At 57.2% G+C, this 122,231-nt stretch overlaps 8 protein-coding genes and 2 pseudogenes across 16 annotated transcripts; 5 read left to right on the forward strand and 5 right to left on the reverse strand.

Annotated features, from left to right (window-relative positions):
• Positions 1–3,820: 3,820 nt before the first annotated feature.
• Eps8l2 (EPS8 signaling adaptor L2) lies at positions 3,821–21,063 on the reverse strand. 2 transcript variants are annotated; one of them, XM_076844902.2, is made up of 21 exons: positions 20,991–21,063; positions 18,153–18,275; positions 18,013–18,068; positions 17,148–17,212; positions 10,016–10,177; positions 9,427–9,576; positions 9,282–9,361; positions 9,021–9,163; positions 8,877–8,947; positions 8,620–8,746; positions 8,403–8,491; positions 8,224–8,298; positions 7,972–8,120; positions 7,740–7,872; positions 7,424–7,536; positions 6,285–6,390; positions 5,559–5,642; positions 5,220–5,292; positions 4,931–5,111; positions 4,666–4,798; positions 3,821–4,544 (listed from the first exon to the last, which is right to left on the reverse strand). In XM_076844902.2, the coding sequence occupies exons 2-21, from the start codon at positions 18,194–18,196 to the stop codon at positions 4,464–4,466; spliced, it is 2,115 nt and encodes a 704-aa protein (XP_076701017.2). In that variant the 5' UTR covers positions 18,197–18,275; positions 20,991–21,063; the 3' UTR covers positions 3,821–4,463. The 2 variants fall into 2 exon arrangements, with proteins under 2 accessions (XP_076701017.2, XP_076701016.2); XM_076844901.2 differs by having other exon boundaries at positions 5,523–5,642.
• A 1,650-nt stretch (positions 21,064–22,713) lies between these two features.
• On the reverse strand, positions 22,714–29,317 carry Tmem80 (transmembrane protein 80). Its single transcript, XM_076844903.2, has 4 exons — positions 29,231–29,317; positions 25,614–26,494; positions 25,450–25,542; positions 22,714–24,105 (listed from the first exon to the last, which is right to left on the reverse strand). Exons 2-4 carry the CDS (start codon positions 25,789–25,791, stop codon positions 23,900–23,902), a joined length of 477 nt encoding a protein of 158 aa, XP_076701018.1. The 5' UTR covers positions 25,792–26,494; positions 29,231–29,317; the 3' UTR covers positions 22,714–23,899.
• A 596-nt stretch (positions 29,318–29,913) lies between these two features.
• Positions 29,914–53,488, forward strand: Deaf1 (DEAF1 transcription factor). Of its 2 annotated transcripts, XM_076844905.1 has the most exons (12): positions 29,914–30,205; positions 32,741–32,838; positions 33,864–33,993; positions 34,221–34,367; positions 34,903–35,042; positions 35,617–35,682; positions 36,932–37,058; positions 37,708–37,836; positions 38,271–38,399; positions 40,976–41,223; positions 47,966–48,055; positions 53,068–53,488. In XM_076844905.1, exons 1-12 carry the CDS (start codon positions 29,914–29,916, stop codon positions 53,170–53,172), a joined length of 1,701 nt encoding a protein of 566 aa, XP_076701020.1. In that variant the 3' UTR covers positions 53,173–53,488. The 2 variants fall into 2 exon arrangements, with proteins under 2 accessions (XP_076701020.1, XP_076701021.1); XM_076844906.1 differs by lacking the exon at positions 47,966–48,055.
• Positions 53,489–55,935: 2,447 nt separating this feature from the next.
• On the reverse strand, positions 55,936–58,762 carry Drd4 (dopamine receptor D4). Its single transcript, XM_076842967.2, has 4 exons — positions 58,481–58,762; positions 56,934–57,046; positions 56,302–56,843; positions 55,936–56,168 (listed from the first exon to the last, which is right to left on the reverse strand). Exons 1-4 carry the CDS (start codon positions 58,760–58,762, stop codon positions 55,936–55,938), a joined length of 1,170 nt encoding a protein of 389 aa, XP_076699082.2.
• A 4,024-nt stretch (positions 58,763–62,786) lies between these two features.
• On the reverse strand, positions 62,787–63,435 carry LOC143392044 (cofilin-1 pseudogene; annotated as a pseudogene).
• Positions 63,436–66,778: 3,343 nt separating this feature from the next.
• Positions 66,779–68,302, forward strand: LOC143392045 (zinc finger protein 639 pseudogene; annotated as a pseudogene).
• Positions 68,303–70,399: 2,097 nt separating this feature from the next.
• On the forward strand, positions 70,400–71,064 carry Sct (secretin). The gene is made up of 4 exons (XM_076842968.2): positions 70,400–70,482; positions 70,549–70,650; positions 70,756–70,848; positions 70,977–71,064. The coding sequence occupies exons 1-4, from the start codon at positions 70,400–70,402 to the stop codon at positions 71,062–71,064; spliced, it is 366 nt and encodes a 121-aa protein (XP_076699083.2).
• A 3,160-nt stretch (positions 71,065–74,224) lies between these two features.
• Cdhr5 (cadherin related family member 5) lies at positions 74,225–81,560 on the forward strand. The gene is made up of 15 exons (XM_076842969.2): positions 74,225–74,318; positions 74,392–74,567; positions 74,877–74,927; positions 76,537–76,629; positions 76,771–76,872; positions 76,968–77,078; positions 77,157–77,327; positions 77,780–77,870; positions 77,995–78,092; positions 78,172–78,372; positions 78,509–78,622; positions 78,695–78,779; positions 78,882–79,417; positions 80,325–80,531; positions 81,099–81,560. The coding sequence occupies exons 1-15, from the start codon at positions 74,225–74,227 to the stop codon at positions 81,558–81,560; spliced, it is 2,592 nt and encodes an 863-aa protein (XP_076699084.2).
• Positions 81,561–82,400: 840 nt separating this feature from the next.
• Positions 82,401–86,044, forward strand: Irf7 (interferon regulatory factor 7). Of its 3 annotated transcripts, XM_076844907.2 has the most exons (10): positions 82,401–82,751; positions 83,063–83,420; positions 83,505–83,667; positions 83,753–83,966; positions 84,167–84,255; positions 84,332–84,509; positions 84,725–84,814; positions 85,036–85,425; positions 85,517–85,635; positions 85,716–86,044. In XM_076844907.2, the coding sequence occupies exons 2-10, from the start codon at positions 83,401–83,403 to the stop codon at positions 85,869–85,871; spliced, it is 1,419 nt and encodes a 472-aa protein (XP_076701022.2). In that variant the 5' UTR covers positions 82,401–82,751; positions 83,063–83,400; the 3' UTR covers positions 85,872–86,044. The 3 variants fall into 3 exon arrangements, with proteins under 3 accessions (XP_076701022.2, XP_076701023.2, XP_076964850.1); XM_077108735.1 differs by lacking the exons at positions 82,401–82,751; positions 83,063–83,420 and having other exon boundaries at positions 83,649–83,667; positions 83,753–83,771; positions 83,891–83,966; XM_076844908.2 differs by lacking the exons at positions 83,505–83,667; positions 84,167–84,255.
• Positions 86,045–86,365: 321 nt separating this feature from the next.
• On the reverse strand, positions 86,366–115,170 carry Phrf1 (PHD and ring finger domains 1). 5 transcript variants are annotated; one of them, XM_076847845.2, is made up of 19 exons: positions 114,794–115,170; positions 113,586–113,780; positions 111,262–111,377; positions 110,661–110,789; positions 106,929–107,134; positions 104,113–104,196; positions 102,453–102,568; positions 98,227–98,324; positions 97,718–97,887; positions 96,706–96,835; positions 94,678–94,811; positions 92,565–92,746; positions 92,221–92,337; positions 91,447–91,598; positions 88,330–90,990; positions 87,917–88,071; positions 87,493–87,750; positions 87,170–87,298; positions 86,366–86,691 (listed from the first exon to the last, which is right to left on the reverse strand). In XM_076847845.2, exons 3-19 carry the CDS (start codon positions 111,353–111,355, stop codon positions 86,548–86,550), a joined length of 4,959 nt encoding a protein of 1,652 aa, XP_076703960.2. In that variant the 5' UTR covers positions 111,356–111,377; positions 113,586–113,780; positions 114,794–115,170; the 3' UTR covers positions 86,366–86,547. The 5 variants fall into 5 exon arrangements, with proteins under 5 accessions (XP_076703960.2, XP_076703959.2, XP_076703958.2 ...); XM_076847844.2 differs by lacking the exon at positions 113,586–113,780 and having other exon boundaries at positions 114,813–115,170; XM_076847843.2 differs by lacking the exon at positions 113,586–113,780.
• Between the last annotated feature and the right edge of the window lie 7,061 nt (positions 115,171–122,231).

Consider the following 122,231-nt stretch of genomic DNA (forward strand, 5'->3'; position numbering starts at 1 on the left):
TATTTTATTTATTTATCGGAGTCAGGGTTTCACTAAGTTGCAGAGGCTGGCCTGGAACTTGCAATCCTTCTGCCTCAGCCTCCCAGGTAGCCAGCATTACAGATAGGTGTGCACTCCCACACCTGGCAGCGACAATCATTTCTTACCTCTCAGTTTCTGCAGGTCAATAACCCAGGAGCAAGAGGACACAATGATACACACCTGTAATCCCGGAGACCCAGGAGGCTGAGGCAGGAGGATCACAAGTTCAAGGCCAGCCTGGCCAACTTCAGTTGAGAACTTGTCTCAAAAAAAGAAAAAGAAAAAAAAAATGGGGGAGACTATGGATGTAGCTCAGTAGTAGAGTGCCCTGGGTTCAATCTCCAGTACCAAAAAGAGAAAAAAAAGGAAGAAAATTGTGGGTGACACAGACTCTAACACAGATCACTTTGAGGACACCATGCTGAGTGAAGAAAGCCAGCATGGAAGGACAGACACCGTGTGGTTCTGCTTGCTTGAGACCCCTCGAGCAGCAACCAGAGAGCAGGCTGGAGCACAAGGTTTGAGGGGCACCGGAATCAGCATTTGCTGTGGACAGGGTCAGTTAGGGAGTGAATGTGCTGAGTGCCCAGACTGTGGACCTGAAAGTGGCCGAGAGCTTGCATTCACTTATGTGCATTTTACCACAGGACGTAAAATGAGCAGCCAGGCCCCAAAACTTATTTTCTTGTTGTTTTGGGCGGTTCTGTGGATTGAACCCAGAGCCTCCTGCAAGCTCTGGGAGCACACCCGTCCCCTCCTTGTGGTGTGAACCCAGGTGAAGCTCTTTGCTGCTGGTCTGCTGACAGCCAGCCCTGAGCTCTGATGAGCGGCACTCCACTCCTCTCTTAAGTCTGCACAGGAGGTCTTCCTCCTTCCTTCAAGATGTTCTGCACACACACACACACACACACACACACACACACACCCATGTCACACCAGGGGTTCTGGGCTCACCGCTGCTGTGAGGCAGTGGGAAGCCGTTGCTTCTCCACATACAGAACCTTTCCCCAGCAGCCCCTCCCCAGAGGAACCCCTCCTGATGCCAGCAGCAGCATCACCCCACGGAACAGGAGCCCCCGTGCTGGGGCATCTTGCCACTTGTGCTGTTCCCCTAACCTCCGTTGCGACTATTTCGCATTTTCTACCAAGGTCGGGGGAGCCCTCTGGGAAGAGTGTGGGAAGCCTTCCGGGTGGCCCAGTAGGCACAAGTGGCTGAGGCCTGCTGTGAGTGGGGGGTGGACAGCCATGGCCACAAAGACACACTTGTTCCCAGACACTGGCAGGCCTTGTTTGTGGAGCTGTTTGCTGGTGGCACAGCTGGGGCACAGAGTGATGGCCCCTGGCAATCCCATCCACAAAAGGGTGTTGCTGGGTGCATGACTGGAGCCCCTCCCCCACAGATCTGGGATCAGAATCTTGCCCAGGATGGGTGACCCCCCCTCTTCCTTGATCGGATCCTCTGCCTGGGCCCCACCGGGGCTGGCACTGCCAGACACCCCCTCCTTCCTGTTGACCTGTAGGGGAGGGGAGGCCGGTGGGGTGAGTGGTTAAGGATGAGCCTGTTGGAATCAGGGAAATTGCATTTGAATCCCAGTTAGGCAACCTGGTTCCTCTGTGTCTTGTGCTTGGTCCAGGCTGGCATCTCAGGGTGCTGCTAAGTCCACCCGAATGCTATGGCCAGTGTTCAGTGTGTGGTTATAAATGCACCCTCGGGGCCTGGGGCTGCGGCTCAGTGGCAGAGCGCTTGCCTAGCATGCATGAGGCACTGGGTTTGATCCTCAGTCCCACATGAAAATACACAAATAAAATAAAGGCATTCTGTCCATCTACAACTACAAGAAAAAATTTAAAAATAAATAAATGGCCGCCCTCTAGTTTGCAGACCCTGGAGAGTGAAAGCCTCACGTTTAGGGTCAGCAGCCAAGGGAGCGTGCAGGGCCAACTGCCCTAACACTGTATGATCTTTGACCCGCTCCTGGGCGGGTGGGGTCAGTGGCTCTGTCCTGCTCTTGAGGAGGCTCATGTAAAGTGGTGGAAAGTCCCTTGGAAAACACAGGGACAGGGCTGGAGTTGTGGCTCAGAAGTAGAGTACTTGTCTACCATGTGTGAAGCCTTGAGTTCGATCCTCAGCACCACATAGAAATAAGTAAAATAAAGATTTAAAAAAAAAATCTTAACATTAAAAAAAAAGAAAGAAAGAAAGAAAACACTGGGACGAATCCTGGGAGCCAGAGGCCTAAGCATGCAGGTCAAGCCAGGGTACCTCCAAACCAGCTGCTCCTGAGTGGGGGCTGCCTTAGCCTGTGGGTCTGGTGCTCAGGCCTCCTCCGCTGTTCAGGGAGCAGCATGGGGAGGGAGCTTCTGAGGAAGCAGGTATAAGTCCTGGGGGGGCTGTGACCCAGCCTGGAGACAGCAGCCAGAACCCCTACCAACTGGTGCAGGATGAGCCCTGCTGGTTCAGGTGGGTGGGAGATCCTGGGAGTGGCTGGAAGGGCCTGGCGGTTTCCATCCAACCCCCAAGGTCAAGCATCCCTAGTCCCACAGAGGTCTCTTTGGAGCGTCTGGAGTCCAGGGCCCAACCCTCTCTTGAAGGAGCAGTCTGCCTGTTAGGCCCAGCTCCCTATCTATGGGGTCCTAGCCAAGGCAAAAGCAGCCTCTGCTCGCCTTGGAGGGAGGTGACTGCCACATCCAGTTCATAGTTCAAAGGACATGGGACGTCCCCAGTTCCCTTTGGCCATATCCTGCAGGAAACAATGGGCTCAAGATGCCTGCCTGGGATGTGAGGCAGAGCTTTGGAGGCCCAGGGGCCAGGCCTCTACTCAACCAGCAGAGGACACAGCCTCTGCAGCTCAGCCCCACCGTGCCACCCGCTCCCTGTAGTCAGCGCCACTCATTGCACTGGGATCCCTGATGGGGTCCAAGGCCACTCCACCCCAGGATTGCGTCCCCAAGCTTTCGGACACAGGGTCACTTCCCTCAACCAAGTCTGGTGCTGGGGCAACCTCTGGCAGCCACTAGTGCAGCACACAGAGCCACCAGCAGAGGGTGCCAAAGGCTTCCTCCAAGGTGGGGCCCAATTGAGCTCGTGAATATTGGCCAGGCAGGCAGGACCCACCGCAGAGAGGGTGCAGGGGAAACCACCGATACCACCAGCTGATGGTTAGCTGGGACTCACAGGTTCTACGCTCTCTTTCTGATGCCTCTCAGCTTTAGCCTCACTTGTGACACACCCCTCCTGGGCAGACCTGGCAAACCTGGCTCACTCCCGCCTGGCATGTGCCCCACGAAGGCCAGACTGGGTGAAGGGTTTGGGCCTTCTGGACATCTGGCCTGGGATGACTGCAGTGAGCAGAGTGGGTAGGTGTTGCGGGGGACAGTTTCCTGGGCCCCTTGCCTCTCAGAAATGTCCCCTCCGCTGGGGGCCTTTCTGAATGGGAATAGAGGTGAGGGGCCTTCCTTGGCATGTTCCACCCACCTGGCCACGGCCAGCCCTCTGCCTGACAGCTCGTAAAGAGGTGCAGATTCCTGTGTCTCTAATAAAATGTGGAACTGGGCTGGGGATGTGGCTCAGTGGTTGACTGCCTCTGAGTTCAATCCCTAGTTCCCTCCCCGCCAAAAAAAAAAAAAAAAGAGGTGCAGCTTCAGGAGGCTCTAGGAGACAGACAGGTGGCTTCCAGGAGAAACTGGTTTAATAATGTGGCCTTAGAGCCCCCCCCTCATCTCTGGGTTGAGGCTCTGTCCAGGGCTCTAAGATCACCAGTCACCAGCATGTAGGGCTTAGCTGGCCTGAGATGTGGTCAGAGAAAGTTCCTGTCTGGGCTCTGCTGGATGGGAGTGGGTGTCTACAGCCATCGCTCCTTGGACTTTGAAAGGGTTACGGCACAGCATGCCCCAAACCAGTGGGGCAACCATGGCTTCCTGTCCTGGAGCCCCTGCAGGCCATTTTTGGGGTACAGCATCCTGCGGGGGACAAACCTGGGGTCCAGGTCACCAGCCTAAACAGCCTGGAGCTCTGGCCCACCTGAGACAGGTGGGAACAGCTGGGAGCAGGTGCATATAAAATCAAGCAGCAGGTGGTGAGTGTCAAACTCCAGAGGCCAGGAGCTGACAGATGCACAGGGAGGCCAGAGAGGCCCTGCCCACCTGGGGAGTCCTGTGGCCTAGGGCTGATGGATGAAGGCTGGCACTGCCAGGTGGCAGGTTTGGCTGGGAGAGGCCTTGGTTTGGGTGGGTGAGTGGCTTGCAGCTGAGAGGCCATCCATGTGCATGGCTCAGCCTGAAGATACGCCAACTGCCTAAAGGCAGATGAGCTCCCCATCCAGCCCACGTGAGTCCTCAGTATAAAATAATACACATATAAAATAATGCTCCACGCCCTGGGAGTGGGCCCACCACCTGTGCTGCCTCCCTCTGCAGCAAGGGTGGCAACACTCCAGCCGGGTCTAGCTGTCCTCCACCCTCCTCTGGTTCTTGGAATGAAACTTGTTCATGAGTTCCTCCAACTCCGACCCACTTTGCTGCTTCTAGGGAGAAGGGATGAGGAGCTCAGACAAGGGGCCAGAGGCCCCAACCCCACTTCTTCCCGGCACCCCAGGAGCAGGTAGGTGGGTGTACTGAGAAAGAGGCACCGGAGCGGGCGCTCACCTCCAGCATCGCCTTCTGCACTGTGAGCTGGCTGTACACGCGGATGCCCTCCTCCCCGCACACCCTCTTCAGCTCATCTTTGTTGAGGGAGAAGAGCTGGGGTCCGGTGAGGATACCCAGGTTCTCCACGATCCTGGGGGTGGTAGAGAGTAAGGGCACGGGGGCGGCGGGCGGGGGGGGGCATGGCGGCCGGCGCCCACCCCACGACTGCGTGCACTGGCGTGCACTTGCTCAAACCCGCAGCCCTCCCGCTCCGGCCACTCACCGGCTGCTGAAGGCCTTGGCTTCTAGCCAGGCACGGACTTCATCGGGGCCGGACTCAAAGGTGAGTGGCAGGTGCACCGGCTGGGTGCGCTCCACGCGGAAGTGTCGCTGCGGCTGCGCCTTGATGTGGCTAATTTTCTTCATGAGCTCATCGTTGACTTCATCCATGTGGTGGATCAGCTCTGCAGGAGTGTGTGCTGAGCCATGGACCCGCGCAGGCCCTGGCTTCCCCTGCCCTCCCAGGCCGCCCCGCACCTCCTTGCTCCCTCTCCGTGTGAGCGCCCTCTCACCATCTTTGTTCCCTGCGAAGATAGGGGGCAGTTTATGCATCGGGCTGGCGGGACCCCAGTATTTCTGGCTGGCCTGCAGGGGCAGGTGGTGAAGTGGGTGCTCTGAAGACCTGCCCAGACCCCTGCCTGGCTTGTGGGCCGGCCCTTCCTTCCCTTGGCCAAGACAGAGGAAGGAGCCTCTGCACAGGCTCTGGCCCAGGGCTGGGGTGCAGCGGTGTTCCCGGGCTGAGACTCAGCTGTCCCCCAACCCCACCCAGGGCAAATGACTATGTTGTGAGGGTGGGGCAGAACAGAGCCGGGCACCTGCTCCAGTGGGGCACCAATATCCTCTGGCCGAACCTCATCCAGGATGTTGCAGGGCACATAGCCAGACTGGCCACTTCGGTTGCGAAGCTTCCACCACTGCCGGCCTTCCTCCAGGACCTGCAGTGTCCCGGGGCAATCAGGTCTACCGTTTTTCCTGCCCTTAGACCCCCACCCTCCCCAGCCAGGGGCACTAGTGTGGTTGCTGGGACTACTCACATGAGCCACACTCTGCAGAGAGGCAGAGAGTGCCCCAGGTCTCCCCTGAGCTCAGCCCTCAGGCCACTGTGCATCCTGGCCCCAGGTTCAGTCCTGGCTGGCTGGGGGGCGGGGGCTACCCTGCCTGGCCTTAGCAGGGTCCTGGAGGGAGGAGGCTTCCTAGCCTCACTGTGGATGTAAACCACCCCCCTGCCCCAGCCTGCTCCACTTTCTGTCCCTCAGTGAGTGGCCTGGATTCAGGTTTGGCACAGTGGCTGCCGGGGAAGGCTCCTGGGTGGCCATGAGTGACAAGCCCCTCCTCTGCTCACTAGAGGGCCCCCCACTTGGCAAAGTGGCTGCCCAGCACACAAGGGTTCTGCACACCCTCGGGCATCCCCCAGACATGGAGGGCCCTCTGCAAGGCTGTGCTGGGAGTAGGGGAGATCCTGCCCATGGACCCAGTTGGAACCCAGAGCTAGGGACCCTAGGGAAATAGGCCAGTGGCTGTGCCCATCTCGTTGTTCCACGGTTCGGTCACCTTCCCTGGTCAGGCTGACCCCTCACCTCTAGGACCTCATCCTTCAGCACCGACAGCTCGTTGGCATTGCGGGCTGTGAAGTCGTAGAGAATCTTCACGTACTTGGCCGTGGCTGGTGCTGGCTGGTGGCCCCTACAAGGACCCAGAGGGACTGGTGCAGCAGCTTCCCAGGCACGCAGCTGCCTGGCTTCTGCTGCCCAGGTTGCAGTGGAGGAGAGGCTGTTGCTCACAGCCCAGAATGGAAACTCTGACAGCCCTGGAGGTGGAGTGGGCGGGAGGGGCAAGATGCAGGGCCTGGCCCACCAGAGCTGCCTCAGGGGTCTCCCGGCCTGCTCCCAGGGGAGTCAGCCAGCTGGGTGCCTGGGGGTGACAGGGTCATGGCTTTCCCCAGCTGACCACAGGGGCCAGGACATTTTCAGAGCCATAGCCCCTGGGTGCTGCACAGGGCACTGGCCTGCAGGCTCTCTGGAGGTCTGGACCTACATCCCCAGGGGCATGGGTGGAGCTGTTGGTGCAGATTCAGCACAGAACAGGACTGCTCCCTGTCCCACTGCACTGGGAGGAGCAGGGTAGAGGCTGCCAGGGTGAACAGACAGCTGCTGAAAACACTTCTGTGTAGCTCTACCTGGGGGGCTGGAGCTGTGGCTCAGCGGGAGAGCGCTTGCTTCCCATGTGTGAGGTCCTGGGTTCGATCCTTATCACCACACAAATAAAATAAAGGTACTGAAGTTCTCCTGGGGACCACAGGCCCAATGTGGGCCAAGAGGATGGGCTTGTTTGGGATACGGATTTGCAGCCCCTTCCCTCCTGAAACCAGATTCTGGGATCTTGCAGGTTGTAAGTGCCCCAGGCAGACCCTGGGCCAGGAGTGAGGGTATGGAAGTGGGGAGGCAAAGAGGGGTTCGCCCTGGGTCTATTCTTTTTTTTTTATGGTACTAGGGATGGAACCCAGGGGTGTTCTACCATTGAGCTCCACCCCCAACTCTTTTTATTTTGAAATCTGAACTCCTAAGTTGTCCAGGCTGTTCTGAGAGTGAAAAGCAGCTTCTAATCTGGAAGAGGCATTTTAAGCCACTTGAAGGAGGTGTCTGCCACCACCTGGTGGCAGCACACCCCGGTCCATGCTGTGGAGGGCGTCATACCATCTCCCTGTAATGGGGCTTACCTGTGAGAATGTGGGGAGCTGACTGGTGGTAAGACATCCCCCTGGGGTGTGGACTCAGAGGAGAGACTGTGTTTCGGGGAGTTTCTTATGGATAGTCGGCTCACAGGGGTGGGCTGTGGGGAAAGCAGGGCTTGATGTCGGGTGGAGGCCAGGCAGTGCCAGGCAGGGTCCCAGGACAAGGGGCACAAGACAATTGGTGAATGTTCTGTGACCGGGCAGGCCGGGCATGGGGCAGCCCCAGCTGTGGCTCCAGGAGTGGCAAGGGCAGCAGTTGGCAGTGGCTGGGGAGGTAAATTCCAGAGGGGTGGGGTCTGACCTGGTCATTGGGGTCAGAGGCCAGTCCTTCCATCTCCCAGGGAGCCTCCTGCAGCACATCCAGAGGCGGTTCCCAGCCACTGTGGAACTTGGGCACGTACAGGGGCACCTGTGGCTCCTTCGGCCACTCAGAGCTGGGGTGGGCAGTGCCGGGGTCAGCCAAGACTCCTACTGGAGCTGGCCCACCCAGGACCTTATCCTGGTCCATGCCCTGCCCCTCACCCTGTCCATACCGGGGCCGTGTCCAGGTGTCCCCCAGGGACTCCCACAGTGACATCTCCTTTGGTACCAGGTGGCCACGTAGGAAGGCCACAGCCTCCTGGGAGAGCAGTGGGCTGAAGACAGAGCGTGCGATGTCTGGGCCTCCGCAGGTGTTGACGATCTGGGGATGGTGTGGTTCAGAGGGGCGCCCCAGCCTGCAGCTGCACAGCTGGCCACCCTGGGTCCCCGCCCCCATCCGCCCCGCCAGCCCCAGCCCCAGGCACCAGGTCCAGAGGCCCGAAGAGGAAGTGCACCAGCTCAGCCGCACTGGGGTTCTGGATGTGCTTCTGCAGCTTGGCCTGGAGGGAGCAGGCAGGTGACAGGAGGCAGGGAGAGGGCAGGTGACAGATGGTGTGGGGGAACCTCCACCCTCACCACCAGCACAGGGCAGGCCTGGACTCACCAGCAGATTGACGGCCAGCTTGGTTTTCTGGAAACAGTCGACAAACTCACCCTCAGAGGGGGGCCGGGCCCGCAGCGTGAGGACGCCCTCTGGCACAGGGTGGAGGCCATGAGCCGGCTGGCCGGCCCCGGCCTCGTGGGCCCTGCCTGCTGTCTGATGCTGAGCCTCCCCAGGCCAGCCGTCCCCAGCTCGGGGCCCTGCGCCGCCCCCCACGCACCTGCCGGCCCCTTCTTGCCCTTCTTCTTCCCTTTCTTCCGCTGGTTCAGCTGCTTGAACGCCTCGGCCGCCTTCTGTAGCCGGGCCACGAACCACTCGATGTCGTCCAGGGCGCAGTTGAGGATTTGCTGGGGTCAGAAGGGAGGGGGTGAGCTTCAGACCTCCACCCACTTTGGGGCTGTTCTACAGGCAACAGGCCATGTGGGTCCATTGCAGGGGAGGCCGGGAAGGCCCAGCAGGGGGTGGGAGGGCACCCACCGTCTCCTTCTCTATCCTCTGAGCCAGCACCGCCCGAGGCTCCTCATCCTGCGATTCCCGGTGGCGGTAGCCTGGTGGGGACAGAGCAGCTGCCCAGGGGCCCTGCAGACCCGGCAGGGAGCCCCGACCTAGCCCTTGGCCTACCTGGCTCTGTGACTGGTGCTGGCAGGCCCACACGGTTCTTGGCCTGAGGAGAGTCCCCAGCCTGGCGCTGAAAGGGGACGGGAGCTGGGCTCTGGGGAGGTGGCAGGATGGACTGCCGCTGCCGGATCTTCTCCTGGTGCCCCCTGGAGGGGAGAGGAAGGCCTGCTCAGCTGGCCACCACCCCAGTCCTGGGCAGCTGCCTCCTTGGTGCCCTCCCTGCCCTGGTGAGAGCCCAGCTCCCCATGGTCCCCATGGCCCTACTTCAGGGTCTGTGGCCGCAACTTCTTCCCCATCCGGCAGTCAGTCAGTGCGCTCTGGATGTCCTCCTGCACCAGCTCCGCCTGGGGGCACAGGGGCATCAGGCTGGTTCAGCGGGTGCCTCACCCGCCCCTGTCAGCTGCCTCACCTCCACCTCGTCACAGTGGAAGAAGTGCACGTCGGGCTTGCTCTGCTCGGAGTCCTGGCACACCAGCAGCAGCACCGAGGGGTAGCGCAGCTGGTTCAGCACCGTCTGGCTGTGCAGCACGGTGGGCAGCGGGAAGTTCTCCAGCTCTTCCTGGGGGCAGAGGGCAGGCGGTTACGTGACCTCAGCCGGCCCTGGACACAGATGTGGGCTGTGGCCACAGGCATGGAATGGACCACAGATGTATGCCAAGAAAGGGACCAGTGTCCTGCCAGAGGTGTGATGGAGCAGCACATGCCCCTAGGACACAGATGTGGCAGGAACTTGCAGGGGCAGGACAGACCAAGTCCAGGGACAGGACTGACACTGCTCACATCTTGAGTACAGACCCCATGGACACAGCCAGGCCTGCTGACTGCAGCCTGTGAGCCTCTTGCAACTGGACACAGCCTGGCCCCACTGCAGGTTGCTGCCTGGGCTCTGGCCAGGTTGATCCTGCTGGCCCTTGGCCTCGTCCTCTTCCACATGCTCACCCCAGAGACCCGGCACCCATGGGAGCCCAGTAGACAGCAGCCTGCTCCACCAGCCTTACCTGGTTCTCAACGTCCAGCAGCCGTAGGGCCTTGTCGTCCACCTGCAGCAGCACCTCCTGTGCCCAGACCTTCTCCTTGGCACTGAGCTGCACCAGCTTCCGAATGGCATCGTCCACAGATGTGATGGCCTCGCTCTTGTCCATGATGAATGTGGCCAAGTGCTGGGGGGCAACAGTCACTACTAGGTTTAGCCGTGCTTGTGCCCAGGCCCAGGCCCAGGGCTGGGGGCCCCAGCCAACCCAGGGGGGCCCGCAGGGCCACAGCTTTATCTCAGGTGGAGGCACCCCGATTCTGCCCTGGTTGACATCTTTGGGGATCAGAGCTGTGCACTGATAAAACCTGAAAGCATTCCTGACTGCCCGGCAACCGTGGGCACTCCTCTGCCCTCCCCACCTCTTGCTGCTAGGCCCTTCTCCTCTCTCAGGACCTCACACTACATCTGTGTGCTGGGCCTGAGCCGGGTCCTGCTCTCAGGATGCCCTCACCCAGAGCAGTCGGATCTGGGGTGGGCTTCTAGGAGACATGGGTGGAAAGAGCGCATCTGGGGGTCTTCCGCAGCCTGGCTTGGCCTGGCCTGCCCCCATGAGCTGCCCTGTACCTCATCAGTAAAACCCTCCCACAGAGCTTCAGGCTTCAGTAAACAATGCTGGGACAGGTGGATAAACTAGCCAGGCCAGGACACTCAGACAACACAAAGCCACAAAAGCACCAGAGAAAATAGACGGTGATTTCTCACCAAGTCTAAGGGCACTTTCCCCAGCAAGGTGGAAAACACACGAGTCAGAGGAAGAGGCTAACCAATCTGACAACAAAAAAAGATTTCTGACTAGGTATCGCTCAGCCGTGTAGTGCTTCCTAGCATGCATAGGCCCTGGTTCAATCCCTAGCACCAAAAAATAAAAAAACAGCCAGATGCAGTTCAAGGCCAGCCTCAGTGATTTAGTGACACTTTCTCTAAACAAACAACACTATAAAAAGAAATAAAAAGGCTGAGGATATAGCTTAGTGATGGAGCTCTCCCAGATTCAGCCCAGTGTCCCCCACCACACACAAATACAGGATATTGATGATAAGTAAGTAAACAAATAAATACTTAAGTAAGCACACAATAACACTGCAACAGAAAATTGCCAAAGGATATGAGCACAAAGAAAACAGATATAAATGACTTTTTTTTAGTTGTACATGGGCATAATACCTTTATTCTATTTATTTATTTTTGTGTGGTGCTGAGGATCAAGTGCAGTGCCTCGCAGGTGCTGGGCAAGCGCTCTACTGCGGAGGCACAACCCCAGCCCTGTAACTTATTAATACAGAAAATCATATGTGAATCTCATTGAATAAAAGAACCACACATTGATACTCTGAGCCTTTATTATTTTAGCGATACGTCACTGTCTTTTTCACCTATTCTACTGTCCAACCCTCAAAGTCACTAGGGTACATCATGGTTCAGATGTGGAGACAGGCAATGTCACCTAGCACCTGCCAGCCTCCTGTGCAGAGGCTGGTGACATCTGTCAAGGCACACATCTTCCCTCCCAGCTCTGCTGCAGGTGGCCTGTGCAGGGGCAGTGTGCCACTGGGCAAGGCTGCTCCCCGCAGAGCCACTTGCAATAACAAAGACTGGGTGCGACTCACATGGCCATCAACCAGAGAAAGAGTGAGTGGGCGAAAACACACAGCAGAATCCAAGGTGGCTGTGTGTGGGGCGGAGGAAACCCTGAAATGCAGGCTGTTAGCACAACACAGAACAACCCACCCAATGAAACCAAGCTGCTAGGCCACCAGCAAGTTAGGACATCTCACATGGCTGAGACCACATAGGGGATGCTCTTGGACCATAATGAAATTAAAGTCAGATGAATGTCAAAAAGTTAGATAGAAAATCCTCAAATGTTTGGAAATCAACCTACATAGTTCTAAATAACCCATGGGTCAAATTTGAAGTCACAAGGAAAAGTAAATATATTCTGGGGTTGGGAGATACATATATATCTTGTGTTCTGTCCCCAGCACCACAAAAAAATTCTGAACTGAAGTATAATAAAAACAGGCATAATATATTATGATTGGTGGACTACAAATAAAACTGCTGGCTCTCCCACCCCGCGACTCCCCAGTGCTAAGGATTGAACCCAGGAGTGCTCTAGCAGTGATCTATATCCTCAGCCCTTTATATATATATATTTTTGAATTCAGGATTTTTTGGGGGAGGGGAGGGGAGTACCAGGGATTGAACTCAGGGGTACTCTACCACTGAGCCACATCTCTAGTCCTATTTTGTATTTTATTTAGAGACAGTCTCACTGAGTGGCTTAGTGCCTGGCCATTGCTGAAGCTGGCTCTGAACTCATGATCCTCCCTCTCAGCCTCCTGAGCTGCTGGGATGACAGGCACATGCCACAGAGCCCAGCTGAATTCAGGATCTTGATGAGTTGTCTGGACTGGTCTTGAACTTGTAATCCTCCTGCCTCAGCCTGCTGAATAGTTGGGATTACAGGTGTGCACCACCACACCCAGCTAAGGCAGTGCATTAAGGGAAATTCATAGTTTCTGATGACTATGTTAGGCAAAAAGTTAAGACTTAGGATCAGTGACCTAAACGTTCAGCTTAAGAAGCTAGAAAAACATGCTGGGGTGTGACTCAGTGGTAAGCACTTGCCTGGCATGCAAGGGCCTGGGCCCAACCCCCAGTACCACAGGGGAAAAAGCTACAAAAACACAATAAAATAGACCCCAAAGAGAGTGGAAAGAAGTAAATTAAAAGTAAAAATCAATAGAGAAGCAGGGCACAGTGGTGCATGCCTGTAATCCAGTGGCTCCAGAGGCTGAGGCAGGAGGATCACAAGTTCAAAGCCAGCCTCAGCAAAAGTGAGGTGCTAAGCCACTCAGTGAGACCCTGTCTCTAAATAAAATACAAAATAGGGCTGGGGATGTGGCTCAGTGGTCGAGTGCCCCCGAGTTCAATCCCTGATACCCACCCCCCAAAAAACAATCAATAGGGAAAAATCCAACAAAGTTTGTTTTGAAAGAAATGTTAAAATTGATAAATCCCCAGCAAGAGTGATCAAGAAAAATGCTGGAGACAACCCCTTCAAAACCAAGAGGACAGAGGTTACATGTCTACGCCACACAGACACCCAGCCTGGCAATCCCACAAAGGCGGCCCAGCACTCACCTCACTGGCAAATCACAAGTATTGAAGGGAGAAACAACAAGAAGCTTCACAGACTTTCTGAAAACCCAGGTGAGAACTCTTCCCTCCTGCCCTGTGAGGTCAGCATGACCCTGACCCCCAAACCTGCCAACAGGACTATATGAGAAAGTTGCAGATCAGTATCTCTAGGAGACATTGACACAAAAACCCCTCAACAAAATATTAGCAAATTAGCCCATCAGCACATAGAAAGGATAGTATAGCCAGGTGCAGTGACACATGCCTGTCATTCCCACAACTCAGGAGGCTGAGGCAGAAAGATGGCAAGTTCAAGGACAGCCTGGGCATCTGAGCCAGGCCCTGTCTCAACATTAAAAAAAAAAAAAAAAAAAAAAAAAAAAAACAGCTGAGGACGCAGCTCAGTGGTAGAGGTTCCCTGAGTATTGCAGGGATGGGGGAAAGCTAGTATACCTTGAAGAAAATGAAGTTATCCCAGAAATGCAAGGTTGGTTCAACACACAAAAAAGTCAACCAGGGAGCCAGGTGCAATGGCTTACACCTGTAATCCCAATTACTCAGGAGGCTGAGGCAGGAGGATCACAAACTAGAGGTCAGCCTGGGAAACTAAGCAAGACCCTGTCCCCAAATAAAAATAAAAAGGGCTGGGGGTGCAGCTCAGTGGTAGAGCACTTGCCTAGCATGAAGGGGCCCCAGACTCAATCCTAGCACCACCAAGAATAAAAAAAAAAAAAATCAATCAAGCCAGGCACAGTGGTGCATACCTGTAATCCCAGCGGCTAGGGAGGCTGAGGCAGGAGGATTGCAAGTTAAAAGCCAGCCTCAGCAATGGCAAGGCCCTAAACAACTCAGTGAGACCCTATCTCTAAATTAAATACAAAATAGGGCTGGGGATGTGGTTCAGGGGTCGCATGCCCCTGAGTTCAGTCCCTGGTAAAAAAAAAAAAAAAAATTCAACCAATGTAGTTCACTACACCAGCAGTGGCAAATAAACCTCAATAGATCTGGGGAAAGTATCTAACAAAATCCAACACCCATCATGATCAAAAACTCAGCAAAAGAAATTCGAACTTCTCACATTAATAATAGGTATCCACAAAAACAGGCGTCAGTGGGACACGGGACGCTCTCTCTAAGACTGGGCCTCGGGCAGACACATCATGCTCTCACCTTCATCTAGCATCGTACTTTAAACAGGGAGATGGGGCAAGAAAGTAAATGAATGATATGAAGACAGGAAATGAAGTGTGGTCTTTATTCTCAAGCAATCTGATGTGTATATAGAAAATCCAAGCATTTTACAAGTCAATCGCAAGTAATTTGCAAATTACTTAATTCACCAGTCTCAGGACACTTGATCATCATACCAAAGTTCAATTGTTTTTCTTTGGGCTAACAGCAGACAACTGTTAAAAAGAATACCATCTGTTTTTCATTACTGGGCATTGAATCCAGGGGTGCTGTACCACTGAGCCACATCCCCAGATCTCTTTTTTTTTTTTTTTTTTTAATATATTTTATTTAGAGACAGGGTCTTGCTGAGTTGCTAAATGCTTTGCTAAGTTGCTGAGGCTGGCTTTGAACTCGCAATCCTCCTTGCCTCAGCCTCCTGAGCCACTGAGACTACAGGCATGCACCACTGCACCAGCACCATTTGTAATAACATAAAAATCAAATGCCTAAGCAATAATTTAACAAAGGATATGCAAGCTTCCTATAATGAAGACCACAAAACACTGATGAGAAATCAAAGAATACCTATTAATGGAAAGGTATCCCATGTTCATGGATGGAAAGACACAATATTGTTCAAGTGTCAACTCTTTCTAAAGTGATTCAGAGATTTGACTTGATGCCAATCAAAATTCTAACAGCATCTTTTAGGAGGAGAAATACGCAAGTTGATTCTAAAATTCATATGCAAGTATAAGGAACTCAAGCCAATCTTAGTTGGGCTTGGTGGTACATATCAGTAATCCAAGTTACTCAGAAGGCTGAGACAGAAGGGTTATTTAAGCCTAGAAGTTTGGGACCAGCTGGGCAACATAGCAAAACTCCATTTCTAAAACACAAGAGTGGGGGGAGAGACATAGGATATTTTGGAGATAAAGAACAAAGCTGTGGGACTCACATGGCCTGGGTTCAAGACTGATAAAGCCGCAATGAGTTGAAGCTTGCACATAGCATACATCAGTGAAATGACGATTCCAGAAACAGACCTGTCCCTATCTGGCTAATCAGTGTTCACAGAAGCAGCAGAGCAATTCCAGGAGGGGAGGAAAGCCTTTCACTATGGCTGGACATGCACACAAGAGAAAACAAGCCTTGATCCCTACTCCACACCATGCCCCAAAAAACACCTGGAGTGGACCGTGGACCGAGACGCAAAGGCCACACTACAGACATCCAAAGGCAACAAAGGCAACAGTTCCTCAGGAGGCAAAAAGCGCCCCCACAGAAGGAAAAAAAGGTGGTCTGATTAGACGTCACCAAAAAGTCACATTTGTGTCCCTCGAAAGACAGAGATGCTTATGAGTGAACAAGCCACAGACAGGGAGAAGGTGGTGCTGACCTCACACCTGACTGTACGTATGAAGATGTCCACAGGGATCAGAAGCACCTCCACACGTATTGGGCAGAAGCAGCACCAGGGGAGAGGCCTGGGGCCAGATGGCTGGCAAAGATGCCCTCGCAGCCCTGGGCGGGCACAGAGTCATCCTCTGCATCACCTTCCTAAAGTCAGTGCAGGAAGCTGGGGAGGCTGTGAACTACAGGGTCCTGTCGACAGAGACAGGGAGGTGGGGCTGCGACCTCAAAGGGTCTGGCAGGAGCTTGGGGTGACAGAGCCCTGCTGGGTGCCGCCTGGGTGCTAACAGGACTGCCTGCCCCACCAAATTCACTGTACGGAAAGTTAACAGCAAAACACAGGCTTTGGCACCCTGCCTCCGCTCCACCTTGCTAAGGCAGGTCTCTGGTCCTTTCTCTGGGAGAGGTGGGAAAACCTCATCTCCTCCCACACCCTCTCTGGCCCCTGCAACAGCTGGGATGAGCCAGGCCAGCTGGGGCCAAAGTCCAGGGGCCAGGCTGGGTCCTCACTGAGGAGACCGAAGTCCCACCCCTGAGAAAGGTGGTGGAGCTGCTGCGGAGGAGGGGGCTGGCCGACTGCCCACTCTGACAGCTCTGCCTTGGGAAACTGCGTCGCAGTGGTTACTGCACAATGGCCTAGCCTGCCCAGGCCGGAGCGGGGAGACCACTGGTCATCCCAACACACTGGACCCCGGAGCCTCAGGTTCTTTGGGTTCATTCTGAGGAAACAGGCTTAGACAGTAACTTCCTCAGCCCTGGGCCCAGTGAGGCCCACGGTGGGTGGGAAGGCCCAAGAGGGCCAGCACAGTGGGCCTGCAGCCACAGCTGCCCCTGCTCGCCCCTTACCTGCCTCCCCTCATTCCTCACCCACAGTCCCCCAAGCCTGGATCTCAGCCAGGAGCCCGGCCAGCTCGCAGGCATGGAAGGCCCATCTGTAAAGTGTGTTTCCTAAGTTCTAGGGGTAGGACAAAGCCCTCCCAGGCTGGCGGCCGGTCCAAAGGGTGCAGGGTGGCAGGGTACGCAGGGTAGCTCGGACGCAGCATGGCCCCTGAAGCTCCCGCAGTGCTCAATAAAGAGTGTCTTTGTTCCAGCTTCTCCCGCTAATCCAGTTCCTTGTTTTGGGGCCAGGATGACAACTTCCTTCCCAGAGGCTCCTGTGCACAGCCCCAGGGGCCTCCCCAGCAGACCCAGGTGGTGCCAACCTCAGCACCAGGTCCCCAGGGAAGGCCCCCCAGACTGAAGGGCTTGGCCCCACTGTGGCTCAGCCCAGGACCTGTGGGGGGCAGTCCCTGGCTCTGGTCTCCCCACTTGTCCCCGGGCCTCAGTTTCTCCACCTGCTCATGCACCCCAAAGCACAGGGGTCTCACCTGGACATGGTACTGGGAGGTCTCGTGCATGATGACGTTGGAGTTGGAGTACTTCTTCCTCTGCTCTGGACGGGGAGATGGTGGCCACTCAGCCAGGTCTCAGGACCGCCAGCCCCCAGTCCAGGTGGGACTGGACCCCAGGGGGCCGCAAGGGAGGGTGGAGTCAAGGTAAGGGGTGCTTCTCTTGGGCCCCTCATGAACACCGAGGGTCACAGGTGAGATCCCTGAGGACCCTGCTCAGGCCATGAGGACTCCCAGGAAGCCCTCTGCTCCATCCAGCCCAGGCTCACCCCAGGGGACACCCCTGGCTCTGAGAGGGGAGGGGCCTGCTCAGAGCGGGAGGGCAGCCAGAGGCTATGGGACTTGTCCTGGGGACTGAGGCTCAGGCTCACGGAGGCTGGCCAACCCCTGTGCCCGCCTTCCCAGGGCAGAGGTCTAGGCCAGGGCTTGCCCACCCTCAGGGCCACCACCAGAATCTTCCTCCTTTCTAGGGGCTTCTTGCTTTCCAGACGGTGGGTAGGTGCAGCATCCAAAGGCACCAGGGAGGGCTGCGGCAAGCTGGGAGGGCAGCCTGGCTCCCTCCTGGAGAGACACCTGGCCACCGGCCGCCTGCCCCGATCGAGTTGCAGACGCCCAGGGGAATCAATACTGTTGCTCTCTGAATTATTTGTAAAGGGCTCTCCCCTTACTGCTGGGGGAGGGGTGTTCTGGGCCAGGAACTTTGGGGACAGACCTCACAAGCTGTCAGTGGATTAGGGCCCAGAGGCCTCCTCCAGGTACCCAGGGCTGACCAAGCCTGAGGTCCTCTGGGCCAGGCCAGCAGTCCCCTACTTCCCAGCCTGGCCCTCGCTCCAGCTTCACTCACCAAACAGATCCTTCGCGCTCATCTTAGCAGCACCATCGGACCGGCCCAGGCTGCCACTGTGGGGGGGGGCAGGTGAGGGGGCCGCCACGCCCTCCCCGGGGGCCCTCCCTGGGGGCAGTGAGGGTGGGCATGGGGCTCACTTGGCAGCACCAGGGCAGCAGCTCATGGCTCCTGACTGGCTCATGGCGTCCTTGGTGGCGGCCAGCAGCCGGGAGGGCAGAACTCAGTGTGGCCGAGCCTGGGGCCCAATGCCTGGCCCACTCCTGAGAGGACAGAGGAACTGAGCTGACACCTTCTCTGGTCCTGGCCAGTGGCCTTGTTATTCCCAGGACAGGGCCTCCTCTCCCTACCCCGGGTCCAGGGCAGGAATTCAGTGACTTGACCAGATTCCACAGGGGGTCCTCAGGAAGTAGAGCTCCCTACCCTGCAACCCAGCTAGTGGCCACTGAGCCCCATCTTGCGTCAGACCTTCAGACTGCATAGGGTTGCCCCCCCCCCCCCGCAAGAGGCTGCCTAGGAGGCTCTGAAGAGGGTTATGGGGGGAAAGCATCTTCTCAGCAGAGTTCAAGTAGGTTCAAAGGCCCTGGGGCAGGTAGCAGCCAGCAGGAGTGGAGGGCAGGGGCATGAGGCTGGAGCCTGGGGAGGGGCACACAGTGCAGAGGGAGCTCTGGCTCCTGCCTTCCAGTCCTGCCCCACCCCAGGCACCTACCCCACAGGGGCCTCTGCACCCTGTTGTGAACACATAGCCCACACCTGTCTACCCTTGGCTCTCTTTGGGCCCTTGGAGAGCAAGCAGGGAAGCCCTGTGGTAGGGAATCCTGGGGTCCCTGGTCCTTAAGGGGTAGCCTCACCCTGATGAGAAGGCAAAATGGGGAAACCAGGGTAGGACCCTTGGCAGCAGGAGCCGGCCCAAGAAAGGACCTGGGGAAAGTGGGCACAGGGTGGGGGTTCAGAGGGATGGGTGGTGTCCCAGCCTCCCTGTAGCAGATTCCTAGCCTGACCACTGTCCAGCTGCACAGGTTGCTAACGTGAGCAGGGTCTGATCTGGGGCTGATGTGGGAGAACGCCCTGGGGGACCACCGGTGCAGGACTGCCCCGTGTCCCAGGTAGAACAGGTGGACAGCACCTCTGTGGCGGCTCCCTGAGGGGTCCTGGTCACACTCTTGTCTGCCTCTGACAGATGTCGCCAGGAAGGCCGCCCTCCTGACTTCAGTGTTTGGGTCCACCAGGGTGGGGCCACCAGCCTGGGTGCTGGTATGGAGAGCTGAGGGGCAGGCTGGGCACCCCAGGACTTTCTGGTTTGACTAGGTCCTGCTGGGGAGCACTCCCAGGAGATGTGGGAGCCTGGGGGCTTTGGTCCCTGCCTCACCCTGGCCACTGCTCTGCCCCGCCCACATGCCACAGGGGGCTTGGCCAGATGGCCTGTCCACCTATCCGTGGAGAATGTTTGGAATGTTCATGACCTCAGTGGGTGAGTGTTTGCTTAATGGGATTCCTGGCAGGCTGAACCAAGGGCACTGGGCACGTGGGTCCAGGTACACACACCTGGGCAAAAACAACCCTCCAGACCCAGGCCTGCAGGCAGGCCGACACACAGGCTGGGCTGCACAGCCCTCCCCTCAGGGAAATCTAGGCTGGACTGCAGCAGGGGGGCAGCTGGGGCCACTCAGAGGCCTGTGTGAAGCCTGCTCCCCGTGGGCTTCAGCTGGGGGTGGGGAAGCCATGTAACTCAGAATAGGTGGAGATGGGTGCCCAGCCCTGGCCCGGCCCCTGGGCTTCAGGCTGTACTTCAGTTTTATGGAGGCCATTTTCCGGGTATGAAGGGAGGACCCAGTATGTCTGGGGCCTGTCGAGTGGACAGAGGAGGGAGGAGGCCCCAGGAGGGCAGAGAGGGTGGAGGAACTGGCTCCAAGTTCAAATTCCAGCTCCACATGCTGAGTGACCTTGGGGAGGGGTCAGCTTAGTCATCAGGGCTCCTAGCTGCCCTCATGGGAGTCGGGTGGGGCCCTGGAGCAGGGCAGTCCCTCAGGCCCTTCTGTGACCTGAGGAAGGAGCCCTGTCCGGGTCGGAGGGAGGAAGAGACGACTTGGAAACTTCTAGGGGGAGGTGGATACACTTGAGGAGACCTGGGCAGGCACAGGGTGCAGAAGCCTGGCTGGATGGAAGCACTGGGCCAACAGGGCCTGGGTACTGGGCAGGCCCAGCAGAGGCCTGGACATAGGATGGCAGTGCAGATGGGCTATCCCCACCAGGGGCCCCCTCCTTGCACAGCAAGGATTGTGCACTGGTACAGGGGCAGAGGTGGTCTGTGGGGTGTGCCTACTTCCGCCCCTGCCAGGGGGACACCCTCACACAAAGGTGCAGTTCTAGAGCAGCCCTGCCCAGGGACCAGGAACCTGGAATGGCCAGATTGGATTCCCACAGGTCCTGGGAGCCCACCCTCCGGGATGGGCCGGGCAGGGCTCCTGCAGCCACACCCCCAGCCTTGGTCCCCTCTCAGACTCCACACCTCACCTCTGACCAGCAGCCTGACCCAACCTGATGCCATCCTGGCCCGACCCTCCAGAAAGTTCCAGGGCCTGGGCTGTGTGCCCACCTTCAGGGTCCTACCATGGAGGAGGCCCCAGCCTCCTCCAGGGGATGAGAAGCCCCTTCTCCGGACGCAGGGATTCCTCCACCTAGCCCCAGGGCTGGGAGGGCATGGGACCTGCATGGGTGAGTCACCGGCCACTGGCTTAAAAATATTCCTGCACGCGGGCCGCGCCCCGGACACTGGCAGACCGGGCCGCAGTGGACCGGTTCTTGGGCCAAGAGCCCCCGAAACCTCCTGCGCCCCCGCGCCCGGCCACCCTGGTCCAGCTATCCCCAGCGCCCCAGGCGCCCAGCTGCCTCCTGCACCCGGCCCCGCCAGAGCCCCGCGTCCCATCGCCACTGAGGAAACTGAGGCCCAGACGGATGAGCTCCTTCCTCGCCCTCACCTGCTCGCGGCCACTGCGTCCTCGCTGTGTCCAGTCCCCAGGCCCGTGTGTCCGCCAGTCTGTCCGCGCCTTGGCCACCGCACTAGATCTCCGCTGGCGGGCGGGTCGCTTCGCGGGGCGGGGCGGGGCGGGGCGGGGCGGCGAGAGGACGAACCTGAGCGACAGGTTACCGAGTCACCGGGGAGCGGGCGCGCGGGGGAGGCAGGGGCGGGCCCGGGACGCCCCGCCCCCGCCCGCCTGGCCCGGCTGCGCGCAGCGGGGTTCCTGGCGGTCCCAGCGCACTGGGGCGCTACGCGGCCGACCCAGCCCTCCCCGCGGGACGTTCCGGGCCCCTAGCTTCAGAGCCCTTCCTCTTCAGCCGGCCCATCTGGTGTGGGGTGCTGGGGCAGAGGCATCAATCTGAGTGGAGGTCAGAGGTAGGACCTAGCTAGGACCCACAGCCCTAGCTCCCAGTCCAGGAGTTCCTAAGTCCCCTTTCTCTGCACCCCACCCCATCCCCGGCACCTCCAGAGGGTGGGGTGTCTGGTGGGTGGGGACACCTGTGGCCCAGGCTGTCCTGTGAGCTTCTGGCTCTGTCTCATCAGGCGGCCTCCCAGAAGGCCCTGAGCAAGCCTGTTGCTATGCACAGGACAGGGTGGGGTGCACAGAGAGCGAGAAGCCAACGTTGGCTGGCAGTGGAGGAGGTGAAGGGGATAGAGACAACCTGGGCACATGCAGGGTCCCCAGGGATCCAGCTCTGTTCCCAGGGTGGGGGCAGAGGGATGAGTACTGTCAGGAAGTCAGGACTGCTGGTGTTTGCCCTGGGCTGGCATGGAGCAGCCACGGGGAGGTGGGCACTCTGCCCTGGAGGGCCAGAGCCACTGGCATCTCTGTGAGCTCAGCAGAAGGGTGGCAGGAACGGCCTTTGTCCTCCAGTCCTAGCACCCGCCTGAGTCCAGACAAGACCTGCTTCCTGGTCCACAGCCTTTGCAGCTGAACTCAAGAACCTGGCCTAGTCCTGCTCCACATGTGACTCCATCCTGAGCCAGTGTGCAGGGTCAAGCACTCTGCTCTGCCCTGGCAGGGGCAGGCATACACCCATGCCCTCGTCCTTCCTCGGCCGGGTGAGGAATGAGCAAAAGCAGGAAGTGGGCACTGCAGGGACAGCTGGGCAGGTCCCAAAGCCACTCTGGGACCTGGGCCTGAAGTGTTTGCAGATGGTGTGGAACAGGTGACCTTCCCCTTTGTGTGCCAGTGTGGGGGGGGGGTCAAGGGCTCCAGACTCAGATCTGTTAACTGTGAAAGCTTTCTGCCTGGTCTGCAGAATGAACCCACAGCCCTTCTGGGCATCCTAATGGATGGTGCCCAAGCCACAGAGATGCTGGGAACACTGGCCCTTTCCACGCCTGCGTGTGGATCTGCTGCATGGGCACGGTGAGTGGGAAAGCAGGTGTCCAGGCTGCCTGACGTCCACTCTGGGGTCAGACGAAGCCAGCTGAGGGCCCTGGGTGAGGACGTGACAGTGACACTGGCTCTGGAGGAGGCCCAGGACACTGGCAGCCTGCCACCCTCAGCAGGGTACAGAGGAGCAGTGTTCCGACCAGGTGTCAGGATGCAGGGCAGCCTGGCTGGAGGTGAGTCTTGGGAGGAGGTCAAGAAGTAGTAAGTGGGGGAAGGTGGGGGGGCTTTTTATAGCAAAACGCAGGGAGGGTAAGTGGCTACAATTAGGACAAATTCCTGGAAATGTGAACATTTATTTACTTTAAATAAATAGTGAAGAGAAAGCCAGACACTGGAACATAACATTATTCCAAATGCAGAAAACAACAGATGAAGGCAAGCTACTAGGAAAATAGGCTCAGACCCTACGTTATTGTTGCGTGATACTGAGATTTCACCCAGAGCACTCTACCACTGAGCTACATCCCCAGCCTTTCTATTTCTGGAGACATGGTCTTGCTAGGTTGATGAGGCTGGCCTTGAACTTGCAGTCCTAACTCAGCCTGGGTCACTGGGATGACAGGTGTGCCCCACAGCACTGGCAACCTTTTTTTTCTAAGTGTGTGTGTGTACCTTTTTTTAAGGTGCTGGGATGGAACCCAGGGTCCTGCACAGACTAGGCAAGTGCTCCATCATTGAGCTGCACCCCAGCCCAGCTAAGATACTTTTTAAGGAGCACGTATGGTAAAACTGCAGATGGAAAAGTCAAAGGTGGGGTGGAATTCATTCATTTCATCTGAGTGCAATGTTGCTGAAGTCCCCTAGCTCACTCAGAGACCCTACAACTGGAGCTGCTCTCTGAACTGGCCACTGTCCCCACAGCCTCGCTCCCCTGGACCTCAGAGGAGCCCACAGGGAAGGGAGAGTGTTGAGGTGAGAATCTGAAGCTGATTGGCCCACTTGCTCTGCTCTCTGTGGAAACCCCAGCCCACCATTCTGCCCAGGCCGGGGTTGGGGGGCGGCAGACGGGCACTCACACACAGGGCCCCTGCCTGCAGCCCTGGAGGAACTGGTGGCGGAGAGAAGCAGGCAGCGTGCAGTGTCAAGGACCATTGTGTGAGAAAGCACAGGGACGGCTGCAGCTGGCGGGAGCTCGGAGGTGGAGGCTGCTTCTCCGGGGTGCACTGCAGGGCCGCCCTCTGGCAGTCTCTTTTCTGCAGGGCTTCTCCCTCCTCTGGTGGCCCCACTTACAGGGCCTGAGTGGATGTCCCTGTGCATCACACCCCATGGCTGTTCTCACACCTGGGCCCCCAGAGGTTTGTTGTGCCCTGGTCCCTGCCAGACCCCCAACAAAAATCATTTGTGAACTACCCAGAACCGTCTATGGCAAATCAGTAGGAGAAACACCACCTGCTCCCTCAGCAGTGCGGGAGACTGCTGGGACCTGGCAGGATATGGAGGAGGTGGCTGCAGCGTGGCTGGCCAGATGTCTACCTGACGAAGGCCGCAATGGCCACCACCTGAAGGGCGGCCTCCAGGCCGTGGAGCACCAGGAGTCCAGCACTGAGGATGGTGTCTGCCCAGAGCACCAGGGTCTGCCAGAGCAGAAAGTGGATAGAGAGAAGGCCGCTGCCCACTGTGAGGGCCAGACTGGCAGCCAGGGGCCCCTCAGCCTCTGTCAAGTTGCCCTGTGTGCCTGAAGAGCAAGCAGATGAGAGTGAGGTGTGGTAGGGCATCGGCCTGGGGCGGGACCCACCACCCAGTCCTGGTCCTGCTGAGGACAGCCCGCGCCACGGGATCGGGGAAACAGCTCACTGTGGCCACCCCCAGAGGTGGTGCCTGCCTGACCCTCTGGCCAGTGGTGGGTGTGGGGCAGACTTTGGTATCTGAAACTATGGGCATCTCCCACCCTTTTGCATTTAAAACTTCCAAAAATATTTTACTAAAGCCAGTTCTGGAAAATGTCATGAATACTTACAAAAACAGAACTGCACATTTACAAACCAATGGGCCAGTCATGGAAAATGCCAATCCAAAGTTGCCACCAGCTGACCCCAGCAGCTCAGGTGCCCCAAGGGCCCTTAGGGCCAGGCAGCTCCCTGAAGGCCAGACCCTAGGTATGCACAAATATGGTGTCCAAACCCTCCAAGCAGCAGAGCTGCCCTCCTGAGAGCTACACTAGCATCTGCGCTGTCTGTGCTGGCGGCTGCATGACATGCTGCCCCTGCCAGTGTCCATCCTGAAGGTGAGGAGACTCACTTTGGCCCCTGCCCCACGGGGTCCCAGATCTGACACAAGAAGAAGGTCAGAGGCCAGCCTCCCCTCACCTTGGCTTCCTAACATGTCTGGTCACCATGGGCTGGGGTATGCATGAGGGCCTGAGGTTGGCACCTGGCAGTGCAGCATGCCTAGACATGCCCATTCCTGTGCCCACAGCAGGGCAGTGTGAAGGGTAGAATCCATCCCCAGACAGACACCCTCATTGTATGTGTCTATGACCAAGCCCACAGGAAGGGCACAGCGGGGCTGGAAGCCTGGACCTTGCTGGTCTTGGTGGTCAGCCATGGGGTGGAGGAGGAGGTTTTGTGCTATATCTCTGAACCTCTCGAGTTCTGTTCAAGAGCATACCCTTGTGTGAACTGTGCAGTTGAAGAGGGAGTGGCCAAAAGGGCACTGGAGGAAGTAGCACCTGGACCCAAGCCCGACTGGAAAGGCTGGGCTTTCTGGGGACCTGCTGAGCTCCCCAGACGACCAAGGGAAGGAGAGAGGGTGCAGGGGTATTCAGGAGCCCTGGCTCTGACAGGCAGGCTGTTCTGATCTCATGTGCTTCTAGATGGGAGCACACACAAGTATCACCTGTCCTCGGGATGGAGCTTCTAAACCAGCAGTTAGTGATAGCGTAAGGTGATACTGCATCACACCTAGGCTACAGCCTCCGCACACTAGTCTGACTGGAGACCTCACCAAGAACTGCACCAAGGAGTCACATCCAAAGGTTCAGCACTTGTCACAGCTGGAATGCATCCACCCCAACACTCACCCAGGCATAGCCGAACTGCTTCCAGGACCCCCATCAGCAGGAGTAGAGTCAGGTCGAAGACCAGGCGGTGCCAAGGATAGCTGAACACCTGACCTAGGACCAGCAGCCTCAGGTCAGCTTGGGCAGCAGTGGGCTCCTGGGCCTGCCTCACGCTCCCGACTTACTTTTATAGATGATCATCAGGAGCGTGGCTAGGAAGTACAGGGTGTAGTACAGCCCGCTGAGGTGAGACAGCACTTGGAGGGGGACTGAGGAGAGCTGGTGTGTGGTCAAGGATCTGCAAGCCGGCAGACTGGGGCACACCCTTCCTGCTGCCCAAGTCAGAGGGGCTGGCTCTGTCATCTGTCCCAGGGACACACTAGCGGGTCCAGTTTAGGCTCTTGCAGATGGGCCCCCACGGGTGGCCATGGAGGCACAGCTGCTGGCTCCCTGCCTGTAGGGGCTTCCGTTGTGCTATGGGCCCCCAGTGGACATGAGGGCCCCCTCCCATCCCCGCAGAGCTCATGGTGTAAGCACCAGTGCTTTGTGGCTGCAGGGAGAGTGGCGGGAGCTTCCGCACACTAGTGGTCCCTGGTGACACCACCATGACCCTAGTGACAAGGGAGAAAAAGGAGCCTTTTTTCATTTTACTTGGAGAAAACCTGTTCCTCATTTTGGGGCAGCTAAATATCCACTAGCGATTTCCTGATCTCTGAACACTTGATATTTGTTCACGCTGACTGAGTCTAGGGTCATTTGGAGGGAGGGGTTTCACTCTGTGCCACAGGAATGCCACCTGGCCCAGTGGGAGGTGAGGAGCCACCAGCTGAGCTGTGGATGGGTGCAGAGCCCACATGCCCCATTAGAGGAAGTCATGTCAGCTCTCTGAACCTCCCTCCTGAGAGCTCATCAGGATTCAAGGAGAGGTGGGGTGGGACGTGGGAAGAGCAAATGGGCAGAGAGCTGGCTGCCGGAGGTCAGCGACCCAGCCATGTGGGGTCCCCAGCACTGGCCTGGGGAAGCAGGATGCAGCAGCAGCAGGATACCCCCGCGGAGAAGCCTCTGCCTGGAAGAGAGAGGGTGGTCAGTGAGTCCTTTGGGAATGCTTTCCCGGACCTCGCTCGGCAACACAGGGTCCCTCATGTCCTCTTTTGATCTCATATTCATAGAAGGAAGTGACCAGTGACCATCGTCGTGGGCCTGCAGCTAGGTCCTTGCCCTCACACTTCAGGGAAACAAACACCTCCCAACAAAACCAAATGGTAGCTTCTGTCTAGTGTGGTCTGTGCATTGGCCCGAGGCGTGCAATCAGATGGATGCCTTTTGTGTTATGAGACATGGTTTTTCACGTTTGATCAGACATTCACCTTCCTCTGCAATATTTTCATTTCCCAAAATCTATCCCCAGGAAGGAGAAAGCCCTCCAGTTGCAGAGTCCCTTGGGCCAGCCCCACTCCCTCTGTGCTCTTGGCTTCCGTCTTGGGATGACACAAGAGGGGTAAGGGAGGCCTACTTAGTCCTGGGCTCTGAGGTACTGAGTTCGAAGATCCCTCTGCCTTGCCGCTGCATGGAACATCCCAGCCAGACTGCCGGGCTTAAGAGGCTCACACCAGTGCTTCCATGGTACAAGCATAGATGCCTCTATACGTGTGTGCACACGTATAAAAATTCAGAATTTGGATCGACTCTTCTGTAAAGTCACTGTACTGCTAGGCAGCACGTGGTGTCATTTCCTCTGTAGTCCAGGGAGGGCAAGTCTCAGCTTTGGTGAGATTTGTGGGGGATCTAATTTCTTGGTCAGATTGGGACCCTTTGTGCCAGAGCTGTGGACTTTAAAGAGGGCAAGAGTCATACATTGGTCAACCACAGGGCATTAGTAACAGACTCTGGGCAGGGCTCCTAGCAGACACATGTGTGGGAGCAGGAAGCAAAACAGAGTGTCAGAGCTGTATCACATTTCTGTGAGGCTCTTTAAACCCGATGTGTTCTTTTCCAAGCCTCAGCTACACGAGGCCACCTAGATGCCTGTTATCATCTTGGTTGGTTTCACATTAATTGAGGCTCTCCTCCCTCCTGACCCTTTTCTTAAAAGTTGCGTGTCAGGGCTGTGGCTCAGCGATAGAGCACTTGCCTGTCCTGTCAAGGCCCTGAGTTCAATCCCCAGCTCTGCAACAAACAAACAAACGAAACCAGATAAAATCAAAGAAACTATCTGAAACCTGAAACATTCCAGGCATCAAGTGTATCTAGTTCCCTGATGTTAAATTGAAAGGAGTTTCCTTTTTATAGGGATTTCCTTTTTACCACAGAAGTTAGTCAGGTTATAGGAATCAAAGCTAGTCCCAGATCCAGTGGTGGCTCGGTGGCCCCAGCCTACAAGCCTGGTGTGCTGCAACTCAGCAACATACCCACAATTTGTTCCATGCAGGGATATTGGGGAAAAGGGAGAGATGGACACACAGGCCTGCACTGGCTGAGAGCTTCTCACCTAGGCTGACGCCCTGGTCCAGCCAGCTCACAGGCCCTTTTGCCCAAGGACCCCAGGCTCCTGAGCTTCAGATGCTGCCACTACACAGTGGGAACCACATCCACTTCTTGCTGCCCTTGGCTCCCACTGTGTGTCACAGATGTGCACAGTTGTGCCAGAAGTGAGCTGTAGGGTACCATAGGGGTGCTAGGGTGAACCACAGGTGTATAGCGTGTGTGTGGGTGCTGGGGTGAGATGCAGCTGTGCCCAGGGGGTGAGAGGGGTGCTGGGGTGAGCAGCAGGTGTTCCCCGGGGTGAGTGAGGTGCTGGGGTGAGCAGCAGATGTGCCCAGGGGGCGAGTGGGGTACTGGGGTGAGCAGCGGGTATGCCTGGGGGGCGAATGGGGTGCTGGGATGAGCAGCAGGTGTGGCTGGGGGGCGAGTGGGGTGCTGGGGTGAGCAGCGGGTATGCCTGGGGGCAAATGGGGTGCTGGGGTGAGCAGCAGGCGTGGCTGGGGGGCGAGTGGGGTGCTGGGGTGAGCAGCAGCTATGCCTGGGGGGTAAGTGGGGTGAGCTGCAGGTGTGCCTAGGGGTGAGTGGGGTCCTGGGGTGAGCAGCAGGTGAGTGGGGATGCTGGGTGAGCTGCAGATGTACCCAGGGGTGCTGGGGTGAGCTGCAGAAGTGCGGGGGGATGAATGGGGTGCTGGGGTGAGCTGCAGGTGAGTGGGGTGCTGAGTGAACAGCATTAGTGAAGGGGGGTGAATGGGGGTGCTGGGGTGAGCCACAGGTGGGGGGGGGGCTGGAGTGAGCAGCAGGTGTGCCCAGGGGTGAGTGGAGGTGCTGGGATGAGCCACAGGTGTGACTGGGGGTGCTGGAGTGAGCTGCAGGTGTGCCGGGGGTGAGGGTGGGGGTGCTGGGTGAGCTGCAGGTGTGCACGGGGATAAGTGGAGGTGCTGGGGTGAGCCACAGGTGTGACTGGGGGTGCTGGAGTGAGCTGCAGGTGTGTGTGGGGGGGTGCTGGGTGAGCTGCAGGTGTGCGCGGGTGTGATGGGGGTACTGGGGTGAGCCGCAGGTGTGCCCGGGGCTGAGTGGGGGTGCTGGGGTGTGCCCCGGGGTATGCCCCAAGCGAGCCGGACCACACATTCCCCGCCCCATCTCGCACCACCACGGAGGCTCTGCTGGGGTCAGCATCAGGAATCCGGACCGAGAGGCCCGCGGCCGCCGGGCCGGGCAGCCAGATGCGGGGCGGCGGAGGCACCAGGCCAGCCCGCAGGACCCTGCGTGGCTGCGGTGCCACTACAGCGACGAGGCGCGGCCGCAGCCCCGCCCGCCTCACCTGGGCGCGCGGCCGCCATCTTGCCGCCGGGTCCGCCGCGATCCCGGCAGCCCATGGGCCGCGCCCTCCCGCCATCTTCGCTCCTCCCGCCGTCCCCAGGAGCCAGCGTCCGACCGCGGCCGAGCCCGAGTCGCCCGTCCGGCAGCGCTCGGGAGCTTTCGGACAGGAGGAGGCGGGCACAGAGGTTCGGCGGATTCGGGCTCGGGCGCGCTCGGCGGACCTCGGCTCGTCCTCGGGCCGGCTCGGCTTCCGGAGGCGGACGGAGCCGGGGCCGCGAGGCGCTCTCGGCGAGTCCGAGCTGCAGCGGAGGCCGGCGAGAGTCAGCCCGGAGCCTGCCGAGCCCGCCGGCCGGCCGCGACTGTGACTCAGGCCCCGGGGCAGTAGGGAGAGCGCGCTCGGGAGCTCTCGTGCGGCCTCGAAGCCCTTCGGGCCGACTCGGGTCCACACTTCGGGCAGCTTCGACCCTCCTCGGTTTCAGACTCTGGGCGTCGGCTCGGCTCGGCTCGGCTCGGCTCGGCTCGGGCTTGGCCGCGGCTGGGCTCCTCTTCGGCCCCGGCTCGGGCGGCGACTTCGGGCGGCCTCGGCCCGGCTCGGGCGGACTCTTCGGCCCCCACTTCGGGCTCGGCGCCCGGCGCTTCGGGCGGCCCCGCTCGGCGCCTTCGGGCGGGCTCGGCGGAGTCCGGATGGAGGACTCGGACTCGGCGGCAAAGCAGCTGGGCCTGGCCGAGGCGGCGGCGGTGGCGGCCGCGGCCGCTGTGGCGGCGGCGGCCGCGGCCGCGGCGGGAGGCGAGGCGGAGGAGCCGGTTCTGAGCAGGGACGAGGACTCGGAGGAGGACGCGGACTCGGAGGCGGAACGCGAGACGCGGCGGGTCACGGCTGTGGCGGTGATGGCAGCCGAGCCCGGGCACATGGACATGGGCGCCGAGGCCCTGCCTGGTCCCGACGAGGCCGCCGCCGCCGCCGCCGCCTTCGCAGGCAAGTGCGCCCGCGCCCGCGCCCGCTGGCCTCGCGCCTCGCCAGTTCCCGCGCCTCGCTGGTTTCCGAGCACCTGCCCCGAGCACCTTCCCGGAGCACCTGCCCCAGGCTGCAGGCCTAGGAGCACCTGCCTGGTGCAGGTGCCCTGTACGCCTGCCTTCCTCCACCGTCCTGGCCCTGCTTTGCGTGCATGCCTGTTTCCATGTGTGTCACTGTTGTTCTTCATTTTGTGCCCCTTCTGGAACCTTCTCAACACCTGCCTCCTGCCCTTTCTGCCCTCTCTTGCTGGTGGCATAAGATGATCAAACATGGGTTTTGTCCTTGAGGAGACGCAGGCGAGTGGGCATGTCCAGTTGCCTGGAATGCTCCAAGTGCTCAGGGCCAGTTCAGGTGTGGTTTTGAGCATGAGTGATCAGGAGAGTCCAGAGGCATGGCTGCCTTTCTTGTACACATCTTCTTTCCCCTCCTGCATTGCCAAGTTCTTGTTTGTGCCGCTCATAGTTTCTTGACACAGCATCCTGAATCCCAGGTTCTGTAGCACAAGGAGCCTTGAGCTGTGTAGCATCACCCTGTGGAGGTAGTGCAACCCCAGGATGCTCTTTGCCCTCAACATGTCCCTGCCCCACCCCCCACCCTGTAGAGATCAGTCAGGTCCCTTCCCATTTGGAGCTCCCAAGGGCCCCAGCAGGACTTGCAGGTGAAGCTCAAGCCCTGGAGGAGCACTGATTGCTGCTCTTCTTGCATCCTGAGGAGCTCTTCAGGTTTTGGACACACTGCCTGTCCTGCTATGTGGGTTTCATGATAGCTGTGACGATCAGCTCTAGTTGACATTCAGCTCCTCCGGGTTGGGGAGGGCCCAGCTGTCCAGGTTCCACTGGTCCAGTGCTGCTGGTCTCCAGTGATTTGTCAAGCTGCTCCCAAGACTGAGGAGACCTCATGGATTTGTTGGTGCTGTCCAGCATGAACTCTGGATTGGCATTGGTATTTGGGCCATAAAATTTTTGTCCCTCTTTGCACACATTTTTCTGAATGTACAAAAGAAATGTGATGCCATTCATCATGATATCAGAGAAATATGTCTATGTTGTATGTTTCTTCTGTGGGTGAGAAAGAGAGTGATGCTGGCGATACAACCTAGGGCCCGATACATGCCAGGCAAGTGCTCTGCCACTGAGCCACACCCCAGATTTTCTGCAGAATTTTAAGATTCTTTTAAAGGTGGACACCATATCTTTATTTTTATGTGGTGCTGAGGATCGAACCCAGTGCCTCACATGTGCGAGGCAAGTGCTCTACCACTGAGCGATTCTGCAGAATTTTATAGCTGTGTTTTATGTGTCAGAGCATTTCAGTTTTTTTGTTGTTGTTGTTGTTAAGAGATGCAAAAATCAGGGGCTGGGATTGTGGCTCAGCGGTAGAGTGCTTGCCTAGCACGGGCGGAACTCGGTTTTGATCCTCAGCACCACATAAAAATAAAGGCATTGTGTTGTGTCCATTTACACCTAAAAAATTAAAAAAGAGAGAGAGAGAGATGCAAAAATCAGATAATGCTCGGGTTTAAGTGATGCAGACAAACAGGATGCCCACCACTGGGCACATGGCTGCTTGAGCTGTCTTCAGGCTTATATCCAGATTCGGGTCCTTAGCTTAAGTGGTCAGCTTACTTTTGGCTAAGTGGTGAGAATGAGTTAGCTGCCCCAGGGTGGCCTGATAGTGGGGACTGAGGTTAATGGGTATTGTGGTGCAGGTTGGTGGGTGTGGCTAATGGAGGGAGGAAGACTAAGCCATCATTTGAGCATCTGCCATATGCCAGAGAGTACCCTGGGCATGGGACATTCGAGAGCCCTAGGCAACAGAAGGCAGTACTTGCCTCTGCAGAGGTGGGGCGGGCTGGTGTGAAGGGCGTTGGCAAGGAGTACAGCCCATGCGCAGGAGCCATGTGGCCTGTCTGGGTGATGGTAATGGCAGGGGCCCAGCAGAACTTTGTGGAGCCCTTCAGTGTGTTTGGGCTCCTGGGCAGGGCCGACTTCCATGTCCGAGGGGGTGGGGCACAGCAGGTCAGTGTGCTTCTCAGGAGGAAGATTTCTGGGGAAGGCCTGGAGACCTCAGCAGGGACAGTGAGCGTGAGGCTGTGGTCCCCTGTTGGGGCTGGAGCTGAGGCAGCAGAGGGACCAGGAGGGACAAGGCCAGACTTGAGGCTGCTCACCGTTGCTGGAGTGGGAGGCATTCCCAGAGGCCAAGGCCGAGGAGTATAGTCTGGACTGGACTGGACTGTGGCATCAGCCTCTTTGCAGAGGGAGACAGTTGTGGAAGAGCTGGGGCTGGCTGGGGCAGGAAAGGCCTTGCTGGGAGTGGTGCTCTCCTCCCCATGGAGCTCAGGTGACTTGGGCATGGACTGGCTATGTCCCCTGTGCATTCTGTGAGTGCTCAAGGCCCCAGAGCTGGAGCCCCACCACACCAGGCAGGAGTGCTTCCTGCTCCCGTGAAAGGACCCTGGCCTGCCTTGTTTGTAAAGTGAGGTTTCTCATATTGCAGAAGTGACCACAGTGACAGTGGCCAACGTGGGGGCCTCTGCAGACAACGTCTTCACAACATCGGTGGCAAATGCGGCCTCCATCTCAGGACATGTTCTGGTAAGCCCTCTGGTGCAGGTGGCTCATGCTGTGGCCGGCACCCTGGGCTCCACACAGCCTGGTTGCCAAGTCCCTGCTGCAGCTCAGTGCTCAGGAGCCTAGGGCTGGGCTGGGGGAAGTTAGAGAGGAGGTGCTGCCGTAAGGTTGGCCAGGAGCCTCAACTGGAGCTGAGGGCCTTGTGGTCACCTCACTGCTCAAAAAAGGAAGGTACACAGCAAGTCTGACTGCAGGAAGCGTGAAGCCCTGAGGCCTTGCAGCCTAGGGCAAGTCTGGCCAGTAGCTGACCCACTTGCTTATCTTGTCCACATGGCTCCACAGATGCACAAGAGTCGGTGTGCCTCCCAGCCCTGTTTTCTGAGCTCACCTGCCTGCCATGCTCACTCCTGTCCTCTTTTTTTTTTTTTTTAAAGAGAGAGTGTGAGAGGGAGAGAGAGAAAGAATTTTCAAATATTTATTTATTTATTTATTTGAGAGAGAGAGTGAGTTTTTTAATATTTTTTAGTTTTCGGCGGACAAAACATCTTTGTTTGTATGTGGTGCTGAGGATGGAACCCGGGGCCGCACGCATGCCAGGCGAGCGCGCTACTGCTTGAGCCACATCCCCAGCCACTCCCGTCCTCTTAAGACAAGCTGCGGGAAACCATTCCTGCTCCAAATGACAAGTGTGCCCAAGTCCCTAGCCCTTCCATGGTTCTGCTTTCTGTCTGAGGTCTTCTGGCCCAGGTGGCAGAGGCTGGGAGGGCAGGGTCTTCAGAAAGGGGGCTGCTCTCATGGAGCATTTTATGCTTTAGCGGACAGATTTGCAGACACTTTGCTGAGGCCACACAGGCTTAGCCCTGGCCTATCCTTGTTCTTGGCTCTGTGTTTAAGTCTCTTGGGGTCATCTCTAAAGGATCTGGGGTGTCTGGATGGGCAGCTCTTCCTGCTGATAAATGGCAGGAGCCTTCCTGGAGGGCTGCCTCCTGGTAGCTAATGAGAGGCCTCTGACTGCTCAGCCGACTCAGCAGAGGTGTCCTCTCCTCTAGTCTGGTAGGACAGCCCTTCAGATTGGGGACAGCCTGAACACTGAGAAGGCCACGCTGATCGTCGTCCACACTGATGGGAGCATCGTGGAGACCACTGGGCTGAAGGGTCCAGCGGCTCCTCTCACCCCAGGTACCAGCAGCACCTGCTCCCCAGGCCCTCTGAAGTGTTCTTTTGTTTTATGTCGAATGTTTGGAATTCCAAATGGTAGATTTAAGTCCAAAACATGGCGTTTCCCAGGCAGAGAAAGTACAGTCCCTAATTGAAACAAGTGCACATCTGGGAGGCAGTGCAGACCTGGTCACGTGCCCTGAGGCTCTGCTTGTGCTGCTCTCGCCCCACTACCTCTCTCTTCCCAGGTCCTCAGTCTCCTCCAACCCCCCTGGCTCCTGGCCAAGAAAAAGGCGGCACCAAGTACAACTGGGACCCCTCAGTGTATGACAGCGAGCTGCCTGTGCGCTGCCGGAACATCAGTGGCACGCTCTACAAGAGCAGGCTTGGCTCAGGTGAGGTCATGCGGGACCACCGCGGGGCCAAGGACGGCTGTCACGGCACAGCACTCACTCAGGCTGAGCTGTGGGTGCCGCCCTGTGACCAGAGCCCAGGTCACAAAAGGCACTGGGCAGGGACAGGCCTGAGAATGAATCTGAGTCATAGTGGCCTAGAACCAGAGAGGAGGTGAGGGAAAGGTAGGGATGTAACATGCTCCCCAAGAGCTGCTCAACACAGGACTTGAGGACAAAGGATTCTGGAAGAATCCAGATGCTAAGACAGATGCTAAACATGAGACACTATGGATCTTGCAGTGACCACATGGTGAGTGGACAGTTCAAACAGGTGGTCAGAGGCACAACCATGAATGAACTCATGGCGATTTGCCTGGGTAGCCTGTCAGGGCGACTATAGGGAGGGTGATCAGTCAGAGGCCAGGCAGGGCTGAGAGGCATCCAGGAAGGAGGTGGAAGATGAGAACACTTGGGAGGGGGACCCGGCTTGGGGTCAGCCAACTGTAAGTCAGCAAGGGACCTTTTCTTCTTTCAGGTGGCCGGGGGCGATGCATCAAGCAGGGTGAGAACTGGTATAGCCCGACTGAGTTTGAAGCCATGGCAGGAAGGGCCAGCAGCAAAGACTGGAAGAGAAGCATCCGCTACGCGGGCAGACCCCTGCAGTGCCTCATCCAGGTACACAGGCCTCCTGGGGTCTCAGCACCACTCTTCAAGGCGGTAGCACCAGCTAGTCTCAGAAGGCCTGGACTGCGGGGCACCAGGGCTCAACCCAGTGTGGCCGGGCAGGAACTGACACCAGCAGCTTGCCACGTAACTGGGTGTGTCTCTTGCCATCCCCATCTTCCCAGCAGGATGATGCTGTGGTGACCTGCAGCGCAGTGGGGCTGTGGGACCTGGTAGTGCCTGGCACAGGGCAGGCCTAGGGAGGGGCCACTGCCCACAGGAAGAAGCCCAGGAGACAGCTCCTGATGCGTTGCATCCCCCTGACATCCCTGGAGGACTTGCCATCCCTGCTCAGGCTGGCTCTTGGGCTGCACTGATGGAGCGGCACCTGTAGGGTCTTGCTCCTAACAGGGAGGTGGAGCCTGTGGCCAGAATACATTGAGACACCAAGCAGTTTCTGGAGATCATCATCTCTCCCACCTCAGATATCTGTCCCTGGGAGTGGTGGGTAGTGACAGAGCCACTGCAGCCCTGCGGGGAGTGGGCTGCTTGGGTCCGACTGACGCTTCAGGCACTTCTGTTTCAGGATGGCATTCTGAACCCTCATGCGGCCTCTTGCACCTGCGCAGCCTGCTGTGATGACATGACCCTGGTAAGTGCCTGCAGCCAGAGCCCCTCCGTCCCTGCACCTCGGCCAAGGGCACCACCATTCTTTCCTCTGGGCATGTTTGTCCCTGGGCATGTCCCTGGTCACTTGCCTGACTGCAGAGAGTGGTGGCTTCAGGAGGGCATAGAAGCCCAGCAGTGAGAGAGGCTCTGGTGTCACTGTCAGCCCAGAACCTAGAACACCCCTTTCAAATCAGCTGCAGCAAACTGGCTGTGGTGGCCACACCTGTAAACCCAGTGACACTAGGGCAGGAGTACTGCAAGTGAAGGACAGCCTCAGGATGGACTGATATGCAGGCAAGACCATGGCAGTGCCCCCGGGGTCTGTGTGCGCCAGTGAGTTACATGGGGGTGGACTGGTGGACTGATGGGCAGCTGGGAGCAGGGACAGTGCCATGGTGGTCAGGTGTGTTCCAGTGAAGCAGGGAGGGATTTGTGCACTGGAAAAGGAAAGTGCAGATGGGGGAATTCAGAGATGTGGAGGACCAAGAGACACACCACGGGCTGGGGCTGGGGCTCAGTGGTGGAGCACTTGCTAGCACGTGTGAGGCCCTGGGTTCAGTCCTCAGCACCACATAGAACAAATAAATAAAGTAAAGATATTGTGTGCACCTACAACTAAAAAACAAATGTATTAAGAGAGAGAGAGAGAGAGACTGCGTCCACGTTGGGAAACCATAGGAAGATCCTAGTTTTCCAGATTGATGGATGGCTTGACGTTTCCTGTCATGATCCTGGTAGATGCAAACAGGCCGACTCTAAAATGTCTGTGGAAAAGTGACGAAGATGAAGTAGTTGAAGCAGTTTTGAAAGAATCGGCATGGTGACAGCACCCTGCAGGTGTAAGGTCCTAGTTGTCCGTAGGACAGTGGCGTTTTCAGTCCTGCTGGGGTCTGGAGGCCAGACCTGGGTCTTTGCAGGAAGTAGCGCTGGGACCTCAGACACCTGGGCAAGGAAGCGGCTTTGATGGAACTTAACACTGAAGAAAGGGGATTTGAGAAGGGTCACAGACTGAGTGCAGGAGCCCTCAGAAGGGAGCTGGCCGTCATCTCTGTGGCCCAGGGCGGGCCCTTCTGGGGCCTGGGCTGCGCTATCCTGCTGCAGGTTGCCAGGAGTTCTCTGGAGCCTTCCGCCTCCCATCTTGCCATGCCACTTGTAGGCTCCCTGGGCAAGAGCAGGAAGCCGGGATCCTCTGCCCTCAGCATGGCACCGCCCATCTGAACATTTCTCCACAGAGTGGTCCTGTCAGGCTCTTCGTCCCATACAAAAGGCGCAAGAAGGAGAATGAGCTGCCTGCAGCCCCAGTGAAAAAGGACTCCCCCAAGAATATCACACTCCTTCCTGCGACAGCGGCCACTACCTGTGAGTCTTAGTAAAGACCACTCTGACAGCAGGGAAGTGCCCTTGTCACCTCCAGCTCCACCAAAGTCAGAGAACCCCTGTACACAGCATGGGAGGAGGGGCCACCTGGCTGCGTGGCTCTGGCCCCTCAGGCAGACAGAGCATTGGGGCAGAGGATGTGGCTGGGAGGCTGCACCCTGTAGTGGCCAGAGCACAGCACAGGAAAGGGGCCAGAGATGAGATGCACCCTCCAGGGCCCAGTCCTGCAGATTCCTCCACCTGCCATGCCCACTCGGGCACAGGAATGTCTGAGGCCCAAGCCTTCACTCTCCCTCGGCCCCGCAAGCCCACCTCTGATGCTGTGGCATCGGGACACTAGTTTCTTGATTCAAGAAAATCATTTAAGATTTTGTTTTGCTTTTTAGGAGTCTGGTTCATAGTCAGAGCTTCATGGGATGGGGTGGGGTGGGGGTGGAAGTGTGTCCTTGGCTGTTTGGTATTCTCCCAGGGGCTCTGAGTTTGCTGGCTGCCTGGTCCTTCCTGCATCCTGATGTCCCTGTGCTCACTCTGGCTCGGCTCCCGGGGACTTTCTGAGATCTGCCCTCTCAGGGAGTGGCATGTGTGCAGGGCCTGGCCTGGCCATTTGTGACATGTGTGTTTGCCTCTCCAGTCACTGTGACGCCCTCTGGACAGATTACTACCTCGGGAGCACTGACGTTCGACCGGGCATCCACCGTGGAGGCCACTGCTGTGATATCTGAGAGCCCAGCCCAGGGTGACGTCTTTGCGGGAGCCACAGGTGTGCCTTCTCCCACCTGCCCTCTGCCCTTACCCCCAGGGTGCATCTCCCTCCACCTGAATGTCTCTTGTGGCCTCTGTGCAGGCTGGGCACAGGTGGGCAAGCTGTGGCTGTGGGCTGGTGTGACCTGGCCACAGGGTGGGCAGAGCAGGAGCTGCTTGGCATTTGCAGCTCCTGCCTGAGGCTGGGCTGAGCCGCAAGTTGTCATAAACATGCCGGAGTCCGTGCCGGAGAGAGAGGAAACAGTCAGGTTCATGTTGGTCAAGTCTCACTTCACCAAGCACCTTGAGCCCCTTTGGTCATCAAGGCAGACATGGCACCCCCCAGCTGTCCACAGCACCTGTGGCGGGAGCTGCAGCTGCGTGTGCAGCCTGGCGAGGTCTGCTCCTTTGTACCCAGCTGGCAGCTGAGTGCCCATCCCTTTCTCACCACAGTGCAGGAGGCCGGCGTGCAGCCCCCGTGCAGGGTCGGCCATCCCGAGCCCCACTACCCCGGCTATCAGGACAGCTGCCAGATCGCACCCTTCCCAGAGGCCGCACTGCCAACCTCTCACCCCAAGATAGGTGAGTTTGTAGGAATTCATATACGTGCAGGTCATCACCCTCAGAGCTGCTTCTGTGAGAGTTTCTAAGTGAAATAGGCGCTAGGTCAGAGCTGGCAAGGTCTGGCTCACTGCCTGTGTTTGTAAATAGTGTCATCGAACACAGCCGTGCCGTTCAGTTATGTGATTACAGAGTGTGTGCTCAATGGCAGGCTGATCCCGGAGAGACCAAAATGCCAGAGCCTGAACAGGCATCACCTGGCCCCTGGGAGGAGGGTTGTATTTGCAGGCTCTCTTCCAAAGAGGTCAGGCAAGTCCTGGGCGAGTTGTTTCTTCAGAGCTGGCTCAGGGCAGCATCTTTGGAGAACAAAGGCCAGCGCCTGCATCCTTGCAGCTGAGAGCCCAGGAGTCTGCCTGTGTGTGTGTGTGTGTGTGTGTGTGTGTGTACACCCAGGGAAGCTCTACCACTGAGTGATGTGGAGTGAACCCAGGGAAGCTCTACCACTGAGTGATGTGGAGTGAACCCAGGGATGCTCTACCACTGAGTGATGTGGAGTGAACCCAGGGAAGCTCTACCACTGAGTGATGTGGAGTGAACCCAGGGAAGCTCTACCACTGAGTGATGTGGAGTGAACCCAGGGAAGCTCTACCACTGAGTGATGTGGAGTGAACCCAGGGAAGCTCTACCACTGAGTGATGTGGAGTGAACCCAGGGAAGCTCTACCACTGAGTGATGTGGAGTGAACCCAGGGATGCTCTACCACTGAGCTACATCCGCAGCCCTTTTTAGTTTATATTTTGAGACAGGCCTCACCGATTCGCTATAGGTGCTATTTAACTTGTGTCTTCCTTAGTGAGGCCTTGTCTCAAAAATGAGCTGGGATGAAGCTCAGTGGCAGAGTGGCCCTGCCAGTACAAAACAAATAGCCAACCTGTGATCCTTCTGCCTCAGCCTCCAGTCAGCCACCCCTGGCTATCTTTTTATCTTTCTTTCTTTTTTTTTTTTTTTTTTGGTACTGGGGATTAAACCCAAAGGGCTTTATTTCTGGGCCACTCTTTTTAAAATTTTTAAAAATGTTTTTATTTTGAGACAGGGTCTCACTAAGCTGCTCAGGGCCTTGTTATATTGCTGAGGCTGGCATTGAACTTGCGATCCTCCTGCCTCAGCCTCCTGAATCACTGGGATGACAGGCCTGCACCACCACAAGTGGTTCCACCTGGCTATCTTTTAAAAGCTTGGAAATAATCTCAAATATACAAAAAGGTTGCAAACACAGTATGAGAACCTTTCTCCTAAACTATTTGAGAGTGAGTTGGTGACATACCCTGGAGAGTATCGCTGTTTTCCTAGAAATGGGAATTGATGGGACACTCAGGAGAGCATTGCCTATGGCTCCCCAGACTTGGTGAACTGGAGGTTCCACCCTCCACGCCTGGAGCTTGGGAGAGCTGTGTGGGTGGCCCTCTCCTGGGGACACATCTGTGGATGTGGCTGCTCAGTGCCTCCCTGGAGCCCAGGATCTCCTCCAAAGTCAGCAGGCAACCCTGACTTTGGTCAGGAAGGACCTGGTGGAGCCCAAGCTCTCAGCTGCCTCTGGTTCTCTGCCTGTTTGGGTTCTGGCCCAGAATGTGCTGGAGGTGTTTCAGGTCTCTGTCCCTCTGGAGCCTGCCCCTGCGTAGTCCCCAGTCCCATGAACACTGTGTGTCTTAGCCAGGTGCAGAGGTGCACAGCTGTGATCCCAGTAGCTTGGGAGGCTGAGACAAGAGGATTGTGAGTTTTAAGCCAACCTCAGCCATTTAGCAAGGCCTTAGTCAACTCAGTGAGACCCTGTCTCTAAAATACAAAATAGGGCTGGGATGTGGCTCAGTGGTTAAGTGCCCCTGAGTTCGAACCCTGTTCAAAAAAAAAAAAAAGACTACGTCCGTCCCAGACCATCTAGTGACCTCACAGTGGGAGCTGGAAGGAATTGGGTTCCCAGGGCAGGAGGTTAGCCTGGCACTCGCTGGTGCCCCAGTGCGTGTTGCTATTGTGCCAGGCCTGCCCCAGGACTGCCAGGTGGGCCTGCCCATTCGCACAAGCGTCTCTGTCCTGCAGCAGCTGGGGGCTTGTGGGGTCTCTAGGTCCAGTCCAGGGTTCTAGGGTTCCTTCAGTCTCCTCTTGGCATCTGTGTGCCAGGCTTCTCTAGCCACGAGGAATGCTACTTTGTGTCCTTAGTGAATCCCTGCGTCTAACCAGTGCTAGGAAGGCCATCCTGTGCACAGCCCTGGTGCTGCAGCCCTGGCTCTCCTGTCTGTGGCTCTGGCTGAGTCTCCTGGCCCTACCCGGGTCCTGCCCTCCTGGACAGTCTCCTGCATCTCACGTTGCCTGCCCCATGGACATGGGCCTGCAGGTGCCCACCCCATCTGCGCACACCAGGGCTCAGCCAGGGCTTCTAGTGACAGCATTAGGAAGATGCCCTGAGAAGCTAGGTAGGCATGTTGGAAACAGACGGGTGGCTGTCCCTGAGTGTGGCAGGAGATGTCGGCCACAGAGTATGCCCTCTGACCTCGCCAGCCAGCGCTCATTGATTTCCCATCTGTCTCGTTTCCCTGCTGCAGTGCTGACGTCACTGCCTGCCTTGGCTGTCCCACCCTCCACCCCCACCAAATCCGTCTCCCCCACGGTGGTCACTGGGCTGGAGATGGCAGAGCAGCGGAGCTGGCTATACCTTGAAGAGATGGTCAACTCTCTGCTGAGCACCGCGCAGCAGCTGAAGACACTGTTGGAACAGGCCAAGCAGGCCAGCTCCTGCCGAGAGGCTGCGGCGACCCAGGCCCGGATGCAGGCTGATGCAGAGCGGAAAGAGGTAGACAGCAGCCGTCCTCCCGCCCAGGCCAGCCCTGTGGTCCCCATGAGGTCCTGCTGCCTCCAGGATCCCTGGGGCGGACGGCTTTTGGGTTCTGTAAATAAAATTGGTTATTTTGGGCTGGGAATGCAGCTCAGTGGTAGAGGTATGTGTGAGGCCCTGGGTTCCATCTCTGGTACCAGGAAAAAAAAGGTTTGCTTGATACAGAGGGAGAACACGCACGCCCAGGGGACGTTCTGCTCCCAGGTGACCTCGGGGCCCACACCCCTGACTGTGGTCAGGATGTGCTGCCTGCTGCAATAGCAGGTCTACCAGGGCCTAGGAGCTCGACGCCCAGCTTCACCCTACTTATCAGCACTTGTTTCGTTTTGTCTTGTGCTGGGATGGAACCGGGGCCCTAGGCAGGCGCCCCAGGCGCTCCAGGCAGGCGCCCCAGGCGCTCCAGGCAGGCACCCCAGGCGCCCCAGGCAGGCGCCTGAGGCAGGGGCTCTAGGCAGGCACTCTGCCCCAGAGCACCCTGGCCCTCCTTGGCCCCTTTGTCCAAGGACTTAGATGATGGAGGGCTAAAACCTCCAGCCAGGGCTTGAGGACCATGCAGCCTGGGGAGGAGTCTGGCAGAGCCCCTTCACCCTGGTGGTATAGTGGCTGCTGGGCCCAGGAGGTGGTGGGAGGTGGCCAGTCAAGGGCAGGAGGAGGGTGGGGGATCTCGGCGGCAAAGGGCTTTGAACTCTAGCCTCTCCAGTTAGCAAATGGGGCGGGAGGCAAGCAGGCGGTTCTCCGGGCTGTGCAGGGAGCCCTGGTACCCATTCTGCCTTCTCAGTCAGAGGGGAGAGACTCAATCCTCATCTCTGAGGGGTTCGAGATGAGGGGCAGAGAGCATTTAAAACACTTTAGGCAAGTGCTGTCCTGAACGGACACACTGCTGGACCACTGCAGGGGGAGGGCTCATCCTCCAGCCAAAAGACAGGGGCACTCCTGGGCCTGGTTGTGGAGTATAGTAGTGGGCTTTGCCAGGGTGTCATGGTCACAGGGGACACACCAGGCAGCTCCTGGTGCACTATCCAGCAGTCCCAGCCCTGGACACCAGGCTGGCCTGGTTTCTGTCGTCAGGTCAGCTCTAGCCTATGGCACTTTGGCCAGTGGCTCAGGCAGTGTGCACTTGGGGCCTGCACTTCCGAGATGTGGGCCCATCCTTGATTTGCATGTCATTCCATGGGCTGTCTGGTTCAGTGGACTGGGGTGCTGAGCGTCGCCTGGGGTCTCAGGTGACCTTCGCGGCGGGTGTAAAGAAGGTGCCTCTCGGTCTTCGGCAGGAGTGCAGGTTGTGCCCTGTGCAGTGTGTGCTCCACCTGGGTTTCACTAAGGGAAGAGGCCTGCTCAGCCTGCTCAGGTTCCTGTTGGTCTGCACCTGGCGACGGCCAGCCGCGTCTTCTAGAGTGGAGGCGCAGGCCCTGGGCCTGCCTTTCTCTGCTAGGGCTCTGTCTCGCTGAAGTTAGCCCAGAGGACTGTGTGGGTATGGTGGAATCCTGGTCAAGCTCACCATGCTATCAGCATCTGCAGAGGCGGTGCCTGGCCTACCGGTCATGTCACTGACAGTGGCCGCCCCTCTGGTTGCCAGCAACCTGGCTTACCCGAGCCTTCAGGGACTCCTGTGCCCGTGGTGCAGAGTTGCCGGCTGAGATGTGGTTTCCTTCAAGTGCCCCAGGTCCCCAGAGACAGGGCCAGCATGACATGTGGTGCCACCCGTGTAGGAAGCAGGGCCAGTGTGGGCAATACCTGGTATGCCAGACAGGGCAGCAGACCTGGGGTTGGCTGGTGAATTGTCTCAGGAATCTGGAGCAGGGGCATCTTCTGCGGGTTCCTGGGGCAGGTGGGTGGTGATAGAACTGGAGCCCGGGAAGCTAGTTGGCCTTGGAGTGGGAGCTGTATTGCAATGGGAGTTGTGGCTAGGCAGAGACACCTCTCCAGGGTCAGCAGGCTGAGGGCCAGAGCCTCAGGACGTGGGGGGAAGGATGTGTGGGGCAGCTTGTTAGGGTGGACATGTAGCACCATTTGTTGCATACCTCCTGTGCCCCGTTCTCCACTGCGGCCAGTCACAGGCCCAGCGGCCTGTAGCAAGAGCACTGCAGGCGGGGTCAGCACTCGCGGCCGCTCCCTGTTCTGCCAGGCCAGGAGACGGGCCTTTCCATGCCCTCTTTCTTTTCTCTAGCTGGGCTGCTGTCATTGCTCAGGCACATGCTCACAGGTCCTATCTCCTGCCGTCTCTGGGGACTGGTCACCCTGTCCAGGGGACTCTGCCCTCCCATTCTTGGGCTCCCTGGACTTAGAGCTTGGACTTGGGTCCCTCTCTGGCTTGTGTAGTCTGCATCCAGCCAGGAGGTGTGGCAGTGCTCTTCAGAGGTTCGTGTGGAATCCCTGTGCTGCCCAGGCTGGCCCTGAGCGCCTGGGCTCCGGGGTCCTCTGCCTCTGCCTCTTACATGCTGAGACCATGGCTGCACCCGCAACTTCACGTGAGTGTCAGGAGCCAGTGGGGCCAGGTGTGAGCTCAAGTCTGGTGATCAAGCCAGCGCCAGGGCTGGGGCTCCCAGAACTGGCCTCAGTGCCCACTGGTGTGGACCCTGGCCATGTGGTCAGTGGAGTCATTGGGAAGGTTGAGGGCCTCGTCCCCAGCTGCTTCTGGGCATGGCCTTATGCACACACGGCCCTACTGACCAAGTCAATGGTGGCCTGACTGCTGTGGGGACATGGCCACGAGGCTGGACAGGAGGGCAGTGACTGGGGCCTGTGAAATGGTGAACTGGTTAGAGCTGCGTGTCCCTGGAGATCCAGCTCCGCAGGCCTCTTCGGGGAGGGGTGCTGCGGCACGGGGGTGGCACGGCCACGTGTGGCCTTCGGAGCAGAGCAGAGTCTGCAGGCCACGGGGCTGCAGGAGGTAGGCCCCCTCGCCAGCGCCAGCCTGCTGTTTGGAATCCAAGAAGAAATAAGATTTGGTCCAGCTGAGCTAGTAAGGGGATTTTTGCCAGTTTTAATGGAAAACTAGCATAATCAGTTCTGTAGAGACTAAATAGGGCAGAGCAGATGCCCTGGGCTGTCCAGGGTACAGCGTCCAGCAGGCATCGGCTGAGTGGCCGTGGGGTCGTGAGTCTGAGCCACAGCCCTGGCTTGGGGTTGGCCAGGCTGCCCTGGCCAGTCCCAGTCCCTTCAACCTACCCCTGCTTCTTTGGCTCTTTCTCAGCCACTCTGTGGTCCTCACACGTCCTCTGTGCGGGTCCAGCCTACCTTAGTAAGACGCGCAGGCAGGAAGAAGAGCCTAGAGGTGTGGGCTCATGGTTTCCTGAAGAGTGCAGCAGGAGCAGGGCCCCGAGCCTGGAGGTGCATGGACGCATGGCTTTGGCCTCTGAAGCCCTGGCACCCACCTGCCGGGTAGCACAGTGGACAGGCACCAAGAACTGCCCACAAGAGGGCGGCTGCCTGTGACCGCCCTTGGACTCAGGCAGGACACAGGAGAGCTGCAGCCAGGAGTATGGCCCTGTGCTGTTGTCTCCAGTCACTCAGAAGACAGCTACTGACCAGCCTGCTGTCACTGCCCAACCCAAGTCCCAGCCAGCTCCTTGGAAGCCCCTGCCTGGTAGTGGTGGAGCACCCAGAAATGCTGTCCCCAGAGCCTCAGGAGGGAGCTGTCACTAGGAGCTGTGTTATGGTGGGAGGATGGCCAGGCAGGGTGAAGGCAGAGGGGTCAGGCACAGAGGCCCTGTAGTTCCCACCCAGGGCAGACCCACTAGGCCACAGGCAGAGCCGCCCATCGCTATGGATCTGAAGTGCGCGAGGCTGGCCGCAGCGGTTTCTTGGTTTCGCAGGCGGGCGGCTCTGGCCCAGCCCTGGGACATGCTGTTGGACTGATCCCTTGATCTGCTTATGCATGCGCCCCAGCTTTCAGATCCACTGCTGGGTGGGGGCTTCCTCTGTCCCATTTGCTTCCATTGGTGTTGGTGCCTGATCTGTGCTGCCTCTTAGAGAAAGCAGTCCTGGGCCAGGGCCATGGGGAGGACACTCAAGGCTTCCTCTGCCATGGGGTACCAGCAGCCCATGGCCATTTGGGGCAGGCCAGGCCTGTTTGTCAGGGCCCTGTCTAGCCACCTGGTGTGAGTGATGGGTCTGGGCCTCCTGGTTTCAGTTCCTGGGTTCTGGGAATGCTCTAGCAGTTCTCCTGAAGCCCTGGCCCTGGCCACTCCCATCTCACTCCTGCCCTCTGTGCAGCCTCTGTGGAGGCCAAGCTCTGTGTGGAGGAGGGCTGCTGCCTCTGGTTCAGGCCCCAGCTCTGGAAAGGAGCGCCTGGAACTGTCCCTGTGAGTCCAGAAGGGCACATGGCCCTCTGCTCTGAGCCCCAGTCTGCCCCACCTCCACTGTCCCTGCAACAGCCATGAGGCCAGGAGGTGCAGAGCCCCAGGCCCACTGAGAACCCACCAAGGCGTGCGTACTCCTTGAGACACAGGAGTCCCCTAGGGTCCCCAGGGTCGCCCTCCAGCTGGGGCTGCTCCAGGGGAACGTCCTGGCCTCAGGATCGTTCAGGGACAGATGAGGGTGCGGTCGGATGAGGACACAGTGTGTGGTGGCCGGAGCTGCCTGTGGCTGTGGACGGCAGTGGCTGTGGCAGCTCTGAGATGGGCTGTCTGACGGAAGCTCCGCCTGGCTGGGTGGACGCGCTCACACCGTGGTGACTGGAGAGTTAATGGGCAAGTTGCAGGTGACTTTTTCATCTCACAATTCTTGTTGGCTCTTGGGAGGAGCTGCCTCGCCACCACCATTCTTAATAAACTCCAAGCCAGTCACCTGGGCATAGCCTATGATGAGGCTGCCCCTGCTCCTGGTTGCTGCTGCAGCATGATCAACACCCTGGCCACCTGGGTGCAGTGCAGGTGGACAGTCTCCTGGGGCCCGGGGTAGCAAGTCTCAGATGCCCTCATTGTTGGGCCAGAGGCTGGGGGCTCCCTGTCCGTGGCAGACGCCAGTAGTCTTGCTGGCTGCCTGCTGTCCCGGGGCTCTGAAGGCGGCCTCTGAGGAATTGCCCACCAGCTTGAGCTGCTTGGTGTGGGAGTCCAGGGGCTGCAGCCTCACAGCTGGGGGCTCCCACAGGCCTGGCACTGTGTGCTTCCATGGCCTCCTCATCTCTGTGCTTTGAGACCTATCGTGAAAAACCACTTACAGTGGTCCTGAGATTTCCCACAGGTGTCTGGAACCTTCTAGTAGGGCTGGTTGGCATGGCCGGGCGGCTCGCCATGGTTGTCCCCAGGCACCTGCACTTCCTCTACAGTGGAGAAAGCCTGTTTAAAATAAGCTTGTCCTGGGCCCGTGCAGCAGCCACACCTGTACTCCCAGCAGCTCGGGGGCGGAGGCAGGGGCACTGCAAGCTTAAGGCCGGCCTCAGCAACTCAGTGCAGCCCTGTCTCAGAACTGAGACTTGAAAGGTCTGAGGACGTGGCTTGGTGGTAGAGCGCCCCTGGATCTGATCCCCACTGCCACCAGAAATAATGAGAGAAGCGATTGGTCTTGGGGTCACCAGGTCGTTTGAGTGCCTTGTTCCTCACCCCTGCAACCTAAGGACCTGGCAGCCTCCCCTGAGGTCCCCTCCCCGAGAGGTGGCTCTAGCAGGGCGAGGACCACATCCCACCTTCCCACATCCCTCGTGGGTTCCCGACATCCACGAGACCCTGTGGTCTCCTCAGCCTCCCTCACCTGGGCCAGGGGCTCTGCCTGGTGTCTCTCTGTGGAGTGGCTCTCTCTGTGGACCTGGTCTCCCAGTGAGTCCAGGCAGTGGGCAGGCAGAGCTAGGGTTAGGGTTTGTTTGGTCACTTATTTCTAGCAGGAAGGGCCCAGGGCTGGGATCCTGGCTCCGGGGTGCTCTGGCACACCAGCACGGGCTCCTGGCTCTGGTGCTACAGGACACATGGGCTGCTGCATCCCTGCCCGAGTCCTGAGTCCCCGCTGCCCCAGAGCCTCTGGCTCCTGGGATGGTGTAGCCTGTGGCTCTGTGTATGGCCTTGCTCCGGGGCACCTGCCCCTCAGGTGTGGGTGGACTCTGAAACCTGGGTTCTCCCTGGAGTCTCTCCCTTGGTCTCAGGTTCTTGAAGCCTTTTGTCATCTAAGGTGGAGTAGGAGCACGGGGCAGTGCCCACATTCCAGCTGGGTCCTGCATTCTGGAGTGAGTGGGTGCTGAGGTGTTGGTGGCCGTGAAGACAGCGCCTGGCAGAGGGTGGCTGGGGTTCAGAGCAGAAGGCCCAGGCTGGTCTGCGGAGCAGAGTGGAGCAGCATTGTCACCTCAAGTGCCTGGCTTCCTCGTGGGGGGCCACAGTCAGATCTGAGGTCTCCACGGAGCCCCTCCCGCCAGGTAGTGCATCCGGCATGCAGCACCCATAGATCAAGAAGAAAAGCTCTAGTCACACAGCTTGACAGAAAGGCGCAGGCAGCCTCCACTGCAGCGAGCCGCCGGCAGCGGCCGAGGGGAGAGCAAGGCACCTGTGCCAGGGCCACATGTCCTTGGGGGCTCGGCTGGGGGGGCTCGGCCACCCAGTGCTGGCCTCCCTATCGTTCCTGTGCTGGTTTTCCCTCGTCGCTCGCCTGGAGCGGGACTCCTTGGAGCCTGAAGTGGACTTCCTGGGCAGGTGCCCGGGGAACGCGCTGCTCAGCCTGGGGGCTGCTCGCGGGGGCCAGCTCCTGTGCACTGACGCTCTTGTCCTCCTTGCAGCAGTCCTGCGTCAACTGCGGCCGGGAGGCCCTGAGCGAGTGCACCGGCTGCCACAAGGTCAACTACTGCTCCACCTTCTGCCAGCGCAAGGTAGCGTCTCTGAGGGCCCACCCCCCGCACGGAGCCGAGTGGGCGCCTGGCAGCCCTCTCAGTCCTATTCCTTGGGGTCTCAGTCCGCCATGGCTGTCCAGAGCCTGCTGCTGCCTGCAGCCTCGGCCCCATTCTCTGCAGAGGGCCAAGGGCTCCCTTGACCTTGGCCTCCCTGGTCCCCAGGGTCCTCCTCTGCCTGTGATGACAAGGCAGCCAGGACCAGTCTGCTCCTGTGTGAGCCTTGGGTGGCAGTTCAGTCCCAAGGACGGGTCACTGCATCCTATGGCAGTGCCCGGGCCAGGCAGGCCTGGAGCCAGGCCAAGGGGCACCTACCCTTTCTGCATGCATGGTGGGCTGCTGGTTCTGAGAGGCTGAGGGAGGTGTCCCCCGCCCAGCAATGCTGCAGCCTCCCCGATGTCGTCCCTGTCCTCAATCGGAGTGCTTGGAGGCAGGTAAGGAAGACTTGTTCTGAAGTGGCCCGAGGTGGCCAGGGCGACCCTGCTCTGCACTCCTCACCTGCTGGCTGGGCACTGCTTTCTGCAGGTGCAGTTAGGGTGAGTGCTATAAGAGCTGGGCCTGCCTCTCCCCTCCTAGGCCAGCCGGTAGCCGCTGGCCACATTTCTGTGGCCTGGTCCTGTGGAGCACCTCAGCCTCGTCCTTGTGGCTCATCTCCCAGTCAGAGCAGCGTCCCCTGTTCTTCATAGGGCATCTCCTAAAGGACAGGCCTGCTGTGGGAACGTCAGGTCTGTCTTCCCGCTCGCCTCGTGGAGGAGGAGATGCTGACCCCTGGTCTGATGGCAGTGCCCTTCCCAGCCCTGGAGAGGAATGCCAGGAACGGCGTGCTCTCACCAGGCCTGTCTCCGGGGGTCCTGCTCCCTTGTTCCGCTTTGTGCCCATTTGAAACTGCCCCTCAGTTAAAAAGGCAGGACAAGAGACCTGGCCCTAGGTGGCCCACCCTGCCTCTGCAGGTAGCTCCTGCTGGCAGACCCCTCCACCAGGACCCACGGCCAGGGGCTCTCTGAAGCCCACCCATCTGGACAGGAGTGCACAGGTGGGCGGGTCAGGGGTGGGCAAGGCCGTGCAGAGCCAGGCTGGAATGGCCTGAGGACCTTCAGGTGCGCAGTGCCCACTCTGGCAGGAACCCAGGCGTCCTGTCAGCCCCTGGAGGGGACACTGCTGCCGTCGCCCTCGTGCGGCATGGGCAGGCACAACCTGCTCCCTCTGCAGCCTGCTCACCCAGGGGTCGGGAAGCAAAGCTTACAACCTGTGTCCCTGAGCTTCCTCACCCACCTTTTGCACTGAGAAGGGCATCCAAGGTCGTCCGCTGCACTCAGGCGCAGCAACCTGAGCCAGTGCCGGGTCCCAGCTATGCGCAGGAGGGTGGCGCTTCTCCCCAGTGCTAGGCACACCACCACAGTGACCAGGTCAGCCAGGTGACAGGTGCCCTGAGGTCACCGGGCAGGTGTGCTTGTTGACAGAAGACCCACGTCCTGCAGGGAGCACCTTAGGGTGATCCTCCCTCAACACAGTCCATAAGACCAACGCGGATCTCGAGTTGGTGGAGGGGTCTCAGAGTGACCTCCAGACAGGACCTGAGGACGAAGCCGGCTGCTCTTCCTCACCAGGCCCAGCTCCTGGCCTCCCTGAGTGGACCCTCCTCACGCCCACTTTTCAGCTCAGCCCTGAGGGAGCCACGTGTCCACCCAGTCCCGGCCCCGGGATTTCTGCCTAGCCCCAGGGAGAAGGACTTTCCTGTGGCCTCTGCTGTGCAGACCATGGCCTGCGGGACGGTGAGGTGGCCAAGCTCCTCTTGCATGCCATGTCCAGCTCGCCCCTGGGCAGCACTGGGTGCCCGTGGTTCTTTCCTCCACGCCTCTGTTGGGAGTTGGTCGACCATGTCACAGGGTTTGTCTCTGAACCCAGAGATGAACTGTGCTGGTCACAGACTCTCCAGCACAGTCACTCTGGAGTGGGTGGTGGGAAGCTGGGGTCCTACTGGGCCGTCTTGCTCAGCGCTGCCGTGGCTGCCTCTGGTCCCCCGCAGCCTGTGGCTTCTGAGATCTCCTCTGACTTCTGGGAAGTAGTGTGCCGGGCAGGGCTGCACCTGACCAGGGCGACTCGCCCGAGAGTACCTGATGTCCTTGGTGCCTGTCAGGATGTCCTGGGCACACCTCACAGTTGTCCTTCTGACTCTGTCCCACGGTAGTTGGTCTGTCCGTGTCTTGTACCTGGTATTGAACCTGGGGCCCTCATCACCGAGCCACATCCCCTGCTGTTTTGTTTTTTATATTGAGACAGGGTCTTGCTGAGTTGCTGAGGGCCTCACTAAGTGGCTGAGGCTGGTTTTGAACTTGCCATCCTCCCGCCTCAGCCTCCAGAGCTGCTGGGATTGCAGGTGTGGCCCCTGCGCTCAGCCAGGGTGCTGTTCTGCCCCGACCTCGTTTCCCGATCGCTCGCTGCCAGCGTGAGGAGACAGTCGACTTCTGCCGCATGTCCCCTTGTCCTGTGACTCTGGTGTGTTCCGTGGCTTCACCACGGCTCCTCGGTGCTGGCCCCTCCGCTGTGGCTGGGACGCCTTTCTCCTTTCTCTTTCCCCCGCTCTGACTGCACCCATGGACCCTCCAACGGGTCATTGGAAAGACCCACATGTCCCTTAGGATCTTTTGGTTTTTTCTTGGTACTTGGAATTAAACCCAGAGTGCTTCCCCTCTAAGGCACATGCCGTGCCCTGCACACCCTCCCCTTGTTTTTTTAATTTTGAGACAGGGTCTCATTAAGTTGTTAGGGTCTCCGTAAGTCACTGAGGCTGAACTTGAACTTGTGACCTCCTGCTTCAGCCTCCCGAGTTGCAGGGATTCTGTGGACCACTGTGCCCAGCTGGGTCTTTTAAACTTTTATGTGGTGTTCAGCTTTTTCATCACTGTGACCAAAAGCCCTGACAAGGACAACACGGAAGCTGGGCACAGTGGCGCACACTCGCGATCAGAGACGTGGGAGGCTGAGGCAGGAGGAGTGAGTTCAAAGCCAGCCTCAGCAACTTAGCGAGGCCCTAAGCTACTCCGCGAGACCCTGTCTCTAAATAAAATATAAAAAATACAACTGGGGATGTGGCTCAGTAGTTTAGGCCCCTCAGTTCAATCTCTAGTACCAAAAAAAGATCATAGAGGAAGAAATGTTGACTTGGGGCTCATGGTTTCCGAAGTTCAGTTCCGTTGGCCACCTCTGCTTCTCTGGTGAGGTGAGACCAAGCATTACTCTGGAAGGCTGTGGAGGCAGGAGGCAGCTCAGAGCCTGGCATCCGGGAGCAACGTGCACCAGGGTAAAAGGCACACCCCAAGGCACACCCCAGGGGCCTGCTCCTGGCATGCGACTGCTCGCCTCTCCTTCTTCCCATCCACGTCCTCAGGCTGCGGTTCTCCTGAGCACCCGAACAGGGTGCCGCCTCTGTCCCTGCGCGTCCTTGCACATGTGAGCACTCCCTCCCGTCCAGACCCCCGCGTGGGTGGAGGGTGAGGCCTCTTTCCTTGCTGAACCTGCCATACCGGACTCTCCAGGCCTGTCGCCTCTGCTGATCTGTCAGCGAGCCGGCCCTGGGGTCTTCCTGGGCCAGGGTCTTCCTCCCTGCCCTCCCCTGTGCTGTCCCTCCTCCCCGTGTGGCGCGTTTGCGAGGTGAACATGTAGGTCACTGAGTGCCGTCTCCTTGACATGCGGGCTCAGAGGGACGCAGGCTGAGGCCCTGCTGCAGCGGTCGCCTGCAGTCAGATCGGCTCTTTCCCTTAGGTGCAGACAGTTCTTCCCAGGCCTGGGTGTGGCTCCGGGCAGGGCTTGCACAATGTGTCCACACCCAGAGACAGGCGGATTTTTTTAGCTTATTTTAGTATTCCAGGGGTTTCTTCTGTGATGAATGAGTTACTTAGAAGTGTGTTGATTTTCGAATATTTGTGAATTTCCTGACCTGCCTGCTGCTGTCCACGTCCAGCTCCCTGCCTGTGTGGTGTGCAGGACACCCTCAGGCTTCCTGAGTGTGTCCCAGGGTGCAGTGTCCGGGGCTGGTGGTCTTTATTGCTCAGGCTGGTGCTGGTGTGGAGTGAGTGCCCAGGCTCCTCCTGTCTCAGACTGATGGCTCTTGGACGTGCGCTGGGGCCTGTGGTGGGCAAGCAATGTGTGGTTCTCTTCTTGGACTCCTGACTCAGCCTCTGCCATTCTGGGTGGCCCTCTGCTGCCTGCACTCTGAGGAGCTCCCATGGCTGCCTGGCCACTGTCTCCCAGGGCCACACGTGGAACTGAGGGCGCTGAGCAGCCGCTGTCCGTGCGTCTGCACTCAGCGTGGCTCCTCTTTCTCCTTCTTCTCTTCCTCTTTTTCTTTTGAAAACAAATTCATTTTTAAATATAATCAGAAAAATCGTGTTTAAACTTGGAATACTTCCTTTGTGAATTTAACAGGATCGTGGTATCCTAGATTTTAATTTCAGTCATGCAGTCTTTTCCTACTCATTTCATTTCCGAAATTCTCCCCATCATTATTTGCATGTAAATAGCAGGAATCCCATCTGTCCCAAGTTCTTGTGGGCTAGAGGCGCCATTCTTTTGTGTAGTTCAGAAACACTGCCAAGGCCTGTTCTCCATGAATTTCCTGACCCTGTCCTCAAATAATGCAAGTCCTCCAGCAGCCTGCCACAGCCTCAGGGAATGAGCTTGAGAAGGCAGCGCTGGGGAGACGGGGAGGCCCACCCCCCTCTGGGTGTGGGTGCTGTGTGTTGGGACAGGTTTTCTGGTGGGCGCAAGGATTCCGTCACGGCTTCACTCTTCACGGTCCTCGTGGTGTGTGGAGCCCGTCGTGGCTGACCTCTGATCTCTGTTGCCCCCAGAGCATGGGCAGGTCTGGACACAGGCAGGGTAGCTCACAGGAGATAGCCTCTGGGGTGAGGGCGGGGGCCGTCACCCCACCACAGCCCCTCCGGCTCGAGCCGGCAGCAGCTATTGGCCTGTTAACTCGGTGTCCCTCTTTTCAGGACTGGAAAGACCATCAGCACGTGTGTGGCCAGTCGGCAGCTGTCACCGTTCAGGCAGAAGAGGTCCACGTAGCTGAGAGTGTGATTGAGAAGGTGGCCGTGTGAGCCGCCCCACCTACCCTACCTGCCGAGAGGCCTCACGGTGGAAGCCCCCACGGACTGTGGGGGTCGTGAAGGGAACTTGCTGGACAAGTTATCAACAGACTCCGAGTGGACTCGGAGTGGACCTGCCCCGCAGATGAGCTCTTGCCACCCAGAAGCCCTGAGGAGGTTCTGTGGCACTGTGGCGGGACGGGTCCCTGCCCTCTGGGTGCTCTCCCCGGGATCATGAGCGTCAGGCCTGGCCAGGTGTGTGTGCTGTGACGGTGCACACCTGCCGTCTGCCGATAGAGTTGTGAATAAAGTCCCACCCACCCGACAACCGCGCCAGTGCCGGCGTCACAGGGCCCTGGGCACAGACCGCCTTGCAGGCTCTGTCCTGTGGTCTGGATTGCATGGTGCTGGCTGCAGCTCCCTGACCCACCATGGTGAGGGTGGGCACAAGGCTTCTTTTGCTGACCACCTCTGGCCCATTGAGGCCTCTGAGGTGACAGGGTGTCTGCCCACTGCCTGTGCCTGGCACTCACCCAAGGGCCCTCTGTCACCCACCTGTAAGGCCTGAGAAGTCCTTTGGTGGAGATGGATCCGGGAGGATTGTGGCCACCTAGCAGTGCATCTGGGCTTCCTGGCCTCCAAGTTGTGCCCACCAGCTTGGAGGCTGCTCAGGGGCCCAGAGGCAGCCAGTCCGCCTGTGCCCAGGCTCTCTGCATGTAGAGTCCTGACCTTCACTGCGTCCACGCTGTCCCTCCTCACTGCCCAGAGCCGTGCTGACAAGCCTCAGCAGGACCAAGGGCTGGAACCTCTGGGGAGGCCCACCGGCTGTTTGGGCGTCCCTCTCTGCCGTTTCTGTGAGCCCTACACCACAGGCACCCCAGAGTCCTCAACGCTGTGCCCTCCCTGGACTAGGGATGGTCCACTCCTGCTGCCCAGAGTCCACACCCAGCATAGCCTGGGCACCCACTGGGATACGATCTGCAGGGGCAGCAGAAGGCTCTGGCAGAAAGGGCGGGGAGCCCGGAGACCACCGTCAGTGAGCCCTGCCCCATCTCCTGCGGCTCAGTCTGCCGGGCACCTGGGGGTTCCAAGGACATGGGCTGAGCCTCTTCCCACTAATCTGGGGTCCTCACAGCCGCTGATTCATTTCTGCCTGTGTTGAGCCCTGGTCCCCCTATACACAGGCCCTCCCGGGGGGATGAGCTGCCCTGACCTCCAGAGGTCCTCTCTGGTGGCCACAAGGGCATTGCGTGGCCCTGTCCTGCCAGCCAGGCCATGGAGAGGCCACAGTGAGGTCCCGTGGCACAGCTGTGGTACAAGAGGGTGGGCTCTCCCTGCGGAGATGAAGGCTGAGGTGGCAGAAGACTGCACAGTCAAACAAGGCCAGCAGAGGGCCCTACACCCAGGAGGAGCCAGACCCTGAGGACGTCCAGGCCACTGCCAGCCCAGGGCACCAAGCAGGCGCATTGGAGCACTGTCTGTGGGGCATGGCCACCCTGAGCAGGGGGCACTGCCAGCCTGGGCACTGCGTCCTGGAATGATGGCCAACCTGTACTCTTGTCTTTAAATTGGAAACCTTGTTGGGGTCTCCAGGCCCCAAAGGCTAGTGGTCAGGGGGATCTCAGCATGGGCCCTGGGATGCAAGCCCCCCAGCTGCGCCCACCTTCCTGTGACCTCTGTCCACCTCAGGGGCATTCTGACCTCCCCTCTGTCTGAAGGGCTCTCAGTCCGGGTCAGCAAGGGCCAGGCACATTGGGCCCTTAGGTCCCCAGGGAGCCCCAGTTCCAATTCTGGTGTCACTGGGGACACTCAGGCCAGCAGAAATAAACCCGTGACCTAGTCCATTCCCTAAAGGGGTCAGGGGAGGCTTGTGATGTGACCGCCCACAGTGGACGAGGCTGCGGCACTGGACGGCACTAGGGTGGCCCCAACTGCGGAGTACTCTAGCGTGCTGAGGTGCCTACAGCCATGGCCCTAATGGCCCTAATGGCCCTCAGGGCATGGCCTAGGGTGTGGCTGTCACCCTCAGGGCAGGTCCCAGGGTGCTGAGCCCAGAATTTCACACTGTCCAGACAAGAACGCAGGCCCTTGTGGCAGTTCGAAGAGGCAACAACCTGGACATAGGACACACAGGACAGCTCCTGCCAACAGGGCTGACAGGAACTCTCCCATGACCAAGGACAGGGACAGCCATGTAGAACTGTTCTAACAGGAGCTGCCCCTTTGCCCCTAGGGCCAGTGCCTCAGTGCAGGCAGCCTGGCGTCCTCTGCCCAACCCTGGCCCTGCTGCCTTCTCCCTGAGGATGCCTTGGGACGCGAGAGACAGGTCTGCGGAGCACACGGTTGGCCTTGGTGTGGCACTCCTTCAGGGAGCCCTGGGTGGACCTCCGCCAATCCCCAGTCCCTTCCCTAGCAGGCACCTTCTGGCCAGGGGTTGGCCTCCAGGAAGCTCTGAGGAGAGTCCTCTTGCCATTCCCACTGGGACAGCAAAGATTCCACCCACCTGGTCCTCAGAAGCAGGAGCTGGCCGGGACCCTTGGTGGGTGCCTTCCACTGGGTGCTGTGCATCTCAGGAGACCCCTGTGCCCCCACCCTCAGGGCCATCACCCCAAACACTCTCCTGTGGTGAAGGGGGAAACAGCTCCTGGGGACTGCTGCTGCAGGACCTCCTCACTACAGGGAGGAAAGGGTCAGCCCACTGAAGGGGTCCCTGGGTCAGAAGCCCCTCCCCCTCACGCCCATCCCAGGAACTGCACAGCATCCGGAAGAACTTGTTTAATCAGAAGCACAGCAGGGCCCCCGGGCTCTGCTGCTAGGGCGCAGAGCCTTGCGGAACACGGTGCGGAACTCAGTGTTGAAGACAGTGTAGATGAGCGGGTTGAGAGCGCTGTTGACATAGCCCAGCCAGGTGACAGCGCTGACCAGGCGCGGGGGCACGAAGCAAGCCCGACACAGTGCCCCTGTAATGTGCACCACGAAGAAGGGCGTCCAGCATACCAGGAAGGCCCCTGGGGGCGAGGGCAGTCAGCCAAGCCGGCGCCCCACACCCGACCCTCTCCCATGCCCCTCTCCTCCACCCAGCCGCCCTGCCCCTCTGCGCCTCAGCCCCTTCCTCCGACCCGCGCCAGGGCAGGAACCCACCAACCACCACCGGCAGGACCCTCATGGCCTTGCGCTCTCGGCTGGTGATCTTGGCACGCCTTTGGTGGGCCTGCTTCGGGGGTTGGGGCGAGAGCTCGGCTTCAGGAATGGCGTCGAGAGGCGGGAAGCCGGGTCCGCAGGAGACCCGGTGGAGGACCGGCCCGGGCACCGGACAGTCGGGCCCGCAGGGTCCCGGGGGAAGGCTGGGTGGAGGTGGCGGGCCGGGGCCGCTGGGCCGGCTGGGCGCACGGGCGTGCAGCTTGGCTCGCCGGGCCGCTCCCCAGCGCCGGAGGCCGCGGAACGTGGCCCAGTAGAGCAGCAGCATGAGCGGGCAGGGCAAGAAGAAGGAGCACACGGAGGAATAGACCACGTAGTCGCGGTCCTCCAGGCGGCACACGGCAGGGTCGCGCCCGTGCACGTCGTTGAGGCCGCACAGTACTGGCGCCGCCACAGCTGCAGAGAGCAGCCACGTGGCACCGATGAGCAGCAGCTGGCGCCGGCCCTGGCGGTGGTAGCGCAGCGGCACAGTCACGGCCACGAACCTGCCGGTCGAGGGAGGCAGCGGTGAGGCCCACGGCCCACGGAGTCGCTGGCGCGGGGGTATGGGGTGGGGGGACAGCGGAGGCGCCTACCTGTCCACGCTGATGGCGCACAGGTTGAAGATGGAGGCGGTGCACAGCATGACGTCCATGGCCATGAGTGCGTCGCAAAGTCGGGGGCTCAGCAACCACGTGCCGCCATGCACCTGGGTGGCCATGCCAAGGGCGCAGCAAGGAGAAAAAAGTCTGTTATTTGCTAGCTGCAGACTTTCTGACCCCCACTTTTTTGAGGGAGCATGGACTGAGTATCAGGGGAAAGGAAATCTGACGTGAGCCTCCGGCAACTGGGGACACTCACTGGCCTGGGCAGTCCTCTGACTGGTTGACTAGGTCAGGGGCAGGGACAGACGCCAGCCTCCTGCCTCAGCTCTCCCTTCCTTGGGACACGAAGCCTGGGGAACATATGGTTGGGGGGGGGCTCTGATGTCCCTGGCTTCAGAGGAGCCCCAGGACTGGATGGCCCGCAAACACAAAGCTGCCCTTTTCACCTGGAGCTCTGCTAAAGAGTGGGCCTTCCTGAATAGCCGTGTTGCTGTTGTGGGACTCTGGACAAGCTACTTCTCTGTCTACTCATCTGTGAGCCCAGGGGTGGTGGCAGTATCCACATCCACAACTGGTGGGTGGCAGAAGCCAAGGCAGTTGTGAGGGCGAAGGAGTTTAAAAAACACAAAAAACTCACGGCACAGTGCCCAGCACAGGATCACGCATGGGGGTATCCCTCTGCAAGGGCAGGAACAGGGTGCCACCCCCGCCCCTCTAAATCCCTTCGAGCTGATTTGGGACATTAGCAGCTTAAGAGCCGTCACCGTGACGTCCGCAGCTAGGAGGAGCCGAGGTCGTGTGTCCTTGCGGTACTGGCCTGTGCCCCAAACGACAGAACAGCCCTGTCCACCTTAGTAACCCACGACTCCCCTCCCCCACAATCCAGGACACCTAGTTCCCAGCAGGGCCCTAAGCGGCTTTTCTCCGGGCTCAACCGCAGAGGAGAGAGGTTGGCACTACAGTGGGACCACCCAAGGACCAGACCTGGCCTGCGGCAGAGGCTCCTGGGTGTGGGGTTCTCACAGGGGTTCTGCCCCTCCCACCGGCCTCCCCTTGGATTCGCTGTCCAGTCCAGCTCACAGCTCCCCAGGCCTGTCCACCAGCGCACGTGGAGGGCGCCGGTGTGGGGTGGAGGGCCTCAGGCAGCGGTGTGTGCGCGCGCCCTGGGGGTACTGCGCGGGGCTGATCCCCCATCTGGTGGTCTGTCCGGTGGGCTCCTCCGAGTGTGGGGGAGGGGGATCCGGTTGCGGAGAGGGCGGGGTTTGGCCCAGCCGCCAGTTTCTGGAGTCTCTGGCTCCAAAGGCAGGGGCCTCTGGGTGGCAGAAGCCAAGGCAAGTGGAGAGGGGGGGGGAGAAGAGAGACACAGGGGGACTGACAGCAGAAGGAGCAGAGACTCCAGGGACCGAGGACAGCTGGGGACCAGGGGGCGAGCAGGTCAGGCGCCCCTGGAACCGTCTGCTGCAACTCGATCTTCCTGATCCAAGAGGCGACCTGGTGCTCAGGGGCTCAGCGGGGACAGGGACGGGACGCAGGCTGACCTCGGAGTAGACGAAGAGCGGCAGGACGAGGAGTGCCAGGAGGAGGTCGGCGGCCGCCAGGCTCACGATGAAGTAGTTGGTGGGCGTCTGCAGCGAGCGCTCCGACGCCACGCTCACGCACACGAGCGAATTCCCCGCCAGCACCACTCCAATGAGCAGCACGCCTCCCGCCAGCGCTGCCGCCCCCGCCGCCCCCAGCGCCGCGCCTGACCCCGGGGTCCCGGTGCCCGGCCCCCGCCCAGCCAACAGCCCGCCCGCGTCCGCCGCGCTGCGGTTCCCCATGGCCCGCCCAGGTGCGCCTCGGCCGGCGCGGAGCCCAGCCCCGGCCCTCCCCGGAGCCCCGCCCCCGGCACGCCCCGCCCCGCCCCGGATCCGGGGCCCGAGCAGCGCCCCGCCGCGTGCGTGTCTCGAGATCTGGGGGTGAGTCCCGCAGCAGGCGAAAGCAGCGGCCGAGCCACGAGAACTGAGCGAGGTGATGGGCACAGGCAGCCCCAGACGGCATCGGGCGGTGCGCGGCCTGCACACGAGATCCCAGCTGGGAGGCGGGTCGGCCCCACCAGACCCGGTGGGCCGGGGTATCGACCCCCACTGGCACCCCTCTCCGGGGACCTCCCAGCAGCGCCTGGCTCCGAGGCCGATCCGCGTCTCCTTCCGCTCTGTCCACCGGCCGGGCGCTGGAAAGCCGCTTTGGGCGTCTCCTCCTTCCCATCCCCGAGGCTCCAGGGCTGTCTCTCCCGGCCCCTAACCCCGTCTGGCCGCTGCAGACCGGCCCGCGTACCCTGCCCACTTAGCAGCCCTTAGCCCTTAGTCCCCGCGACCAGTGGCTACCGCGCAGACCTCAGGGGCTACCAAGAACTAACTCAAGAAATCACGTGAGCGCTTTTGTTGGGGCTCTTCCTCCTTCCCCTCGGGGCCACCCTCCTAGAACAGGCTGACGACACGGGCGACACTGGACTGCAGGAGCCGGTTCCGGTGGGGGGTGGGGGGCATCTCCAAGAGGAGAAACGACACTAAGTCACCTGAAAGACTCCATTAAGAGGTGGCCAGGGCTGGGGCTGCAGCTCAGGGGTAGGGCGCCCGCCTCGCAAGTGTGAGGTACTGGGTGCGATCCTCAGCACCACATAAAAGTAAATAAAGATACGGTGTCGTCTATTAAAAAAAGAGGTGGCCAGAGGAGGCTGAGCATGGAGGACCAGAACCGACCCTGGCAGATTGTAAACGTCTTAGGGAGATAATCTTCTCTGTGGACTTAAGGTTGGGGTGACGCCAGACCTGAGTGATGTTTTCTGGGGCCCCTTGGCTAAAAGGCTGAACTCCAGGTGGGTCTCCAGCTGCGTCACCCCATCACCTTCTCCAGCACTGGCTCCGGGGACGGCAGAGAAGGGCAGCAGCAGCGTCAGGAGGGGAGGGTCCTGACTCCAAAGATTTCAGGGTGTGGACTGGCACAGAAACCGGGTGGGACTCACACCACAAGGACTGCGGGGTCTGGGCTGTGGGGTGGGACGGGCGGCTGGTGCCTTTGGGCAGCCCTGTGCCCAGCCAGCAGCCTTCCCTCCGCTGGAGGCTTGAGCAACAGCACTCGGCCCAGCCACGGGGGCATCAGCGGTTTCTTCTGGCACAGAACCCAGACCCGGAGCAGGGTGGCCTTGGGTCTAGAGTGGGACACAGAGCTTCTTCCTGCCCCCATTGTCTTCCACCTGCCACTGTGACAGTGACAGTGAGGAGGCTCTGGGCCATGGCACACTCCTGTCACTCCAGCAGCTCAGGAGGCCCGCCCCTCACCGACTCAGGAAGGAATGAGAGCACTGGTTTTGGAGCTGCGTGGTGGAGCCTCCTGGGTTCAATTCCCAGTGTGGGGTGGAGACAGGACGGAGAAGGACTGTGGCTGGACCTATAAATGACAGTAAGGTCAGACCTTCCACGTCCTTGCTAATTTTCAAACTGTTCTGATGGTTTTTGAGAGAGGAGTAGTGAGGTACCCAGGTGTGAGAGTTCTCCTCCTCCTCCCCTTTTCTTCTTTCTTCCTCTTCCTCCTCCTCCTTCAGTTCTATCATTTTGCTTTGTGTATTTTGAAGATCTGTCACGAGGTGCCTATACATTCAGACCTCACTTTTTATATAAAAACTAATCAACTGTGATCCCCTACTGGGGAGGCTGAGGCAAGAGAATTGCAAGTTCAAGGCTAGCCTCTAAACAATTTAGCAAGGCCCTAAGCACCTTAGTGAGACCCTGTCTCTAAATAAAAAATAAAAAGGGCTAGGGATGTAGCTCAGTAGTAGAGTACCCCTTGGTCCAGTACCAAAAGAAAATAAGTAAACAAAAGTAACTCCAATTTAAATGCAAAAAAACTATAAAAATTATGGAGAAAATGTGGGAAAAAATATTTCAACCTGGGATTAGACAAAGAATTTTTAAATCTGACACCACCAGCATGGATCCACAAATGGAAACACCGAAGAACAGGACTGTCAAGACTAAGAACAGCCAGGTGCAAAGGCACACACCTGTAATCCTGACTATGTGGGAGTCTGAGGCAGGAGGATGGCACATTTAAGGTCAGCCTGGGCAATTTAGAAAGACCATATCTTAAAAGAAAGAAAGGGCTGGTGGTGTGGTGTAGCTCAGTGGCAGAGCACCCCTACACTCCATCCCCAGTTCCACAGAGTAGAAAAGAATATTAGTGAAATATCATCCAGTGTCTTGTGCATATGTGTACACACATAGCAAGTAGAGTAAGAATAATGTGAGGTCCTTATAAAACATATAAAGAAGTCTCAAAATTCAATGATGTTGGGAGAAGGAAAACTTCAGAATAATCTCCCCTTGGAATCTAGATGCAGAAATCCCAGTGAAATGGAAGCTGACGAGAACCCAGCAGCATGTTTTAGAAGATTGCATGTCCTGATGCAGGGAGCTCACTCAGGAAGAGAAGTGGGATTCAGGAGATGAGACTCAATCGATGGGGACTGGGGCTGAGCTCAGCGGTAGAGCGCTCGCCTTGCACATGCGAGACCCTGGGTTTGATCCTCAGCACCAAGTAAAAATATATGAATAAAAAATAAAGGTATGGTGTCAACTACAACTAAAAAATAAATATTTTAAACAAAGAAACTCAATGCAATATATCAAAATAAGAGAAGGAAGAAAACCAGGTGATTGTCTCACTTGGTGCAGAAAAAGCATTTGACATAATTCAGTGCCCTTTCCTGATTTAAAAAAAAAAAAGACCCATTAGGAGCTGGGGTCTGGCTCATCCGTAAAGTGCTCAATCCGTAAAGTGCTCACCTTGCATGCATGAGGCCTTGGGTTTGTTACAGAACAACCTGGAGACAAAAATGGTTCAGTGAACTAGGGGTAGAAAGGTGTGTCCCCAACAGGAGATCTGCAACAGCCCCACCGTGGCATGCTCCCTGCAGCGGTGAGTGTGGCTCCCCAGGTACCAGGACTTGCAGCTTGTAGCTTCTGCTAGAACACTGTCTGGAAGCGCTAGCCACAGCAGGTAGACAGGAAGCACAGTGATAGACGCCCAACAATGAAGAGGAAGGACCAAGCCTATTTCAATGTGCAGACATGATCTCATGCATAGGAAATCTTATGAAAGTTAGAGTTGATAATTCAGCAAAATTGGGGGCTGGAGTTGCCACTCAGTGGTGGAGGGTTTGCCTAGTGTGTGTGCGGCACTGGGTTTGATCCTTAACACCACACACAAAAAAATGATATAAAAGGTATTGTGTCCATCTACAACTGAAAAGAATATTTTTTAAAAATTCAGCAAAGTTGAAGGATATATAGTAAACATAAGGGCTGGGGTTGTGGCTCAGCGGTAGGGCGCCTGCCTAGCACGTGCAAGGTCCTAGGTTTGATCCTCAGCACCACAAAAAAAATAAATAAGTAAAATAAAGGTATTGTGTCCAACTGCAACTAAAAAATAAATTTTTTTTTGTTTTTGTTTTTTGTTTTTTGATTGAAGGTCGCTTACTGGTCCTGCTTCCATGAATGGTCAAGACCAAGAGAAGAGGGAGGGGAACCAGCCGGCACAGGGAGGGATCATCTCCCCAATATTCCATTTACACACAGAACTAAACAGACAAGCACAGAGTCACTATTGCGGTTAGAAGTTGGCAGCATGGGATGAGGGAGAAACAGGTGGGAAATAGGGGTGTCGTTAAAAAAAATACAGATCCCCCCCAAACTGGGTGCCTGGGGGAAGACTTGGTCTGTTTCAACCCAAGAGGAGCAGAAGATCAAAAGCAGTTTGGGAAGGCCAGAACCGTCAGGGATGGAGGGAGGAGGAAGGTCCGGGGGTGGGGGGCTGTTTGGCAACTGGGGTGAAGGGAATGCCCTCCCCCTGCTGGGATCCCCCCAGCCCCTCCGGTCTGGCAGGAAGGGGGCAGCCTGCAACCCCCCAGGGCAGGTCTGGGGCTGCCAGATGCTCCAGGCAGGGGGCTGGAGGGGGCTCACAAAGGCTTGCCCTCCAGAGAGATGACGGCACTGCCCCCCAGTTTCTCAGCCAGGGTGCAGCGGTCCTTGACCTCCTCATAGCAGTTTGCTTGTAGTTCGTGCTGGATCCCTGTCAGCTTCTTCTTGATGGCATCCTTGGAACTAGCATAGATCATTCTGCTCTTAAGGGGTGCGGATTCAGGGGCCCAGAAGATAAACACCAGGTCCTCCTTCTTGCTCTCCTTGGTCTCGCAGGTAGCGTCATAGAGGGCATAGCGGCAGTCCTTGTCTGGCAGCATCTTGACAAAGGTGGGTAGGATCGTCCACAGTCTGGCCCACATCACCTACCAGGATCTCCTTGCCCTCCTCCAAGATGAGGTTCTTCTTGTCCTCACTCAGGCACAAGAGCACTGCCTTCTTACGTTTCTTCACTTCCTCTGGCGTTGAAGACTTGCGTACCTTCATATCACTGAATACCTGATGACGCCATCAGAGACAGCCACCCCAGAAGCCATGTTTCCGGAAGCGAAAGGAAGACGACAAGAAGAGCCTACGAAGACGAGAGCCGCCGCAGCTGCTGCCGGCATCCGACTGAACCAAAAAAAAATAAATATTTTTTAAAAAAATAAAGTATGGGGGCTAGCACTTGCTTGACATGTGTGAAGCACTGGGTTCAATTTTCAGCACCACATATAAATAAATAAGTAAATTAAGATCTATCAACAATTAAAAAAAAAAATAAATAAATAAAGTATGGAGCTCGGGTTGTGGCTCAGCGGTGGAGCACTTGCCTAGCATGTGTGAGACCCTGGGTTCGATCCTCAGCACCACATAAAAATAAATAAAATGAAGGTATTGTGTCCAACTACAACTAAAAATTTTTTTAATAAATAAAAATAAAAAATAAAGTGAACATAAAATCAGTTGTATTTCTCTTTCTTTCTTTCTTTTTTTGCTAGGGAAACACAGGGTCTCACACATGCTCAGGCAAGCACTGTGCCACTGAGCTACACCCCGGGCCAAAATCAGTTCTATTTCTATATGAGAGCAAATAGTCTGAGAATTAAATGAGGAAATTATCCCATTTGTAATAGCATAAAAAATAAAATGAAATTTCCAGGAAGGATGACTGGCGATTGTGACTCCCATGACTCAGAAGGCTGAGGCAGAAGACTCTGTCTCAAAGTTTCAAAAAGGCCTGGAGACGTGGTTTAGTGGTAGAGCGCTCCTGGTTTCCATTCCCAGTACTGGAAAAAAAAAAAAAAAAGATGAAATATCTAGGAATCAGTTTAACCAAGAGAGTGAAACACCTGTACCCTGAAGACGGTTGGTGAGGAAAGCAGAGGACCTGAATCCAGTGTCCGTAGATGGGGACAGGCTGTCAGAACGACTTGTGGCTGGCAGGGCACTGTGGCCCAGGCCTGTGATCCCAGGGACTCAGAGGCTGAGGCAGGAGGGTCACAGGTTCAAGGTCAGACTAAGCATATTAATGAGGCCCTGTCCCAAAATAAAAAGGCTGGGGGAGTAGCTCAGTGGTGATAAAAGCAGGTGGTGTATGTGTGGCTTATTGCCGTGCCAAGTGGACCTGCAGAACTGATTTACTATCAACGTCTCAACAGGGCTGGGCTGGGGCTCAGCCTAGCACAGGTGAGGCACTGGGTTAAATCTTTGCACCACATTAAATAAATAACTGAATAAATAAAGGTACTCTGTCCATCTACAACTAAAAATTTAAAAAAAAATCTCAACAAGCTTTATTTTTATGTAAATGGAAAGGCCAATTCTAAAATTCATGTAGAAATGTAAGGAACCCCAAATAACCAAAGTAATCTTTTTTAGGGGGTGGAGTAGGGATTGAACTCAGGGGCACTTTACCACTGAGCCACATCCCCATCCCTATTTTGCATTTAGAGATAGGGTTTTACTGAATTGCTTAGTGCCTCGCAGTTGCTGAGGCTGGCTTTGAACTCATGATCCTCCTGCCTCAGCCTCTGGAACTGCTGAGATTACAGGCATGCCCCACCGTGCCTGGATGGAACACAGGGGTGTTTAACTGCTGAGACATACCCCTAGTGTCCCCCTTTATTTTGAAACAGTGTCTCACTACGTCGCTGAGGTTGGCCTTGAGATCCTCCTGCCTCAGAAACCAAAGCAATCTTGGAAAAGAAAACCAAAATCTTTTTAAAAATTTCAGTTTCAAAATTTTAAGCACCGGGCGCAATGGTGCACGCCTATAATCCCAGCAGCTTGAGAGGCTGAGACAGGAGGATCTTAAGTTAAAAGCCAGCCTCAGCAACTTCGAGGCACTAAGCAACTCAGTGAGACCCTGTCTCTAAATCAAATACAAAATAGGGCTGGGGTGTGGCTCAGTGGCCGAGTGCCCTGAGTTTGATCAATCCCCAGTACCAAAATAAATGAATAAATAATTAAACTTAGAACAAAACATCAGGAATTAAGAGCCTGAATCTGGCTTAAGGATAGTTTATAGCTCAGTAAAAGAGCATTGAGAGTCCAGATATGAACTCAGACATCACAGTCAACTGATTTTCAACAAGGCTGCTAAGACCATGCTCAGGGAAGACTGTCCTCCACTAGTGGAGTGGAACAGCTAGAGGTCCACCCGTAGAAGAGTGCAGCTGGACCCTGGGTCACACCGCACACCCAAAAGGGTCCTGGATGCGAAGATGAGGTCTGAAGCATGAGGCAGGTTCGTGGCCCTGGGACAACCAGAGGCACAGTGCAGGATCAGCAGCGGCAGCAAGGCCACCGGGTGTCACTCCGACGGGCCATCTGTGGTTCCTCAGAGCTGCTGTCAGCCAGAGCCAGCCAGGTGGGGGCGCAGCCCTCGGCCTCAGCTAACAGGGAGGAGGCAGGAGGGTGCTTAAGCCCAGGAGTTCCGAGTCTGCCTGGACGATGCAGTGCTCCTCATCTCTCCCCTACAGAGTAAGATATTCCAATGAGACTGAAAACAGGACCCAGAGAATGGGAGGGAAGACTTTTTAATCGCACAGCTCAGAGAGTATGGTGCCCAGAACGTGTATGAAGAGCACGTACAACTCGACCACAGAAAGGCAATTCGGCTTCAAAGTGAAGACGTAGCTCAGAGCAGACACTGGCCCAGCATGCACGGAGCCCAAGCTTCCATTCCCAGCTCCACAAAACAACAACAACAACGGTCTGGACAGATAAAGAATAAAAGGAAATTGCAAGAAGCACCCGAGGCACTGCAGCCGGGGCTGAGTGGCAGAGCGCATGCCAGGCTGTGAGCTCAGCACCACATAGAAATAAACAGGCTGGGAATGTGGCTCAAGCGGTAGTGCGCTCACCTGGCAGGCGCGGGGTGCTGGGTTCGATCCTCAGCACCACATAAAAATAAGATAAAATAAAGATAGTGTGTCCACCTAAAACTAATAAATAAACAAACAAACAAACAAATAAAATAGCAGCCTGGGCTTGGGGCGCGCGGGAGGGAGAGGGCCGGTCCTGACCTAGCGCCCTGGAGCCCTCTCCGCCTGCACTTGGCCGCAGCCACCTCAACTGTGCCTGGCCGGCTGGGGCCCCGGGGAAACGGTGACAGTCTTCCCCTCCTTACAATCGCTGGCCGAGAAAGAACCGGAAACAAGATGTGACTTGGTGGTGGCAGTGCTTAGCCATGAAGATGGACCCACATACAGTCAGAGTGATTCAATGTCCAGGAGTCAGAAGACATGTATTTGCATCTCTGGTTTTGCCATTTCTTAGTTGACTTGACTTTCACTGAGTACGTTTCTTCATCAGTAAAATTGAGGTATTTTTTTTACCACCTGTGGAAACTTTGTGATTCATTTTTCCTCACTGAAATATTAAGAATTATACCAAATTGAAAAGATATGAATGAGTATCCTAAAAAAAGAAAAAGGAAGACTTTACACCCTTCTCGTTATTCAGATTCCTCTGGAATAAGCAGAATTGCAGATGGATTCAATGGGATTTTTTCTGATCATTGTTACAGTGTCTGCTCTATGAGACAGCCAGACTTAAAATATTTTGACAACAAAGATGATGATTCTGATACCGAGACATCAAATGACTTGCCAAAATTTGCAGATGGAATCAAGGCCAGAAATAGAAATCAGAACTATCTGGTTCCCAGTCCTGTGCTTAGAATTATAGACCACACTGCCTTTTCTGCAGAAAAATCTGCTGATGTAGAAATTTGTGATGAAGAGTGTGACTCACCCGAATCAATCAACCAGCAAACTCAAGAGGAGAGTCCTATAGAAGTTCACACTGCTGAAGATGTCCCCATTGCTGTAGAAGTGCATGCCATTTCTGAGGATTATGACATAGAGACAGAAAACAATTCCTCCGAGAGCCTCTAAGACCAAACTGATGAAGAACCACCAGCTAAACTTTGTAAAATTCTTGACAAGAGCCAAGCTTTGAATTGACTGCTCAGCAGAAATGGCCTTTACTGAGAGCTAATAGCAGTGGCCTCTGTAAATGTGAACTTTGTGAATTCAATAGTAAATATTTTTCTGATTTAAAACAGCATATGATCCTGAAGCATAAACGTACCGATTCAAATGTGTGTCGAGTATGTAAGGAAAGCTTCTCTACCAATATGCTTCTGATTGAACATGCCAAACTACACGAAGAAGATCCCTACACAGGGATTACAGGACAGTAATTTTTGAGAACCTCAGCCAGCACATTGCAGACACCCACTTTAGCGATCACCTGTCTTGGTGTGAGCAGTGTGACGTGCAGTTCTCCTCAAGCAGTGAACTCTGCCTGCATTTCCAGGAGCACAGCTGTGATGAACAGCACTTGTGTCAGTTCTGTGAACATGAAACGAATGATCCAGAAGACTTGCATAGCCATGTTGTAAATGAGCATGCGTGTAAATTAATAGAACTAAGCGATAAGTATAACAATGGAGAACACGGACAATACAGCCTCTTAAGCAAAATTACCTTTGACAAATGTAAGAACTTCTTTGTGTGTCAAGTATGTGGTTTTCGGAGTAGACTTCATACAAATGTTAACAGGCATGTTGCTATTGAACATACTAAAATATTTCCTCATGTTTGTGATGACTGTGGGAAAGGCTTTTCAAGTATGCTAGAATATTGCAATCATTTAAATTCACATCTGTCTGAAGGGATTTATTTATGTCAATATTGCGAATATTCAACAGGACAGATCGAAGATCTTAAAATTCATCTAGATTTCAAGCATTCAGCTGACTTGCCTCATAAATGTAGTGACTGCTTGATGAGGTTTGGAAATGAAAGGGAATTAATAAGTCACCTTCCAGTCCATGAAACAACTTGATTATTCTCTTTTATTTTGATTTACATAATGTTTTTGTGAAATAATAAATTCAACCTTTTTTTTTTGAGATGTTAAAATGGGTAATTTTAAAAACATTAGATTTGCCTTTTAACAAGTAACATTTTCCAGTATGTAATTATACCTTAATTGTGGTATTCAATTGCATGGTAGTATATAGTTTTAATCATTCTTGGTGACTGTAATTTGGTGTCTTGCATGTGGTTCAATTTTATGAATTGAGAAGAAACATGTACTGAAAAAATTTAAAAAAAAATAAAATAAAATAAAATAAAGGCATGCTGGGCTGGGGATGTGGCTCAAGCGGTAGCGCGCTTGCCTGGCATGCGTGTGGCCCGGGTTTGATCCTCAGCACCACATACAAACAAAGATGTTGTGTCCGCCGAGAACTAAAAAAATAAATAAATATTAAGATTCTCTCTCTCTCTCCCTCTCTGTCTCTCTCTCACTCTCTCTTTAAAAATAAAATAAAATAAAATAAAGGCATGCTGTGCGTCTACAACTGAAAAAAAAAAAAAAAAAAAAAAAGCCAGTCTCAGCAATTTAGCAAGGCACTAAACAACTTAATGAGAACCCATTTCAAAATAAAAAGTAGAACTACGGTTGTGGCTCAGTGGTCAAGTGTCCCTGGGTTCAATCCCTGGTACAAAAAAAAAAAAAAAAAGAAAGAAAGAAAGAAAGAAAAGAAAAATCAAATATGACCCAGCAACCCACTCCTAACCATATTCCCCAAAGAATTAAAAACAGGCTCTAGGGCTGGGGATTAGCTCAGTCAGTAGAGTACTTGCCTCGTATGTACACTGCCCTGGTTCAATCCCCAGCACCCTTCCCCCCCCCAAAAAAACCCAAGCTTTAAAGAGCTGTCTGCCCCCCCACATTCACAATGTCAAAGGTGGAAGAGGCCTGATGTCCATCAACAGATGGGGGATGGACAAACACCAACACCCATGCAATGGGATGTTATGCAGATTTGAGTGATCCTACTCCCACGGGTCTACAGTCACCATTCACAGAGACAGAGGCAGAGGTGACAACCAGGGGCTGGGGGCTGCCAGGCAAGCACTCTACCCCTGAGCTACAACCCAGCCCCTCTTTATGTTAATATTTTAAAAATAGATTTTCCTAGTGAAGATCTGCCTGGTTACTTAAGTGACTGCAGATGCTGAGAAATCTCACAGATCAAGTTGATATTTGGGATTTGCAATGTTCTCATGAATGGACTTTATTCTTTTAGTTGTAGATGGACACCATGTCTTTAGTGATTTATGTGGTGCTGAGGATCAGACCCAGTGCCTCATGTGGGAGGCAGGCACTCTACCACTGAGCCACACCCCAGCCCCTTACAAAAAGTATCATTTGGGGATGGGGTCTCACTCAGGGGCCAAGGCCGGCCTTAAGCTTGTGATCCTCCAGGCTCCCCAGTGGCTGGGATCACAACTGTGGTCACCCCGCCAGGCCAAGAGCAGGTTCGGAAGGCGTCCATGGGAGACCTTCTCCTTCCTGCCGCCAGCGTGGAGGAGGAAGCTGCTCTTTCCTTCCTGGAAAAAGAAAACCACGGTGACCACAGAGCTCTGATCTGCCCAGGGCGCTCCCCCGGGGTCCAGAGAAGGTCAGTGGGCCTGTTCTCTGCGCGGTCCTGCTGCCCTGTCTCTCCAGGCAGCTGCGGCAGGCCCCTCCAGCTGTCCACCTCTCTCCTACCCAGCCCACCTCCGAGGCACCCGCTTCCAGCCGCCAACCACAGCAGAGCTGTCCAGGGCCTTGGGGAGACGCTCACTTGGGTTCTGCTCCACGGTCCGAGGCCCCAGGGCTTCACAGGTGCTGTGACCTACACCTGTCCCGAATGCGCCCGCGGCCGGGATGTCCCTCTTCGCTCGGGGGCCCCAGGGGGTGGCAGTGCCCGCCCGTGCACCCGCCATCCAGCTGGTCTACTCCCTGCTGCCCAGCCGCGCCGACTTGGCGCTGGGGGCGGGAGGAGTCCCGGGCGACAGCTGGGGGGCGGCCTTGACCTTCTGGGGATCGATGGCTCGGAGCCGGGGCGGTGCTGGGCGCCCCCAACCGGCCCACCCTCCCGCTCCTGGACCGCTATAAAGGGCCGCGAGGACTGGGGCCGGGGCTGCAAGAGCGCCCAGCACCGCCCGCTGCGCCATGGCTCCCTGGCCACTGCCGCCGTCGCTGCTGCTGCTGCTGCTGCTGCTGGTGGGCTCCACCGCGCGCCCCGCGGCCCCCAGGTGAGCCCGCGTCCGCGCCCCTCCCGCCCGGCGCTGCCCACTCCGTCTGACCTCGCCTCTCCCCAGGGCTCCGCGACACTCGGACGGGACGTTCACCAGTGAGCTCAGCCGCCTGCGGGACAGCGCGCGCTTGCAGCGGCTGCTGCAGGGCCTGGTGGGGAAGCGCAGGTGAGCCGGCAGGTGAGGGCGGGAGAGCAGTCTGGACAGGGGCCCTGCGGCGGGACCTGCCCCGTGCCCCGGCTCCAGGACTAATTTTGATTTGGGGTGGAACAGCGAGCAGGACACCGAGAACCGCACCTCCTGGTTTAAACCCACAGAGGGCCAGCTGTGCCTGCTGTGGTCAGACGAGCCGGCCCTGCAGGCCTGGTGAGCACCCGCCGCCTTCACCCACCTCCTGCCAGCCCTTTCCCCTGTCCCCTGCAACCTCAGGGCCGCTGCTGGCCAGGCAGTGGTCTCTAGCTGCCATCCCAGCCCTGGGCTTCATGTCTCTGCAGGATGCCACCCAGAGCCCCTCTGCACCAGGTCTGGTCTCCCTGGCTGCCTAGTGTGGCTAGGCCTGGTCACAGTTCCAGAGGCGGCTGAAACCACCCAGTGGCCCAGATGAGGACAGAGGAGGACCAGAGAGGACCCTGGGGTGGGGAGGGGCTGTACTTGGCACTAATAAAGGAAGAACTCATCCTCGCCTCAGGAGCCCACTGTGCACATCTCCTTAGACCAGGGCAGCCCCTGCACATCAGGCTTCCAGGAGGTAGGAGGGCCCTATCCTCCTGCTCCAGGGCGACAGGTGACCACACCCAGCTGCCCTTTAAACCTGGGTGACCGTCAGGCACTCGCCCTTATCGCTGGCCTCAGGGACACCTCCTGTCCACTGGTTGAACTTCCAGCACCGCTCCCCCCACTTTGTTATTCACTTAGTGAACATGCAGTGTTCAGGGGCCCTGTGGGTCAGTATGAAGGGATGGGCACAGACGCTCAGGTGGGACAGGAAGGAAGGGGGCCACCCAGGATGCCTGGAGTCCCCTGGAGCAGGACTGGAGAGGATATCCTGGTGACACACGTCCAGGCCAAGTGGTGGTATGATCTCAGCAGGGCCTGTGCAGCAAGGGACAGTGGTGTCACCCCCAAGGGGTGGGCTGCAGCAGGCATGTGGGTGCACCAGAGGGTGGGTGGGGCCTGAGGTGGGACTGCCCAGTGAAGAGAGATCAGGAGTCTCAGGAAGGCCACTCATGCATGCGGTGCCCCACAGCCTCCCCCTTCCTCAAACCCAGTGGCCTCTCCCAGCTCTGAGGGATTTGGGGGCCAAAGAAAGGAAGGGGCAGGGTAGGTGGAGGTCTGGGCTGAGGAGCCTCACCAGGACTCTACTCTGCCGGTTACCAGGGCTCCCCGGAGGGCACAGTGGTCCCTGAAGCCCTGCCTTCTCTTTACTGGGCCCTGCCAGGCCCCTGGGAGCTAACTAGTCTCTGAGGCAGGCAGGGGTGCCACGGGACAAGGGGCCTTTCCTGCAGGACTGGTGCAGGGATGGCCAAGGACCTGGAAGGGACACTGGGTCTGAGCCCCAAGGAGTGGCCGCCAGAATTTGGCCTTAATAAAATTCCAGTGACGGAGCCCAGCAGGACAGCCTTGATCAGGGGGTGGGTAGAAAAACCCAAAGCCTGGCCGAGTCCCTTCCCCACCTGTGCCCACCCCTAGCTTCTGCAGCCGTCTCAGCTGTGCTCCAGCCCTGCCCCCCAGCTCTGCACCCACAGCCCCAGGTCCATGCCCCCCAAGCTCTGTCCCCACAGCCCTTCCCTGCTCCAGCCCTGCCCCCCAGATCTGCACCTGCAGCCCCAGGTCCATGCCCCCCAGCTCTGCACCTGCAGCCCCAGGTCCGTGCCGCCCAGCTCTGTCGCCACGGCCCTGGCCCTGCTCCAGTCCGGTCCCCCAGCTCTGCACCCGCAGCCCCAGTCCATGCTCCCAGCTCTGCACCCGCAGCTCCGGGACCATGCCCCCCAGCTCTGCGTCCGCAGCCCCAGGTCCATGCCCCCCCAGCTCTGCACCCACAGCCCCAGGTCCATGCCCCCGAGCTCTGTACCCACAGCCCCAGTCCATGCTCCCAGCTCTGCACCCGCAGCCCCAGTCCATGCTCCCAGCTCTGCACCCGCAGCCCCAGGTCCATGGCCCCCCAGCTCTGTACCCACAGCCCCAGGTCCATGGCCCCCCAGCTCTGTACCCACAGCCCCAGTCCATGCTCCCAGCTCTGCACCCGCAGCCCCAGTCCATGCTCCCAGCTCTGCACCCGCAGCCCCAGTCCATGCTCCCAGCTCTGCACCCGCAGCCCCAGTCCATGCTCCCAGCTCTGCACCCACAGCCCCAGGTCCATGGCCCCCCAGCTCTGTACCCGCAGCCCCAGTCCATGCTCCCAGCTCTGCACCCGCAGCCCCAATCCATGCTCCCAGCTCTGCACCCACAGCCCTGGGTCCATGCCCCCCCCAGCTCTGCGCCCACAGCCCCAGGTCCATGCTCCCAGCTCTGCACCCGCAGCCCCGGGTCCATGCCCCCCCCCAGCTCTGCTCCCACAGCCCCGGGTCCATGTCCCCCCAGCTCTGCACCTGCAGCCCCATGTTCATGCCCCCCCAGCCTTGTTCCCACGGCCCTGACCCTGCTCCAGCCCTGCCCCCCAGCTCTGCACCCACAGCCCCAGTCCATGCTCCCAGCTCTGTACCCGCAACTCCGGGACCATGACCCCCAGCTCTGCGCCCGCAGCCCCAGGTCCATGCCCCCCCAGCTCTGCACCTGCAGCCCCACGTTCATGACCCCCAGCTCTGTCCCCACGGCCCTGGCCCTGCTCCAGCCCTGCCCCCCAGCTCTGCACCCGCAGCCCCGGGTCCATGCCCCCCAGCTCTGTCCCCACAGCCCCAGGTCCATGCCCCCTAGCTCTGTCCCTACAGCCCCGGGTCCATGCCCCCCAGCTCTGTCCCCACAGCCCCAGGTCCATGCCTCCCAACTCTGTCCCCACGGCCCTGCTCCAGCCCTGCCCCCCAGCTCTGCACCCGCAGCCCCGGGTCCATGCCCCCCAGCTCTGTCCCCACAGCCCCACGTTCATGACCCCCAGCTCTGTCCCCACGGCCCTGGCCCTGCTTCAGCCCTGCCCCCCAGCTCTGCACCCACAGCCCCAGTCCATGCTCCCAGCTCTGCACCCGCAGCTCCGGGACCATGCCCCCCAGCTCTGTGCCCGCAGCCCCAGGTCCATGCCCCCCCAGCTCTGCATCTGCAGCCCCACATTCATGACCCCCAGCTCTGTCCCCACGGCCCTGGCCCTGCTCCAGCCCTGCCCCCCAGCTCTGCACCCGCAGCCCCAGGTCCATGCCCCCCAGCACTGTCCCCACAGCCCCAGGTCCATGCCTCCCAGCTCTGTCCCCATGGCCCTGCTCCAGCCCTGCCCCCCAGATCTGCACCCGCAGCCCCAGGTCCATGCCTCCCAGGCAGCTTGCAAGCTCCTCTATGCCCTGTGTTTGGAATCAGTGGTTTTCATTCCCAGTGGATGCCTGAATGTGGCCCAGATCAGGCTGAATGACCACTCCACATCCTCCTCCTGCTGGTGCCCTGGGTCTGGCCGGCCAGCGGGAGTCCCCTTGGTGGAAGCCTGTGGTAAAGGGTCATAAAGTGGGGCGGCGCTTGGCAGGGGCGAAGGTCGCTGAGGCAGGAACTGTACCAGCCCGGACGCCAGAGAGCTGGACCCTCCCGTCAGATGACAGCCGTCAAGATGGGGGCTCAGGCCCTGCGATGGCCTCCCCTGCTGCTGGCACTGCTCACAGTGCTGCTTGGCCACTCCCCGGGAGCCACAGCCCAGACTCAGGGTACATGCTGGAGGTGGGGGGGGCGGTGGGGTGGGGGCTGGGAGGCACTGACCTGTCCTCTCCAACTTCCCAGTCTGCTCTGTGGACAAGACCTTCCTCCAAGTGCAGGAGAACGAAAATATCACGGAAGCCCTGGTGAACATCTCCGTCCCAGATGGCCAGCAGGTGACCCTCGGATCCTCGTCCACCCCATCCGCATTTCGGATCCTAGGAAACCAGCTCTTTCTCAGCGTGATTCCTGATTATGAGGTGCAGGCAGTAGCCTGGGTGGGGTGTTTCCAGGGTCCCCTGCGGGTACACACAGCCTCCCTGGAGAAGACATGGGGGTGGCAAGGGCTCTGCCTCCCCCAGGCATTGACTGACCCTTCAGGCCCCATCCTTGGCTGGGCCTCGTCCATTAGGGAGCAAAGCTGCCTAGCGCCTCCTCCTCCTCCCCTGACTTACCACCAGTGGCCACCTGGGTGAGCGTCTGCCCTCAGCCCCGGGCTCCCAGCCTGTGGAATGGGGACGTGTGCCACCACCAGGCAGGTGATTTGCAAGACCGACTTGCCTCCACAGGAGAATTCGATGCTAGAGGCACACCTGGAGTGCAAGAGGGGGGACACCGTGGTGAGTGCCGCCTGGCCCCTGGCCCTTGGCCCTCCTCTGTGACCTCACCCAGGGTGTGTTTTTGAACACCAGCCCTCCCCGGCTACACCTCACTTCCTCCAGCCCAGACTCTGCCCTGAGTTTCAGACTCACAAACCCAGCTGTGGACCCCCTGTCATGGACATTGGCCCAACAAACTCCTGAGACTCCCCGGACCCCCTCGCCCCAGCACCCGGAGGCACCCTGGCCTGCTGATTGCTCCACCAGGCTTCCTTCTCGCTAGCCCGCCCTCAGAGCAAATGTGGGCTCTGCCTCAGGCAGCCCCAGAACCCCCCTTCCTACCTCCACATCCCACCAGCTTCCCCTTTCTGGAACCTTCCTACTGGTCCCTTTCCTCTCTGGCCCCTGGTCCGTCCATCCCCTCTCTGGGTGGGAGGCCTCAGGAGAGCCTAGTAGACCCCGCCCGGCACAGCCCAGCACTTCCACATCTGCCTTCGCACTTGGAGTCCAAGCCCGAGGAGCTGCTGTGGTGGGCAAGGTTGGGGGTGTGGCCCTGGCTGGTGCCCACGTCCCCTCCCCTGCTCAGGTGGACTCCGCCCACCCTGCTGTGCTGCAGCGGCAGCCCTCCTCCTACACCCCAGGCCCCACGCCCTTTTATTAGGAAACACAAGCTGGAAAACCACAGGGGCCGCCCCACCCCAGCTCCGCTGTGGGCAGCCCCTGCCCTGCGCCAGGCCACACCACCGCAGTCCCCACAAGTGTCTCAGCACACGTCTCTAATGGGTGGGCACCTGGGGCTGCGGCTGGCTCAGTGGCAGAGACTTGCCTAGCAGGTGTGAGGCCCTGGGCTCCATCCTCAGCACCACATAAAAATCAACAGATAAAATAAGGTCTGGTGTCCATCTACAACGAAAAAATACATATTTAAAAAAACTTGAAAAACAGGTCAGGACCCTTCATTTTAATCACAGCTCAGTGGCAGAGAGCTTGCCTTTGGCTCCTGGGTGAGGGGACCTGGGTTCCATCTCCAGACCACAAAGAAAACAAGACACATTCTCCTGCTGTGTCCACCTGAGAAGGCGGTTCCTCTCGCCATCTAAACCCTGGTGTGTCCACCTGTCCTGGGCCTCCGAGAGTCTGCCTGGGCTTGTTTGAATTGGAGCAAAGTCCAGCCCAGGGGCTGGCGGATCTCCCTGCAGGTGCCTCCACTCTCAGGTCCCTGCTTCGTTATTCTTGAGGACACATGACATCTAACTTGTGTCCTCTTTTTATCTGTCTAGATTTACTTTTAGTTAAAGGTGGACACAATGTCTTTATCTTATATTCATGTGGTGCTGAGGATGGAGCCCAGTGCCTCCTCGGGCCACTGATTTGTCCTCGGAGTGCTTGCCGCCTCCGGCCACCTTGGTAACCTACCTTTGTGGTCTGTAAGTCCAGCAAGGATGGGAGCCCCAGGGCTGAGTCTTGTCCCTGGTGATGGGCCCTGCCCTGCTGGGTCACCATCACCTTCAAACAAACAAGCAGAAGGGCAAGTGGGCGAATGGAGGCCCACCCGGGGGGATGGACAGGAATGAGGCAGGAGTGAAGGCAGGCAGCCGGGAGGGCCGTGGCCAAGGCTGTCGACCCCTAGGTGACGCAGCTGTGGGTGTTTGTGGTGGTGCTGGATCTCAACGACAACACCCCAGAGTTCCCCTTCACCACCAAGGAGCAGGAGGTGTGGGAGGTGAGTCGGGCGGAGCCAGAGCTGGCACTGCCTGGGCTGGGCACTGGGCGGATGTGGGCCCGGAGGGCAGGTGGCTAGGGGCTCCTCCATGGGACTGGCCCACAGAGGCCTGTGTCTGGGCGACCTGCTCTCTGCCCCCAGGACACCAGAGTGAACTCTACGGTCATCCCTGAGGCAGAACTGCAGGCCACGGACCGTGACAAGGACAGCATCTTATTCTACACCCTACAGGAAGTGACCCAGGTCAGTGGGACCCCAGCCCTGCCCAACCCTGGCCCTGGGCTTCTGAGCCACTGCCCCTTGAGCCCCAGGGGCTCAGCTGTGGCCCCTCTCCCCAGGGTGCTGGCAGCTTCTTCTCCCTTTTGGGGGTGAACCGCCCTGCCCTGAGGCTGGACCGGGCCCTGGACTTCTACAAGTGGCAGAACATGACCTTCCGGCTGCTGGCGCGGGTGAGTGTCCCCCAGCTGAGCCCTGGATGCTCAGGCCCTGTTTGAGGTCCCCTCCCTGACCCAGCAGAGCTGTTACAGGACACCAGGGAGGAGCACCAGGAGCCCAGCCACACAGCCACGGCCACCCTGGTCCTGGAGGTGCTGCCGGCTGACCTGCGGCCACCCTGGTTCTTGCCCTGCTCCTACTCAGATGGCTACGTCTGCATCCAGGCTCAGTACCAGGGGGCCATCCCCACAGGACACACACTGGTAATGGGCCCCGCAGGCAGGGAAGGGCTTGAGGGCAGAGTGAGGTCTGGGAGGCTCAGGGCGGGCGTTGCCAGGGGCAGTGGGCCGGCTTCAGGTTCGGTTTTGGAAAAGCTGTGAATGAGCATTTTTCCCCCAACCGCCCACCCAGCCTTGGGTAGTGTGGGACCAACCCCCGCAGCGTGGGGAGCCCTGCCTGGTGAGCTCAGCCAGAGGTGGGGCTGGCGGGGCCAGGTGGGCGGCCTGGAGGACAGCAGAGGGCAGGCCTGATCACACCGTGCGTCCTGACCCACGAGGTGCCTTGAAGGTAGCCGTAGCTGCCCAGCGAGACAGGCCCTGCCCCGCCTTCTCCTCTCCCCACTGTGCTCCAGGCCTGTGTTTCAGACCCTGAGCAGCAGGGGAAGGGCCGACTGGGGCCAGCTGCACCAGCCCCACGATGACCCCCACCCCCACAGCTGTCCCCCCTCATCCTGCGTCCGGGGCCCATCTATGCTGTGGACGGAGATCAAGGCATCAACGAGCGGGTCATCTACAGCATTATAGGGGGTGAGAAAAGACCTGCCCCCGCCCACGGTACCACAGACCCCTGCCTTGACTCAGGCTGAACCAGCCAGGATCCTGGACCTTAGGGAGGGGACCAGGGTCTAAGTTCTGCCCCACATCCTCTCAGGAAACAAGGACAACACATTTGCCATCGACCCAGACTCTGGCAACCTCACCATGACCAAGAGTGTCCCCAGCCCCATGACATTCCTGCTAGTGGTCAAGGTGGGTGCCGGCACGGGGCAGCAGGATGTCAGCTGCACTTCCACGGGCCTGCTGGCCACTACTGCCTCTCCTTTCCCAGGGTGAACAGGCTGATCTGGCCCGTTACTCGGTGACCCAGGTCACTGTGGAGGCCCGCCAGGCCACTGGGAGCCAGCCCCACTTCTCCCAGAGCCTGTACCGAGGCACCGTGGCCCCTGGCTCTGGGTCTGGAGTGGCTGTCAAGGATGCTACCTCCCCATCTCAGCCTCTGAGGATCTGGGCTCAGGACCCTGAGTTCCCGGTAGGCGGCCCCCTCCTGCCCATCCAGGAGCCCCGTAACCTTGCCCGGTCCCAGGGTCTGCTCGCCCCGGTGGGGGTGGGCTTGGGGTGAAGAGTGGGGGCAGCCCAGACCCAGGACTCACTGCAGCCACACCCAGGACTTCAACTCGGCCATCACCTACCAAATCACCAACTGCTCCGAGTTCCGGATGGCTGGAGAGATGGTGCTGACTGCCACGGCAATAGAGCAAGCGGGGGTCTTCTACGCAGAGGTAGGGGAGTGTGTCTGAGGGTGGGGGACTGCAGAGGGGCTCTGCAGGGACAAGCCCCCCTTCCCACCCCAGGTGGAGGCCAAGAACACTGTGACTATGGGTGTAGCCACCACTGTTGCGGAGATTCGTGTTTCGGAGCAAGAGCCCCCCTCCACAGGTAAGCCTCTGGGGGGTCCCTTCAGGATGGCTCCTACCCTGGGCAGGTGTGCTGGGTGCAGAGGCAAGTCTGGCACTGTCCCTGGCTCCCTAGGCTCCCCAGAGCCCCCCACATCCCCAGAGACTGGAAGAACAACTGGGCCCTGGAGCAGCACCACTTCGGAAGCCCCCAGGCCCCCTGGGACCTCTCAGGGACCCCCAACAACCAGCTCTGAGGGTGGTAGTGGTCCTCATCCACCCCTAGGCACAACTCTGAGGCCACCTACCTCACCCACACCCGGGGGACCCCCCAGCCTGGGAGTGGGCACCTCAACCCGACCAGCCACGACTAGTGGGGGCTCAGCACAGACCCAGAAGCCTGGGACCTCTGGGCCCCCGGCTCCTGGTCCGGGAGCAGGCACATCCCAACCAGCCACGCCCGGTGGGGGCTCAGCACAGACCTCAAAACCCGGGAGTTCTCCAACGACCACCCCCGATGTGGGAGCAGGCACATCCCGACCAGCCACGCCCGGTGGGGGCTCAGCACAGACCCAGAAGCCAGGGACTTCTTGGCCCACGGTCCCTGGGCCCAGCAGGAGCCCCCCACCCACAGGTAGTCCCCACCCCACTTGTCCTAGCTCAGAACCTGGGTGGTCCAGGGTCGCCTCTAGGACAGAGTCCCAGGCAGGGGTCTGTCTGGTGAGAACAGTAAGCCCAGGAGCCCCCAAAGCTGCACTAGGAAGGTGTGGGGTGCAGGGCAGGGGGCAGGTTCGAGATCCAGAGAGCTGAGTTGCCAAGGCCATTGGTAATTTAGGATCTTAAGACAGAGAGCACCCCTTCACTGATCAGGAGAGACACAGGACTGAAATCCAGACTGGACAGCTGCATCAGGTTTGTGGCCATGCTAGAAGCTGAGGCAGGATTTCTTGAGCCCAGGATTTTGAGGCCAACCTGGGCAACACAGTGAGCCCTGTCTTAGAAACAAAACAAACAACAACAACAACAAAAACACTGATTGTATCACACGGCTGGGGGTACTGGTACACCTGAGGCCACACAGGAGTTTGTGGCCCAGGGGACCTGGGTGCTAGTCCTGTACTGAGGAGTCTCGGTGGGTTTAGAGCGAGCAGACTCAAGTTCCAGAGGCCTCAGGACATATCTGTGCAGTGAGCAGGGTACAGCACAGGGAGCCAGCCTCCTCCCAGATTCCCAGAGACAGTGGCACAAGGCAAGTCCCTGGGGGCTATGGAACTGGAAACGGAGTCAGGAGCAACTGAACACTGTTTCTGGTCTAAGCCCAACGGATATTCAAAACGGATGCAGAGACTACCTGAGACTGAATTCCCTGTAGCCATTCATCCTGTGGTATCTGAAGTTGGTTCCTCCCTGGAACAGCCTGTCCTAGGGGGACCCTGGGCCTTGGTGTGCTCATAACATCTCCCTGGTGGGGGCCAACAGCACCTGCCCCTCAGAACCCACAGCTCTGGTAGGGGGCAGCCAAAGGCTGGCTTGTTTTCAGGGTGCCTGGCTGGCACAGGCTGGCACAGGCTGGCAAGGTGTGCCACAGTGGATGACCATGTCTTCTGCAGGGATGCCAGGAAGCAGCACAGGAGGAAGTGTCCCAATTCAGGATGACCAGCACTTCTCCACAGTGGACATGGCAGTGCTGGGAGGGGTGCTGGGTGCATTGCTGTTGCTGGCCCTCCTGGGCCTGGCCATCCTCATTCACAAACACTATGGTCACCAACTGAATTGCTGCTCTGGCAAAGCTGCGGTGAGATCCCTTGTGGGAGCTAGGACCTAGCAGGGTAGATGACAGTGACAGAGACAGACAGAGGGGCAGAGGAGAGAGGTGGGGAGGGAGGGAGACATGCAGAGGGATGAAACATGGGGCAGAGAGAAGGCAGGACGTAGAGTGCCGGTGCTCTTCTGTAATCGCAGCAACTTGGGAAGCTTGGGTAAGAGGCTAATAACTTCAAAGCCAGCTTCAGCCACAGTTTAGCAGGATCCAGTTAAAAAAAATAATAATAAGGGCAGGGAGGGGGGCTGGGTGTGTGGTTCAGCGGATAAGCACCCTTGGGTTCGAGCCAAGGTTCAAGGGGGAAAAGAAAGGAGGGGGAGATAGTGGAAAGGGGTAGAGATAGAGGTGGAGGTGGGGATAAGAGAGAGATGGAGGAGATAAGGGGTTGGGGAGAGTTGGAGGGATTATCAGGGGACCAGCGTTTAGTGACTCTGGGAAGGAGCAGCAAGTGTACATGCCAGGGTCACAAAACTGGGCAAGGGCAGAAGCCTACAGAGTAGAGGGACCAGAGTCCCACTGATATCCTTGCTGTGCCCACAGGAGCCCCAGCCCCACAGCTTTGACAATCAGGCCTTTCTGGGGGATCAGGAGGCCAACTGGGCACCTGCCCCTAGCCCTGGTTCGGGGCCCAAGTCTGTGGAGGTGCCACCAGAGCCACCCAGCCCCGGGTCCCCTGCCCCTGAGCCTCCCAGCATGGAGTCCCCAGACCCAGGTCCCCTTGCCAGTGCCCCTGAGTCCCCGGTGGCTGCCAGGGCTGCGGACAGCCCCTCAGCAGTGAGATCCATCCTGACCAAGGAGCGGCGCCCGGAGGGCGGCTACAAGGCCGTGTGGTTCGGCGAGGACATTGGGGCCGAGGCCGACGTGGTGGTCCTTAACGCACCCACCGCGGACGCGGATGGCGCGGGCGACTCTGGCAGCGAGGACAGCGGCGAAGAGGATGCTGGCCAGGGCTGGGGTCCCCGCAGCGCGCCCGCGCCCGAAGACGACTCCACCTACATCTAGCTAGACCTCTCTGCTCGCCCGCAGCGGGTCTGGACCCAGAGTCCACTCGCCGCCCCACTTCTCTCGCAGAATAAAATTTCACTTTCGAATCCCAGAATCGGAGGCGATGGGCGGCTGTTCGAGAAGCGGTGCGGAGAGGTTGGCCACACCTTCCAGTGGCTCCAGGGCGGTGCTTCTCGTAAACCAGCTGCTGCCCCGCCCGCAACGCCGGGCTTCCGGAGGCCTTCTTGACGGCTGGTAGCCAGGAAGTTCCTCTCCTGGTCTAACCACAGTCCAGGGGGGCGGGGGGCGCACCAGAGATCTCCACCTCGCGTCTCACGACCCAAGCGGAGACTCCGTGGGGGGTGGGCTGGAAGGAGCCAGCGCAAATCCCCGGGAAGACTTGCTTGGGAGAGGGTCGTCTTGGGGACCTCGCAGGGGAAACAGACTCCTTCGGAAGTCTATGGGGTCGGCCGCGGTGGGGGCGAAGCCCCTTGGCGCCGCGCGGAGGGCGCGGCCGCTGGGAGCATCCCAAGATGACTGGAGCTGCAGCCGGGGTCTGCTGCCCAAGGACCTTTGGGTGGGGGAGCCGATATTAGGGGAGTACGGGCCACCGGGTGGGGACAGAGCTCCCCGGCTTGACTTCCAGGGCTCACCCCAGGCCCGAGTTTTTCCAAACTGCCCGTCAAACTGTCCCTGGGGGTCATTGACATTTTTCCTTATGAAGCCTTCGTGAATCCTCTCCGAAAGCTCCGATTTCGAGAGTGGCTGTGGGAATAGCCACTCAGTGCCAGATCCGGCAGCCCCTCTTAAGACCCCATGAGTGTTACGCAGAAACAAAAAACCCCGCTTTCGTCTGGGGTCTGACTCCGCACCTTTGCTCGGGATCTCTGGCTTACCCTAGTGTGACCCGCGCCTAGGGTGGCCTCCCTGGGAAGCAGCAGGGGAGCCGCCGGGGCTGAGCCCGGACCGGACCAGGCGCTCCTGCCGCCTTCGGGGACTACGGCGGCGCTGCCCAGAGCGAGATCGGCCCCCACCCGAGTCAGCGCAGGGGCTGGGCAGGCAGGGGACCTCCCACGGGAGCATGTGACACCCGATGCACCTGCAGGGCTTAGGTCCGGCCCGCCCCCGGCCCGCCCCGGCCGGGCACAATAAGAGCAGCGCTGCGGACTCCGGGAGAGAGACGCCCCGTCCGGCGGCTCCGGCACCCAGGTATGCGGGACCCCTGGCCCACGCGGAACCGGGGAGCTACGACCCACGTGGGAGTCCTTGTTCCCTGCGAGCAGGGGCCGCACAAAGGGTTGGGGAGCCTGAAGGAGGCTCCGTGAGACCGGGGGTGGGGTGGGGGGAGTGGGGTCGGGCTGAGGACGGGGCTGGGACGGTGGACGGTGGACCGCCGGCCGTGGGAGGGCGCCTACCCGCCGCCCGGCCCTCTAGGTTTCGGTTTCCCGCGAAGCTCAGTTTCGCTTTCCTAGACTCTGACCCTGCCCTTCCACGCCGGCTTTCCCATCTTGTCTTTGCAGGGTCCAGCCTGTGAGCTCTGCCAGGCCTGGACGCTGGCTTAACACCTGTGACTTCACGTGTGTGCTCTCGCCACATCTGTCGTCACACCTATCTCCACCTTGGCCCAGGAATCCACACTTGGGCAGCATAGGTGGTCAGAAGCCCTCAATCCGCATCTGTGACTCTCAACACCTGGGTCACACTTGTGACACCTTGGCCACACTGTGGCCACACTCTGACACCTGAAGTGACACATGAGGAACCCGAATCTCACCTGTGATAATACCTGCCACTGCCCCTGCCCAGAATCTCAGTGAAGGGCCATCCTGACTCCCAGACTGACCGTGCATAAAGAACAATGGCTGTAGTCCCTCAGAGGTGAGAACTGCCCGCCCTCCCCATGTGATCCCTGGGCCTTGCGCTTGGCCCGGCCCTGACCAAGCGTGGCCACCCCACCCGCAGGGGGGTCCAGCGTGTTCTGTTTGGAGAGTGGCTTCTGGGTGAGGTCAGCAGCGGCTGCTATGAGGGGCTGCGGTGGCTGGACGACGCCCACACGGTCTTTCGGGTGCCCTGGAAGCACTTTGCTCGCAAGGACCTAGGAGAGGCAGACGCCCGCATCTTCAAGGTGGGGCCCAGTCCCACTCCCACGGAGGACCTGTCTGGGACCCCAAGGCTCCACCCCTCAGCCTGTGTTTTCTGTTTTCTCCCAGGCCTGGGCAGTGGCCCGAGGTAGGTGGCCTCCCAACACTGGCGGGGGCGACAGGACACCCCCAGAGGCTGAGGCTGCAGAGCGTGCCGGCTGGAAAACCAACTTCCGATGCGCACTGCACAGCACACGGCTCTTCCAGATGCTGCAAGACAACTCAGGGGACCCTGTGGACCCACACAAGGTGTACGCACTCAACCCTGAGCTGGAGTGGAGAGGTAAGGACAGGAAGGTAGGTGGATGGGTAGAGGCTCCGCCTTATCTTGGCCTCCAGGTCAGGTGTCCAGCCCCATGTTGGGGTGTCCTGCTTTAAAGCCCCAGGCCTTGCCACCAGGTGCCAGGTCACTGAGGGGAAGGAAGGAGCAGGGTGCTGGAACCTGGGGATACTCAGGACATTCACAACCAGGTCTTATGCCAGCCCCAGGTCCAACTGGCCCCCCACTTTCGGAAGGCCCAGCTGTCTATCAGGGGGAAGAGGAGGCTCTTGAAGGTGCCCTGCCTACACAGGTACAGGCTCTGCCCATCTCTGCCCCTGGTTGTTGGGGCTGGGAGCTGCTTACACCAGACTGTCTTCCCCTTGCAGGGTCGGCCCCTAGGACCATTCCTGGCAGGAGACACTAAGCTGCAAGCCCCAAGCCCTCTGCCCATCCCAGCAGGTGACACAGGGGACCTCTTGCTCCAGGTTCTTCAGCACAGCCTCCTGGGGGACCCCCTGATGGAGGCTGCATGGCGGGTAGACCCAGCCCCTCCGGGGCCTTCTGGTGAGGGACAGCAGGGGCCATTCTGTTCTACAGGGGCTGTACTGAGGGAAGGGGACAGACAGGACAGCAGAGACCCTGGGGAGAGGGAAAGGGACCCAGTGTCCTGGGGTAGGCCCTTGAGGAGGATGTGGGGTGCTGGGGCACCATGAAGGGCAAGTGCGGCAAAACAGAGCCACCCCAGCTGGGCAACTTGGGTGTTGCACTGTCACCTCCAGGCCCAGAGTGCCCTTTGGAGGTGCTTCATACCACACGGGCAGTGGAAGCTGTCCCCAGCCCCAGGCCTCAACACATGGCCCTTATGACAGGTGAGAAGCTCGAGACTGCAGTAGGGATGGTGATGGGGAGGAGGGGTTGGGGACCAGAACCAACTCAGCCCTTCCCAGATGCAGGCCAGGGTGCGGCCCCAGGGTACCTGCGTGCAGCAGAGCCTGTGACAGCACCCTTTGCTAGCAGGGCACCCCAGGGGGAGGTGGCTGGGTACCGCCCGTTCCGCACACACCTGTTGCTCACAGCTTGGTGTATGCAGATCCCAGCCCAGGTGCCCTGGATGTGACCATCATGTACAAGGGACGCACAGTGCTGCAGGCAATGGTGGGGCACCCCAGCTGTGTGTTCCTGTATGGACCCCCTGGCCCAGCCATCAGGGCCTCGGAGCCCCAGCAGGTGGTCTTCCCTAGCCCTGCTGAGCTCCCTGATCAGAAGCAGCTGCACTACACAGAGAAGTTACTGCAGCATGTGACCCCTGGCCTGCAGCTGGAGCTGCGCGGATTGGCACTGTGGGCCCGGCGCATGGGCAAGTGCAAGGTGTACTGGGAGGTGGGCAGTCCCTTGGGCTCTGCCAGCCCCTCCAGCCCAGCCCAGCTGCTGGAGCGCAACTGCAACACCCCCATCTTCGACTTCAGCACCTTCTTCCGAGGTCAGTGAGGCACCTGCCTGGGAAGTGGGCCGACTCTAGGTATTCCCCTGGGAGCCTTGCCTACCCTGCTCACCAGAGCCACCTTCTGCAGAGCTGGGGGAATTCCGGACACGAAGGCGCCAAGGCTCCCCACACTACACCATCTACCTGGGCTTTGGGCAGGACCTGTCAGCAGGGAGGCCCAAGGAAAAGAACCTGGTCCTGGTGAAGGTGAGGCCTGGGGCCAGGAGGGTGAGAAGGGACTGCCTGGCCCTCAGGTTACCAGAGCCCTGACAGATGCCCCCCTGCAGCTGGAGCCATGGCTGTGCCGGGTGCACCTGGAGGGTGTGCAACGTGAGGGCGTGTCCTCCCTGGACAGTGGCAGCCTCAGCCTGACCCTGTCAAGCACCAACAGCCTCTACGATGACATTGAGCACTTCCTCATGGAGCTGGAACAGCCAGCTTAGCCCCCTACCCCAGCCGCCCCCAACAGAAGAGTGCCGAGAACCAGTACCGACCAGACATGCAGGGCCCTGGCAAGGGAGGTGAAGCCCAGGAAGCACACTGCAGACCTCCCCTGCAGGCCCACTCTTCTGTCTATCGCGCACTCAAGCGACACACTGAAGTGCTAATAAACCACTCGCTGGATACAAATGCCCCTGAGATGGGTGTGGGGGAAAGCTGCTCCACCAGGAGAGCTGGGGAGGTGCCCTCATGTGCCCAGCGGTGCCTGTCCTGCCTGGAGGTCTGGAGCACTGTGCTCCGCCTCCTGGGAAGCAGCTGGTGGAGTGCAAACCTGAAACAATTATCTGAAGGGGCAGAAGGCAATTCTAAAACTGAAAATAGAGAAATTGCTAAAACAGAGACAAAGGAGGCCACCTGGAAAAGGACCCAGGAGTCCCTCCCTGCCCCAGACTATCACCAAAGGCTTCACCTTCCAAGTACTGAGGCCACAGGAAAGTTTCTAAAGATAAGCCATTTTTGATAAATTAGAACACAATGGAAACAGTGTATCTATAATATACATATAAAAAAGTCCAGTTTTCAACTGTGAGCAAGACAGGTGCAGACCGGTGTCATCACGGGAGCCCAAAGGGAGGAGTGCTGGTGGCCCCAGGCCTTTGTCACAAAGGCTCAAGGGCCTCAGGCCTCGGTCCCCTGGGTGGGTGGCTCCTCCCCAGCCTCAGTCTTCCTGTGCTTACGCATGTGCCTGTACTTGTCCACGTAGGCCTTCACCAGATTGGCCACCTTCACAGGGTTGATTTCGCCACTCTTGCTGTGGCAGATCTGGAGAGTGAGATCTGGTTACCCAACATGCTTCAGGCCAGATGCTGCAGCAACAGGGCCTGAGCCCAACTATCCAGGCCTCCATCCCCACAGAGCAGGGCCCAGGGTTCTGCCTACAGGGTCATGCCATCTGTCTACCACCTCACAGGGTTGCTGAGGGTGCCCCAAGTGTCACAGGTTTGTAGACATATCCCCCAGGGTATTTACCTCCTGCAAGCTGGGCATGGACCGGGCCATTTTAAATGCCATGTGTTATTTTAGCTTTTTCAAAAGCATGAATGTTCATGAGTGAGGGGCAGCTACAGAGAACTGACCCAAGGCCTCAATCAGGACATGGTCTGGCAGGCCAGGCCCAAGCTATACTTACGGACCCTGAAAGTCTGTATTGGCAAGAAAGAGCAGTGACCTGCCTCCTGCCGGGCCATGCTGCCCAAGACCTCAGGGCTCCCCAGCAAGGGCACAGGTGCCTGTAGCCCACCTTCTGCACGGCTTTGCGGAGGATGTCCTTGTACTCCTCCTTGGTCACCTCTCTCTTCTGGTAGAAGGGTTTGATGGCCAGCTTCACCTCCTCCACAGCTCGCTCCTGCATGTGCAGCTTCTTCATGTACTAGGAGGGAAGACACCGTGACACTGATGGCAGGTGAGGGCCTTTGGTGCGAGGCCCCATGGTGCTGGGAGCCATTTCAGCCCAGAAGCAAGAGGCAACCCCAGTAGCTCCCACCATCCTGACGGAGCCCCCTGGGCTGGCTTCTGCTCCTCAACTCAGCCCCAGGAACCCTGGGAAGGGCCAGTGGCACTCACTTCCTCCTTCCTGGTCTTTTCTGCGGCTGGCCTGGGAGTGGCCGTCCTCTCCTCCAAGTCAGTGGTGCTCGCTTGACCAGCCGGCTCTGAGGCTGTAGCTAGTGCGGTGGGCACAGGGGCCACACTCTGGGCCACCCCACAGCCCGCGAGAGGAAGGCTCCCTTGTAGGATAAACTGGACTGAGGGTTGGCTGATCAGCGTGTACGGTGGGATGCTTGGAGGCTGAGCCAAGCCGGGAGGCATGTTGGAGCTGTAAACCTGGACAAGAATGACCCACTGAGTGCAGAGCCCCGAGGGTTGGCAATCCCCCTTTGCAGCCCCACTCCCGAAGCACAGGGGGCAGGGCAAAAATGAAATGGCACCACAAGGCCTTGGTCCTAGCTGATGTGGCTGTGTGGCTCATGTCCTCTAGCCTGGCACCTACCTGAGAGGGGTTCATGTCAGGGAATCCAGGCTCTAGGAGTATGTGGCTGGGAGGTGGCAGCTCAGAGATCAGCGCCTGAGTGTCGCCTACGGGGCCCCCATCCTCAGTGTCCCAGGCTTCTTCCCGAGGCCTCTGTGGCCTGTGAAGTGGTGTCCCTGGGGGTCCAACACACAGGGGAGGTGGGTGCCCTGGGACCAGCCTCGGCCAGAACACAGCCTGCTAGCTGGAACCCTAGAAGGGCACTGGCAGTGGGGACCGCAAGGTCAAGCCCAAGGTCCTCCCTGGGCCTACTGGGGCTAGGCCCTGAAGAGCCAGGGAGGTGGGGGCCCCTGGGTGGCTGCTCCCTGCCCCACCCACAGGGTGCTCCACCCACAGGGCACCCTGCCTGCTCAGCCACAGAAGCACATACTCACTTGAGCCTCTGTCCGGGGCCACGGCGCCCCCCTCAGACTCCTGGAGGTTCCAAGTGACGCGTTTCACCAAGGCACGGGACCGCAGCAGGGGGGCTTGCATTGCTGCTTCCTCAGGCCTGGCCACCGGGCACACCCTCCCACTCCCTGAGGGGCTGTCCTCCTCTACTGGTGCCACACCCAGGGTGCTGGGAGCCATGACAGTGTTCTCTGCCACGTCTTGCCTGAGTGGGCGCTGCTCTGGGGGTCCCTCTGCCTGGGGCAGGGGGAGCACCACGTCTTCACTGTGGATCAGCGACACCTCCCTCTGGATGGCAGCCAGGGTGGGGTCTTGTGCCCGAGTGCTTGGGGGCCATGCAGGGCTGGGCAGGACGCTTCGTTCTGGGGAGGAGTCCGTGCTTTCAGGGGAAGGAGGTGAGCTCATGTCATCAAGCTGGATGAAGATGGCTTCACTTGAGAAGTCCTCGAAGACGTGGCCCGCCTCCACAGAGGCCCCATAATCCAGGTCCTCAGGTGCACACTCGGCTGGCTCCTCCAGGACAGGGGGTGCCTGTGGGAGCACCTGGCCAGACACAACCACCTCTGCCACGATGCCCGCCTCTGCCGGGACTGGTGGAGTTTCTGGGCGGTCTCCACCCTGCCTCAGCTCCTGCTGCAGAGCGGGCACCGGGGACGCCTCCTTGGCAGTTCCCTTCCTCTCGGGGGAACGGGGCCGCTTCTCTCGGGAACGTGGCTGCCGGGGCTCTCGTGCCCTGTGCTCTGAACTGGGCGACCGTGACCTCCACTTCCTTCTCTCTCGGGCCCGGCCTGTGCTCTCCTTGTTGAGACGCTCTCGGCTCCTTTGCCGCTGGTGCTTGTGCCTCCGGGCCCTCTCCAGGCTGCTGGGTGGAGAGCAGTCCCTCCCACGAGACCTGGACCCTGACTGTCGCCTCTTCTTTCTCCTGCTCCCATACCGCTCGCAGGAGGAACTGCCGGGGCTTCCTGAGCGTGACCGGGACCTCCTCCGGCCTCGTCCCCTGGAGTCTCTCCTCCGCTCCCTACTCCTGTCCTGGGCCTTCCTCCTCTTTGCTCTCTCCTGGCTGCTGGCACGGTCACTGGAAGACCTCCTGTGTTTGGCCTTGGCCTGGCGCCCCCTGGAGTGCTCCTCAACCAAGGGTGAAGCTGAGCGTGAGGTCCTGTCTCTGGAGCCAGAGTGGGTCCTGGAGCGTGTCCTCCGGTGCTCCTTGGTCCCCCTTTTCCTCTTGGCCTTCTTCCTGCTGCTGGAGGTGGAGCGGGAGCGGGATGGGGCCCGCAGCTCCACAATCCTGTGGGTGGCTGCCTGTGGCGCATCTGGGCTGGGGGAGGCCTCCGGCTCCAGGATAGTCACACAGGTTACCATCCGCTCCTCAGAGCCAAAGAAGGTGCCGTGGGCAGCACCATCTTCGTCATCCCAGGGGTCCTGGGGGGATGGCCTCTGTGCCCGGGCAGCAGGGCCCCGGCTTTCTGTAGGCTCCTCACCTAGCTCTTCTTGCTCCACATCAGAGGCCCCCTCAGCAGCACCCTCACCCCGGAGCTTGAGCACACTGGACACAGGTGTACCAGGGGGCTCTGCCTCGGTCTCAAAGACACTTTCCACAGTATAGGAGGTGACACAGCGCACAGCCTGAAATGCCGGGGCCTTGGGACTGTTGATGGAGATGGTTCTTGTAATCTCCGATGGTAGGAGGCCGGGGCCGAGACTCTCAGGGCTGCTGCTGGGAGGGCTCGAGTCAGAAACCGTGGGGTCAAAGGGGTCATATATCTCACTCTTGAGCTGCTTCGTCTTCTTGATAGAGAATAGCGGGGAAGGGTTCTCCTTCCTCTGTACCTTGCTGTCCACAGGCCGGAAAGTGTTGCAGAAGCCAGGGCTGGACAGTCGGCTGCAATGTGCTGTGTTTCCAGGGATGTTGATCCTGAAGCTCTCAAAGGTGGACCCAAGACCTTTTCCTCTCGAGGGCCCCAGGGAGGCTAGGCTGCCATGAGAGCTGGGAGCTGGGGGCCGGGAGCTGCCTGTGTGTGAGCCAGGGTCCTGGGGGCCCCTGTTGCTGGGCTCGTTCTCTGCCCGGCCTTGCGCTGGCTGCCCAGGGCCCTCCCTGCCTGTTAGGCGACTGATGCAGGTGCTGGGGATCTCAACACTCTGTCCTTGGGGTGGGGCTGCGTCTTGCCTGCTGCCAGTGCCGTCCCTTTGGATCTTCGGTATCCTGGGCAGTTCGGAGATGGCGGCCCTCCGAGGAGGTGGTTTTGGGGTATGTCCTAGGGCTACACTTCCTGATGGAGAGTTGGAGCAACTGCTGGAGATCTTAGATGAGGCAGAACCGAGAGATAAGGACTGCTTGCTGGTGCCATTAAACCAGGGGCTGCCACTTTGTCGCAAGCTAGGCCCACTCCCGTTTGACAGGTTCTGAGCCTGGCCCGATCCAGGAGCCGGGGAGGCACCCAGCCGTACAGGCACCCCTGCTGAACAAGCAGGGGTATGTGGGGCCGACCTGGCCTGGCTGCTCAGCCCTGAGCTCTGCGGCCTGTCTCCTGTGAGTCTGCCAGCCGGGGTCCCTGAGGATGGTGCTCCAGTCTGCAGGCTGTCCCTGGGCCTGGACCTTTCCTCACCTCCGGACACACCCACCGAGTTCCGCTGAAGAGAAATTGGAGCTAGAAACAAAAAGGCCAGACGCCAGTTGTGCCACCACTGATTTAAGAAGTTTGATGACTTGTTGTACTATCATCAGAGCCAACGCTGGGCCACAGGAAGGGTAGCCCATGCAAGGCAGACCCCTATAGTGTGCTGCCTCCCTCCTTGCTGAACCAGAGGAGCACCAGGGGCAGGACTTCCACACTCGTTTTGAGAATGTGAAACCTGCTGATGTGTTCTTTCTCTTTTGCACTGGGTGACACCACTGTGGGTCAGCACCACACTGGCCTGGCAGGCAGGAGGGTCTGTGAGCTGCTCTGCAAAGGCCACCGTTCCCTACACAGGAAGCGATGGAGCCCGCACCCTCCCTCTGCTTATGTTTGGGCCTCTGGTACTTCAGTGCTTTCGCCCCAGCCAGAGGACAGCCCAAGGACAGGGCTTCCACTGCCATGGCTGCCGAGGAAAGGGCCTCTCACCTGCCCTCTTGGCACTGAGAGAGCCGTCCCGGTGGATGACCACGTCCGCGCTGCTCAACATCAGCAGGCTCTGGCCTGACAGGATGCTCCCCAGCAGGTCTGGGACAGGGGCCTCCTCCACGCTCTCCTCCTGGGTGGCAGGGAGCGGCCTCCTGTGGGCAGAGATGCACAGCGGGCCCTGCCATCTAACCGGCCTCCTCCCCACCAACCCCACCAAATTTTTGTAACTTTATTACAAAAATCACCTGACACTAGTGCCCCACCCCACTGCCAGGCAAAAGCTGGCAATCAAGTACCTCTGCCCGTTTTGTTGGTTTGTTTGAATCTCTGATTTATTTTTATCTTTTTGGTCTTGGGGATAGGACTCAGGGTGTCTACCACCAAGCTACAGCAACAGTCCTTTCTGATTTTTATTTTGAGTCTGTTTTTTTTTTTGGGTCTAAGTTTCCCAGTTTGACCTGGAACTTGAATCCTCCTGTTTCAGCCTCCTAAGCAGCTAGGATTACAGGCATGGCCACTGTGTCCAGTTTTTCTTAAAGGAGTCTCACAGAATAGATTTAGCCAGGTGGTGATCATGGACCAGCCCAGGGACAGCCTGCAGACTGGAGCACCATCCTCAGGGACCCCGGCTGGCACACTCACAGGAGACTGTCCCTGCCTAAGGCCCTTCCCTTCTAAGGCCAGTGGCCAAGCAGCCGTACCACTAGAGGCAAGGCTACAGCCAAGACTGGGGTCCCCACCCTATCCCTCCCAGAAGCCTCTACTGCCACACACCTGGAGAGCCCCACGGAGACGGGCCTGGCTACGGGCTGGTGAGACTGCAGAGCCGAGCGGGACAGGACCCTCCGCTTCGCACTCAGAGGAGAGGCAGGGTTTGCAGACAGCTCTTCACTGTTAGAGGAGGACACGTGGCAAGGGAAGGGGAGCTGTGCTCCAGGCCAGCCCAGGCGCAGGAGACCCCTCCAAGTTCTGTGTTGCCTCACCGAACCCGAAGAGGGTTGGGGGCAGGGGCTGCTACCCTCATTTTGTGAATGTGAAACCTGAGGCTTACCCATGCCCGTGGCTCCCAGGGGGAAGGGGAGTGGGCACCCACACTGGTGGTCGCCCTGCACAGTCACCTGTCAAAGGGGTCCAGCTCGTAGGGGTCCCCAAACAGTGACAAGGAAGCTGCTCCAATATCTGCCCGCATCAGCCCCAGGGAGGGGTCCACTGGCTTGTACACTGATGGCATACAGGTACCTCGGACAGGCCTACAGAGGCCCAGCGTCCGAGCAATTCGAGAACGAGCCGTGACTTCATTCTGAACCAAAGTATCGAAAAAGAATAAATGATCATTGACATTGCAACCTGGAGAGCAACAGGGAGAAGCACCTGTCAGCAGGACTCACCCCAAGCTGAGTAGACACCACCCAGAGCCATGGGCTGTGTCTGCACCAAGGGGGAGCCTCAGAGGCTGACCTGAGTACACCTGACATTCCAATGAAAGCATAAACTTAGCCGGCTATTGGGTGGCACTAAATTATCTCTATCATCTCTTTCCTTTTTTTGTGGTACCAGGAATGAAATCCAGGGGCACTGAACTACTGAGCCATATCCTCAGCCCTTTTGAGATAGGGTCTCACTAAGCTACACAGGGCCTTGCTAGGTTGATGAGGCTGGCCTTCAACTTGCACGATCCTCCTGCCTCAGCCTCCTGAGCCGTTGAGATTACAGGTGTTTGCCACTGCGCCCACTTGTCCCTATCATCTCAACAAGAGGGAAAAAACCTCAACCAATGATTGAAACAGCTGTCAGTTGACAACCACGTGAGCAGCAGATGTGGACTCGAAACATCATTTCCATTGTACTTATTCATGAAATGCGTTAACCAAGAAGCACACACTCCTTCCTCTAGACTCTAGACAGAGAGGGGACAGAGCAGTCCCAGAAGAAGAAAGGAACTATAGAAATAGGCAGATGAGGGCTGGGGCTCAGAGGTAGCACACTTGACTAGCATGTGTGAGGCACTGGGTTCAATCCTCGGCACTGCATATTAATAAATGAATAAAATAAAGGTTCATCAACATCTAAAAATATATATATATAAAAAAAAAGGGCTGGGGTTGTGGCTCAATTGGTAGAGTGCTCACCTAGCATGTGTGAGGCACTGTGTTCGATCCTCAGCACCACATAAAAGTAAAATAAAGGTATTGTGTCCACAACTTAAAAAAAAAAGGCCAGTCGCAGTGGTGCAGGCCTGTAATCCCAGCAGCTTGGGAGGCTGAGGCAGGAGGATCACAAGTTCAATTCCAGCCTAAGCAAAAAGCAAGGTGCTAAACAACTCAGTGAGACCCTGTCTCAAAATAAAGTACAAAAATAGAGCTGTGGATGTGGCTCAGTGGTCGAGTGTCCCTGAGTTCAATCCCTGGCAAAAAATAAACAAATAAACATGTTGTGTCCGCCTATAACAAAATAAAACTAAACTAAACTTAGGGGAAAAAACAGAAATAGGCAGATGAAGAAGGTAAGCTTGGGGTGGATCAGGGTGGAGCCCAGGATCCTTTGGAGCTCCCTGGGTGTAGGAGCGGGCAGCACTGACATTGCCAGGCCCCAGAGGTTGAGGGCAGCGTGAGCCCCGGGAGCCACAGAGCTGTGACCAGCATCCACCAGACACACTCCCCTTTGTCACAGCTTCAGTGGCTCCTTACTCCAGATTCTGATCTCAATGAATTACCAGACCAGATGTTCAAACTCCATTTGAAACTAAAATGTGCTTATATAAATGTTCACCACAGACACTGATCAGGACAACCATTTTGAGAATAAATTCCAGGGATGCGGCAGACACCTGGTCGAGGGCTGCAGTTCAGTGCTCTCTCTCCCAGATGTCAAAGTGGTGAACGCCTGCCTCACACTGACCGAGTCTAAGGCTCCTGAGAAGGGCCTGCTGGACACAGGCTGCTCATACTCCAAAGAGGGGCTACTGATGCCAGCAAGGGTGTGTCCTTGCCCATTCTACTGGCTTCTGACTGTCCACCCACTGCCCTGGCAGCTGGCTAGCCCAGATGGTGATCTCTGCCCCAGGACAGGCTCCAGGGCTGTGGCACAGCCAGCCTGAGGGCCTAGAATGTCTCTGCACCTTCCAGCACATCAAGGCCCTGGCTGGTCGCAGGGAGCCACTGAGGAGCGAGGCCTCCTCCTGAGCCCTGCAGGGCAGCCCCAGCCAGCAGGATACCAGGACGCCACCTTCACCTGGGCCTTCGGGACTCTCCCTTTCCTCCTCTTGCCGTGACGCTGGCGCTTCTTAGATCTTGTGCTGGCACCTTTACTTTTCGCAGAAGACCTGGACTGGGTTTTCCTTCTTCCCGGCACTTTCTTCCGTCTCCCTGGAAAGACAATGAGGAATACCTGTGCCCTGGGCCGGGTCCTGGTATTCTGCAAATGCACACTTGCCTTTTTGAAATAAGACCGTGCTAAATTGTCCAGGCTAGCCTCAAACCTGACAGTCTCCTGCTTCAGCCTCCTAACAGCTGGAATTACAAGCACAAGCTATCATGTCCTAACTAAAATTTATAGAAAATTTAATCACATGGGGCTGGGGTTGTGGCTAAGTGGTAGAGTGCTTGCCTAGCATGCACGAGGTACTAGGTCTGATCCTCAGCACCACATAAATGTAAAATAAAGACACTGTGTCCACCTAAAACTAAAAAAAAATATTAAAAAAAATTAATCACATTCATGACACGTTAGAACTTTCAACTCTGGTTACCTCATGGTATTAGAGTTGGTGCTCATTTTCTCAGATTTAACACTGGAACTGTAGTTGTTTTTAAAAGGACTCCCTCTTTGGGGCTGGGATTGTGGCTCAGCAGTAGAGCACTCACCCAGGACGGGAGAGGCTCTGGGTTCGAACCTCACCACCACATAAAAATAAATAAATAAAATAAAGGTTAAAAAAAAAAAAAAGGGCTCCCTCTTTTAGGAATATACTCCAAGATATTTATAGACAAAATGATGATACTATGAAGGATCTACTTCACATAAATGAGAGGGCGGGAGTGGATGGAATGGAGATGAAGGAAAACTGGCTTTGAGCAGACACAGCCTGACGGAGGGTAGAGTGGGGCTTACTACTGCCTCTTCCCGTTCATGTGACAGAGGCTTATAGGAGGCACAACAGCAAACTAAGCAAAAGAATACCAACACCGGGACTGGGGATGTGGCTCAAGCGGTAGAGTGCTCGCCTGGCATGCGCAGGGCGCTGGGTTCGATCCTCAGCATCACATATAAATAAATAAATAAATAAAGATGTTGTGTCCACTGAAAACTAAAAAAATAAATATTAAAAAAAAAATTCTCTCAAAAAAAAAAAAAAAATAATAATACCAACACCCACACAGGCACAGCAGGACACATCATGCAAAGGCAGCCAGACAACTCTGCCAGGCTGTCCCTCCTTGATGTCCTTGGTGGGTAAATCGGCACAAGAGCCACAAGGCCACCCTTGCATTTTTAACCAGAGTGAGGGCAGCAGGCCAGTGCTGCCACCCTAAGCCCAGCCGTGTGTAACGGGAAGACACAGGATGAGAAATGGAAAAAGGGAACACGGGTGTGCAACATGTCCTGCCTCACTGGTTTGCACAGCCTGGGCGTGGCTAGGTGCACAGCTCAGCTCTGGTGTCCGTGGGCACTCACCACTATAGGAAGGAGCCTTGGGGGAGCCCTGGCCAGTTGTGCGTGCCCAGGCAGAGTGCACTGGGAGACGCCAGCCTGCGTGCCCATGGACACAGTAAAGCGCCACCCTGACCACACTGCAGGTGGGAGAACGAGCAGCACCTGGGACGCTCCCATTCTACTCAGGCGAGTGTGAAACAGTGAGAACTGGAAACAGGTTCTGCAGTTCCAACCTCTCTGCTCTGAATTGCCGGAGAGACGCAGACAGGAAACTTCTGCTCACAGAAGGACCCGTGAGTGCATTTGCCACAGCAACTTCACTCTTCTTTTTCTTTCTGGTACTAGGATTGTCCTGGGCGCTCTACCACTGAGCCACATTCCAGCCCTTTTTGAGATAGCCTTCCACCAAGTTGCCCAGGCTGGCCTTGAATTTGCAAGCTCCCTGCCTCAGCCTCCTGAGTGGCTAGGATGAGAGGAGTGGCCACTGTGCCCATGTATACTTGACTGAGTAAATTAAGTTGCAGAGGGAGGAAACAGAGATGACCACATCCCTGGGCTCCGGGGCAGAACTGCTGGTGGGAGGCGTGCCCATACTGCCAGGCTCACCTGTCTTCCTCTTCCGTCTCACGGGGCCTCGAGGCGTCAGAGGGCGCTGGTACACTGCTGTGCTCAGGCCAGTTGCAACAGCCTCGATGGTCTCATCCAGCAGAGCAGACATGAGGTACCTTGGCACGTGCTATTGCAAGATTCAGCACTGGTTAGTGGGCATGTGCACTGAAGACCACCTTTCTGAGGCAGGCATAGTGCCACCACAGACCCTGCACAGAGCCCTGAACACAGCCCACTAGAGGCAGCAAGAGAAGTTGGGATATCCTCAGGCTGCAGCGCCACCCTCCCTCCCACAGCCTAGGGCCCAAACAGCCATGAGGACAGTGATCCCTTGCAGGGCTTCTGGGAAGCCAGCTTTGGGCCAGGACAGACTGGGAACGTTAGGCAAGTACCAAGGAACAAATGAAATTCCAAACAAGGAAAAGGAAGGGGACAGGTGGGAGCAAAGAGCAGAGCCCCAGGTGAGCCCTGGTGGAGCAAGGCACCATGCAGGTGTGCAGGCAAAGAGCCTGCAGGGGCCAGGAGGGGCAAGTGAACGAGAGAGAAGAGATTCAAGAGGCGAGAAGGACAGCACCCAAGATGCAGTGGACACCGGAAGGAGCAAAGAGCCAGAGGGATGGACTGTGTGGGCTGCAGATGGGAATAGGTCACAGCTTTTCCAACACATCTGGAATTCAGGACACGCCTCCCCACCCCAAGAGTAGAGGCACATCTAATCAGAGAGTGTGACACTGAGCACTGGGAGCTGAGTGTGCTTTCTGGCACACTCGACAGGCCCTGGGGTGTGGGAAGGAGTCTCCTGAGGTCAGGTGGGTTGCTTCACTGCTCATCATCAGGGTGACCCCCAAGTCCTGATCCACCTCTGAGACCACAACACACTGGCCTGCTGGGCTGACTGCATGCAGACTGGGACATCTGCCTAGACTCGCACTGCCAACATGTCCACTTTGCCTTTTAGTACACCACTGGGGCCACTCTGGGCAAGACAACCTGGCATCAGCCCACCCACCTGGACCCTCCTGGCTGTGGAGATCCGGTTGCGGTTCACGGTTGCCCTCACTCTCTCACTCTGACGTGTCCTAGCGATGGCCCGGGTCCGGCCTGCGTTAGGCCGCAGCCTGCTGGTGGTAGGCACCACATCGGCCAAGAGCTGGGAGACCTCCTCCTCACTCACAGCATCTGGGAAGAAGAGAGCCCTGGGCTGCTGGGCCAGAGGCACTGTACATCACAGGCCCACCCAGGGGGCTACCCTGCCGAGGCAGGCCAAGGCACAGGACAAGGGCTCCTCCTAGGCTGGATCCTCCCAACCTCCAAATCACCAAGCCCACCACCCCCCGCAGATATACCACAATCCTCCAGGTCCTACCCAAGAAGGTATCAAGAAAGCCATTATCTCTGACAGAAGCCCTGGGGTGCTTCCCACCCATGACACCAACTCAACCCTGTGGCTCTTCTCCAGGACTGTAGGCCCCATGGGGAAGGACCCAAGAGTTCCGTGGGACAGGGACAGCGCGTTACCAGCGGCAGAAGCAGTGGAGGGCACTGCACACTCTGGACAGAACCACTCGTCCACAGGCACCTCCCGCAGAGGGGGCTCTAAACACTCCATGTGGTACCTGTAGGACAAGAGGGTACAGGGGCTGTCAGCCTTGGTCCATGAGCCCCACAAGCAAGTAAGCTGAGAAGACAGTATCTACATGTGAGCCACCTGCACTGCACTCTGGTGTGGACAGAGCTGTGTCCCCATGTGACAGGAGGGATATCTATTTTGGTTGATACCCACAGTTCCCTTCCCAAGGCAAGTCACAGAAACCAACCTTCCCTTCTGTTTTCTGACAATAGATGACCCACTTCAGAGGGGACCTGCCCATGCAGGCAGGGGACCCTGAGGAATCCCACAGGGGCCTTGCTGTCAGCCCTTCACTCAACCATTATGTCAAGACGGGCATCCATGCTTCAATTACACCTACACAGTGAAGTCTCGTTAAAGACCCAAAAGAACAGGGTTCCAAGAACTTGTGACAGCTGAGCAGACAGGTTCCTGCAGGGGTGCTGGCAGAGGACAAGGAAGCCACACCTGTCCCACACCTCACCCTGCAGCAAGCTGTGTGCATGCTCTGTAATGCAACGGTCAACTGCCCTTCTCAGCTCTGCAAGCTGTAGGAGCTGCTCAATTGCACACATCATGTGCCTGAGAGAACTGAGTACAGAAGGTGGGTCAGCAATGAAGACAGCCTGGGCTGGGACCAGCACATAAAGCAGGGGCAGTCTTGGGGGCTCAGCCCGTGCTGTGTCTCTGATGCCACCTCCTGTGCCACACCTGAACTGAACTCTCAGCGCTAACTGCAGCACTGACTGCTTGATGTCGGGCAGACCGCCACGTCTGGAGTGGGAAGTCGCTATGAGAGTTTAACAGGGAAAACCGAGTCTGAGTCTACGTTTATTAGTTGAAGCCCTGACCCTGCTGTGCTGCCTGGAGACTGGGTCTTTAAGGAGGTCTTTGCTAAGCGGAGACTCAAAGACGGGGCTCTAATCCGAGATGACTGGGTCCTCGCAAGGAGGGAAGGCCAAGCGAGAAGACTGAGAGGAGGAGGGGCCTCACCAGAACCTCCACAAGACCTGACAGCCGGTGGCTCTTGCCGGGACCCCACACAAGACAGATGTGAGGCAGACCTGCAGGAAGCCAGGCCAGCCCCTCTGGGAACACAGCACTCTGAGACACACTAGTGCTAGGATTGAATGCTGGGAAGAACCCTGGGTAGATTCTTAAAATCTTCCCTACATATTCTCTGGGGGAAAGTCAAGAACCGTTCACAACTTCTTTCAAAGGCTCCGGGGACAGGGCTGGGGTTGTGGCTTAGTGGTAGAGCGCATGCCTAGCACATGTGAGGCACTGGGTTTGAGTCTCACCAACACATAAATAAATAAAATAAAGATATATTAAAAAAAAAAAAAAGGGACTCCAAGGACTCAGTAGGTTCAACTGGTGCCCCCCTGCTGAGCTCCAGCTGCCTTCAGAGATGCTGCTGCTCCATCCCAGCAACCCCAGCCCAAGTGGAAGTCACTTCTGCAAGCAACAGATGCCAACCAATGGCCAGGCAAGCCCGCATTACCACAACTAACTCCAGAGAGGAGGACATGAACTGCAGGTTCAAATTTGGACATAGACCAGGAGGTGGCTGCAAGGTCCACCCAGTTACAGTGCAGGGACCTGCAGCTCAGCCCATACCAGGAGCTCTAGGCTCTTGTGAGTGCCAAGGGGCAGACATGGTATCAAGAGTGGACAAACTACTGACAGTGGGCAAGGGACGGGTGTGGTGATGAGCGGCCCAGCAAGCTTGTCTCCCTGTGAACCTATAAACTCGGTTGTGATTTTTATTTTTAATTTTTTTAATTCAGAGATAATCTGCAACTTGATGAATAAAATAAAAGGAACGTTTGGGGGCTGGGAGTGTAGCTCAGTGGTAGAGCACTCGCTTAGGACGAGTGACGCACTTGGTTCAATCCTTACACCACATGAAAAATAAATAAAACAAAGGTATGGTGATCATCTACAACTAAAAGACAAAAATTAAAAAAAGAAGAAAAAGGTACATTTATAGGTAGCCTTGATTTTCCTTTTGAAAATGAATAATTAACTTTTGACTTGTAAGTTAAGACTTAACTGTAAAATTTAGCACACAGCAAATGTTAACAGTATGTGGATGCACAGAAGTACAGAACCATGTAATTATTAGTTTTCATTTTTTAAATCCATCAAATTTTTACATACTTGAGTTGTTTTATCTGCTAAATAATCCAATGACATAAACCAACATATTGGATTTACAAATATAATGTACGTTTACAAGGAAAAACTGTAATGATGTTGTAAAATCCCCAGGAATCACTGTTAAAAAGTTCCAGAATCAAAACCAAATACTGATTTAAAGAATGAGGGGGCTAGGCTTGTGGCTCAGTGGTACAGCATTTGCCCAGCATATGTGAGGCACTGGGTTCAATTCTTAGCATCACATATAAATAAATAAAGTTCCATCAACAAGTAATAAAATATTAAAAAAAAAAAAAAAAAAAAAAAGAACTGTAAGCTTGCTGAGCACAGTGGCACATGCCCATAATTCTAGCAGTTGGGAGTCTGAGGCAGGAGGATTGCAAGTTTGAGGACAGCCTGGACAACTGAGTAAGTTGTTATTCAAAAATAACAAAAATAAATATATATAAAAGCGTTGGGGGTGTGGCTCAGTGGCAGAACACTCGTCTAAATGTGTGAAGCACTGGGTTCCATACCCAGCACCAATTTAAAAGATTAAAAAAACAAAACAGGCTTGTGGTCAAGCTCCTCAGCATCTCTGCAGCAGGCACAGGGGCTCTCGCCCTGCAGCTAGGGCTAGGCCTGGCCAGGCCCCGCCTCCACGTGCTGGAGCAGCAAAGGCAGTGCTTGTTCATGGAGGCTGAGTGCTGAGTGCTGAGTGCTGAGCTATCTATCTCCATGCAGCCCCATTTATTGAGCTTTCGGCTGATGCTCACAGTGAGCCGGTGACCAAGTCACCGCAGTGTGTCCAGGTGGTGCACTAACAGTGTTTTGAGGACATCTAACCTGGCTGTACCCCAATCCTCCAGACTTACATCAATAGAACAGCACATGACAGAGCTGGTGGCAGCGGTACACACCTGTGGTCCCAGCTACACGGGAGGCTGAAGTGGGAGGATCACTGGAGCCCAGGAGCCCCAGGCCAGCCTCGGCAACACAGTGAGACTCAGTTTACTTTCAAAACACAAAAACCATAAAACAAAACCAAAACCACAACCAGCACATACTACCCTCAGTACCACTCTCAGCAGCGAACACCTTTAGGAATCCTGAAGAGTAAATGATCAATGGGTCAAGGCCTTCAGTGAACTGTGAGGAAATGTGGATTTAGGCTGAGTCTCTAGGGAAGGAGGGAGACAGCACAGTGCAGGTTTGAGAGCTGAGGTACAACCATGCCCAGTTCCCTGCATGGCACTGAGCTTCCACAGGCCATGACAAGGACACAGGTGACCCAGATATCTCAGGAAGAGCAACAGGGGCTCATGAACAAATGCAGGTATGAGTGGAGGGGCGGGGGGAGCAGCTAAGTCAGCCAAGTCAAGGCTACAGCTAGGTGACCATGACCATTAGCCACAGGCCAACCCCAATCCTCCAGTCTGAGGACATTACAGGTCCACCAGTTCCTCGGCTCTTTCCACATCTTGAGATACATGCCCAAGAACAAGTCACCTATAATCCTTTCACCACAATTTTATAGTAGAAAAACTCTTTAAAAATCAATAGGCAAAGCCCTGGCAGGAGATCTAAACCCAAGAGATTAAATACCGGGGAACACCAGTAGATTCCTGTAGGAAGGGCCACGTGAATGCACAGCAGGAGTCCCTGGCTCTGCTGCAGGGCTAGGGTGCACAGGGGAACCAGAAGCACATCCAGGGACAAGGCAGGCAGTGGTCACCCTGCTGCAGGCTAGCCACAGCCTCCTTCCCATGTTCTTCTCGCTCTCTTTTCTGTCTTGGTGTGTTCTGTGGCCTCAGCATATTTTCAGGAAAGTGGACGTGCAGACAGCAGGAGTGGGGAGAGCCTGCTGTGCCTGTTGTCTGCTGGACTTGGTGCTGCTGCTGAGGGCAGGCAAGCTCAGCGCTTGAGGCAGGAGCTGTGGTGCCCCTCATCCCGCAGTCTGCAGCAGGCACATGGGCAGACCCACCACCCTTACCCAGCGTCACAGCCATCGCAGAGCAGGAGCCGGTCCTCACGGTCACTTCTTCCACACACCTCACAGAAGGTCGGGTCCTCCTCTTCCTCATGGGCTCTGGTGCTCTCCACTGGAATCTGAAGAGAGAACTGCCGGTAGCAATGGTGGAGACCCGGAATCTAGGTCAGCTTGTGGGATGATATGCAGCTAAACCAGAGTGGCTCTACTGACCTAAGATCTACCTGGGCCCACAGGCCTGAAGTCCTGAATTAACACAGTGATCTCCACGTTTTCTAAAGGCCAATAATTGTAAGGAAAAGTGGCTCAACAGAAGGAAAGCACAACACATGGGGAGGGACCTGCAGTCCAGAGTGGGCAGGCAGGACACTGCTGGAGGGAGCATCTCGAGGCTCACGTATGCTCTAGGAGACTGAAGACGTGAAGAGCAGAGGGCAGCTTTAAAGCAGCATGCCTCGACAGCAGAACTGGGCAGGATGAGGCTAAGTGGCAGAGTGCACACCAAGTACACATGAGGCCCTGGTTCCACCCCAGCACCACACACACAGCTCAGAAACCACTAATAAGTAAGCAGACTCAGAAACATGCCTGCCAGAACACGACACCTTGGTGCACAGGCTCCCTTGGTGCGCAGAGGGCGCCATGCGGTGAGAGCACACGCCGGACTCCACCCTCTGGACACCAAGGTCTTTAGACAATCAGGTGTCCGTGAACATGCTTTCTCCAATGGGATGCTTGTGTCTGGATAAAGGAGTCAAGGACACCCACCAACCCTGCACCTGGCCTGCACAGCTAGAATTGGTCCCAGACCTCTCTCCAACAAGAGGCCCACATGCCACTGGCACCTCCTTTAGGTAGGAGAAATGGCCTACATAACACATGTGTGAGCTGACACTGCCAGAGACCTCAAGTCACCCTCAAAAAGGGTTACATGATGGCCTGGGATACTGAGCCAGCAAAACGCAGCAGCCACTTGCAGCCCAAACCCAAGAGGCCAGTGCAGGCACAATGCCATCTGTCCCAAAGAAATGTGCATCCAAGAGAGCCAGACTTCTACATCTGTGGTTTCTTGGACTTTGTATGTAAAAGAGTAGGTGTGTAGCTGCGAACACATGCCAGGGCTATCTAGGGTTCAAAGGCTCTGGGAAATCCCCACAGGCCTTTCAACACTGTTCATCACCGAGAGAAGAATGCTCAGGGTCAGGGCACTTGCCTAGCATGCAGGAGGCCCTGGGATCTATCTCCAGCACCACACACACCATAGAAGAACAGATAAGCAGAGGCAAGTACAGGGGAACAGAGGCAAAGACTGCCTCCTTCCAGTCTCAACAGTAAGTAATTAGCTCAGTACTCTCTGAAATCTGGCCCCTCTCCCCTCAACAACCTCCTCCCTCCTGCAGCTGCTGAAGCCCTGTGATGAGGAGGGTGCAGAATAGAGACCCAGGAACCACAACATCCCAGTCACTGCCACACCCACAGCCTGAAGTTCAGACAGGCTTCAGCTCTGGGTTTGTGCTTGTGGCTGCAAAGGGCACTTCAGTGCATTTCAGAAAAGCATATAGCCAGCACCTCCTCACTTGAGGAAAGCAAATCACCATTTAAAAGCATGCTCCTTCCCACAAGACAGGCACACAAGTAGGAAACAGCCAACATCTACACTTACCTTCTTTAAGATTTTACCACCAAACTGAGCTCGAATACAAATACATTTAAATATTGTTCGATCAACTGGACAGGAGTTGGCATTCTGTAAGAAATAAAAACTGCATCAGAATCCTGCAGAATCACCTTCACTGTCAGTATTGTCTTGGAAATTTATTTTGAAGTCAAGTTCTTTTTACACCAAAATTGTTCAACTGAACACCTCCATGTGCCAGGCCCTGTGCTGAGATGAAGGACACTGCACAGAGATTCGCCTGCCTGTGGAACTGCCACCCAGGAGGGAGAAGAAAGCCGTGTGCCTGTCCCAGTTGAGATGCCAGTGGCAAGGACTAAGAGCGCAGGTGGGCGGGAAGGAGTAGAATGGGCGGCACTTTAGGGGCATCCCCTGCCAGAGTCCCAAGACTGCTGCAGGCTTCCCAGAGCTTCTTTAGCATTTGTTTCCCTAGTGTGGATCCTAATCAGACACATGTTGCACCCGTTTTCTCCTCCTTGCCTTGCCCAGTGTCTTAAGAATCCTCTACTGAGGCATCCTGTAGCAGTACAACATGCTCATTTGGGCTGTACATTTTGGTGAGCTTTGACAAATGTATATTTCCCAGAACTACCATCCCAGGTCTGCCATCTCACCCACCCTGCATCCTGTTCCTACAGATAGCGCAGGAGAGCCTTCCCTGGTGTGTGTGTGTGTGTGTGTGTGTGTGCGTGTGTGTTTTGGTACCAGAGATTGAAACCAGGGGCGCTTAACCACTGAGCCCCAGCCCCAGTCCTTTTTCATGTTTTATTTAGAGACATGATCTGAGTTACTTAGCACCTTGCTCTTTTTGTGGGGAGCTGCTCTGAATGATCACACCTTCCAGTCCTGATGCACCAGGCTCTGATCAACCACTGCATTCGTTGTAGCTTGGCAGTGACCCGCTCGAATAGCAAGGCCAGTCTTTTGAGTAGGCCTACCTCTAGGGTTGAGCTACGCTCACCTGTTCCTTTGTAATTCACCCCTTTGCCCTGTTTGGGATAGAATGTTCCATGGAAACTCCCTTTGTGTGTCCCTTTCTCTTGCTCTGTATTTGGACATGGCCTTCCTAGATGTCAGTCAACCTGCTGACAGCAGATATCACGAAGCTAGGCTTAACACCCTGAAACCTGACCCCTTGCCTCATTTGAATGACTTCTCCCCAATAAAAGGGTTCAGCATCTGCTCTCTCTTTCCATGACCCCTAAGATCAGAGAAGCCATCACAGGACCTAAAGGAAAAGGTGTTTCTCTGTCTCTGTGTGATTATTTCGCGCAGCCTAGTTCACCTGGAGTGACCCTGAGTGTTTTAGACATGGAACACAACAACTTTTGCTGAGGCTGGCTTTCAACTTTTGATCCTCCTGCCTCAGCCTCCTGAGCAGCTGGGATTACAGGTGTGTATCACCACGAGTGGCTATTCCCTGGGGTTTCTTACAAATGGAATCACAATGTGAGCTGCTCCCACGGGGCTCTGCCCCTTTCAGTGGGCAGGGGTGGCCATAGCCACATGCTGTCTGGTCACCTGCCATGCCCATCTATCTGCATGCCAGTCTATGTGGACTTGGTGTGCACATCAGAGGCCTTATACATGACATTCCCCATGAGTCTGTGTGAACCGGGGCCAGCAAAAGGCACAGCCAGTGTTGCTGAGTGCCCTCCTCCTGACCTTCAGGCCTGACACTCTGCTAAGTGTGACAGAAACCCTGCATTTTCTTCCAGAAGTCCCAGAGCTCTGCTTCCCAACTCTAGGACCTAGACCCACCTGGCAGCGTGGGGTGAGCTAGCCCAACATGCCCCTCACTGTCTGCCTTCTCCAACCCCAGAGGCTGCCTGGCGCTCCAGTGTGTCAAGGCCTCTCAGAACCCCGCACTCTCTGTGCATCTGGTTTACATTCTGGACCACTTCAGTCAAATCACTTCAGTTTTACAAATCCCAACATCCAGGAAGCTAGGCCTCCCTTTTCAAAACTGTCTTGGCAGCTCTTGCTTTCCCAGCCGCCTTTAGGAGCTTCACGGTCCACCACATGCCATGGGCCTCCCAGCAGGACTTGTAGAGCCTGTATCACTGTGACCACCTCTGTGAACAGACTTCCCTTCTGGAAAGTGGTCCTTCTCCATTCAGTTGCAATTGTTTTTAGAAAAGTTTTTTAAGTGTTTTATATATCTGGTTTCTTTCTTTTTTTCTTTCCTTTTTTGGGGAGCAGTACTGGGGACTGAACTTGTGATCCTCCTGCCTCAGCTTCTGGAGCTGTTGGGATTACAAGCGTGTGACACTCTGTCTGGCTATTTCTATGTCCAATTTTTTATCTTCATGAACCTTATATCTAGCAATCTGGTTAAATACAGCATTTCAACAATTCATTTGTAAAATTTTACTGATAAGCTTATTCCTTGCACGTGCCTTCTCTCTGATATGTAAACCTTTAATTTTTCTTATTATTTTTCAACAAGTATCAAATAGTTAATATATAGCAAATATGTCATCTGGCACTGCAATTTAAACAAAGGCTTTGCTTGCCCAAAGAAAAACCTAACCTTGAATCTAATCCGGGTGGCACCCACCACAGAACAGGAAGTAAGAGAGACAGAGGAAGGCTCGAGCTCAAGAAGTCACCCCAGCACACGGGCCACAGGGATGGCACAACGCTGTCTACTCCCTCCCTGAACCAACCATGCAGATGTTCCTAAGCTGTGGGGACACGGGACAGAAGAGGAGGGGCACTGGCAAGATCTTGTTGACATTGAAGCTAGCAGCTAGGGTGAGAGCATCCTGAGGGTGGGAAGTAGCCATGAGACACTGACTTACCCTGGACCACTCGACAATGCAGTCCAAGCAGAAGTAGTGGGCACAGGTCTCTGGTGTGCCCACGGCCTGGTCTCTGAACACATTGAGACAAATTGGGCAGCTCTCCACATCCTCGTCAGAACTGAGAGTGCCCCTGGCTTCCAGCTTCCCCTGAGCATCTGCTGCTGCCACCAACGTTTCCACTTCATCTTCAGAATCTTGGGAACCTTGAAAGAGCGGAAACATTCCAACATTAGCAAATGACAGGAGTGGCTGTGTGAACAGGAACACTGGCTGCAAGTGGGCCCAACCTGTACTCAGGACAGGGGACTCCACTCGGTCCTAGCTCCTGATGAGACACACAGCCCTATCCACCTGCAAGGCCACAGTCATGGGGCCCCCATGACCCTGAGGAGCCTGCCCTGCAGCCATGTATACCACCATTCCTTACCTGAAGCTTCTTCAACCACAGCTGCTTCTAAGCCAAGGGGACAGGGAGGCAGGCTAAGCAGCCATCCCAGGTCCTCCTACCGGAGCCCCATGATGCAAGGTGGTCCCTAGGGACCAGCACAGGTCTCAAAGACAGATCTCACTGTGAGCTTCTGAACATGCTGCCACTACACAGCTGCAAGTGTCTCCAACAGTTCTTTCTAAAAACACAATCGCAACGGGACCATCTGCCTTCAGATAAGACATCCTTTCAGGGCCCCTTCTTCCTCTTCCTTTGGGATACAGAGGGCACAGATTTCTAAGTGGGCCACTGGTTACATCAGATGAGGACTACTTCTAGAGGTCTGGTGATGGGGCCTGATCAGCATGTGAGCAGGGTGCTTTCAACTGAGCCCAGCAGCCAACACACTCCACATGTCTTCTCTTCGTCCTGCACTCCACCAGAGCAGTGCCAAACACAAAGGACCCACGTTCCCGTGTACCACAAAAGCCGCTCCCACCAGCTCTAAGACTCTGCCCCTGTGGTCAGGACCAGAGGAGGTGCTGGCATGTCCTCTCCAGGGCTCTCCTGCTACCCAGAAAAAGGAGAATTATCCCCAGCTGCCCAACCTCATCAGGTGAGTGCTTTTTTTTTTTTTTTTTTTTTTTTAAGCCTGGGAATTGAACCCAGGAATTCTACGACTAAGTTACATCACCAGTCTTTTGAGACATTCTCACTAAGTTGCCAAGGCTGGACTCACACTTATGATCCTCCTGCCTCCAAATTATTGGGATTACAGGCAAGAGCCACCACACACCTGCCAGATGAGCTATTTTGAAGTAGAATTTCTCTAGCTACTTGCAGAGACAGTAATCAGAGAAGAATGCTCCTGCTGGGCCAGAAAAACTGAAATAGCTAACACATGTGGCCAAGGCAGTGAGTGGTCCCCAGGAGCTGAGGACGGTCCCACAAAAAGCAGCCAGAAAACAGCACTTCAGTCTTTCAACCCTAGAAATACTGCCACCAGGCAGAGCTTGGAGGAGGACCTGAGCCTGAAGGGAAGTGTGGCCCGACCAATGACTTGCAGTCAGCTGGTGGGTACAAAGACTGACCAGCAGAAACACTGGGATAATGAATGTGCTGCTCCTGGTTCCTGAGTCTATGGTGCCTTGTCACACAGTACTGGAAAACTAATAAAGGGATATGCACAACATTTTGGAAGATAATAAATGGACAGTAGATTGACAAATGCCCTCAGCTTTCTTGCTTAGTGCCCACAGCAGAAGTAGGAGATGCCTGGTGATCAGATTCTTCCTATCAATCCCAAAGGCAAGGAACTGGCGACCTTAGGGCTGCCTGAGCTCGACACAGTGCCCAGCCCACAGAGCAATGCCTTTGGGTGTTGGACAATGACCCCTAGCATGAACAAAGAGGTGAAGGTGGGCGAGGCCCTGAGCAGTCTTCCTCGCTGGGGCTACTAGAGAATACCTTGGACAAACAAAGGACCACAAGGTGTAGATGAGCACTAACCCCAGCAGGACAGCAGGTGGCTGGCCTGAGACACCAGGGCATGGAGACTCTGCCAAGCGTTCAAGGAGAATTGCATGGAGACTACTCTTGAGAGGAGACAGGGCTGCATGCCAGGCAGAGGAGGGCTGTCCTGGAGCAGAGCAGCTGTGAGTGACACTGCACGATCACAACAATTATTACAAACAATAATGATCGCACTGTCTGGAGAGCTGGAAAAAACGAACCCTGGGAATGAGGCAGCGGGTCCAAGTTCAGTTGTCATCTCTTACGGTAAGATGTGAGAGACACTGTCTCAAGCTGGGAATGCAACAAACAATAGGAAAAGCAACTGATGTGTTTCAGGAGTCAATACCAAGGCAGGAGAGCCAACAGGCAGAGAAGACACAGGCTGCCCATGGCAGGGAGCCTTGGTACCCAGAAGCCCTTGAGGGTCTTCCTCCTCAGCCACTGGGGCACCTCCTGCCTGTTGCTCCTCCCGCTGGTGTGGGAGAAACACGGTGGGGCACCTCCTGCCTGTTGCTCCTCCCGCTGGTGTGGGAGGGACACGGTGGGGCGCCTGCCCACACTCAGCTGAGGTTCTGGTCTCTGCCTATCATCCTACAGTAACAAACACTCCATCCCTGACCCAAGCCCACCCTGCCCAGCCAGCTCCTGTCCTGTAAGCTGTGGCTTAACTTTGTTTCTTGGGAAGCTTTCCTCCCCTACCAGGCCTGGAGTCTCCCCCTCCAATGCCTACCAGCTCTGGGTCAGCAGGGGTCCGGTAAGCTTACACCTGCCTTCACTCCAGCCACAAACAAGAGGCTCTGGCACTGAAGCCTCCAGGAATGGTCAACAGGGAGTGACTCCATAGCACTCAGTGTCCTCTGCCCTTACCTCAGGCAAGGCCAGCACCCATGCCAAGATCTGCTGTAGGTGGGACAAACCCAACTCGACACTAGGAAATTGGTACAAAATCCCCATCAGTGACCTTTACACCCAGGACAGAATCTGCAATTCTTGCTCAGAATTGGAAGTCCAACCTGTGGAAGTGGGTGGTAAGCACACAAAGCCACTGGCTCACAATGCATCAGTCCTACTCCACAAACAAGGGTCACTTTTCTGGAACACTCAAACAGTAACAGCCATCATGAAAGACTGAGGCACACTTTTGGACTTTCCACAACAGGAAGGCAGAGGTGGGCCTGACTTCTAGCTACACTGAAGCCCTCCTCTGGGGAGGGCAGCACCTGCTCAGGGCCACACAAGAAACCACAGCACATATGCCCTTCAAGCACTGGTCCTGCAGGAGTCTGCACACCCCTCAACCACTGTGTGTGGGCCGTAAACCTCTTAAAATCCCTGAGACATGCTTGTCAGCTGTCAGACAGAACAGAGAATGCGCCACTGCATGGAGTCACTGCCGCACCCATGTGGAGGTCTGGTAGTCCTGGGCACATCCTCTGGGGCACAACAGACTGTCCTGCGCCTGAACGGCAAGCCCATGGCTCGTGGCAGGGGACAAGGGCTGCCAAGACCTCTATTTGTGGCACCAGCTTCCAGTCTGGTTGCGTGTGCCTGCAGTGTGTGCCACTTGACGTTCTAGATATTTTAGTTTCACCCTAACAGAAGAGAAGCCTGGAGGACCATGTTGTTGAGCTGAACTTCCAAACAAAAGAGTGCAGCAGAAATGAGCCACTGTCCACGGGCTTCAGGAGTGGAGAGCAAAGGCTCTCCCCACAGCTTAGTGAGTACAGCTACCCAGGTTCTGCCAAACGCTGTCCCCACCCAGCCCACTCAGATGCCAGCAAGCTTACCTGATCCATCTTCTGGGTCTTCCTCCTCAGAGGCTGCCTCCTCATCCTCTCTGTCTGTGCAGTCTCCATGCTCACTGCCCGTGTCATCCTCAGAGTCCCCACTGTGACCATCGCTGCTTTCTTCTAGACCTATGTCACCAGGGGAAATCACAGACCGTGGGGGCAGCGTCACAGCAAGGCAGCATAGAGCCCAGGATGCTCTGCGCATGCACAGGACACCTGCCACGGGGCCAATGGGACAGGTGGAGAAGAGTGAAGGGAAGAGGGGAATGCCCAAGGTCTTTTTGTCCTGCATGTGTTGCCTGCATCAAAACTAAGACAAAAGACTGGGTGCAGGAGACTAAGGCAGGAGGACGCTTGAGTCCAGGAGTTCAAGGTAGGCCTGGGCAACACAGAAAGACCCTATCCCAAAACACCAAAAATAAACAACATGACAAGAAGAATCAATGTACTACAGTTCTACAATTTAAATTCAAAGAATAACTTTTTTAAAGGGTTGAAAGCTGAAAACTGACACACACAACCTCCTGGAACAGCAGATACCCGAAAAAACTCTAGGCACCAGAATCCACCAGGGACATCCCTCTTAGCCAGGGCTCACCAGCACTACTGGCCAGGTCTGCAGGGCCCACCCCGGGGCATCCATCCGGACACGGGTTCTGTGCCACAGGCTGGTCCAGGCTGTCGTCATCCATTGTGGCACATTGGAGCTCAGCTCTGAAAGAAAGAGGAGCCAGGGGATCTCTAAAGTGTCAGGGCTGCAGAGCCCCACAAAGAACAACAGTCACTCTCTCCTGTCATGTTCCTGGTGCTGGAACCTTTCTGTGCATGTTGTGTTTGAGGCATGAGACAACACATACAGCATCTCAACCACACAGAAAGATACTACAGAGCCAGGTGGTAACTACACCTGTATCCCAGAGACTAGGGAGGCTGAAGCAGGAGGATCACAAGTTTGAGGCCAACCTCAGCAACTTCGCAATACTCTGTCTCAAAAAAGGATGGGGATGTAGCTCAGTGGTAGAGTGCCCTTGAATTCAATACCTAATACCAAAAAAGGGAAAAAAAAAAAAAAAAAAAAGACACTGGCTCCTACAGAGCCACATGCAAAGCCAGGTCCAAACACTTGAGGATTTGCCACATGTTGGTACAAGCACCTCAAGGAGTCCCAAGGCCAGAAATGAACAAAATGGATATTTCCTGGGCTGAGGCATAGTGGTACTTGTCAACTGAGGGCTGGTCACCAGGAAGCTGTCTGCCTTCCACTCCGTAGGCACGTCACTGTTGGCCAAGGCTGGGCCAGCAGCCTCTATTTAGCTGACCACTATCAGGAGGCAGCAAGATTCAGCAGAGGCACCTGGGCCTTGATCACAAGTCAGTCCGTGGAGTCCTTGTAGTGCCCAGGCTGGGAGGCAAAGCAGACCAAGATCACACTGCTAGGCCCAGTCTTCAAACATGGCTCAACATAACCCTCCTTGTACCCCAGGGCCTCAAACTTTGATCCCCACAGAAGTCCAAAGAAGGGCCCTTTCTTGTCAGGGCTGCTGCCTTCAATTTCTAGGTGGCCCTAGAGGAGATGCCTCTCATGTGGAGTTCACTCAGGAACCCAACAGAACACAATGAAGTCCACTGCAGCACCACAGGCTTCCCATGAGACCCCCACCTCTGAGGCAGGAGAATGGGGATGGGCTTGACTCTGCAGTCAGACTCACTTCCCTCCCTAGGCTGCAGAGACTCCGTGTCCACTGCAGTGGCTGGGAGTGGGCTACTACCTCTAGAGTCACTTTCTCACCAGTCCCCTATTACCTCCCCACATGATGGGCACTACAGAGCTCCAAGTCCTCCAACGCCGGCTAATCAGCGAGTGAATGCTCCTTTGAGGAAAGTGCCAATGGATAAATGTCGCTACTATCAAAAAATGGCGAACCAAGACGTGGTTTTGCCAAATTAACTTTTCCTCTCCCTGCTGCCCCAAAGTTAAGATAATTGGCCAAATCCCCACTCAGAGAAGCGTCTGCACCCTGCTGATGGTGAGTTCAGAAATCTGGCAGGGAGTGCTGGCCAGATTCCTGCTGGAAAACTGACCCAAGGAGGCACAGGCAGGCAGGCGGTGAGACCATGCTATAGGCCGTCCAAGATGATGACAACTCTCCCGCATTGAGACCCAGCATTGGCCACGGATCTCAGGTAAAAGGATCTGTAAAGCTCTGGCCATGGCTGTGACCCTTCCCATAAAACCCAGGCCTCCTGCTCCACTGCCTGCCCTGCCCTGACTGCATGCAGGTAAGGAAGGTGGAGAAGCACACACCAGCCTAAACAGGGTATACTTCAGAGAGACCAAGAAATTGACCCCAATACGACCTAGGTAACAGCAGGGCAGAGCTGGGAGCAGTTCTAGGGCCTAACTGGTGGACAGCAAATCCCTCACTTAAATGATGCATTACACACAAGGTCAAACATATGAACATGGAACTCCTGTCTTCTCTCCTGATGGACTGTGACCAAGAACCACAGGAAGGGACAATGGCAGGACCTGTCTCAGACGGCTCCTGGAGAAATCAGTGAGGCAGCAGCAGAGCTAGCTCATAGGAGTTTGCCAGAACACCAGCTCCAGGAATGCATGCACCTGGGAGCTATGTTCTGAGGGGTCTGCACTCAGCCTGAGGCCCACAGCCAAAGAACACTATGGCCCACTACCACAGCCATTGGAGGCTCAGGTTGAGAAAGCTGAGCAAAATTCTTTCTGGATGTCACAAAACCCAAGTGGAGGCAACAACTGGGGCCTGCACGCAGGAGAACAAAAGAAGCCATCAGCCTCCAAGGGTACCTCCGGAGCAAGCAGCAAGGACAAAAACCACAATCCGGGGCCACCAGTCTCCCCTTCCCCACCAGAAAGCCCAGCCAGAACACGGTGCTAGTGGGTACCTCTAGCTTAGTTCTTTCTAGTCTCCCAGCAGCTCCAGCTTGGGCAGGCCCACAGGGGTTCATCATGCCCACCGTTAACCATCAGAGACCAAGGCCTAAACCATTCCTGCAGAAAAGCCCATAGTCCTTCCTGGTTGTCCTTGGCAGAACTCTCTCAGAGAGATGCTGTGACTCTCCTGCTCAGCTTCCAGGTTTCTGGGAGGTCAAGAGAAAAACAAGAAAACTGAAAAGGCTATTTCCCCCTTAAAACTCAGAGGAACCACCGAACTTGCAATTCCAACTGTTATTGAGGAACCAAAAAGGCTACACTGGTGCCAAGACCAGAGCCTGGGTGCCCATTCTGGGCACTGTGCAAGCCTGCAGCAAGTCCAACTTCTTCACTCAGGGTTTGTCCTTCCCCATTCATCTCCTACCATAGGAGACAGGAAACCTCAAATTGTAAACTGTCGTGAAACTCAACAACTTGGAGACTATAAAGGTCTCCAATGAGTTGAAATGGAACCCGTGGTACAGCGCAAAAAGGTGCCACGTGCTGTTACTTTGACTCAGTCTTCCTCCTCTAATAAAGAAAACCAAGTGGTCCGTGAGAGAGGGAAAGTATGTCAAGTCCCAAGCCAAACCCACCTCAGCCTCAAACCCTATCCTGGCCACCAGTGGTCAACATGCCTCCCCAGCAAATTACTGTTGTCTACTGCAGAAACCAGGGCACCTAAGCTCGGCAAAAGCGTCTGAAGAGAGCAGGACAGTTGAGTGAAAGGATGAGGGAGCAGCTCTGGCTCTGCCTCTCTGCCTGTGTGAAGCTGGCAAGTTACTCGGCCTCTCTGGGCTCCGAGCTGCTCCTGGGTAAACCACGGACGACAGCCCTCCCGAGAGGCTGCTGGGGACGGCTGGGGCTGAGGAAGAGACGCGCCACTACGCCGTCAACCACAGCCGCGGGCAAGGGCGGACCAGGCCGACCAGGGCGACGCCGGCCGGAGCTGGGACCAGGCAGCACAGCCGCACTGGCCCCGCGCCGCCCCGTCCCTGCGGCCGCGGCCAGGGCGTCCCGCCGCGTGAGGCTCCCGGGCCGGCGCCAGGCCTCGGGGCCCGCCCGCCCGCGCGCAGGCCTCCCCGCCCCGCAGGCCGCAAACAAAGCGCGCGGCGCCCGCGGGCGGCCAGCACGGCCTGGCGCGGCAGGGACGCCGGGCCGGCGCGGTGGCCGCACGTACCCGGGAACCTCGCGCCTACCGGGCGCACCGGACGCTCCCGCCGCCGCCCTCGGAGAGACTCCGCGACTAGGCCAGGTCGCGGTCGCCGTCGTCGCCGCCGCCTCCGCCGCCGCGCGCTCCCCGACCCGGAAGTGCACAGCCCGATTTCCGGGGCCCTCCGCCCCGCCCGTTGGCGGGAACCACTGGGACAAGAACGGGTCAGAACCGCGGTCGGGGCGTCGAGGCGTCGGCCGGCCCTTACTCCCTAAAAAGCACTGGTTAGTGCAGAACCGCCGTCCAGGAAGAACATGGTTCCGAAAGATTCGTGCTGCTTAGCCCTCGCGGGCGCGCCGGCCGAACCGTGTCCCCCGCTGCCTCAGGTGGTGCAGTCCGACCGCCCCGAGCGAACGCGAGGGCCTCGGGCGGCCCAGAGCCCCGCCCCGGCCCCGCCCCCTGATGGCCCCGCCGGACCCCGAGTGCCCCGGGGCGGGGCGTCCGGCCTCTGCGGCGCGCAGCTTGGCTCCGGCCAAGACCTTGCACGGACTCGGGATGGACGCTGTGTGCGGGCTCGGGAGCTGCTGGAGCACGGCGGAGGATGAGCCCCCATCCCGGCCCCTCCAGCCCGGGGGGGGGGGGGGGGGTGGGGAGACACAGTAAACCGAGAACACTGTGGAGAGCTCAGCCGAATGGCACGGGTGAAGGTGATCTGGGCTCCAATACACAGACTGCGGATGGGCGGCGGCTCAGGGCCAGCGCTCTCGCCCAGCTTGTGCGAGGCCCTGCATTCGTTCCTCAGCACCACAGAAAAATAAATAAATCAGGGCTAGGGTTGTGGCTCAGCGCTAGAGCGCTCGCCTAGCACAGGGGAGGTCCTAGGTTTGAACTCCAGCACCACATAAAAATAAATAAGCAAAATAAAGGTATTGTGTCCAACTACAACTAAAAAATTAAATATTTTAAAAAAAGACTGTGGGGCCGGGCGTGGTGGCACACTGGGGTGCTGCACAGGTGACTGGCCCTGGCTTATGGACCCCTCAGGCCTCTGCATAAAAGCAAGCAAGGTGCAGGGCGACTGCGGGCAGGGACCCCATCCAGGACAGGACCACTGTTTGGAAGGAATGGCTCCTGGTAGATGTAGAAGACAGCTGGTTTGCTGAGGGTTGGCTGTGAATGCCATGGAAGGGAAAGGGAAAGGAAGACTGAGGGCAGGGAGATGGGAATGTATTCAGGGGAGGGAGTAAGCTGGGGGAGTCCTGTGGGTACCGGACAGTGCAGAGGAGATGTTGAGAGGGCAAAGGCTGCACTGGAGGTAAAATAGGGTGGTGGGGGAATAGATCTAGAACCACAGGCTTCCAACATTAAGAGGTCCAGAGTCCTCAAAAGAGACCAATAAATAAATAAGTAAATAAACATTTCAAGGGTGGTGGGAATGGAGGACTGACAGACGCAGGAGAGAGTCTGTAACCAGGAGAAACAGGCACTTGGATCAAGGAGAGAGTCCTTGGGGGAGTGAGATGGGGATTGCTGGCCCCCATATCCCAGAACAGCAGCACAGCAGTGCTGGGGGCAGGGGCTGCCCAGAGGATAAAGGGGATGAGAAAACAGCACAATGAGCAGCAACCAGGTTGCAGCCACTTAACTGCAGGGAGGTAAAAGTGGATGGAGGCAGTGCAGAGGGAGCAATGTTGAGAGGGTTTTTTTGTCTGTTTGCAATGGCTGAAACATCACCGATGCTGTAGGCTAAATGGAAGGAAGGAAGGATGGTGCCACAGAAGGGTACTCAGGAATAAGCTCTCTACTCTTGATGGGCCAGAGACCAGGATCTGGATGGGTACTCAGGAATAAGCTCTCTACTCTTGATGGGCCAGAGACCAGGATCTGGATGGGTGGTTTCCTCAAGAGTCACCCAGGCACTTTGACCTCAGGCAAGTCCCTCCCTGCTGTCTGTGCCTTAGTGTCCTTGGCTGTAAAATGATGTTGATGGTCATATGTACCCCAGAGGTCATTGTGAGGATCGAGTGGGTGAGTACTGGAGAGAGTTTTGCATGGGTCCAGCATGGTAAAGAGGGGGTGGCACCCTCGCCCTCCTTGCAGGAATGGTATCTGATCATCCCTCCTAGTTTGGACTTCACATGTGTCAGCCCTTTTATGTGAATGTACCTGCCTGCGAAAGACAGTTAGATATAGGGGTGCTCACATACACTGAGGCTCCTGGGAAGGAGGAGGACAGGTCAATTCAGCATCCCCCTGGACAGGGACCAACCTCTCCCACCTTCATTCACAGCTGCCCCTAGGACACAGCTGGAAAAATTGCCAAAATAGACACATTCACACATAATGAGATGTGAAGAACATCTAGAGAGCATCTTTGAGCAATTTACAACCTACCCAGCTATGCCAGTTCAAGCTTACGAATAAAAAGTGACCCCAAAGAGTATCCTGAGGCCAGACTGGACCCCAACTGAGCATAGAAACATATCTGTTGATGCCCTCCCTAAGGTGTAAAATGACACCTTACCTGCTCGCAGGTAGATGCCTCACACCCTGTCAAGCACAGATATCTCCCATATACAACCCCCCTCACATTAGTCTTGTTACCTCTTATGCACACCAGTGAGTTGCCCACCTGCCAGCTCTCACATGCCATGGCCCGTGTGCACACACACATGCATTTTACCTACACAGACCTGCACCCTGCTGGATTTCTGGTTTGTGCTGATATATTGCTTTTGCCTCGTGCAGGCACAGACAGGCACAGATATGGTGTACAGGAGGGTAGAGCTAGGGTGGGAGCTCCCTCAGTTCTGTATAGCCCAGGCCAGCTTCTCCCAGAGTTCTGTCCAACCCTTTCCCTCTGCCATCAGGCTGCACATACGTGAGATTGGGTGAGCACTAAGCCCAGGCATCACCTCCTGCCCCGTTCTACCCCATCCCCAGGAGCAGGGATGGCCTCCAGAGCCAGGTAGATGCCCAAGAGAGGCTGAAGCAAGGGCAGGTGGAGGGAGGGAGTGGGGAGAGAACAGGAGTTGAAACTCCCAGAGCCAGGAAGGGACAGGCAGCTCTATGTTCTCAGACCAGGGAAGGTCAGTATATGAGTGTCCTCTGACCATAACCCAGGTAGCTTAAAACAACAGAAACTTATTCTCTCACAAATAAGTCCCTGACCCACAGGTTCTGGGAGGATCTCTCCTGCCTTTCTCAGTTGTGGCTGGAGCTCCATGCATCCTTGGATTGTGGTCATTTTACTTCATAGTCTCTGCCTCTGTCTTCTCATGGCCTTCTCCTCTGTGTGTCCTCTCCTTTGCCACTTATAAAGACACTGTCATTGGATTTAGAGCCACACAGGTAATTAAGGTTGATCCCATTTCAAGATCCTTCACTGAAATAATCTACAAAGACCCTTTTTTCAAATAAGCACAAATATATAGGCTCTGGATTTCAGGATGTGGATATAACTTTTTTTAGGGGGACACCATTCAGCCCACTATGGATGGTGAAAGGAGGTGCATATTTAGATTGGCAGGACTGGGGGTAAGGTGAAGGAGGCAGCCAGGCACTCGATTTCTTCCCTCAACTTGTGTTCTGCTCTGAAGATATGGGCCTCCTCAGGGATCCCAGTGGTTCCTAGGAGTTCCTTCAAGACTCATGTAATCCAAACCTTGTGGATTTCTCAATTTTTTCCTTTGCTCTTTTTGAACTGGGGATTTAACCCAGGGGTGCTTTACCATTGAGCCACATCCCCAGCCCTTGCAAGCAAACCTCCTGCCTCAGCCTCCCAAGTCACTGGGATTACAAACAAGCCTGTGTCAATAAGTCTGGCATGATCTCTCAATTTTTTTTTTTTTTTTTTTTTGTAAAGGGATTGAACCCAGGGGCATCCAACCACCGAGCCACATCCCCATTCCCTTTTCATATTTTATTTAGAGACAGGGCCTCACTAAATTGCTGAGGCTGGCTTTGAATTTACAATTCCCCTGCCTCAGCCTCTCTAGCCACTGGGATTATAAATGTATGCTAGGGTGCCTGGTGATGATCTCTCAATTTTTGATGGAGTGGAACTGAGTTGACCCCTGGCTCTTCTCCCATCTGTAAATGATCACACCTTCACCACACTAAGCTTAAATTTGTCTCCACTATCCAAGCTCCCAGGTCTGGGCTGGGTCAGACACCTCCTTGGGTGGCAGGTGACAGGCTGCAGTGCAGCCTGTGCAGGGGGCAGTGGAAGGAGGGAGAACAAAGAGTGGGCCAGTGGGTTTAGGAGCAGGTGGCTGAGTCTGAGTGGGCTGGTCCCTGGGTCAAGGACCTGAGTGATGTGAGGATAAAGGGGCATTAGCTGAGCCTAGAGCAGGGAGGGCCAGGCTCTGAGGCATGTGTGGCAGGAGCTGTTTGGTTGAGGGAGACAGGAAAACAAAGAGCCTTAGGAGCAAAAGTAGAGCAGGCATCTGCCTGCTAGATCAGGGGTCCTGGATAGTCCATGATTTCACCTCAGCAACCACCTAGGCCATGGTAGGGAGCGGACTGAGCAGAGAAGGGCCAAGTCTCTTTTGGCTCTGCTGCAGCAGCTGGCCCTGTGTCTTTGGGTAGGTGACAGTCTGCTCCCTTAGACCTTTTGAATGCCCAGCAAGGACTCTTCTGGGTCCCTGGAAAAGACAGGAAAAAGCCCACTGAGAGCCCAGCACCCCTCGAGATGTCCCCTCCAGGCTAGGACTCTTCTGGAGGTTTCCTTGGCGATAGATCCCACGGGAAGGACCCGAAGTCCCCAGGAGTCCCCGGGACTGCCCCTGTCGGGGGTCATCTGAAAAACCAAACCAGACAGAGCTGGCGCTCCCTCCTGGAAGGCAGACTGAATTGCTTGTGCTTGGGGGCTCCCAGGCCTCCCAGGAGTTGGCAAAGGGCGGCGCAGGCAGGACAAGCGTTCCGAGGGCGCCGAGTCAGGGCGCGTCCAGGCGCCTCTCGGGTCACAGCCCAGGCTGTGTACGCTCTGGGTTCTCCGAGAGGGGTGGACCTCTGACGGGGAGAGCCCCGAATCGGCCAGGCTGTAATACTGCACGGGGTGTGTGCGACGGGGGCAGCCTCTGGCTTGCAGGAGGTCCCTCCACAAGGGGCCCTCCTTGCCCCACTATCCACCGCATTGGGCGGGCAGAAGACAGAACCAACAGGCAGCGCCCCCAGCCCGGGGCCCAAACGCCAAGAGAACCCGGGCTGTACCAACGCGTGCGGGAGGGGGACCGCCTGGGCCGTACCACGCGTCGTGCCAGCGGGGGATGCCTCCCGACTAGGCCACCCCGCGACGCCCCGCCTGGCAGGTGGCAGCCCCTCCCCAGGCCGACGTGCAGAAAAGAACGCGCCGGCCTCGCCCCCGGAGGACCGCGCGGCGGTGGGCGGGGCGCGCTGCGCCCCCCTGGCGCCCACTGGCTGTGGCGCGGCAGGGCGGGCCCGGCTTGGCCGACCATTGGCTATAGGATAGGTGTTTTGCATATGGGGCGGGGCGGCGGGGCGCCGGCGGGGCTCCGCCGAGGGCTCGAGGGTAGCTGTGGCTGCCGCTGAAGTTGGTAGAGAGTCCGCGACGGCCCAGTGCCGGGGTCTCAGGTGACGCACGAGGGGTCCCAGGCTGGCGGGCGGGGCTCACCTCGGAGGCTGCCCTCCCCTGGGGAATTTGGGTATCGGGCAAGGCAGAGGCAGCGTGGCTAGGATGCCCAAGTTGGAGGGGGCGGGGGCGACCCCTCCACTCGCCCGCCCGCTGGACTGTCCCTCCAGGCGCAGGGCAGCCACTGCCCACCGCACACTGCGCTGCTCCGGACCCACTGTGCGTGTGACAGCGGCTGATCTGTCTCTGGGCAGCACGAAACCCTGGCCCCCTCGGTGACCTCGGTCTAGCGGGCAGGCCTGGCCACATGAGGGTTGGAGGGTGCACACCTACACCCTGGGGGGAAAGGGCAGCTGGCCCTTGGGTGGGGACTGCGTCTACAGGCTTTTCTGTCAGAGCCCAGCAAGGACCGGTGGGGGAGGGAAGGGGGACATTCGGGATTCTCCGCGTGTGGGAGACGGAAGATTGGGCCAGATACCCTCTTGGAGGGAACTTTCTTCTTCTTGTGTCCCAGGGTACCAGGCTATGCTGAGTTCCCAGGAGCCTTCATCAAGCTGGGCAGCAGGGGTGTTGTGATCTTCAGCCAACAGGACTCAGGCCTACAGGAACTGCCTCTGGGGACTTCCTATGGAAAGGGAGTGCAACTTTGATTCTTCTGCAAATTTCTGCCATTTCAGTGAGGCAATCAGGACTGTGGACTTCTTTGTGGGGCCCAGGGACCAGCCCCTCAGAGAGTCCCTCTCTGCTGGGTATGCTCAATCCACCCTGAAAATCTGGCTGAGGAGTGTCTAGAGCACCTGGTCTGGACACCTGTCCTTCCCTCTGGGGGCCGTGATGGTTGATGGCTATGGCTGGAGCCAGGTCACCAGAGAAGGAGGAGGAGGCTTGGTCCAGACCTCACAAGGACTGTGATTGGCTTTGGAGGGCACTGTGCTGCTCCCAGTGTGGTGCCATGCCTTGAAGTCTCAGGAGGTGAAAGGAGGCTGTATGATCTTGGGCCAGGAACCTGCAGAGCCGACTTATTACCAAGCAGCCACTTACCTCTTCATTGAGCCAGGGGTCAATACTACTATGACCCTCAGTAGCCAGGGCCACTTCTGGTCTGGGGGTAAGCAGGAGCCCTGAGGCTAATAAGGCCTGGCTCTGCCCTCCTGCCGGACTGCCCAGGCATGAGCATGGCCTTGACTGTCTATTCTACAGGGACACCTGGTGGGTGCCTGCCTCTGCTGGTGTGGACCTTGCCCTGCCAGGAATGGATACTTGTAGGGAGCTTGACCCTTCTTCACTTTAGCATTGTCTTCAAAGTAAAAGTTTGAAACTCAAAACTAAACTTTTCAGCAACTCAAAAAGTTTTGCTTAGTGATCTAAAGCACTCAGACAACTGTTTTGGAGCGTAGGGTTTGGTCCACCTGGAATAGCCACCAAGGAAGGGGGCTAAACCCATTTCCCCATCCCAGAGCACAGCACCTGTCTGGTAGTTAGGAGGAGTTAGCAGCTTTTCTAGGGCCAGGAGCTGCAGGCCATGGACAGGGCCTGATAATGACTTCAGGAGAGACAGGTGTCCTTGGAAGAGTACCAGAAACTGATGGTGTACACTGGCTTTGTGCCTGCTTCCCCTCAGGGCTAGGGAACACAGCTTAGACATGGGAGAACATGACCTAGCCCCCCACCCCCAGCTCCCTGTGTATGGGGTGGTCTCTGGTTGACATCTGGCCTTCCCTCCTGTTGGTCTGTGGGGTTAGTTTGGGAGATGAACCATGATGGCTTCAGACTGATACCTGGAAGTACATGCAACCGTCCTGAGTGTATGGGTGTTTGCAGGGGGCTGGGGGTGGGGTGGGTAGCAGGTCCCGGGCTGCAGCTAGAGTGACC

This window comes from Callospermophilus lateralis, chromosome 2, assembly GCF_048772815.1.
Source record: "Callospermophilus lateralis isolate mCalLat2 chromosome 2, mCalLat2.hap1, whole genome shotgun sequence".
NCBI classification, from domain to species: Eukaryota; Metazoa; Chordata; class Mammalia; order Rodentia; family Sciuridae; genus Callospermophilus; species Callospermophilus lateralis.

What these genes read in the sequence shown, in the direction of transcription:
- Irf7 (XM_076844907.2), top strand. Translation starts at nt 83,401, where the DNA reads ATGGCTGTAGTCCCTCAGAG. An exon ending in CAGACGCCCGCATCTTCAAG is followed by an intron (nt 83,668 to 83,752) that starts GTGGGGCCCAGT and finishes GTTTTCTCCCAG; the next exon opens with GCCTGGGCAGTGGCCCGAGG. An exon ending in AAGGTGCCCTGCCTACACAG is followed by an intron (nt 84,256 to 84,331) that starts GTACAGGCTCTG and finishes TTCCCCTTGCAG; the next exon opens with GGTCGGCCCCTAGGACCATT.
- Cdhr5 (XM_076842969.2), top strand. Translation starts at nt 74,225, where the DNA reads ATGGGGGCTCAGGCCCTGCGATGGCCTCCCCTGCTGCTGGCACTGCTC. An exon ending in CATCTACAGCATTATAGGGG is followed by an intron (nt 77,871 to 77,994) that starts GTGAGAAAAGAC and finishes ACATCCTCTCAG; the next exon opens with GAAACAAGGACAACACATTT. An exon ending in GCAAGAGCCCCCCTCCACAG is followed by an intron (nt 78,780 to 78,881) that starts GTAAGCCTCTGG and finishes TAGGCTCCCCAG; the next exon opens with AGCCCCCCACATCCCCAGAG.
- Phrf1 (XM_077107853.1), bottom strand. Translation starts at nt 112,780, where the DNA reads ATGGTCTCACCGCCTGCCTGCCTGTGCCTCCTTGG. An exon ending in GAGACGGAAGAGGAAGACAG is followed by an intron (nt 94,812 to 96,705) that starts GTGAGCCTGGCA and finishes TTGTCTTTCCAG; the next exon opens with GGAGACGGAAGAAAGTGCCG. An exon ending in TCTCAGTGCCAAGAGGGCAG is followed by an intron (nt 90,991 to 91,446) that starts GTGAGAGGCCCT and finishes TTTTGTTTCTAG; the next exon opens with CTCCAATTTCTCTTCAGCGG.
- Deaf1 (XM_076844905.1), top strand. Translation starts at nt 29,914, where the DNA reads ATGGAGGACTCGGACTCGGCGGCAAAGCAGCTGGGCCTGGCCGAGGCG. An exon ending in CCCTGCAGTGCCTCATCCAG is followed by an intron (nt 35,043 to 35,616) that starts GTACACAGGCCT and finishes CTTCTGTTTCAG; the next exon opens with GATGGCATTCTGAACCCTCA. An exon ending in TGCGACAGCGGCCACTACCT is followed by an intron (nt 37,059 to 37,707) that starts GTGAGTCTTAGT and finishes TTGCCTCTCCAG; the next exon opens with TCACTGTGACGCCCTCTGGA.
- Tmem80 (XM_076844903.2), bottom strand. Translation starts at nt 25,791, where the DNA reads ATGACAGAGCCAGCCCCTCTGACTTGGGCAGCAGGAAGGGTGTGCCCC. An exon ending in CCTGATGATCATCTATAAAA is followed by an intron (nt 25,543 to 25,613) that starts GTAAGTCGGGAG and finishes TGCTGGTCCTAG; the next exon opens with GTCAGGTGTTCAGCTATCCT. An exon ending in AGCAGTTCGGCTATGCCTGG is followed by an intron (nt 24,106 to 25,449) that starts GTGAGTGTTGGG and finishes CTTGCTCTTCAG; the next exon opens with GCACACAGGGCAACTTGACA.
- Eps8l2 (XM_076844901.2), bottom strand. Translation starts at nt 18,196, where the DNA reads ATGAGCCAGTCAGGAGCCATGAGCTGCTGCCCTGGTGCTGCCAA. An exon ending in CCTCCCAGTACCATGTCCAG is followed by an intron (nt 10,178 to 17,147) that starts GTGAGACCCCTG and finishes GTTGCCCCCCAG; the next exon opens with CACTTGGCCACATTCATCAT. An exon ending in GCCAAGGCCTTCAGCAGCCG is followed by an intron (nt 4,799 to 4,930) that starts GTGAGTGGCCGG and finishes TACCACCCCCAG; the next exon opens with GATCGTGGAGAACCTGGGTA.
- Sct (XM_076842968.2), top strand. Translation starts at nt 70,400, where the DNA reads ATGGCTCCCTGGCCACTGCCGCCGTCGCTGCTGCTGCTGCTGCTGCTG. An exon ending in GGCCTGGTGGGGAAGCGCAG is followed by an intron (nt 70,651 to 70,755) that starts GTGAGCCGGCAG and finishes GGGGTGGAACAG; the next exon opens with CGAGCAGGACACCGAGAACC. An exon ending in GAGCCGGCCCTGCAGGCCTG is followed by an intron (nt 70,849 to 70,976) that starts GTGAGCACCCGC and finishes ATGTCTCTGCAG; the next exon opens with GATGCCACCCAGAGCCCCTC.
- Drd4 (XM_076842967.2), bottom strand. Translation starts at nt 58,762, where the DNA reads ATGGGGAACCGCAGCGCGGCGGACGCGGGCGGGCTGTTGGCTGGGCGG. An exon ending in CGCTCTTCGTCTACTCCGAG is followed by an intron (nt 57,047 to 58,480) that starts GTCAGCCTGCGT and finishes ATGGCCACCCAG; the next exon opens with GTGCATGGCGGCACGTGGTT. An exon ending in TGCGCCATCAGCGTGGACAG is followed by an intron (nt 56,844 to 56,933) that starts GTAGGCGCCTCC and finishes CTCGACCGGCAG; the next exon opens with GTTCGTGGCCGTGACTGTGC.